The sequence below is a fragment of the Magnolia sinica genome, chromosome 13 (genome assembly GCF_029962835.1).
Source record: "Magnolia sinica isolate HGM2019 chromosome 13, MsV1, whole genome shotgun sequence".
NCBI classification, from domain to species: domain Eukaryota; kingdom Viridiplantae; phylum Streptophyta; class Magnoliopsida; order Magnoliales; family Magnoliaceae; genus Magnolia; species Magnolia sinica.
In genome coordinates, this window is record NC_080585.1 from 18,834,561 (window position 1) to 18,978,739 (window position 144,179).

A 144,179-nucleotide genomic window follows, 5' to 3' on the forward strand; every position below is an offset into this window, starting at 1 on the left:
AATGGCAGGAAATTCAATTACCACTGTGTCTCATGGCATGGCCCACCTGATAATTAGATCTGCTTCATTTTTTGAATAATACCCTAAAATGATTTGGAAAAGCGGAAGGATGGCTTAAATACATAATACATACAGCGAGGTGGGGCCCACGGTAAGGGCCGCACCAACTTGGGTGAGGTCGGGGTCTCACCTGATCCGCTTCAAGAGAATTCCTCCCCAAAAGTCGGGCCGATCAATTAGTTTGGTTTGCCACATGGGTTAAAGATGTGGATTGGGTGCTGCCTTCGTCGTGGTACGGTGTTGGTACACAATAGAAGCGGATGGTTTTTCAAGTCTGGTCATCCGAATAATCAATCCACCAGATGAACGGTTTGGATTTCGTTATCTTATAATCCCATACTGGCAGATGAACGGTTTGGATCTCGCTCTCGTATAATGCTGCATAGGCACATACGGTCACATGTATATGAGATACCATGTACACGCGTGTAGGCTTGGCAAACCTAAACTCTCGTGTTTACCTGAAGCGGATTGCGTACTGAGTAAACTCTGTGGAGTCCACCATGATCTATGTATTTAATCCACTCCGTCCATCCATTTTATCAGATAATTTTACATTTTGAATCCGAAAATGAATTCTATCCAAAGATCAAATGGACCACACCACAGGAAACAGTGTGAATTGAACTTCTACCGTTGAAAATTTCTTAGGGACCACAGAAGTTCTGAATCAAGATTATATTTGTGTTTTCCCTTCATCCCTATTTGTATGATCTTATGAACAGGTTGGATGACAAATAAACATCACTGTGGGGCCAGCAAGGTTTCAACAGTGGAAGTCATTATTTCCACTTTTTCCTTTGGTATGATCCACCTCAGCTTTGTATACGCTACGATTTTGGGCTTAACCCCTTGAATGAGCTAGAAAAACGGATGGACGGTGTGGATAAACAACATACATTCACGGTGGGCGCAACTTAGTTTTACTCAGCACTGAGGTCTAAGTTGGGAAGGTAAGTTTTGAAATCTTCATAAAAGACGCTGGATAAAAGGTAGCATTTACAGTGGTAATTTTCTCCAAATACAACTAGTTGGAGGATGACGTTATCTTCCAACAAGTGCATAATTACCTACCTCAGATCCAACCTGTCCAACACGTTGGTTACACCGTAATATTATTGTTTTCGAAAATCAACTCGATCTACACATCAGGTGGGCCACTCATATGATTTGAGTTAGGTATGTGCCTATCCATCGTTCACAACCGACCTCCGCAGTGGGCTGATGGGGCAAAGTTCTGTGGTTAGGATTGTTTGCTCTCGGTCTGGCGTACAAGAATTGGTTGTGCGGCTGGATTCAAACTAGCAATTCGACCTCAAGTGCCAAAGGTAGGCAGATGCATCTAAAGCGTTCGTGTGTCATCGAGATTCTAGAAGATTAATCACCTGTCCAATCACTCATATAATGATTATTAAATGATTAGGTAACTATCAAATGGTGGAGTTCTTCATTTAAAGATGAAAGGTAACGATTGTTGAGTTATTGCCACTCTTAGAATAGAGCTAAATTATAAGAATGAAAGATAATTTGATTGGTTTATTAGATTTGTATAAGATTATTTAATTTATTTAATTTCTTATTATTTATAAAATTTTATTGAAGAGCTTTTCTCTGAGCGTTTTTCTTCTTTCTTTAATAGTGATAACAATTTAGTATTTCAAATACATACATCTACATATTTTTTTTTTTCTTAAGACTTGTCATTCTAAACTCTTTTTTTTAAAATCTAATTGGCAATCATGCCTCTATATCAGTTGACATGTATTACCAAGCTTAGTGTTAGTTATACTTTAATAGAAAGCGGTCCAAATATTTTTAATTATCATTTGCATATCATACATTTTTCATGCAAAGACATGTCTTTTTTTAATTGACTATTTTAGAAATTGTCAAAAACTAATTACAACAAAAATATCATTGCAAGGCGTGAACAAAAACATATAGTTTCAAAGTTTAAACAGACCGCACCATAAAAAGCAGTGGAATAATAACGCCCACCACCTTCTTAGGGCTCACTATAATGTTTATTTTCCATCTAATCCATTAATAAGGTTACATAGACTTCGAGGGAGGAAAAACATAAATATAAGCTTAATTCAAAACTTTGGTAACCCTTGACATTGTTCTACTACCTTCTGTGGTGTGGTTCATTTGAACTTTGGATCTATCACATTTTTCAACTCACCGTGATCTCAATAATAGATGCACGGTGTGGATGTAACACACGTCATGGTAGAGCGAGCCCACAGAATATTGCCACATCAATATAGAACCGAGGTGTGTGGTAGGTGGCACGCCATGCAATCCGCTTACATTGTTTTCCATGGCAACTTCGTGGATCAATCTAATATTTATGCACAAAAAATACTCTACATGATGGGTACACCCATTTTACCGATTGGATGTTGCACCATGTGCTATTCTTCCACACGAACCATATGTGCCATTTTTAAGTGCATGTGTATCAAGCATCATAAGCAACCAGAGTATCAAACCCCTTATACGTAAGGGTAACGTGTGATGGCCCACTTCGTATGGACGGATGGATGATATGTAAGATCGGTGATGATGCTAGTTAGGTTACCATCTGATTATTAGTAGTGTAATAAGACTAAATCCTCTGCCATGATTAGGTATAATATTACTAACTAAATAGTCAAATCCGACTAATCAATTAGGTAGATGGAAGTCAACTAAGTGATCCTAGATTAGGTTAAGGTAGACCGTTCGATCAGGAGGCCCACTTCTTTGTTGCACCCACCTTCAAGATCCCCCTTATCCAATGATAGATGTCCGTTCGATGGGGGTGATCTTTTGTTCAGGTGCAATACATAACTCACCCAATGCAATCCAACGGCTGTCCTTGACTGAAGGTGGGCCACGGAGTGTTCTTATCACTAGATCATGACCCGGTCCGACGACGTGTCTGGGCTAGAGGGTCTAGAACAATTAGGTACAACTGCGCTTACCAGATACAATGCAACGGGTCCCTCTGAAACTTGTCTTTAATGACATCTTATTGCAGCCGTTGAAATATAGACTCGGATTTTGGACTTGGAAGGTCACGTTATGACTTATGAGACCCGATCTTATGCAGCGTTTGGTGGGTGGGGTCCACCATGACATAATCATGACATCCAACACGCCACCTCGTGATTTCGTTGGAGACTGGAAAAAAGAGGGATTTTTACGGCAAGATTCCCCAAGGAGTTGGATTTTACAAAATAGTGCCGAGGCGACCGCTATTTCCGAACTGTGCTGGTCCGTCCTCTTTACTTTTTTGATACTACAAAGTGGAAAAACAAAAGTTGTAGGGTCCACATGGTATTTGTCCCACATCTAACCCGTCCAACCAATGTACATTAACATTATTATTAGAAAAATCAAAACAAAAAAACAATAGATTTGATTGTAAGGTGATCAAAAATAATGTACACCAATGAAAATATTCTAATTTAAGTGTAGACCATCTGATGATCTGTTTAACCTATTTATGTCATCACCATGGGGTGGTGCACATGATTAACTGGTTGGATGTTATACACATACCACGTGGGCCCATATATCTTGAGTTTCATTACTTTTTAAAGAAAGAAATAAATAAAAACAGTTTTGTAGTTTTATATATGAAACAACCTCCTTGTAATATGTGGTGGTATTATTGCTAAAATATTGTTTCCTGGGAAATCTTGCAGTAAAAATACCCTAAAAAAGTCACGGGTTGTTTCAGACGAAGTAAAATTATATCTAAAACCTTTAAAATATTGTGGTGTGGCCTACCTGAATTTTGGAGTTTCCTGATCTTGGAGTGTCCATTCGTAACAGTGAGATGCATCTTCTGAATGAATTGGATGGTATATACAGAACAGGTTTGTAAGGTTTTAATGGTGGGATATGCCCATCCCAACCCAATTGAGCTAGTTTTTGGAATACAAGGTGAACTTGAAGGGATGGTTTTGATTCGTTACATATATCACAGTGGGCCAACGCACATTCTAAGATAATCTCTTTTTCTTTCCAGGATTTTTATGGCTAAAAGTGGCCTTTCTAAGAGGTGGGTTTATATTACTACCCTTATTTACATTTTCTTTACTAAGTAGGAAGGGATTCGTGGGGGCTACGTGGTAGTGTCTAATATCCAACCTGTTGGCAGATGCAAACCAACATTACTATAACTAAAATTATAGTGATCCAATCATCAAGTAGGCCAATAGATTTTTTTAAAAAATAAAATAACATGCACCACTCAAAACATCCAAATTCAATGGCAACACATTAGTTGATTTGATCGCCTGATTATTTGTTGTGTGACCAACATGGCAGCGTCCATCTGAAAGATGTGTTCAATGTTTTGTAAGACTTCTATAAGGTGGGCTTAATTAATCAATAGTCTAAATCCTCCCAAAAATTGGATATTGTGATCCGGCTCATTGGTGGGCCCATTATAAAGTTGTGATCAGTGTCAAATTTGTGTAGGGGTAGTATGCTTTAACTGTGATATGCTCACATTCCTATTTGAGTTCATGAAAAGCATGAAATTGGAAATAGTATTTCTTCAAAAATTAACCTTACTTTCATGAGATTGTGAGAAATGAAATTTTGATTTTTTCGTTTGCTTTTCAAAAATATTTTCATAGGAATTTAGGATTTATTTTCTCAATTTGTTGTTTGGCAAAATAGCATATGTTAAATTAACAATTGTGGCACATGTAGGATGCTTAGATGTGAACAATGGCACATGCAGTAAATGTGGAATTTTAAAAGATGAACGATGACACATGTAGCATATGTAGTATATGTGAGCACTTGAAGCTAAATTATGACAAGTGTGGTACACATGAGGTACTTAAAGTAATATGGTGACACATGACACAAGACATGCATTGGTGCATTTGACATTTGGGCACTACAGTTAGATGGTGGTATTCATGCACATTGGCACCATTCATACATTGACATATTTGAGGATTGAAGATGGATAATGGCATGTATGGTACATTGTTGGATGTGAGGTGCTGTGCACATATGGGGCACAAAGCACAATGAATGATGGTACGTGCGGAAGAATATTACATGTAGGGTGCAAGAGAAGTACGATGAATGATGGCACATGTGGTCCATTAGCATATGTGAGGCATAAGAGAAGATGCATGGTGGCATGTGTACAGGCAGCATGATTGAAGATGGCAATGTTTCATTTGGCACATTAGTACATGTGGGATAATTAAATATGAATAATGGCACATTTGATTTTAATCTTTGAAAAACTCATTTTCATTCCATTACTAGAAGATGTGTTTACATGGAAGTGGAAGTGGAAAAGTATATTTATTTATTTTTTTAGTACGAATAGAAATTTAAAAATAGTGTTTTCTACAAAGAAAGACCTAACAAATAAAACAAAAAAAATTTCATAGGAAACGCTATTTCCTTTCCCAAGCTTTCCACAAATCTAAATAGGAAATTAGAATGCTTAAATTGTATGGAGCCATGAAAGAGGGGAGTTGAGATGGATTTCAAATTCTTCTATTTTTACAATTATTTACAGCATGTTTGGACCATGGGATTTAGTATGAAATTGCATTAGATGGCGGTAAATACGCTATTAAGCGAAGCTTGTATTTGGTGGATCATTGAATTATAATCAACCACCACATTTCACAACTAATGCCAGTCACCAATACGCATATGCAACTTGGATATCACGTACAAAGGGCACATATAATTGGACGGCATAGATAAAACACAACATGGGGGCCACGAATGCAATAAATTTCAAATTCCACCAGAAAACCTGCAATATTTACTATTGGCTCCAGATAATAAGATACTTGGATTAATTCAATCATTTTTATCATTTTTCAAATACAATTTCATACCACTCAATCTTACCTAATACCATGTACTATTCTTTAACACTTTTTCTCTCATAATTAATGTCCCGAAATGAGGTCTCCATCACCACCAATGTGATGATTGACCCTTAAACTTCCACGTAAGTCTTAATTTCAATGCTTTTTAGGGAATGTTTGATTTTTAATTTCAAATAAATGAATATTATTAATTACATCTGTAATTCATGTCAGTCTCATCCACAAGATGTTGACAGTTATAGGTGTCTGAATGGCTTAGCACTATAATGGAAGAACCAAAACTGAGATGAAATCATCTTTATAATTTCCTTATCTCCAAAAGCACTTCCGTGGAGGAGTTATTTGTTTGGTTGTCGGGAAATTTTGAGGGTAAAATGTGTTTTTTTTTTTTCCACGTAAAACAAGATCGAGTAAATCATATTGAACAAAGTACACACATGGTAGTGGAACCGGGTTGGTGGATGACCATATACTGTGGTGTCCTTAGTGGCATTTTTATTTTTTTTTGGTTAGCTTGTTAGTACACCTCACTTTCAGTTCACACTTCACTGGTAGCCACCGCCACTAGGGATCGATACCAAGACGTCATGTTGAAACGAGGTTCACTCAATCTACCACTTGAGGTATGGATCAAGGTGTAACCCTTTGTGGCATTTGGACCCTTGGACAGCCCACTGAATAGATCCAGACCATTATAAGCATATATTTCATGATTACAATCATATAATGTGAAATCACGCGGATAGAATGATCTGATGATTCTGATCCATCCATTGGTAGGAATTCCTTTTCACAGCCATCCGTATTTCAAGCTGTGGATGGGATGGTTAGGTTTCTCTGATGAATGTGATTCTTCAGAACCAGAAGCAATCTATGATAGCTCCCAACAAGTAGACGGATCAGATTATTGACTAGGCCTTATTTTCCAGTAGTGTCCTTGACCGTCCATCTTATAGGCTATAGGCCGGATGGTTAGAACCGTTCGGATGGTGTGATTTTCAAGTTAGCCCATGAAATGCTTTCTGGATCTGGTGGACGGCCCAGATCAGTCGTTTGGACTGTCCGACTGAACCGATGTGACTGGAACCACTACATGAGTATAAGAGTACCACTCCTGCATTGTTGGATGTATTTAAGGGAAATTGCAGTGCATTTTATACTTTTTAAGCATTAATCACGGGGGAAGGGATGATGTATGATATTGAAAACAGGACTACGTGTATCCCACTGCCATGTATATGTTTTATTCATTTGGCCCGGATCATTTTAGGGTACGCCTCCAAAAATAAGAAAGATCCAAAACTCAAGTGGACCACACGTTGGGGAAAATATTTAAATAGTTAGTGTTCAATTTTTAATATTTTATGTAGTGTGTTCTAGTTAATCTTTACTTTATTTTTGGACATATGCACTAAAATGGCTTGTACTAATGAATGAATGGAATGGATATAACATATATTAAGTAACTTTATTTACGAGATCCTTGCTCTCGGACGGGTGGTAGACTCTCCGGAGTTTTAACACCTGGTCAAGGATACGGGTATCCGCTGTGAAATCCCACTCCGCAGCGTGAGTGCGTGGGGGGTGTGTAAAAATAAAATAATAATAATAATAATAATAATGTAACTTTGTCTACGAATGATGGTCCGATCAATTCCTCTTCGCTTTCAAACGCATGTGATATTGTTTCGGATGGGTGGTAGACTCTCCGGAGTTTTAACACCTGGTCAAGGATACGGGTATCGGCTGTGAAATCCCACTCCGCAGCGTGAGTGCGTGGGGGGTGTGTAAAAATAAAATAATAATAATAATAATAATGTAACTTTGTCTAGGAATGATGGTCCAATCAATTCCTCTTCGCTTTCAAACGCGTGTGATATTGTTTCGGACGGGTGGTAGATTCTCCGGAGTTTTAACACCTGGTCAAGGATACGGGTATCGGCTGTGAAATCCCACTCCGCAGCGTGAGTGTGTGGGGGGTGTGTAAAAATAATAATAATAATAATGTAACTTTGTCTACGAATGATGGTCCGATCAATTCCTCTTCGCTTTCAAACGCGTGTGATATTGTTTCGGACGGGTGGTAGACTCTCCGGAGTTTTAACACCTGGTCAAGGATACGGGTATCGGCTGTGAAATCCCACTCCGCAGCGTGAGTGCGTGGGGGGTGTGTAAAAATAAAATAATAATAATAATAATAATGTAACTTTGTCTACGAATGATGGTCCGATCAATTCCTCTTCGCTTTCAAACGCGTGTGATATTGTTTCGGACGGGTGGTAGACTCTCCGGAGTTTTAACACCTGGTCAAGGATACGGGTATCGGCTGTGATATCCCACTCCGCAGCATGAGTGCGTGGGGGGTGTGTAAAAATAAAATAATAATAATAATAATAATGTAACTTTGTCTACGAATGATGGTCCGATCAATTCCTCTTCGCTTTCAAACGCGTGTGATATTGTTTTGCACGGGTGGTAGATTCTCCGGAGTTTTAACACCTGGTCAAGGATACGGGTATCGGCTGTGAAATCCCACTCCGCAGCGTGAGTGTGTGGGGGGTGTGTAAAAATAATAATAATAATAATAATAATAATAATAATAATGTAACTTTGTCTACGAATGATGGTCCGATCAATTCCTCTTCGCTTTCAAACGCGTGTGATATTGTTTCACACGGGTGGTAGACTCTCCGGAGTTTTAACACCTGGTCAAGGATACGGGTATCGGCTGTGAAATCCCACTCCGCAGCGTGAGTGTGTGGGGGGTGTGTAAAAATAAAAATAATAATAATAATAATAATGTAACTTTGTCTACGAATGATGGTCCGATCAATTCCTCTTCGCTTTCAAACGCGGGTGATATTGTTTCATAAATGATTTAATGTTAATTTGAAAGAAATTCCATTAAAATAATTACATCAAGCGAAACATGACCTCCTTTATAGCGCATATTGTCTACGATGAGCTGGAATTATAATTAATTATGACCCATGTGTACAATGAGCAAGAGTTATTATTAAGTGGGACCCATGTGTACGGTGACATTTCGCTGTCACTCAAAACAGATACTCTGCATCTTCAACGTTTGATTTTTCTTCTTCAACCATAGTAAATGTTTGATTCTCACGGTGGCAACGGGTCTGGTTTGGCCCAGGTGGACCCGGATTTGTTACTACCGCAGCCTGTTCGGAGCTCAAGACAGGCTGGTCTTCGAGGGGCTGCGTGATGTATTCATTTCATCCATTTTGTTCATTTAATTTTCCATATCATTTTAAATTATGAGCTGAAAAATAAGGAAGATCCCACCACACAGTGGGCATTAAATTCCTACCGTTGTAATTTTTGTTGGGGACTTCACAAGTTTTGGATCAAGATGATATTTGGTTTTTAACTTCGTACAAGTGTATAAGCCATATCAACATGTTGGATGGAAAATAAACAACACGGTGGGCCTTAAGATGGTTTCAATGCTAGGCGTTCTTAGCGCCGCTGCTTCCTGGGGTGTGATCCACTTGGGCCTTGAATGAGTCTTCATTTTGGACTGATAATTTAAAATAATTCAAAAAATAAAATAAAATAATGGACAGTCCTAATAAATGCCATACATAACGGTGGCCCCAGAGCCTCTGCTTATTCGTAGCTGGAAACAGGTGGAGTAGTACTTAATCGGTACCCGTATGGTGTAGCACAGGTGTACGCGATTAGGTACTATCCCGCAGGGGATTAACTAGAGACGGACGGTCATGTCAGGGGCAGGAGATCCATGGGACTCACTTTCATGTAGGTATTTTATTCATACTCAACACTGAAATCTGGGTGTCGATTCACCAGTCCGGTTGGCTAACGGTGGAGTGTGTACTGATGGTGGCTTGTTTACTAAGCATCTAAAAGTATTTGTACCGTACATTGATTTTGACAGATGATTTTAGAATAATAGACAAAAAAATATATATATATATCTAAGGCTCATGTGCGCCTCAGCACAAAAAATAGTGAGGATGGAATGCTCACCGTTGAAAACCTAGTAGGGACTAGGGGAAGTTTTGGATCAGGCTGATATTTATGTTTTTCCGTTATTCGGATCTGTCTGACTATATTAACATGTTGGATGGCAAGGCAAATAAACATCACGGTGGGCCCTTGGAAAGTTTAGAAAAGGTGAGCCTCATTGTCACCACTGCTTCATGGTGCGGTCCAACCTCTTTTTTGGGCTCATGCAGTAAAATGATGTCAAGATGCATGGTCAGCATGAATAAAATACATACATCATGGTGGGCCCCACAGAGACCCTGCCAGGACCGTCCATCTCTAGGTAGGTCCCGATGGGGGTAGTATGCAATCGGCGCCCGGCCCAGGTCAGGTTAGCTTGAGCCAGACCCGATTGTTAATTAGACAAAACATCAGGCCCAGGCTCGACCCATTTACATATCAGTACCTGTTTAAGGCCCAATCACGCCCGTCAACATTATAAACGGGCCTATACTCGGGCTCGGGTCGGTCAATAGAAATTTTCTCCAAACCTAGGCCTTGGCATGACCTGTTTATTACTCACTTCATCATGACAACATGGCGTATTTGTGCAAGATCTACACCATTCTTCAGATGTGTCCGTATGTAGGGATGCCATGGCCAAGAGATCAGGACAGTCCACTCAGCAGGTGGGTCACAATTTAATGAGAGAAATAAGCTGGGAAAAGAAAAACGACGACCAGTTATCCATATGACGAGCCCAACTTCCGGGCTAGCTCATGTCACCACGTGCTACACGTGTGTGCCGCAAATTGCCTCTTGGACCTCATATCATCTAACCTTTGGATAATTAAACAGAAGACACCAAGCCCAATTTTGTCCATAACCAATCTAGCCATAGACGGCTAATTATGATATGGATTTCGAAATGAGCATGGCAATTGTTATGGAAAAAACTAACACGTGTGCGCCATGAGGCGATGCTTGGCTAATAACAAGACGGGCTTCCTAAACTTATCAATATACTGACCACCTGAGAAGCCAAGCTGAGCCGGTCAAGCTTGGAACTCGACAATAAAACTCATTGACCTGACCACCTCGACCTAATCATCCCGACCTCAACCTCGGAAGAGAAATGTCTGGCGAGAATCCTGCATCGTACCGGACCAAGATTGATCCGACGAGATCCCAGTTGAAAATCATGCCAACCGAGTTGGAGTCAGGGATATTCTTGGAAGCAGATTTCTACTCCAATGTAGACTCTTCCAGCGTATCTAACAGATATACTGAGATACACAAGCTACCTAAAAAACTTATAAATACGCCCCCCACCTTGGTGAAATGTAGGCACATAAATCATAACTCCAGCCACACCCTCTCTAGGTTCATCTACCTGACATTGGAGGGTACCCGGCCACAACTGGCAACCCCATTACCCTTTGTTCTCAAGGGTGCAGCTACTCAGTAGCCTACAGCTGAAGCTGCGGGTTCAACAAAATCTGAGTGATAACCGTAATTATCATGCATTCGAGCTGTGGGGTCCACCTTGATACGCAAGTTTCATCCAGACTGTCCATCAGATGCACGCCAGTATGTAAAGCCTAGATCCCAAATTCCAGCCTGATCCATGATTTAGACGGCAAGGAGAGATCCGAACTCATCTACCAATTGCCTATCCATTTTGCCCATATCAGCTTCTTAAAAAAAATTAAAAAAATTAAAAAAAAAAAGCCTTTCAACCCATATTTGCCTATCTCAGCTTAACTCACCACCAGTCACCAATTCAACGAGTCTTGTCAAGTCAGGACCGAGTCATGCTTATGGCCGAGTTTCATAGTGACCGAATTCAGTAGAACCATTGCATCTATGGGAGGCAGAACCAGACCTAAAGACAGCAACCCAGTCATGTACACCCCGATTCAACAAATATTGCTGGACCAACCTTCATAGAGAGATGGGCCAATTGATACTGAGGACTATCTGTTGTGAACCATGGCACCATTGTGGGGCAGAACTAGTCCTAAAGAGATTGTCCTGGTTGTGCTCGGTCCATGCTCAGCATCATAGCGGCTTCATCACCAATTCAACGAGTCTTGTCAAGTCAGGACCGAGTCATGCTTATGGCCGAGTTTCATAGTGACCGACTCCAATTCAGTAGAACCATTGCATCTATGTGAGGCAGAACCAGACCTAAAGACAGCAACCCAGTCATGTACGCCCCGATTCAACAAATATTGCTGGACCAACCTTCATAGTAAGTTCTACACTCGACCTTTTACGTATCTAGTTTGTCGAGAGGTAACGATTTATTGTTTTTCTTGCTTTTTGCCACCTTAAGACTAACAATGTGTACATCCACAGAGGTAATTCCAGGTAAATAGGTAATAACTATTTACCGCTGTGTTTCTGGTCGAATTTACAAGGTGATTTGGCCGCCACCTTTCATTTATAGCACTCCTCACCTCACCTGATGAAAAAAGAAGTTAAATTGTGGGGCCCACTTTGATGTTTTTGTATTATCCATACCGTCCATCCCTTTAGCCAAATCATTTTAGGGCATGAACCAAAAAAATATGCAGATCCAAAGATAAAGTGGACCACACTACTGGAAACAATGGTAATTGAACTCCTACCATTGAAAGCTTTTTGAAGACTCTGAAAGTTTTCAATCAAACTGATATTTTTGTTTCCACTTTATCCATGACTGTGTGACCTTATGAATAGGTGTGGATAACTCATATATATCATGGTGGGGCCCACATTTAAATCAGTGATAAAAACGTTTGTATGGACCGATTTTCGAAACGTAATTCCTGGGACTTTCAAATAGGTGTAGTAAGCAATAATCAGGTAATTCCGTGTGTATTTACCAGGGTTCTTGCTTTTTGCCACCTTAAGACTAACAATGTGTACATCCAAGGTTGGTGGCAGTGGTTTGTGAAGGTTACATGTGCCACAAATGGAATCTTCCATCGGGACGTTGTGAAAAGGACATCCCACATTGCATCAGAATGATTTGGATGGTTCTTCCAATGGACCCCACAATGGATTGGCCAAATCCCAAAACTAGCTCTGATTGGACAATCCTAACCATCTGATCAGAATTTCCCTTGTTGAACATGGACCCTTGCTCCACATTTTCTTAAAATTACATTTACAAGCCACCGATCAAATGCCTACTATTCAATCGAGCAATTTTGGCCAATGGTCAATCCATGGTGGGGGTGCTGGTTAAACAACCAGCTTCATGTTGACACCATGCAGGTGGGCCCAATAGGCTTAAGAGTAAGATACAAATATGTCAACCTACAAGCTATTCCACAGTATCACAAGAACACCCATTAAAAGACTAAGCAAGAGAAACTTTTCTATTTCCAATTGAATGGGATTTGAACAGTATCATAAGCTTGAGGAATTTCAGTAGAGTTTTCATGAAGAAATGAGAGGAATCTTCTGTTGTTTTATACAATGCATTTTTAACAAAAGGGAATGATGACATATTATAAACCGACCTGCACAAGGAGCAAGCCCATATGTTGGAGTCTGCAATATTCAGATAGCGCTTTGCACTACCACCTTCATGAACAGAAGCTTGTTACATCGGACAGCCGGGCTTCTCCCAAAAAACCATACTGCGTAAAGCTCTACAACCCAAAATGGTGTGGGGCCCACTAAATTCTTCAAAAGTATAAGCCCAAATCAAGATAGCAGTCAGGCTGCTGCCGGTTGCCTCAGTTCAGGAAGACCACCCTACATGAATTTACAATCTGCCCGTGTATCCCAAGCTGCAATTGGGACTGCTTACGGCAGATGATCGGTGGTTTCTGACCGATTTTGGAATTGTGCATGTGGAACATGGATTTCGTAGCAGCTGACAAGCTCTCCGATGAGAGGTCCGTATCTCTCCACACCCTTCTGCTTCTCTTCATCATGTTGGCTGACCCGTTTTGATCACTCAAAACACCAGATATCTGCAATAGATTGGAATATGAAGCGTTTAGAGTCGGCTTTTGATAAAAGCCTTCGAAGCTCTCCGTTGGAGTCTCTTCTTTGGCATCTAGCAGAGTGGATGTCTGTTGATCATCTCTGGTATCCAAAACTCTACCAGCCTCATTTGCCAACCCAACAGCCCGCCATGCATCTGCAACAAGCTGGATACAGTTCTTCTCAGGTGGGACCCCTGCAGCTTCCATCATCTGAATCATCTTTTCAGCTTTCCATGGCTGTTTCGCTTCTCCGTATCCCCATATCAGCGTCTCAAAGGTCTTTAGATTAGGAGATACACCGCATTGGCACATCATGTTGTAAACCTTCATTGCATTTTCCATCTTGGCAGCACTGCACCAACCACTGATTATGGTTGTGAAGATCACGACATTGGGTTGCACACCCAGTTCATCCATGGTCATCAAAAGGGCCTGAGCTTTCTCGGGTTCTCGTGCACGCACGTACCCTTTGGCGAGAATGCTGTATGCCTGGGTATCGGGCTCTATGCCTGCCTCCACCATGTCATCAAAGATCTCCCTGCATCTCACCAAGAGTCCGGCTGTGCTCCATGCATTCATTATGGTGCTGAATGTGATCACGTCCGGTTTGATCCCATATTCTTCCATCAATGTTAGAACCTGTTCCGTTACACCATACAATCAAAATCAGTGCAGCTCGATTGAACTATAATCTTCTATGAAAATAGAGGCAATCTAAAAGATAGGTGAGTGCATCAGGGTCAGATATGGATGCAAGGCATCAAACATGGAAATGCCAAAAATCATATAAATGTCATGGAGTTGCATGATACAATCTAAATATATATTATTATATGAATATTAGGCCATTTTTGGAAACCATGGATTCCATGACAAACAATGAGAAAGGAAAAGGGTTTTCCTTTGATATGATGATTTGTGTTGTTTGGATGGCAAAGGAAAAGGTGGGTTCCACCTAGCAATCATTACACTTTTTCATAATTTGGACTTCTGGCACAAGAAACTAGGTGAGTATTGTGAGAGGAATATGAGATTTCCACTGGCTATCTAACCAAGAAATCTAAATTGGAATCCATGTTTCAATAGTTCTCATGGAAATCATCATTGGATAATTATTGTTTTTCCTTTCTTTTACATTGGATTCCACATCCTAACATGCTGTTAGTTTCTATAAGAGAAAGGTATAGAAACATATCTTCAATAAAATAAATAGAAATACATTAAAACTACATTATCAGCACATAAATAATGAGGCCGGATCCTCTACAACATTTGTAGAATAAGCATATTCTACAAATACCTAGGGTGATTTCCGAAAAATAGGCTTATACAATCATTAGGTGGCCCACACAAATGGAAAAATGGACAGCCGCCAAAAAACCACCGATTCAGATGGTGGCCCGAGGATTGTTGGATCGATCTGATTTTTTTAGGTGACCCAATTTCATGGTGAGGCAATCCTTTCGGAGTCTTTTGGATGGATTGGATGCCATGAAAACATCAACATGGGCGCCATGAGCAAGGGCCATAGAATAAGCTTATTCTATAAACATTTGTAGAGGATGGACCCCTATAAATAATACTAGTATGAAAAGAGATCAAACTGATGTCATGATAACATGTCAACAAGTGCCAGTACACATGTCAGACAGGGCATTTCTATAAAGCTAAGATGGCAATGTACACTTGTCACCATTTTCTACATGGCAGTGAGTCAGTGACTCATCCACCCTACCTGTCCACATCAGCTGGGACCATCCAAATAGTTGGTGCATTGTGGATGGAAAGCCCAAGAATTAAGTGATCAGAGATCCTAACCATCCCATTGGTGGGCACCAAATGGACTGTCCAATGAAGAAAATGGTTGGAGTTCCAAATTCAACAGTTGATATCAGATGGTTTAGATTGTCTGATCCATATGATTTCAGTATATGCTCCATCAACAATAGGGCCCATGATTTGGAAGGTCATTGAGAGTGTACATTTTACAAAGTGAGTGACACATTCAAAGGGAACCAAGACAACTCAGATGAATAACATTCAGTAATCACTATCGGAAACTAACCTCGTCAACCGCATTTGCATCCATAATGTCAAGAAATCCTTTTATCAGAGAATTGAAAATGACCAAATTCGGCTTCACCCCAAGTTCTTTCATCCTATAAACGAAAGACAAGGCATCTTTCATATTACCCTCCTTACAGTATCCACTGACGATAATGCCGCAAGTGCGCTCATTGGGCCGCATTTTCATATTCTGCATCTCTAGTATCAGCTCCTCCGCTCTACTTGTTTCTCCATTCTGTGAATAAGCTCTAGCCAATGTGTTGTACGAGACAACATCTGGATGTATCCCAGAAGCTACCATCTTATAAACTACATTCCATGCTTCTGTGAGATTCTTCTTATTACACCAGGCTCGGATAAGAATATTGTAAGTCTTGTGATTGGGTTTTACATTTTCCTCACGACACATCAAATCCAGTAGTTTGAGTGACTCTTCAGGTTTACCCGCGTTCCCATATCCTTTCAGTAGAGTGTTGAAAGTGCTGGTTGTCGGTCTACACCCACTCTCCTTCATCTTCCAAAAGGTTTTCATTGCTTCCTCTGCATTCCCAGCCTCGGAGAAGGCGTTGATGATGGCATTGAAGAATATGGAGTCGGGCTTCATCCCATTATCCTCTACCTGTGAAATAAGGGAAGGAACAGACTCAAAGCGCTTTTGGGTTGTCAAGGAAGATAATAGAGTCGTGTATGTGACCAGAGACGGCTTGTGCCCTTCTTCCACTAAGCTGTCGAAAATGGATTGGACTTCGTGTGCTTTCCTTCTTTCTATCAAAACATTCATGATTTTTGTTTTTGAACGAACTGTTTGGCAACTTTCTCCACTCAAGCAGGCAAGGCAGATGGGCTGAGCATGAGAATCTGAAGAACTTGAGATTGGAAATGGTAGGTTCTTTTCATGTTGGGGTTTTTCCTGCGAAGGCAAATCACAGAATTTAGCACTAGAAGTTTTTTTTTTTTTTTTTTTTCAAATTTTTGCTGAAGCATAGTAAGTTCTCAGGGAAGATCCTATACAACAAATTTGCAATGTATTATGATGCAAATCAGTTATATTGGACACATTAACAATCAAATCATTGATCTGGACAATCCATCCGGTCCAATCCACTCTTCATGTGCCACAGTCAAAGTCAAACCAACTGGATGATCTTAACCATCCAGCCAATGTTATACAAAGGAATGGTCTATAGATCTACCACAACAAACAAATCATCAAAATAGATACCTCATCCAGTGGTCCGCGCCTGAGATGGCCTATGTCTCTCAGCAAACACTTTGATTAATATGATCAGTAGCTTAGGAAACGAAAAATTATGTTATAACAAAATGGTCCATAACCATTTGGAACTTAGGAACACTCAATTGGTGCCACATTGCATGGTGATCCATCAAGAGTGGATCCAACTGGATGGTCCAGATCAATGACTTGGGCTCCAAATGTGCCTGTCACAACTCATTTGTGCCACAATAAGGTGCAACCTGGTTGCATCAGATCGTTATCCACTATATATAATGCAAGAAGCAATTAGTTTTAGGAGACTCATGGCCTTTGAGATTCTACAGGACATTCCTCTTCCCTCTCCACAAGTGCATCTCCCCCTATCTATCTCTCCCACGTGCGTTGCATGTGCCGGTTTCTCTAGTAAAGTTGTAACCAACATTCAAAAACTCAGACCTGACTCAAAATCTTGTCTGTCAATATTTGAATTCAATTCAGCAGTGCTAATGAAGAGTTTGCTGATTCTTTTAATGATCAGTCAAGTTGATCATTGTCTTGGTTGAATTTTATCAAGAGGTTTTGACATATAACATAGCAGCCACCACTAGGCTGCCCAATAGATGCTTTCCCCCCCTGGTGTTGTTGGTGGTTGATGTATATTCCGGTTGGGCAGACAAAGTTTCTGCTCTTTGGGGGGGGGGGGGGGGTGGTTTGGGTGTTGTGTTTGGTACTTTAGTTTGATTCCTCTTGTTTCTCTGTTTTTTTGCTTTTGTTTTTGTTTTTTTTTTTTTTTTTTCTTCATGTTTGTTGTCTTTTGTCTTTGTTTCTTCGTTTTTTGTTGGCCTTTGGCCCTAATAAATGCTTCATCTTTCAAAAAAAAATAAAAATAAAATTTAACACCCTCCTTTCTACATTTTTGCAAATAACACCTTCCATTTTCCATATTCGGTCCCGAATTACCCAGCGGTTAACATCCGTCGGCAAAACATGACAGAACCATGTCAGAGACTCTAGTTAACTGTTGACCATTGGGAAAAAAAATAAAAAACTTTTTATCACTGGTTTGGGAGAGTGTAGGGTTTGGGTTCAGGAGAAGAGAACCAAGAGAGGTTAGGGTTGGGGATGGGGTTTTAAGGATTTGGCAGAGGGATCGTATTGTTATTTTTTAAAATGATTTTGATGACCTAACTACGGTTAGTTTTTCCACCCAAAAAATTAACGGCAGGGTGGCTTTTTACCATATTTGGAGATAGAAGGAATCATTTGGGAAAGCGCATTAGTGAGGGTTTTATTTGGCTTTAGGCCAAAAGGGAAGGTAGCATATGTCAAAATCTCTTTTAATAAATCAGAGTTCTGTTTTGATACTTCTAGCATCCTAGCTAACCAACCAAAGTGATTTCTGAGTCTATACGTATTTTTTTGTCCAGTGCTCATAACATGGGACGTCTGTAGGATAATTGAGCCAACCACTGTCCAACCATGAATGATAACGATAAAACCAACCGTTGGCAGTAAATGGAAACTAAAATCTGACTGAAATGTCCCATAGAAATTGATCAAACTTAGAAAAATATAGGAAAGGGAAGGGGTGGTAATTTCCTTCAACTTTTTGGGATACCATGCAATGTTCAAACACTTGGACTCTAGAAACCAGTCTTTTGATTGCCAGCTTCAAGATGGAAGAGCCAACAGAAACCTTGAAAATTTTGTAACAATGTTAGAGTTTCAACTTTGTACGGCTGGCAATGGGATGGGACCAGGCAGAGAAAAACCATCTTCCAAAAAGGAGCAGCCAGATAAGCCCACAAAGCAAAATTCAACATAGGGCCTAACTCCAACCCTGCTCATTGCCACCCTAACCATTTGGGGTCCAACCCAAACCAAATCAACTTGACCCGAGTAACAAAAACAATCAGCAGATCTTTGAACATTGATACCATGACCTCAAACCAAGTCACTCACTGGTATTAAAATTGTAGCAGTTTATAAACTAGAAATCCATAGCACACATAATGAACCATCTAAACAAATGACTAACATGGATAATACCTTGACCAGTGATGCTTCATCCCATACTTTATTGCTCATACTTGTTATGCCTTGATCTTTGGTCTCAGTATCCGAATCAGACCCCTGCTTATCAAACGCTGCCATGTCTTCCACCCTACCAAAATCCTGTTGGCCACTTCCAATCAACCTTGCTGCTGTAAGCAGTTCTTAGATTTTGGACCAATTGACCTGAAAAAGATCAGATTCACAGAAGTTCAAAACTCTCCAATCCATTCCAAGCAACACAGAAGTAAAATATAATATAACAGCTAATTTCTACCTGTGAACAAAATTTTAGAGATCTTTTCTTTTGAAGAATAACCTATTAGTAGTCCATTCCAATATCAATCCCTCAACCATCAACAAAACCAAGAATCAGAAGAAACCAATCAAACCCCCATATTACGTATTTTTCATTGCATCATATTCATTGATCACTTTTTAAATAATCAATCACATTGCTCGATTTCAATCAATTCGACGAGATTGTAAACAACCTATGTAATAGACTAGTAGATAGTGCTTGATTGTAATCAAGTTATGTAATAGTCTAGTACATTGTGCTTGTTGGAGTTTTGTGCTCTCATTGCAGGTCCCCAATCCAGATAAAGGGGGGTCACATTAGGTTGGCAGCTAGCATCAAACTTATGCCATAAATTTCATCATGAATCCAACCAATATGACATTCCAAACTCATGCTAGTGTGTCCCTTGTAAGCAATGCACCGCATTAGAAACCGGGTGTAATGACAAATAAGCAAGGGTTGGCCAGGGCGTCCCCTAGACGCGCTGAAACAACAACTAGACCTTGCACTATAGACCAAGAACTGTGATGGTTAGGACTCCAAAAGGGCAAGGGGAAGGCCCAAAAGGATGTGGATGGAGGTAGTATGAAAAGACTCGATAACCTAGGGTCTAATGAAGGCCTGGCCTTGATAGAGTGGAATGGTAGAACAAGATTCATGTCGCCAACCCCAAGAAATTGGTATAAGGCTTAGATGACGATGATGATGATTGCTTGATTTCAATGCTTGAAAAGTAGAAGAAATGGGATTTGGGTATGGAATCAAGTCAATATTTCAAGCAAGAGACAAACAGTAAATATTGAAGTCACCAACCTTGTTTAAGTTGAAAGTCATTTTAGTGCTGACAACAAGAAAAACTTAACAGGCCCACTAAAGCCCCATCTTGATATTATTATTATTCCAAAGAAATAATAGAGAGGCAGGTGAAGGATGGAATCCCTAAGGCTCGACTTCAGAGTGTGTGGACTGGGAAGCCTATAGACTAGTGGCCAAGGTACTCACTCAAAAGAAGGCATTGAAATCACAAAGAGATGTTTTCCCCAGTCTCTGAGAAGGATTCATTCTAAATCATTACAACATTGGTGGTTCATTATATCTTGGAGGTACATCAAACAGATGTGAGAACAACTTTATGAGAGGCTATAAGAGGAAGTCTACACAAATAAAGTTAAAAGGCTTCTTGAAAGAAGGAAAGAAACACACATGTGCAAGCTTAAGAAGTCTATATCCAGACTTAAACAAGCTTCCCGATGACAGTATTTTAAGTTCAACAACATCATGACTTCATTTGGATTCAAAGAAAACACTATAGATCGGTTTATATATACATACGTACATATAGACAGATATTTGAAAGGTGGTGAGAGCAAGATTATCTTTCTTCCTAATAGTGATTTCAATCTGTTGCACAAAACCAAATCGCTTCTTGAGGAGACCTTAGAAATGAAAGATATGGTTAAGGCAACCAGTTTAATTTACATCAAGATAGTATGAGAAGGTTCCAATAGATTCAGACCCCTTCACCAAAGGAGTAGCACCAAAGACAAGTGTTATTAGAATTCTGAATCGTACAATTCATATCATACTGCATGGGTGTACGATTCAAATCGTACACCCAAAACGCAAATCCTAAATAATTGTGCAATTATCATACGAATGGTATTGAATCGTATGATAATCTTATCGAATCATACAATAATCCTATCAAATCATATGAGAATCATAGAGCATAGAATTTTTATTTTTATTTTGAAAGATGAGAATATTATTGAAAACAAAATGCAAAGAGAACATAGGCAGCAAGACAGAGACCCGGAGAAAAAAAAACTAAAAAATTAAAAAACTAAAAACTAAAAAGAAAAACAAGAAGAGAGAAACTAAATACAAATTTTCTTTTTATTCAAATTTTCTTCTTTCTTTGTACCCTTTTGCTTATAAAACATGAAAAAGGCACTCCCCTATTAAAGTACTTATATGTTTTTTAAGGTAAATTTTTTCAAAGACAACAAAAGAAAGCAAAGGAAAAAGACAAGAATCCTTTACTATCATGATATGTAAACCATATGCATTTTCTCAATTTATAATATAATGATATGTATTACTTTTTTGGTACATGTTGATTGGAAATGGATGATTGATGATTTTATTTTTTTTTGTATCGTTTTCTGATTCAATTTTTTCATATGTTTTTTTTTTATTATTTTTTAAGAAATCAGAAAAAATCTTACAATTTGCAAATCAATATGGTTCAACCCCTCTTACAATTAATGATACAATAACAATTTTGACAACATTGCCAAAGACCTATAAGGAACATGTAAAAAAAAAAAAAAAAAGGGTCTGTGGATAATTTCTTGTGCATATGGTTATTGGGATTAATGTTTATTGTTATTAGACACTACATGGGTGTTTGTCTTTGCAGTATTTCAAGTTCAAGAACTCAGTAACAAGCAATCAAGGAAAAGTAAAGGCAGAAAAAATACTAAAGTTACAACCACTATCCACTTGTAAATCAAAAGCTAAAGAAGTGCAGGCATCATGAAATCCAAGCATTGCTAGAAACCAATCAAAACCCCGTCTGGGTATGTGTTTTTGCATCATATGAAGCTTAATTTCTTCATACAGACCACAAAAAGAAGCAGAAAATCTGAAATTACAAGAAAAACACACATGAAAATCAAAATCAAAAGAGTAGACACCAAAAAATCCACGAAACCAATCATTTCAAGGTCAAGAACTCAATACCAAGCAAGGAAAAAAAAACAGAAAAAATATTAAAATTACAACCAGTGTCCACTTGTAAATCAAAAGCTAAAGAAGTGCAGGCATCATGAAATCCAAGCATTGCTAGAAACCAATCCAAAACCCCATCTGGGTATCTGTTTTTGCGTCATATCAAGCTTCGTTTCTTCGTACAGACCCCAAAAAGAAGCAGAAAAAATGAAATTACCAGAAAAACACACACAGATCAAGATCTAAAGAAGAGTAGACATTAAAAAAAAATTAAATTAAATTAAATTGAAATCCAAGAAACCAATAAAATAATCCAAGAAACCAATCATTCCAAGTTCAAGAACTCAGTACCAAAAAAAAAAACTAAAATTACAACCAGTATCCACTTGTAAATCAAAAGGTAAAGAAGTGCAGACATCATGAAATCAGCATTGCTAGAAACCCATCAAAACCCCATCTGGGTATCCATTTTTACATCATATCAAGCTTAATTTCTTCGTACAGACCACAAAAAGAAGCAGAAAAACTGGAATTACCAGAAAAACACATGAAATCCAAAATCTAAAGAAGTGCGAACATCCAAAAAAAAAAAAAAAAAATCCAAGAACTACAAGCAACCAATCCAATAACCTCAAGTCTCCGGGAAAACTTAAATTACTTTAGGAAAATGACGGCACATGTCCCTCCTCTTCTGCCGCAATTGTAGAGAGAGAAGGAGAGAGAGTGGCAGACGTTCTTTTACATTGAATGTGGAGTCTTATCCACTTGTAATCAGAAAAATAAAAATAAAAATAAAAATGAGGCTGGCAAAAAGAAAAAAAAACAGTAGTCCTCTCCAGTCTCTCTCTTACGTAGGACTGTTTAGTACTCCACTGATACACATGAAAATATAGTCCTTTCACTCATCCACCGTACGAAAATCTCTTCCTCGTGATCGGAACGGTACATCTATCATGGAGAACCTTTATGGATGGACCAAAGTTATTTCATTCTGGATAGTTTTTTTCTTACTACTTATGAAATGGAAACGATTACTGCACGTTTTTAAAGGTTATTTCTCATCTTTCTATAATTTAGTTGATGGATTTTGCATTAAATAGGCTTTTATTCGTAGGATCTACAAGATGAGCGGTTCAGATCTTGGAATACAGGCAAGGTAGAGTTTGTTTACATTTTGAAGGAAGCGTCTAGGGACTGAAGTACGGCGGTCCTGCGACTATCGATCTTTTCCCCTGCCTTTTGTGTGTTCGGAGTCGTTCGTGTTGATTCCCGGTTGAAATGTAGCCAACTGCAAGTGATAGGAGCCGTTCATTGAAAACTAGCACCACCACTGATATTCGTAGTCCTTAAATCAATCTGATACGGTAGAGCTGGAAGAACCACTATAGGGTAGACCTCTCTCTTCCTAGTACACGTGGCGTGAGGATGTGTCGATCAGGTCCGTGCATCTAGTGGGCCCTATCATGGACGGCTTATCTTTCAAAACTACACATATTGGTCGCTTTTTTTCAGCTTCCCCAAACCTCAGTGTATGGTTTGACCATTGACACCATTGTTTTGATGACCAACAATCGGACGGTTAATATCATCCGAGTCCCTTTTTCTGTAGTGTCATTTGTATTTTGCACCTTTTGTCATGCACATTAGAAGTATAACTAAATGGCCGGTAACAAATGACCAGACACATATATTATAAGAGATGCTGTGCAATAAACCATATGATTGAAGGCCTACGTGTGGAGTGCTCCTCCAGAAATGACCACACGGAGCTAGTAGAGCTGTGCATTGAGTCTAGTTGGATCGAGTTATGCCTAACTCGACTTGATCTGGTTTTAAAATAGGCCTGGCCTGAATTCAACCCAACTTAGTACCAAGTCCAGTATGCTTGACCTGATCAGAGTCCAGGTTTGGCCTGGACTAATCGGGACCGATTCCAACCCAGTCAAAAGTATCAAATCAACATATGATGGAGGGGGAGGGGGAGGGGGAGGGGGAGGGTGGTGATGGTGGTGGGTGGCTTCCGGGGCTTGGAAGAGTAGAATGAGGGAGGGAGGGAGTTTGGGATTTAGTCGGGGTTGGGGTTGGGGTCAGGTGCAGCAGGTACAGTTAGAGTACTTTGAAATTATGATTTTATTATTATTATTATTATATATCTGAATTCGAGTTGAGTCAGCTTTCAAATCAAGTCAAGTTTGACCAAATCTAGTTTCGAGTTGAATTATGAGGTAACTCGGGCTCCATTCAATTTGTGTTCGGATTGGACGAAACTTACTCAGCTCAAACCCACTCATGACCCATTCGGTTTGGGTCAAGTCAGGTCTAAACCAGTTAGACAAGTAGAGTTAGGCAAGCCAAGTCGTCTCATACCCAACTCTATAGAAACATTGGTTCATTTTTGAAATATATAGGAGAATATTGCCTTTAATCTAGCTTCAAAATGCTGGCATTTTGGTGCGCCATTGCTCTGACTTGGATATTAATTTGTTTGAGCCTGACTTGACCAATTGGGTCTATTCAAAAATTTTATTTTGCCTAGGTCAGGCCTAGCCCATTAAGAGCCCTAGCCATCGCTAGAGAGGTTTAATGATTTGCTTTTAAGCCAACTTATTTAGAAGGCACGAGAGCCTAGAAATCTACCACTTGTTGGTTTCTCCATCTCCACTCACTAGCAAACCTTATTTACGTAGCTGATCCTCCCACACCATAAGCTATTATTGCTCCAACCCCAAAATCAAAAGTAAAATTGCTCCAACTCCAGTTGTTATTTGAGTTTGGTTTGATAGTCATGTGGCACCTTTCTATTATGGAAAGAAGTCGTCCATAATAGAAAGGCTTTCAAAAGCAATTAAAGCTTGACCAGCCGCCAAAGGAGCATTTGGATCATAAGTTACTCAAATTTCTTATGCCTTGAGTAGCTTATCTTGATTTTTACCTATTAAACTGAAGTAATTATGTAACTTTAAATAAATAAATAAATAAAAACTACTTATAATTAATCATAAATTGAATTTACATATGTCAAATAAGTTAAGTAGATAAGGTAACTTATTTTGAACACCACCAAATAAGTTACTTTTTAACTTGTGTTAAGTAATTGAGTTATATTTTTTACTTAAGTTAGTTTAGGAAATATTATAGTATAAGTAATTTATAAGCTAAAAGCTAATTACCTTAATAAGTTATTTTTTAAAATTTTCTATACTTCTCTTTCATGGTCCCTGTCCAAGGAGGCTTTCTCTCAATGTACATATCAAAAGAGGTCCCACATAGAGGACTATCTACAGTAGAGGTGGGCCTTACATGGTGGATAGTCCACATAAAAGGTGGACCCCACATGATGGATGACCCCGTATTAATGTGAGTCCACATATGGATGGTCACATCGAAGATCAATCCATACTAATAAAAGGCCAACATCTAAAGCGGGCATCTTCTTTTTTTTCTTTTTTTTTACTTTTTTGTTAGCTTGTTAGTACACATCCATTGCCAGTACACACTCCACAGTTAGCGACCCCCACCACGGAGTTGATACCAAGACCTCAATGGTGAAACAAGGTATCTTCACTCAGTCTAAAAGCATGTTGATGTGATGGATGACCCACTTCAAATGTGGGGCCTACATGATGGATGATTCATATTAAAGGTGGGCTCCACATGATGGGTGGTGGACGTTGAAGTTGGGCCTCACAAGGTGGATAACCCATATTGAGGCGGGCTCACATATGGGTCCACATCATAGGTCGGCTTCTGATGATGAATGACCAACATCCAAGGCAAGCCCTAAACCATTGAAAGCGGGGCACTCATGATGGATGGTCCATGTCAAAGTTGGGCTCCACATGATGGGGTTAATAATGTGGGCCCCACGTGATAGATGATCCACATCAACATGGGCCCCACGTGATGAACAATCCACATCAAAGGTCGACACCAATGATGAGTGACCCATATCCAAGGCAGGCTTTGCATGATGGACGCCCACATCAAAGGTGGGGCCCATATGATGGACGGTCCACATCAAATGTGCACTCCACATGATGGGCGGTGGATATTGAAGGTGGGTCTCATATGATGGATGATAAAATTGATGGTGGGCCTTGCATGATGGATAACTAACATCAAAGAAGGGCCCTACATAATGAACAGTGCACATAAAAGGTTAGTGTCTAATGATGAATGGCCTACATCCAAGGTAGCTCCCACGTGATGGACAACCCACATCAAGGTGGGGCCAACACAATGAACATTCCACATCAAAGGTTGACCCCAAATGATAGCTAGTGGATGTAAGGGGGACCAAACATGCTTAAGTAATAATTACTTATGATGTCGGAAGCCACATGCTTTTTTGTAGTTTTTGGACGGTAAGTATGTTATTTATCAAACATAATTATCTACTTAATAAGTAGAAACCAAAATAAGCAACTTATGTCATAAATAGCTTATCTTGACTAACTTACTGTCCAAAGGTACAAACGGCATTAGATGTTTCTCCTTAGGAAGCTGCAAGTAAAGCTTTAAAAGAATAGTTGGAAGAATCTTATAAAAGGATGATACCTAATCTTCGTAATATTAATGTCCGCACATGCTCGGATGTTCCATTGAAGTAACATAAATAGAAAGTAAAAACATGACATGCTAACTAATACCATTGTTTGTGATTATATCCGATGCTAGGAATGTTGGCTTGGTGAGTCGCTCGGTGGCGTGGGCAGTAAACAAATAGAGATGATAAGGTGGCATTGAAGATTCAAAATATGATTGAGCCATCTTTCTAATGTATACATGAGGTGATGTCTAAGTCGGATTTGCCCATATAGGTCCGCACTTACGAAAGGTCCTGCTACGAATGGTTTGTCTCAAAATTCATATTAGATAGACCTATCCATCTTATCATATGAATACAACATCTCATGATATGCTTAAATCACCGTACATGCCATTTCATTTTTGTTATCCTTATCCTCATATGTCACTGTACTCACCTAATAAATATAGGAAATGCTTGTGTAGATCATGGAGGTAAATCCAGCCCATCAATCACAATCAAAGATTAGGCTGATTGAAAATTTAGACCACTGCTAAAATTATACCTAAAAATCTCTACATTCAGATGTCGTGCGAACCCATTGGGTTTATGGAACAATGTGATTTTTGTGTAATTCTTTCATCCTAATGTGGGATTGAATGTTATGGAATTGTATTAGATGGAATTAACACTATTATTGCACAATAATTGCGTGTTTAGAAATATTGCAGTATTTTGACCGATGATCCCGCATTAAGGATGAAATTCTTCATTTGCATAAAACTTTGTATTATATGAAATTGCATGTGGTGGATAAAGGAAATGTAATTAATGGACCAAATTTCACAAATATGCCTGTCACCTATATGCATATGCAACTTGAATGTCATATGTAAAGGGTATGCATGAATAGACAGCGTGGATAAAACACATGCATCAACGTGGAGCTCACCAATTATTGGATTTTGAAATCCACGAAAAATTCAACAACGTTTAGTATTGGGACTTGATGATATGATACCTGTATTAATCTAATCCTTCTTGTCATTTTCAAATGCCCAATCTAATTTGTACAGGACCGAATACAATTCCATACACCATTTTATATGGTTTTTCAGGTTTATGTTGTGACAAAAACTTGATACTCAAAAGTCCAGGGGGAATTTGAAAATATTACCATAATATCTTCTGATGAATTCCTTGCAATATTATCTTAATATTTTCATAATTTCAGCAACATGGGTTCAACGCTATTTTTGCAACAAAACTACACCAGTCAATCCTAACCGTCCGTTTCTTTAATGGCTAAAGCTGTCAGTGGACCGGATTGGCTAGTTGGGATCTCAAGCGTGAGCCGCTTTATGTGAGCTTGGGATGAAATACTGGGCCATAGGGTTGTGATCGGGCTTAAAATTAAGCTTGAAAAGGTGGGTGTCCGGAATCAGGCTAGACTTGGGCTAACGAGGCAGGCTCGGGCCTTTTCTTTTGGCAGTAGGACCCAAACCCCCCTTACGCACTCCGGATGCAGGTACCGATGGATCCATGGAGAACTCCATACATTAAGAGATGGGCCAATTTGAAATGTGAGATTAGGTGACATGGAATTGCATTTGATCCAATTGTATTTAATCCAATGTAAATTTCGTGACCATTTGAAAACAAAAAAGAAAAAAGAAAAAATATGACAGGATTTCTAGTGAATTTTGAGGTTAAATCAGCCCACATTTATATATTTTTATAGCGCTGTCTATCCATAAACACCCTTTTATTACACCTGACTGTCTAATTCCATATAAATATAGATGACTAACATCACTTGTATCGTATGATCCATTGATTACAATTGGATGGTCCACCAAGATTAGGTTTCACTTAATACTGTGTTTCTAATAAAAAGAAGAATTTGATTTGAAAATGGGATTCAGTGCCCTGTTTTCAGAAATAAGCATCGTGCAATGATAGTGTTAATGCCACCTAACGCCCTTCATCACCATTGTATACGATTCCAAACATGCCCTAAATTCAAAGCAAGGTGGGACACACTACAGAGTGGCTCGAATCTCTTACATATGTAATACTCATTCCCACGTGTGAGACAAGGGCATTTTCAAAGTGCATGAGTGCACTCAGCATTCAACAACATCAATAACGCGACGCACCAGCTAAAAGACGAACAAGCATGGGCTTTGGACGGATGGCATTAAAGCGAGGACAGAGGAGATGTGGTGTCATGGGCAAGAAAGTGACGTGGCTTAAATTAGGTGATTAATCTAAACCATCCAAATCATGACCCCACTGTGGATGCAGCATAACCCAAAAGTTAAGAGTGTCCAGACGAATCATAGCCATCCATTTTGTGCCATCGGATGGCTGGGATCATCTGTAGGGGAGATATTAGAGCATGGCCCATGTCATAATGATCCAATTATCTGATGGTTTAACTTTACTGAAAGATGGTCCTGCATGTACCATTTCAAGATTGGACAAAAAGACGCCGTTTCGTCCGATTGATACTCCGGTGTGATGGATGATACGCAGGCGCCTAGAAATTGCTCAGCAGTTGCATGCATGGAATTCAAGTAATTCAAATTAAACTTTTCACCTGATGGGTCCCAGTTTAGGTGAATCACAAACGTAAAATTAGGTTATTTGATTATCTGGCTATTGGATTGGTGGACATTTATGGGACGGGTAAAGCAAGAAACATCAAACGGTTCTATTTCAACAAAAAAGTATCCACGAATCAAAGGTTAGGATTATTCAATCAACCTAATTTTCATAGAAGAACTTAAATACACCAACTTCCACAATTTGTAGGGTTTAAATTCAGTTAATGTTATTGAAGAATACAATTTCTGAGTGCCTGCGTATCAAGCATCATTCTCTACCAGAGTATCAAATAACTCGCCGCTCTTGAAAAACGTCCATGTAGCTAAGTGTGTGACGCCCTATTTTCAAGCGCAAGATACAAACGTCCCGTCCCTTGCATACATCGCATGAAAGTGAAAGATCTGAACCGTCTATATGGTGGGACCCATAATTAATATAAATAATAAAAAAATTAAAATAGAATTTCATCATGGTATCCTAATATGTCTGAAGAAACAGTGACTCAGAAAAACGACCACTAAAACGTACTCATTGTGCATGTCGCTCACACGATGGGTGGGCCAAACTGATTTTTGGGATATGATACATGCACTGAAGTTATCATATGAAGGACGTCCCAGATTAAACCCACGTGTCATTTTCTCACGTGTGGATCATCTTTTATTGGGCGCTTGAAGGGACCACTTGAAATTGCATTCCTCAATACAGTATAGACGGCGGAAGCACGGTCAATGTTGGGAAATGAAAAGACTACCTCAACTTTCTCTGCCACGTGTCATTTATGCAGGACATCCAAGCCGTGCACGAGGTGGGCCACACCATGATGATAACGTTGGGCGAAAATCAGGCTAATCCACTCATCAGGCCGGTCCATCAGCCGAAATTTAGTGGCCAGCTAATGGTCCGATCAGTCATATGGGTCCGGGCTGCTCAACGAAGTAGGTAATCCTCATGAACGGCTCTGATATCCTGCACAAATCACACGTGGGCGGGAAACAAAGGATTGCTATGCGAAAGTCCACCTATATTCGATCATTTCTCATAAAAGTACCACAAAACTCTCCCCCCCACCTCTCCTCCCCCCTCCCCCCTCTCCCTCTCCCTCTCCCTCTCCCTCCCTCAAAACATTCTAATACCTACTTTTCCAGTCTCTTCTTCAGAGGTACGGATCAAAATCCAACCCTTCATCAGATACAGATGATGTTGAATGTGTGGAAATGGTATCAGAAGTGCCTGGTCGTCCATCCAGTGAAGACCCAGATCATCAGTTCAGGCTTCCTATGGGGTTTAGGAGACGTAGCAGCTCAGTCCATAACCCATTCCACTTTCAAGAAACACCTCCAAAACCCTGTAAGCAACCAATCCAAACAACCCCATTCTCTTACTCTCCCTCAATTTAATCATGGGATTTTTACAAGGTTTTTTTTTTTTCATTCCAGTAATGGGCAGCTTTTATTTTTTTTGATATATGTATATATGTATGTACACTGTGATTGATTCTAGTGATTATCTTGTTTTAATATTTATTTTTGAGTAATGGGTGTTTTTCATTTTTTTTTTTGTTTGATTTATGTATGTATGTATGAATATCATGTACAATCACATATTTGATTGATTCTTTATGATCATCTTGTTTTAATATTTCTTTTCAAGTAATGGGTATTTTTCATTATATATATGTGTGTGTGTGTGTGTGTGTGTGTGTGTGTGTGTGTGTGTTGTGTACAATCACATATGTGATTGATTCTTATCATTATCTTGTTTATTGTTTCTTTTTAAGTAATGGGTATCTTTCATTTTTATTTATTTATTTTTGATATATGCATGTATGCATGTAATGTACAATCACATATGTAATGGATTCTTAACATTATCTTGTTTTAATGTTTCATTTTAAGCAATGGGTTATCTTTCATTTTTTTGATATATGTATGTATATATGTACGTATGTGATTGATTCTTATGATTATCTTGTTTTATTATTTCTTTTTAAGTAATGGATATCTGTTTTATTTCATCATGCAATGATTTCTGTCGGTATCTTGTTTCTATTCTTTCTTTTTGGTATCCGTTCTTCTTCTTCATTTTTTAGGACATAATCTGTTGAGACGGTTGCCTGTTCTGGGGTGGTTCCTAAAAGGAAACTGTAGCCTTTGGTTACCTTAGTAGATATACGCATGAAACTATTTTTTCCTAAAATTGTTCGTGTACACTAAGTTGTGGCATGTGTTATACTTATGGAAGAGAGGATGTGTAGGAAACCCTATGTGAGAGGGTTGTGTGCATGTGCTCGTGATTGTGCATGAGAAACAACTTCTGTATCATATGTTTTTCCCATGAGTAGTGAAGAAGAAAGCCCTCTGATGCCCCATGGATATAAGCAATCTTGCCAAACCACGTAAATTCTTCTCTTGTCTCTTGCTTCGCTTTCATTTATGCTTTGGTTCATTTACACTGATTTTGTGGAGGCTTTTTTTTTTTTTTTTCCACAATGGTTGGTGCTAGAGCCTAGGTTGAGAGTCATCTTTGACCAAGATCGGGGTTATTATTACAATTTCACATGTTCGAGATGGCTGGATCGAGTTATACCAAATGCGAGGTTCTGAAGTTCAAGGGATTTAATTATGCAATATAGAAGTTGAAGATGAATGCTGTTTGGTGGAGGGTTTTACACTCCCGATCGAAGGAAAAGAAAAAGAAGCTTGCAGAGATGAAATAGAAGGTTTTTGAGGAGCTGGTTGGCTATGATTTATCTTCTTCTTATTAATTTAGATGATTTGGTGTTGTTCAACGTGTCTTCTCAAATCACTACTAAAGGATTGTGGGATAAGTTGTGAAATTGATCCGAAGGGAAGTATGCGTCAAATAAGATTTTTCTCTAAAGAATGTTGTACAACTTGAAGATGAAGGGATCCTCTTTGTAACTATGCAATATGGAAGTTGAAGATGAATGCCGTTTGGTGGAGGATTGTGCACTCCTGATCGAAGGAAAAGAAAAAGAAGCTTGCGGTGATGAAAGAGAAGGTTTTTGAGGAGCTGATTGGTTATGGTTTATCTTCTTATTTCTAAGATGATTTGGTGTTGTTCAACGTGTCTGCTTAAATCACCACCAAGGATTTGTCGGATAAGTTGTGAAATTGATATGAAGGGAAGTATGTGTCAAATAAGATTTTTCTCCAAAGAATGTTGTACTTTTTACGAGATTGGCATTAATTAAAATTGATGATGAAGAAAAGGTATCTATTCAATACTTTGGTTAGGAGATTGGCATTGATAAAATTGATGATGAGGAAAAAAAGTATATGTACTATTTTGTTCGATGCTAGACTTGTAGGATGGTTCGATGATGGCTAGAGAAAAATCTATTGGCCAAAGAAAGATCTATTGAGAAAGGATTTGGTGGGAGAGATTAGATGAGATCTAAGTTGAAAGGGCAGAAAAGGGAAAGTGTTGGAATTAAGGAATGATGAACTGCTTGCAAAAGAATTGTATATTTAGAAAGGCAAATCAGGAAAGTCAAACCTAATTCACTTGGTCAAGAAACTTGCTAACGGGAATGTTCAAAGAGATAAAGCCTATTGGTGGTAAAAGGATATGCTTAGAAATTGGGTATGACTTTAATGGAAATTTTCTCAAGTTACTCATTTAAGTCTTATTTGTACTGTGTTGAGATGATAGTTGTACTTGTCTTAGAGATTGTGTAGTTAGATGAAAAATGTCTTTTCGCACGAAAATCTTGGTGAGGAAATATATGTGACCATTTATCTCAAGGGCTTTGTTGAAGAAAATAAGAACCTAGTTAGTCGACTAAACAAATCACTTAATTGTTTAAAACGGATGCCCAAGTGATGGTACAAGCGGTTTGATTCCTTCATTGTGAGCTCTGGATTTTGGAGATGTGCAATGGATCATTATGCTTATGTTGGTGATTGTGGTACTGGTGGTTTCAATATATTTTTACCATATATGGATGACATGCTAGTTGCAGGTATTAGTAGAGATGATATTGCAATGTTAAAAACTCATTTGGCTAGGGAATTTGGTATCAAGGATTTGAGGATTGTTAATTGGATTCTTAGGATGACTGTACTTAGAGATGGGAAGAACAAGAAAGTCTAGAATGTATAACTTAAAACAGTTATGTTGAAAGAGGTTTGGGCTGCTTCAATATGCATAATACCAATCCAATTATTACTTTTAACTTCTTTGCAAGTTTTCTTCAGATTATTCTCCTAGCACGAAAGTGGAGAAGATATATGCCTTAAGTAGCATATTTGTTGGCAGTAGGGAGCCTTGTATTTGCTATGATATGCACTAGACTAGACATTCCCTAAGTAATAGGAGCAGTCAACGACAAATCCTAGGTAATCTGGCCCAAACTCGAGACCTCAACGTTGAAACACACCCTGTGTACCAGTGAGCTGTGGACTCAAACCCTTGATAAATATTGTTGGATCACGGTGAAGCGGATCCTTTGCTGCTTAAAGGGTACTTCTGAGGTTTGTTATTTGTTATAATATGCAAAATTTAGAGTTAGTTCAGTTTGTCGATGTGGATTTTGTAGTAGATAGAGATAAAAGAAAATCAACCACTTATGTTTTCTCTTTGGCCGGTGGTGTAGTTATTTGGATGTCGAGGTTGTACTATGTAGTGGCATTGTCTACTACGGAAGCATGATACACGTTACTACACATGAATGTAAGGTAATTAAAGAGGTTACTCAAAGACTTGAGAGTGGATAAAAAAGTGGCGGTGATCCATTATGACACCCATCAGATTAACTAAGCACACTGACATACAATATCCCTTTATTTGTGATGTGGTGAGAGATAGATAGATCTCATTCTAGAAGGTTCACACTAATGACAACATAGCGGATATGTTGACAAAGCATGTTACTAGGGAGATTTGTTTGGTGCAAGACTTCTCTTGGGCTTATTGTTACCTAATGATGGGTGATGTTTGGGCAATGTACCCTGAGTTTTTTTTTTCCCCCACTTAATGGAAGAAACTAGCCTTCAAGTGGAAGAATATTAAAGCGGTGGTTTGTTCCTGGGTGGTTTCCTAAAAGTATACTACTACATTGGTTACCTTAGTAGACATGTATGAAGACTTTTTTCCTAGTCCCTTTTTTTTTTTGTAGACCATTTTGTGAGAGAGGGAGTTGTGTATAAAGGGAGAATATGTGTATACGCCCTGTGAGAGAGTCGTGTGCATGTGCCATTTGTGGGTGAGAACAACTTTCATATTCTCTGTTTATGCCTTAATTCCTGAAGAAGAAAAGCCTCAGTGTTGCCCCGTGTAAGGGAACCTTGCTGAACCACGTAAACTTTGTTTTGTTTACACTGATTGTGTGCAGGATTTTTCATAGTATTGTCAGGAATTCTTTTCTGTACTTGCTTTGATTCTTTCATTAAAGAAAAGGGTATATGTTATTCCCTCCTATGATCTATGTTATCGTGGGATTTTAATAAGTATCTTGCTTTGTTTCTTTCTTTAGAGAAGTGGACCTATTTCTCTTCATCTTTTTTATTTTTCGAAAGGATCTGATAGTAGTGAAAATTTGTACACATGGGACAGGCCAATCATTGATCTGAACCGTCCATTCACTACATACCTCTATTGGTAGGCTATGGTGGAAATAGCACACCTATTGCAGATCCCAACTCTCGGAATGCTGCCATTTTTGTTACAGCCATCTGTTTACAAGCCATAGATTTGACAGTTAACATTTCCTAGCAAGTGTTTCTTTAGCATGGTAGCATCCCAAGGATGGGCCATTGAACAGATTTTTCATTTTTGTTATAGCCGCCAACCTTTGGCATTCTAATTCATGTCACTTGGACGAAACCAGCATTTTTTTGTTAGGTTCCCATTCTATCTTTACAATGAAGTAATTTTATTTAGCAAGATCATTGTTTGTTTGTTATTGGGTTTGTGATTTTGCCAGAAATGAATGTTGAAAGACAACTTGCACTCCTATCATACTTTTGTGGTGAAACGGTATCTGGTTTTGACCTTTCAATTTATTCAGTTGAGGGAAAATGTGTCACTTAACCAGTCCCTTTTTCTATTCAAAAGAAAACTGAAAAGGCAAAATAATTTCCAGTGCAGGGTGAATCAACTAGTTGCAGGATCCTTCTAACTAGGTGCCGCCTCTGCTTCGAATCACGCTTCAGACTCGTGCTCCTGCTCCTGCTTCCTGGTCATTTATGCTTTACTAAAATGTTGAAAAAGACGCTTCCACACTCCCGCAGCCGAACTTGTTGCGTCTTTGCTTCACGCTTTGTGCAACAATAAAATCAACAGGCCAGAACTCCCGTGGATGAATAAGAATGCATCAACCCTTGATAAATGAGATAGCTACCCTACTCAATGATATGAGTTCTAATAAGAGCTGCGCTGTATGAATAGGCAATTATCATGCCAAGACTAGCTTGGACATTAGTCAGCTGGTTGCTTTGATTGGCATTAATTGCTGCATCATTTGTTGGTTTTAAAAAACACTTCTGTTCATGGTTCATGGTGCACCATGTGCCATGTTTTGCATGATCTGGGTTGTTGTCATCATCAGAGCAGCAGAGGCTTGTCCAATCCATAGGCAACAACGTATTCCGTATTGGTAACGGTGGCCGTAACGGTCACAGCCGTTACCGATATGGGTATTGGTCATAATGGCTGATATGGGGGCGTAACGACTGCTACGTCCCCCATAACGGTTTTTAAAAAAATGCCTGAAAATTCTGAAATAATATCTAGAAAATCTAGAATAGTGTAAATATTCCAAATCTGTATTCATTTTTCTGTTTGAACATGTTTATAGTAGTGTAACAGTCCACCCTTTGATGAGAGTGTTGTATTGGGTTGTTTAGTGAATTTATGAACATGGTTATGTGTCTCTAATATTTACACATCACGATCAAGCATTAGAATTAGAAATTAGATAAAAGTGCATATATACCACTTTTTTCGGGTTTTTTTTTTTTAAATGGCTCTTGGAGCTTCTATTCGCCTAAATCACTTCAATCTACTATTTTAGTCCGAACAAGGTGTTCGGTATCGGTATTGGTGGGCGTAACGGTGCCCACCGTTACCGATATGGATACGCCTCGTATCGGCCGATACGGGGTGTGTAACGGTGCAATTTTATTTTATTTTTGGTCAAAAAATTATGGAAAAATATCCATTAAATCCGGAATATTCTAAATATTCCAAATATGCATTCATTTATAATTTGGAACATGTTTATGGTGGTGTAATGGTTAACTCTTTGGTGAGAATGCTATATCGGGTTGTCTGGTGGATTTATGAACCTGACAACCTGGAATTAATTGCAAACCTTTTATATTTAGTTTTCTAACTATATAATATCTATATAAATTTACTATAATGAATGTAATACCAAAACATCTTATATTTTCAAGTTTTCTTTTTATTTATAGTGCTAGCGCATTGCATACTTCGTGACTCACGTGCATTTTATTTCAATATATAGAGTTTAGGGACTTTTGCATCCTATTATGTAATTCATATACCTAATAATTTGATACCATTTTCCCCCGTAAATCTTTTAAAAAATTAAAATTAAATTGAGGTAAATTGTGTTGTCGATTTGGGGCTGGTTTGGGGACCATTTGATGCCCCAAACTAGCCTCAAATTAATGCAATCTATTAGCACTTATTCCACTAATGGATTGGTGGACATTTATTGGACAGTGAGAAATGAAAAATATCAAATGGTCCTATTTCAAAAAATAAGTGTATGCAAACTAATGGTAAAAATTGTAGGAGTTATTTAATTTAGGGATTGTGACTTAGCAACAATGGTCCCAAAATTTAATTGGTTAATTTTGAGTTGATATATACGTCATGTAAAAATTTTTAGGGCCATGTACCGGAGTCCACTTGATTATGTATTATATATCCATGTCATCCATCCGCTTTGGCAACTCATTTAAGGGCATTGGAAAAAAAAAGAAAAAAGAAGGTAAATCCAGATCTCAGGTGGACCACTAGTGGGCCAGGCGGGTCACCTCGATGTATTTGTATATCAATGCCATCAATATGTTTTGCCAACTCATTTTAAGGCATGGTCCAAAAATTCAGGTAAATCTAAATCTTCAGTGGACCACTAGTAAGTATCCCTTTAAAAGTGGGGCCCACCTCAATGCATTTGTTGTATCTCCATGTGGTCCATCCTTTTTGCCAACTTATTTTAGGGCATGGTCCAAAAAATGAGGCTGATCCAAACTTAGGTGAACCACAAAATAAGGATTTAATTCCCACCATTAAAAATTTGTTAAGACATTTTTTTTTGGGATCAAGCTATTATTTGTGTTCTCCCTTCATCAAGGTCAAAGTCTATGTGACCTTATGAACAGGTTCGATGGAAAATAAACATTATAGTGGACGACATGGATATACTACACATAAATCAAGGTAGGGCCCACTTAACAAAACAGTGCAAGTGCACTGTGCGGCATGCACTGCAGGTCTGCCGAACAAAACAGTCCATTTGTTTTTCAAGAACGAAATGAAAAGAAGAGAGAGAGAGGGAAACCAAAAAAATAGGAGAGAGAGAGAGAGAGAGAGAGAGAGAGAGAGAGAGAGAGAGAGAGAGAGAGAGAGAGAAGAAGAAGAAGAAGAAGAAGAAGGGCAGCAGGCCTGCAGCAACTGCTGCCGCTGCAATAGGGCCACAACCACAGCCGCAGCAAGGCCGAGAAGAAGAAGGAGAAGGAGAAGGAGAATAAGAAAAAGGTAAGATTTTCTTTAGGCCTGTAACAGTTGTTACGGTACTGTAACGGCCGTTATGGACTGTAACGGCCGTTTCGGGCACAAAAAAGAGGGGGTGGCCGTTACAACGCCGTAACGCATAACGGTCATGGCCGTTACCGTTACGTATCGGCCGTTACAGCCAAAACGTAACCGTTTTTGAACACTTTGAGTCCTAAAGACTATAGTACAAGTGTTTGAAATCTATTGTATAATGATGTAGGTAAGTTTTTTGGAATGAGAAAAGTAGAAAAATGAGAAAAAATGGATTTACATAGAAAAAAGAATTGGTTGTTTTTCAACACGGGGGTAACGGTCGTTATGCCCCGTAATGGCTGTTATGGCCCCTGTGGCGGCCGATACGGTCCCAAAAAATCAACTACCTCGTTTCACCCCCGTATCGCGTAACGGTCACAGTCGTTGCCTATACGTATCGGCCTTTACGGCCATGTCGTAACGGATACGGGGTACCTTGATAGGCAATCGGCTTCATGAATCTTGTTTCACCATCAAGTTTGGAAACAAAACTCTTATGAATTGATTGCTTGGTTAAAGTTCGACAACCAGCTGCCCACCTGACACCAACTCATGAATTGATTGCTTGGCTAAAGTTTGGCAACCAGCTACCCACCTGACACCAACTCTCCATGACCTGGGCTGGGAACCAGTTTATGAAATTGTTACCTTCTGGAGTTAACTATGATCTGTACTGACAATGTGGCTTATAAGATCAACCTACTGGCCTCATATCTGTATGTGGGACTTCATTCTTCGGATAACCACCGATTCTATTGTATGTTCAATCTTTTTAGGTAGTTAAGAGTGATCAAATGAAAAAAGAGGGAGTTATGGTGCCTTGAAAGTAAAAAGTGGTTATGTAACGGTCATTATGTAACCGTAACAGTGGGGACCATTACACGTTATGAGGCTGTAATGGGGCTGTAACAGTCCATTACATGGCCAATACAGTTTTTTAAAAAAAAAAATAAAAAAAATTGGTTGTAATGGCCGTTTCGGGGGTTGTAAAGGCCATTATGGCCTATATCGTAATAGTAATAGCGGTGGTCGTTACCTTTGTGGAATACCTTGCCACTTAATGATCTTACCTAAGCTTTTGGTCGTGTGGCTGAGATCCATCATGTTCTTTTGAATTGTTGAGATTATCTTGGGATGCGAAGTGAAAATCCTCAGCCCTGCTGACTGTACGCAACCAGATGGCTTCTATGGGTTATCTATAGCAATCTTGTTCCAGCTGGTTGTTAGGGCCAACCACTTCCTAGGAGTCTGGTTGACTGTTGTCCTTGTGCATGCAAAATCCCCTCAGCAATATTGACTCAGTATTTTCTTTCACAGTTGTGTGTTGGGTTCACATCTGTGATTGCATAAAAATTTTAACTAGTTATCTCTCTCTCTCTCTCTCTCTCTCTCTACCTTTACTTTCCTTTTTCTTTTCTCCTCTCTCTCCCTCCCTCTCTCTCTCTTTGAGAATTAGCCCTCTGGGCATATTTTCTTGGAAGTTACTACCAATGCCCCATTCTCAACTCATATGTTTTGCTACTTTGGCCGTTCTTTGATTGAGGGCAGGGTTTATCATTTGTGGGTGGTGCATATTCTTCTCCCTCTCCTGTCTAAGGTTTTGGTCATCATTGTGTAACTGTTCTTCCCTCTGACAGTATAAGCCATGCAGCCCTTATCACTTTATTGGTTGTATGGTCCCATATAGGGATTGAGTTGTGATAACAAATAGGTCTGTTGTTATATGTTTGATTGACCATTTGTTGGCTCATATGCCCATTCATGTTTGGTTTGTGGCTCCAAATGTTCAAGTGAATTGTAGGCATTGTTGGTCTCTCTACAGTTTAGATTTACTTTTCTTCCTTCCTTCCTCCTTTTTTAGAAGTCTAGATGTTGAACATTTCATTTTGGAAGGCTCTAGGACAAATTGATTCCTATGGGATGACCACAGGCCAATCATTTTTTCCCCAAATGCCACATTGGTAAAGTGGCAGCAAAGAATGCTTCTTCATGGATGGTAGTGCTGTCGATTACTTCAATTGACTGTAATATGTGGCCATTTCTTAAATAAGTATGGCGTGAGTGTTTAAACTGATTTCTTAAATAATGGTGATATCTATTTTTCTCAACAGGAGGAAGATGAAGAGTTCAAGATCAATTGGAAAAGGGTGGCGACCACAAGCATGTTTGGATTCGCGTTCGTTGGACCCATTGGCCATTTCTGGTTAGTGGCTTTGTGTCCCTCTCCTAGTTTCATGTCACACAACAGGCACGCATGTGCTTGTTCTCCCTGATTCATACAAGCTACATAATTGTTGTTTGTGCTTTTTGTTGATTACAAGATATTCTTTCTTCTTTCAAAGTAATAAAACAACCTTCAATTCTCAATCACTTTGTATTGCTCTTCTCAGTCGACAATGCTTTTCTTAGGATAAACAAGAGAAACAAGGCCACAGAAATGGCAAATATTGCATGATTCATCAGCAGAACTCTAATGTGCAGTAACATTCCTTTGCAAAAAGAACTCAATCTATCGGATAAAATCTTCAAGTGAAAAACAGTGCTCAAAGCTTTCGGGGGTGTTGGAATTTTCGAATCTCTCAGTAAATACTCATAAATGCATCATTATGACTCCTTAGGTACGTTTGGTAGTGGGTGCATATTTCCACCTTGAAAACCAGTCCTGAAAGGGTTGACTTAAATATGTGGGGCCTGCCATGATGTATGTGACTTGTCTACGCCGCCCATCCATTTTACCAGAACATTTTGGGGTATGAGCCCAAAAATGAGGCAGATCCAACACTCAAGTGGACCACACCACAGAAAACAGTGGTCCTAAAACGTCCACCGTTGAAAGCTGTTTCCTTCTCAAGGCCCACATTGATGTTTATTTGTCATCTAACCTGTTCATAAGGTCACACAAACATGGATAAGAGGAAAACACAAATATCAGCTTGATCCAAAACTTCTGGGGCCCCCAAGAAGTTTTCAACGGTAGCCGTTCAATTCCTACCTCTTCCTGTGCTGTGGTCCACTTGAGCTTAGGATCTGCCTCATTTTTGGGCTCATACCCTAAAATCAACTGGTAGAACGGATGGACAGTGTGGATAAGTCACATACATCAAGGTGTGCCCCACGTTTTTTTTTTTTTTTTGGCACCCCTCAGGTTTAGATTGACTACATTTAAAAAGCAATATCTGCATGGAGAATGCTGCTAGGATTAGGTAGGTAAATAATTATTACTTATTTACAGGGATTTACAAAAGTAAACTAAAAAAAACAAACACCCTCTTATAGTAACAGAGGCATGGTTATGGAAATTGTCCAGACTCATAAAAGACTTCTCTTAAAACAGCAGTATGACCTTGGCTTCAAACTAGAATATTTGGTCTAGAACTTCTTGACAACCAGACTCCTAGGGATGTTGGACATGGACATGGGTTACGACTTATGAATCACGGGTAACTAGGAAATTCTGACAAGCTGCGAATTCTGTATAACAAGGACATTCCATTTTCCAGAAAACTGTTGCATCTGTATCTTGGGTAGGTGGGTTTGTTGAGACAGATGAAAAGGAAAATTACCCTAATTCATTGTTTCTTTTTCCTATTTCAGAGCATTAACTATGTACTGTTTTTGTGGTTTTGGTGTATTTCTGGCTGTCTATATTTTTTGTAAAGTGAATTCTTTTTAGTCGATGTGTGGACTGAAAGCTTGCATAGCCATCATCACCATTATCATAGTGCTGTCCTAGCTATATGGGATCGTCTTTTGAATCCTGTTTGCTGATTTCGCCGATCAACCTTATCTAAGATCCTGTCCTCAGTAAGTGAACAAGCCTTCTCATCCCCACACATCAGCTCGATCCATGTCCTTTTTAGTACTTTCATCCTCTGTCAGGCACTTTAACCCTAATCAATGTTTCCTAACTTACCGAAGCTGTCTCTGGCCTTTGATGCACATGAATAAACCATCTCAATCAGCTTTCCAGCATTGTATATTGTATTTGAATTACTCCTAGCTTATTCACATGACCTTGTTTTTAGGTCCATCATGCCTAGTCTTCCCACACCCATCTCAACGTCTGTTTTTGAGAAATCATGCAATTTCTTAAAAGGAGGATGGGGAATCTAGTGAATCCTTGCAGCAAACTACAACAAAGAGAACCAAAAAGTATCAAAATAAACTAAAGAGCAGGCTTAGGTCATGACCCAAGCAATGGAAACCAAGCTCACTGTCCTAAACACTTCATTCGTGAGCCTAAGCTAATTCCGGAAACATCTCTTATTCCGTTCAACCAATTTGTTGCTAGGGGTGGCAGCCTCATAGAATCCTCTCATTTTGATTCAGCTTGACCCTGTGCCACGCTAAAAAGTATCCAATCAAACCTGGTGTTACCCACACATTCAAAAGGTCCAGGAAGCTACTCCAAACCACTCTGGCAAACTGCAATGCATAAATAGATGATCCATGGAGTCTGCCCCCTTGAAGCACATAATGAAAACATTGGGGATGATCATATGCCTTTTTTTGGAAAGTTGTCCACAGCAAGGACCTTACCCCTACCAAGAAAGCAAGCAAAGGCGACGATGACTCTTTTCAGGCCCTTTGTAAGACCAAATATAAACCATTGGAGCCTAACCTTATCAGGCCTCGAAGGTTGGATTGCCACATAGAAGGATCAGACTGAGAACCTCCCCGACTTTTCGTACCTCCACATCCACGCATCCCTAATCATGGATGGCGAAGCATAATCATGCAGCTAATCCAACAACTGAATCATATCCTCCGTTTCTCATCTGATAAGTTCCTGCAGCATTGGGGAGTTCAAACGGCATTACCACTCACAAACAAAAAGCAGTTTGAAACCACCACCATTGGATCCACAGCAATGCTCACAAGCCTGCGAAATTGAAATTTAAGCAGCCTCTGAAAACCATGCATGCTCCGAAAACCTGATATTTTACCCACTGAGAAAACAATACATTTTATGAAATCGTCAACCCCTCTGAAAATGCACTTCCATGCTTCGGATGCTCTATGTAAGGAAGATCCCTTCGTGAACAAACCACCTGCTTCTTCTCGATATTTGGTGGCAATAAATTGTCTCATAATGTCCTCTTCCAAACCAAATCTCCATAACCAAAGCAAGATTCATTGATTCTAAATCTCTCATAGCTGCACTGCGTTCCTCCATTGCTTTGTATACTTCACGACAAGAGGTGGAATTTGTGCTTGTTTTCTGCCCCTTGCCAATGGAAATCATGCCTGATTCTTTCCAGTCTACTGATAACCTAGCAGGACACTGAAATAGGAATGTAGTAAACCGGACATAGCTGCTTTTATCAAAGTGACACGACCCCCAAGCAAAAGATATCTACTTTTCCATCTAGAAAGTTTTCTGTCAATTCTCTCTAGTAACTTATCCAATAGATGCTTCGCCTTGTTTCCTGTGCACAGTTGAAGGCCCAAGTATGATGATAGGAGAATACCCTCTTACACCCATACACCCCTGCCTTATTCTCCAGCTCTCCGGATAGCCTGATTCCTGATATTTTTCTTTTTGTGAATATTTACCTTGAGGCTCAACACCACCTCAAAACGCTGAATAGTTTTCCTCAGCATCACAGAAAAGAATCATATTGTCTGCGAACTGAAGATGAGATACATGAAAAGATGCATTTTTCCACCAGAATTCCATTCACTAGCCCCATCACTGCTCCTCTTTCCATCATTCTGCTAAGAACCTCCACCACAACATAGAGAAAAGACGATAGCAGGTCCCCCTGACGAAGCCCTCTAGAAGACTTGAAGAGCCCTTTAGGAGAGCTATTGATCAGCATGAAATATCCATCTCAATTTCCTGTCTTTGCAATATTCAATACCTCTTCATGCTGCCTTCTAATTGCCTAACACCTTGCTCCATATAGCATGGTAGCTCTTGTAAAGTCTTCCCGACACTTTCAGAGATGCATCTCCACTTCATCCACCCACTGCCAATTCTATTGGAAGCATCCTCATCATTCTTCCCATCCTCTTGAATTATAGAACGAAGGTAACAGTAGGTACATACAGTTTATATGATAGTCAAGGAAGTTATTCATAAGACATTTTTTATTCATCAACAAAGCACAATATATGGTAAAATGTATCTTGAAGATAACTTATCCAAAAACCATCTAAATGGCACCTGCATGGTATATCCAGTGATCGAATTATCTTTGATATTATCGAATTATCTTCGATATTTTCTTTATCTCTAGCTTAGCGATACCGATAACACTGGTAGTGATACTGATAATGCCGGTAGTATTAGAAATTACAGGTATTCACAATGTATCACTAAGTATCGCCAACGTATCAATATCTCTAATATAATTGCCAATATTTTCAACTATGTAAATTCTAGGTTTTGCTTGTATTGCCAATGCATCAATATCTCCAATGTATTGCCAATATTTTTTACAATGTAAATAGTAGGTAATGTTTGTATCATAAGTATATCGACAATATTTCAATAATATCGCCAACGTATTGATATCATCAATTTTTTGTTTATTAGAAAATTTTTATTTCATTTTTTTTTTCCATGGGCACATGGTTATATGTAGTGTTCAATTTGTCATTGATAATATAGATAATCTCTCGATCTTATCGATATCGCAACATGCACGATATGAGACCACAATCTTTCCTTTCCTTTCCAATTGTTGATGATTTCTTGGTCAAATATCATGTGTTGTTGATATTTTGCAATATCGATGGATATTTGGATAGAAGGTTGGATGGTTAAATAGGCCAGGTGGGATGGTTGGATTGATTTCTTACAACAACACATGCTTTTAAAGCCCCATTGAATGAAAACTTGTTATGAATGCGTTCTTTTTGCATTTTTAAAAAAAAATTTCCAAATATACAAATATGTACATTTTAACATCTCTTGAAGTTTTGCTGAAAATTCCACCATTTTCCCCATGTTTCCCCTCATTTTCGGTTATCAGTGATATGATCGGCGATATCGATATTGTTTTTGTATCCCTGGCTAGCGAAACTTGTAGCAATACCGATACTTTGAACACTGGGTATATCAACCTTATACAGACATGCCGGCTTATCCATACAGTAATGATGTTTTATAAGACAAATTTTATTCATAAATAAAAGCACAATATGTAGAAATATATAACTAGATGAAAAGTATGCCAGAACTGTGTAACTAATGCTAGCTGAGTCCCAAAGTTGATGTTCCAATGCTATGTGGTATCTGAACCATGTACAGCATGGGGGATGTCATTGCCAAAAGAGTGGGTATTGATGTCACCAATCTAGTACACGTTTAAAATGTCCATCATGCCATGATATTTGAACTGGAGTTCCCAACTCTGGTACTCCGTGGAGTACCAGACCTGATATTCGTAGACGATACCAAAAGGAAGAAAGATAGTTCCCTTTTTTTTTTTCCTAATTCCAGCATGGATTGTCCAAATGCATGCCTATAGCGCAATGGATTTTGTTGAAACTCCAGAGAAATTTAGGTTGCATTTTTTTTTTTTTTTTTTAAATGCGACTGGAAAGAAAATAGTTAAGCAAGTTAGGCACATGCTTTAACCAATTTAATTCACATTATGATCTGAGGGCATGTTTGGATATCACTAGTTCCATGGAAATCAATGGAAATGGAAAAGGTTTTCCATTGATTTTACAATTTGTGATGTTTGGATAGCAAAGAAAACACAAAGCATTCATCGCACTTTTTTATAGTTTGGATTCTCCAGCATAAGAAACTACGTGACCTTCGCCTAACAAATTTAAGATTTTTACTTATTATCCAAAAAAGGTCCCTTAAAGATGGAATCTATGTTTCAATAGTGCTCATGGAAACAATCATTGCCTAATCATTATCTTTTCTTTTTCCGTGGAATACATGTCTAAACATAGCCTGAGGAGAAAAAGAAAAGGCCAGGTTTCTGCATGATAAATTATTATTTCCTTGTTTCACAGGTACGAGGGCTTGGATCGATTAATAAGACATCGATTTCACCTGCAACCCAAATCAATGCGGTTTGTCACTGCAAAAGTGGCCATGGACGGGCTTATTTTCGGGCCTTTGGATCTATTCATATTTTTCTCATACATGGGGCTCTCTGCTGGGAAGAGTGTGGCCCAGGTGAAGGAAGACGTGAAGAGGGATTTCATCCCAGCCTTGGTTTTAGAGGGTGGGATATGGCCTCTCGTTCAGGTTGCAAACTTCCGGTACATACCAGTGAAATACCAACTTCTGTATGTAAATATATTTTGCCTGTTGGACAGCGCCTTTTTGTCATGGCTTGAACAACAAGAGGATGCTCCATGGAAGCAGTGGTTTACATCTTTTCCCGCCTTGGAAGAAGAAGAGAGCCAAAGTTGATGGCCATTTATCACCCTTATTTTGTATCTTTAGCAACTGCCCTCCTTTATTTCCTTACTTCGTTGGTCCAATGCAATTACATGTCAAGATAAGTGTAGATGTGAGGTTTCTCTCGAAGAACACCGAAATACCACATGGGCATTTATGTTGGGATTCAATGAGAAGTGATTTGAACTGTTTTGAAGATTATTATTTTTTTTTCCCAGGCTCCATCATGATGAAAACTCAAGATAAAGGTCAGAGGTTAAATTAGACATTTGGGCAGTGCCCTTCTTTGTTGGCTTCATTTCAAGTGTATGTACAGTACAGCCGAGAGATTTCTGGGAGTACCTGAAATGCTAACGTTGGTACTTAAGTTGGGATTTATGAAGTGATTTGAACTGATATTGAAGTTGGGTTTTAGGAAATGATTTGAACCAGGTCGCTCTGCATTCTCGAATTGTGTATTTTTTAAATCCAAATAGTCGGGCATTTAATGGGTTCTTTTTTCTTTTTTTCTTTTTTTCTTTTTGTAATCTTGTATTTCATACACCACAGATGCTCTGAACCCAGCTCACATACTGCTTTAATGGTCCAACAACCCAACCCCTGGAACATACCGCTACCCAAGTGACATAGACATTGAAGTGCCAAACCTTCTCATCCGTGCAAGCAAACTCCTGGGAAGATCAGCCCATTTTTGCTAGTGCAACTTCTATCCATTGAACGCTGCCCCATCCACTCGATGCCAAGACTGACTTTTGTAACCCACAGTAAAAGATTTCTATAAGTGAAATGCCAGCATGGATTTGTTTGAAGATGGGATTTTAAGGGATTTGAACCGAGTAAGAGTTTATATTCTAGGTGGTGTTTGGTTGCACTCCAGAATTGTTGTTTCACACCCGTAATTAGCATGCTCGATGTTTGGGGTGACTCGGAGAATGGAATCCATATTAAGCAGGCTGGCATTGCTGACCTCTTCCGCTCAAAATCACAGAGAGATGGAGAGTCGGAACAGGATCAGCATGCATTTGAAAGCTATTTCTGAAACCCAAGGACCATTCAGAGGCCATGTATGTCCCACATTCAGCAGGAGCTTGTTTGCTTATGGCATGCAGATGCACGAAAGATTCATGTTTTTTATTTTTATTTTTTAAATTTCCCTCTCCTTGACGATGTTTAAAGGCAAACAAGATGCTACTTGCATGTGAACAAAAGATTCATGTATGCTTCACAGATTTATAGAGAGCCCCAGGACCCAAAAATGGCAGCATAAATGATTTGGCTGTGTTGACACTACCATAATTCATGGTAGTTGCCCCACCATTAAATGTGCCAGGCACCCAGTCCATCCATCATGTGGACCATGCTGGGGCCCAAAAATTAGGTTGATCCAAAACTCAGGTGGGCCACACCACAGGAAACAGTGTAAACTCATGCCTAAAACCTCCAAATACACTAGGTGTGGTCCACTGATATCTGGAATGAGCTGATTTTGTCTCTTCATCCTGGTAGGACGTCTGATGAATGTATTGGATTGTATATGCAGACCATGGTGGCCCCTACATACAATCAATGGTGCATGTCCTCTTTCCAACCAATCCCTGTCATATGGCCCACCTGAGTTTACAATCAGGCTGATTTTGGCCCCATGGCCTAACATCAAAGGGTGCACCTGAGGGTGACATTGTCATTCTCCAATGCTAAAACAGTCAACATGGGTGAAAATAATGAACTAAAACATTCAACATACTGAAATTCAAATTCATTCAGGAATTACATTATCCTTAACCAGAGGATATGCAATGCACAATATCCTTGGGTTTTTGGGGCCAATCGTTCATTGATGCAGACCTTTGATGGGCCACTGTTACTGTACCTTGTGCAAAAATAAATAAATCATCCACATTGTAAGACCCTAGGCCCTAGCCATTCATTCTTTGGCCTTGACCTTTTTCCAGTTGGATGTGGTCCCCTGATGCATTCATTTCTTCACCAGAACCATATTTTTCCAGTTACCAACAAACAAGTTTTAAGGGTTAGGATTGTCCTACCTAGGATACATTTGGGGCATGATCCATCCACTTTACGGCTCACCAATCATATCAATGTTTTGGATCACCAAACCATGAGCCCCACCTATGCAGTTGACTACCTTGAGCCCGATCATATCGATGCTTTGGGTCACCAAACCATGAGCCCCACCTATGCAGTTGACTACCTTTTTGAACCTCCAAGGCCAATGGTTCAAATCTAACATGCTAAAACACTGATACTGAAGTTTGGGATTGTAGAACCTGCGCCCTTTCTTCACATCGAACAAGCTTCGGATCCTCCAGAAATCTTCAATTGAACAGTTTAACATTGCTAAAATGAATGTGCTTGGTAAAATGGATCCACATTCTATTATCTGGTGCACTTCATGAATGTGAAATGCCAACATAACCATCTTAAGATAAACACATGAACACCCGTTTTGAAGTTCAGCATCAACTACAACTCCATCATTCACTTGTGATGTTGCTCTGGTGGGCCAGTCAACAGCTTTCTACTGCTGTCATTAGATAGAAACATTTACAAAAATGACATAAGCCTTTTCAGGTACAAGTAACTGACCTGGAACTTGATAATTTCCTCACATAGGATATCAGATGTATGAACTATAACCTCCCCCAAGTGGCACTCTTGGCTTGAATATGGCAAGAGCTGATAGATTAGGGCAGTGCTTGAAGCAAATGCTCTGAAAGAAAGAAAACAAAACCTGTAAGCCCCAAAAGCATGGATTCTAAATGCATTCATGCACATGCAGATTGCAACAGGAAGTAGTAAATTCCCTTGGAATGGAACTTTAAGTTGCATATGATTATCAGTAGAGTTGAATTGTATTGCAAATTTTAGGTGAAGAACCAATGTTTAAATTATAATTACCTAAGCAATCTTTCAAATGACTCAACTCATTGTTTTTTTTTTTTTTTTTTATAATTATTTTATAAAATTATAAGATGAGAATTTTATTAAAAGAACAATGCTAAAAAAACAGAGCAAAAAGAAGAAGAAGAAACTACAAAACTAGCTCAAATTGGCAGATGAGCCCAAGAAACAATATAAGGGCCCAATCCCTGAACAAAACTAAAACCCTGAAAAAACTTCCAGCCTTCGAAACACTAATATTCTTTAAACAATGATTATTTATCTCTGCCCACACGCGCATTAGATTGCCAGAAGGACGCCTTTTTCTCTTTCCAATGGCGGCTCCTGATTCCTCATACGGGAGCGGATTAGGTGTTACCCAGGTAACAGCTTAGGGGGTGTTACACTTACCGTGGGGCCCACCTTGATGATATGTTGTATATCCACTCTGTCCATTCGTTTTTCTAGCCCATTTTAGACAGGATCCAAAACATTAACAACATCCAAATATCAGGTGGCCCACACCACAAGAAACAGTGATGATTGAACGCTCACCATTAAAAACCTCCCAAGGCCCACTGCAAACAGATCCATAATGTTTATTTGTCATCCAACCCTTTGATAAGGTCAACTAGAACTGGATGAAGAGAAAATACAAATATTAGCTTGATCCGAAACTTTTGTAGCTTCGACAAAAAAAAAAAAAAGAAGCTTTTTATGGTCATTCACTACCTTTTCCAGTGCTATGGTACACCCGAGATTTGGATATGCTTAAGTTTTGGGATAACATCCTTAAATGAGCTAAATAAATCGGATGGGCAGCGTGGATATGAAATGCATTCATTAAGATGGGCCCCACAAGGTTACGGTAACATCCACTAGACTGTTACCCGCATACCAGCTTCAATAAGGCCTCAAAGTTGCAATTACATTATATAATGCAATTTGGCAACTTACCTCAACATCATGTTCAACTTGCCTCCCATGTTAGTTTAGTACCATGTAAAAATGGTGGTCACTCATCCATCCAATTCACTGCCATTAATTGGATGGTTATGATTGCTAGAACAGTGTGCTTTTAGAAATATGCTCCATCTATGAAGGGACTCAACTCACAATTTGGATGGTTTGGATAGCTGTAGATCAGTGTCCACGTGAGGAAGAGGAATCACCACCATTTTCAAATGGTACTGAACTACTTGGGAGTCTTAACCTATGGTGTTGACAGACGCCCTCCTGAAGAGAGAGAGAGAGAGAGAGAGAGAGAGAGAGAGAGATTTTGGGAATGAAGCATGGAGGAGTGGCTTTCATGCTCCTACTCCTCGTTCTGCAGGGCTCCATGTCACGTGCCGGAGGTGCCCCAGCACATGAGTACGGACGTCCAATAAACCGGAGCTCCTTCCCGCCGGGCTTCATTTTCGGAACCTCGTCTTCTGCTTATCAGTACGAAGGAGCGGCTGAAGAAGACGGCAAAGGCATCAGCATATGGGATTTCTACACTCACACATACCCAGAAAAAATAGAGGACGGCAGCAATGGAGATATAGCTGTCGATTTGTATCATCGCTACAAGGAAGATGTGAAGATCATGAAGGAAATGGGGTTGGATGCATTCAGATTCTCCATATCTTGGACCAGAATATTGCCTCATGGAAGACTGAGTGGAGGAGTGAATGAGGAAGGCATCAAGCATTACAACAACCTCATCAACGAGCTCTTATCCAATGGTATACAGCCCTTCGTAGTACTCTTTCACTGGGATCTGCCGCAGTCCCTTGATGACGAGTATGGGGGCTTCTTGAGTTCCAGAGTAGTGGATGATTTCCAAGACTACGCGGACATCTGTTTTAGAGAATTTGGAGATAGGGTGAAGCACTGGGTCCCCTTGAATGATCCGTGGTCGTACACCGTTGGTGGGTATGCATGGGGCAGCCAGGCTCCAGGGCGCTGCTCTTCTTGCAGTGTTGGGAATTCTGCGACGGAACCGTACATCGTCACACACCATCTGCTTCTTTCACATGCAGCTACTGTAAGACTCTACAGGGACAAGTATCAGGAATCTCAAAAGGGTCTTATAGGAATGATCAATATGGCCCGCTGGTATGAGCCCCTGTCCTCGTCTAATTCCGACTATGATGCTGCCCAACGAGCTCTAGACTTTACGATTGGATGGTTTATGGACCCTGTAACCAATGGTGACTATCCACCTATCATGAGGTCTTATGTGGAAAATCGGCTACCCAATTTCACAAAAGAGCAATCTGATATGTTGAGAGGATCGTTCGATTTCATAGGCCTAAATTACTACACTGCCAGGTACGTGGCTGATGTTTCTTGTTCCGATACCATTCAAGTGAGCTACACAACCGATTCGCACATTAATGAGACGGGGGAGCGAAATGGGATCCCCATTGGCCCCCAGGCTGCTTCATCATGGTTGTATGTGTACCCACAAGGAATCCGAGATATGTTAGTCTACACAAGGAAAAGATACAACAACCCTATTATTTACATTACTGAGAATGGAGTAGATGATTTCAACAATGATTCCTTGTTGCTGGAGGAAGCGCTGCAAGACAACATGAGGATCGATTCCTATCATCGCCATCTTTTATTTGTTCAAAGTGCCATTGGGGATGGTGTGGATGTGAGGGGGTTCTTTGCATGGTCGCTCTTGGACGACTTTGAATGGGCAGCTGGCTTCACCGTTAGATTTGGCCTTAATTATGTGGATTATAAAGATGGTCTGAAGAGATACCCAAAGCAATCTGCCCTTTGGTTTCAGCAGTTTCTCAGAGGGTGTGAGGGTACCAAGAATTCCATCTCCTCCACATGATCGGTTGGTCATGGACCATGGTACCAGTAAAACTAAGTCATATGTATGATCTAACTTTATGGATGTATTGTGGGAATAATCCTTTAACCATGAATGGAAAATCAGGGTATGGATATGTCATCCCCTATCTTTGCATTTGGTAATGGAACCCTTTCTTAGGGAGGAGTTCAATAACTAATTTTATTTTATTTTTTTTTCTGTAAATATTCGGGAACGTTGGTTCCTCTGAAGCTATTTCTCACATAGCAAAGTTAAAACTTAAGAAACGATGAATGCTAATTTCAGCCATTTTATTGCACGCTGTATCTCACACAAGTTCCCAAAGCACACATGCAAATATATAAACGATCTTGACCACTGATGAGCCATGACCCAGAAATCAAACCTCGTGGACAATCCCATCCACTTGATTAGAGGAAAAATAAAATGATCAGCACCGTACCGCCCTGTTGCAGTAAGGTTGTTAGGACTTGTAAGTGTCCAAGTGGCATGTTTTCAGGTCACGGCTCATATACATGGGGACCAACAAATGAGATGTCCGAACCTTGAACACATCTTCCATGTGCTCCAATGGGAACTTGTGTCCAATAAGTTGTGCATCATATTCCCCTTGAAAAGATACAGTGCAACCTACCGGTATGCTCAGTAGCAGACCCTGAGGATCTACCAGGACAGGTAGGCCTCTTCTTGCAGATACTGGTATAGACTTCAAGGCTCGAAGTGCTCTCTGAGCTGATAACTGTACATAATCTGAACAAGGCATTGTCCTTGCTGCTTTATGATTGATCTTACCCATTGGCAAAATTCCTTGCTTTTGAAATTCTTCTGGCATCTGACCCTTTGACAGCTTAGAAAGATACAGCCAATCAGCATCAGCCATGTGACGGATAACAGCTGTTCTGTCCTGACCAACTATGCAAGATCTGCAAATATAATCCCGATTCATCTCCTTCAAGTCCCAGTCGAAATCTGTTGCTCCCGCAGGAAGTCTATCCTCCATAGTCTTCTCACTCACTTTCCACATGACCAAGAATCTATTCATAAAATGACATGACTGTCCAGATTGAAGTGGTACACTCGGAATACCGGTAGATCTCATTTCATGATGTCTTAACTCATGCTCGGATTTAAGTTCGGTTTTGGGAGAGAAATTCTTTGATTCCTCCATTTGCAATGAAAGAATGGTTTCATGGGTTGACTCACTAAGAAGATTGAGTTTCCTTGCTTCACTTGGAATGGATTCCGAAGATGTTAAATGCAAAAAAGGAACATCTGAAGCATCTGGAAGCAAGCGATCTGAATATGATTTTGCTTCCACAATAATCTGCCCAATCTCACTCGGTAAGCAACACTGCTGTCCTTCAAAGGAATATTTGTGAGATAATTCCATTCTCATCTTCGATGGCAGAGGAGAATCAGGGGACCAGCATACCAGGATTTTAGTGCCTTTAGACCCTGGAGCTGCACAGAGGTAACAACCTGCTGCAGTAAGGGCAGTCTGCAGGGTTGATGAAAATTGGACTTGTTAAAAAAACTCGTGAACAATCCAGCATACAAATTGTTTAGCAATCATCTATGGAACTCGCATAAATTTTAAGTATAAGAATAGGTTTTCATTGTTTACATGGGAACAGAAACGCCAAAGACCTCTTCACCAAACAATAGCAATATCACCCAATACCCATAAATTTTGACAAAAACCATTGATGGCTAATAGTCTTTAGAAAACCACAGAGAAGGAAAATAAATAAAATCCCATATCTAGTTCAAATGCAAAAATAAGGTTGGAAAACTCAAAATCATATAAACTAGCGAAACCACATGTAATCATTGATTCTAATTAAACAGTAGCGTGCAACAGACCACAATAAGATAGCAGTCTGTATTACACAGTTGCTATCTAGAAGAAAATGAACAAGGATGAACTAAATGTATATCTTTCCTCAATACTGTCAACGATGACCTTATGAGTTGTGATTGGTGTGTGTAGGATGCTAGCTTGACTCTGACGGACTACAAAGCAAGTTCAGTCAAATTGCTTGTTGCCCTGCCATACAGATTTTGACAACGTCTCATGCCCGTGACTTGCTCAATTGTCCAGCATTGTTAGGTGATCCAACCATGCAGCTACTTTGTCACATAGCAGAAAAGGCATAGGTAAGACAGGCTAGGCAGCTTAGGTGTAAAACCCAATGCCAGGTTTATCTCCATGGTCCAACTGGAATGAGGCAAGCTAATATACATTGATCATTGAACGAACAATTATTGGAGTTCGCACTTCAATCGATAAAATGAGCATGAATGTAACTCTCATCCTCCGCAACGAACTACGGGAACACCAAATACCAAGAAGAAAAAACTCCAACACAAATGTATAAGAATGACCATCCCATTTGGACTCTTATCTTGACTAAGAAGAATCATCCTAACAGTAGTTTGTGGTACCCCAACATTAGCCATAAGCGTAACTTTAACTCGCCATAGATGTGGGCAACTTTAGCTTCCCTCCAATGGAAGCAATTGCAATGTTACCAGGGATAACAATCCGTCCCTTCAATGTTCTCTAACTGCAAAGACATCAAGCTAAACTGTGGCCCATATGGAAAGAACAAAATAACTTGGAATTTTGAAATAGAGGGGGACTTGGGAAGGTGATCGGAATAATTAGAAGTCATGCCATTTCTTGGGCAATTTCTTTATTGGCCATTTCTTGTCAAAATGCATGTGTGGATGGATGACCTATGGAAAAGTTGACTGGAGTAGTTGATGATATGTGAACTACAGTGACAAATCAGCTCATTGAAGATCCCCTCCAAGAGGGATGCTAGAGCTGAGTCAATCTAGGTCTAGCTGGCATGGGATTTATCATTCATGATGATGCACAAGGGTAGTTTGAGTTTCCTCAAGCCCTATTAGTTCTTGTCTCTAGTAAGGCAGAGATTGGGGCATCGTGGATGGGTTTCAAGATGTGCGATCCATGTGTCGATGCAGACGTAATCAAGGGAAACTCTTCCAATGCAATTTGATCAGTAAGTACTCAATGTGTTCCCCTGTGAAGACTAGATAATTGTGTGGAGGAGATAAGGGAGACAAGCAATAACAGCAATATGGGGTTCTCTCACATTGACACATAGGGGAATTCCAATTCTGATTCTCTCACTCAAGATGGTGTTGTAAGATTGGGCTGTGCTTTGGGAATTTCTTCCTGATTATGCAACCATTTTTTTCTTTTCTTTTTTTCCTTTTTAAAACTGATTATGCAACTCTTTGTTTGCTATGCTTCTTAATAAATTTTCTTTTACTGTCCAAATAACCATGTCAAGAAAAGGTTTATATTCCAGGATCACACCCTACACAGAGAATGTCAACAATGCGTTTCTTTCTTGCTATATGGATGAAATAACTAATCTGACAAGTTTGACAGTGACATTAAAAATGGAAATGAAATACCAATATCATGAAGCTGAATGAACCTTGCATGGGAAGTTACGGATGTAGTTCAACAGTGACTGCAAAGTACTACCCCGGACTGGTCTTTGCCTTTGTGAGACAAACTGTTGCACATAATGAAAACAATAGTAGTTGTAATTGGTAAACTGTTGAAGCATTGAGATTTCATGTCTGAATCAATATAAGAAAACTAATCTTTTTTACAACAATGCCCAATTTAAAATACAGCAAGCAGGAAATATCTCAAGGGGATTTAAAATTAATGATACCTGCAAGACCAATGCCACAAACTTCGAGAGGCATAGGTCTTCAACATTTGATGGGTCCAGCTTCTCTAAATCAATAATAACATATCCATGCTGTGACCAATGATAACAAATAGTAAATGGTTACTTAATTGACCATGACATCTGAAATTTGTTGGTATTTCTTGAGAGTATAGGAAAAACGAAAGTTTTATCTAGAAGGGGATGCTTAATGGATTCATAATAAACTCAAGTGAATAAAAGCATAGCTCAGCATTCAGTATATGAAAGTTCCCAAGGAATTTATGAAAACCAACCTGTTCTTCTCTTTTATCTTTGGCACTACAAGCATATACTTGTGCATACTCTACCACTAAAGAGTAGAGGTCTTTTTGATTGGTAACTAAAATATACATTATTGCACTCAGAATTCCTCCGGGTGATTATTGAGCAGATAATTATATTACCCATGAGATGACAACCATGTTTAAAGATGGAAAGATGACATTGTATTGTTGTAACTTGCAAAACAAAGTGGATCAAGACTTATCACTCCTCATATCTTTCTTATATTGGAATATTGAGATTTATATCTCCGTTATCAGCTTTACCTCTCCTATAAAAATGTATAAACAATACGTGTACATATACAATGAAAAGAAAGATTCAACACAAGCTCTTCAAGATTCAATACAAGCTCTTCAAGGTTCAATACAAGCTGTTATATGTTATCAAAGCTTCATCAACACCATGTGCCTCCCTTAAAACCCACCTACAATGAGTTTTGATTCTTCTTTTCTTTCTTTATCTCATTCCTTGCATCTCCTTCATCTTTCCTTGCAATCTCTTCTCGTGATATTTATTTCTCAATGGCTTCACTGATATGAAGGACTTTTTTCACACATCATTATTTTCTTGGGAGTGAAGCAATTCAGACTTCTGATGGTCTGTCCTGGTGGGGACTTTCTCTTTGTGGTGCTCACCTGCTTCTAGATGCCTCGGAGTATCAAAGCATATTTGGGGAATTGCAGTACCACACTGACTAGACCTAATATATCCTATGTGCTGAATTAGGTCCATTAGTTTGTGTATGCTCCAACCACTACATACATGGTCGTTGCAAGGCACATTCTCCAGAATATTAAGGGAACCCTTTACCAATCTCCTAGATTCTTCATCCCATCTTTGTGCATTCTTTTATGCCGATTGGGATGGTTGTCCTAATAGTGGTAGTTCCACCTTAGGACACTATTTTTCTTGAGTGTAATCTCATTTCTTAGAGTTTTTGTTCCTCAATCTCCATTGTCACCTTCGAGATGTAGCTTTTGCAACTACCATAATTGGTCACCAATTTTCATGCACACTCCTTAACATGCAACCCATGGTTTTGGAACTCCAACCTTCTCCATCTTGTGGTTCTGGAGACAACATAACTTATCATATGAAGAGATTTGATAATCCATCTCCATGCATGGACTCCTCCATAATTCTCTCCATCGCCACATCCATCTGGTTTTGCTTCATCACATTCACCATACTCGAAATTTCCCCAAATAAACTTCATCTTAGAATTTCCTTTCCAGAAAATCAAAGATATTGATGCCCAAAATTGAAGCATTTGTAGCACCTCCATTAATCTACTTCCTCGTCTATTCTTTCTCCCCCTTGTTTACGGTTTGTTAGGTCCAGATCTGAAAGAGATCATCTCAATTTCCTTTCACAAACCCATGAGAGGATTTTGAGCTGTCCACATCCTTCTTTCTGATGTCTTCTTTGGCTTTCAATGCAAGTTGGTAAGCCTCATAAGCCCAAGTCAAAAAGTAAAGGCACCCTGGATCTAACTGTAGCTCCCATGTGGACGTTCAAGATTGAAGGCACTCTAGAACCCCAAAACAACGCATTTATAACTCCTTTCAATAAAGAAAAATCCCAATCACACCTAAAATCAAACTGTTCACCGCCTTTATGTATAAAAGTAGCCCTAAAAAGCCTATTGTAATTTGTAACCCCTACAACAGTTCTAAAATACTATTAAATTGAAAATCACTCCTTTAAACCATAGACACGAGTAATACATGTGGGACCGATAGAATCATTGGGATCCACGTTTTATCCAATCATTGTCCTGGATCACATTACCATGTAATCATCGCAATCAACAACATATCCATAATTAAAATATAATGGGCCTTCGCGTAACCAATAATCAAGATGTGAAAGTAGAAACAGGGAAATATAATAATAAAAAAATGTTTCACCATCAGAAAGGATACTTACAACCATGATTGTAACCGCCTGATCTATTAAATTGCAGCATATCTGATCAATATATGATCGTGCTTTCCTACAGGCTGAGATAACAGCTTGCAATTCTGATCTGAAGATACCTGAAAAATTGAAACCAAGGTAAACTTCATGAAGGTACTAAATCTGGACCAGAAAAAGAGACTAAGTCAACAGTAGACACCCCTTGAAAGGGATGTCCCACGGATACCAACAAAGATACCAATAAACATAACTATGCAATAGTAAAATAAAAATTGCATAGCCCAAAGAAAATCAACCAGTTCTCATTAAAAATAAATAAATAAAATAAAAAAGAAAAAGAAAGATACAACTACTTGCATTACATTCTCTGCAACATCAGTTACATGCACACGAATTAAATCCAAATTGTCATATCTATCACAACTCACTTGTTGATAGATTTCTTAATGACATACGAATCCTGTTACGAGCAAACAAAGGATTTTGATTGGTTGGATCCTCCACCCACTCTTGACCACCCTGTTCACATATCTATATAAAAAAAGTAAATCAATTTCTTATCACCGTATTTAATGCCATACTGAAAAGTAGAAATGAAATAACTGCAAGAAGACTGCACGGTACAAGTACCCTGGCATATCAATAAATGAATGCAAAATATTAGTTTCTGCATATAAGTATGTAACGAGATTTAACGATTATCTTGCACGCCACAGGGCTAAACAGCTACTAAAAATGTTCACTGTTAGAACACAAAATAAATGAGAACCATGACACAATTATTGGCATTCTCACATGAGTGCCCTTTAAATCTCATGTATCAGGAGGATAAATCTCTGCATCATATTTGAAGCGTAATAAGAAGCTCTGGTGTTCTTTTTACTTTTTAATTTTTATACATCACGTTAAAATAGGTCTAAGAGAGTTGCTCTTGCAGTGTGCTATGTCTCAAGCCCTCAGTCCAAGTCATTGAGGACTCCCATATAGCTCCCACCAACATCCCTTGGCAAGATGTTGCACAGTCTGTCTTTTTTTTTTTTTTTGAGAAACAAATTCTACAGGAGCCTCACAACAAAGCCTGCATATTTGAGACGGCAGAATAAGATGCATCTGGCACATGATGCACAAACTATATGGTTCTTACCGAACAAGCACCTTATACAGTTAGTATAATACAATGAGTCTTAGTCATCAAGTTTACAAAAACTAGCACATTGCATACAAGAAGGATACAGACCCCACATTTTCTCATTGCATAACACAGATGCGTGTCTGTGTTAATATATATTACTCACGATACAAAATGATAAGCATAAGTCATGCCAACTTGAACTAACATAGAATGTGGATCATGTGAAATAGTACAGGTTAGCTTCATTGCAAGGAATGGAAGTTAAGACACAAGAAAGTACTCAAAACACAAAAAGATAATGCGGAGAAAATAGTGCTAAAAGATGAGCGTGGAATGAGAGGAACAACTGACTTTATACATGTCTTCTTTTGAAAAATCTAGAAGCGGGCGCACAAGTAGAATTCCATGATTGGCAGAATCTTTTCCATAACAATGTAAATATGGGGGAAACAATTGAGAAGTGAATGCCATGCCAGCAAGTCCAAGGATACCACTATTGCGAGATAGTCTCAGAATGAACAATTCAGCCTGCATTATGACACATCTCTTAGGAACTTAAAAGTCAAAATAATGAAGCACAATTCCCTTCACTTGAAGCAGCAGAGAATGACGGTAAAAAATCTGCCAATATTAAACCGAAACCAACAATAGAGACTCAATGACCAAGTTCAGTACAGCACAAAGGTTTCATATAAGAAGAGCACCATATACGTCAAAATTCAAAGTCCATGACAAGAAATTTGAGTTTTTATGGGGCTTAAATTTTGAAAGAAAAAATAATGTATAGTTTGGGATCATCACACATAAAATTGGACCAGTGAGACTTGTAACTATGGACAGAAATATGTCTTGCAGTGATTCAGCATTGGTCTTTGTAGAGATAAATGATACATTCTCCATGTATATCTACATTACTGTCAGAGAGACTTCCACAAAATTGCCAGTATGTCAACATGGACATGAGAAGTCAGCCACATTAAGAATACCAGTTGTTTATAGTTATCTATAGGTATGTAGATATAAAATATAGACAGCGTAGGTTTTAAAAGCCGTTTGACTTTGACACCTGTTCTGCATGCTAATTTCTAAGAAAAACACTTGCACTTTAGGAAAATGAAATGTAAAAAAAGAGGTAAAAAAAATCAACATGACCCAAAGATTCCACAACATGTTTACAAGCATGTGTAAGACAAACACAGCAGATACTGAGAAATTTGAAGGAGCCAATACAGGTGAAGGCCACAAAAGAGACAACATGAAAAACTATAGAAAGGCTTCAATTAAAAAATACAATAAAAACCTGGTCATCTGCATGGTGAGCAATAAGCAAGACACCTATCTGGTGCCGGATGCAAACTTCCTGAAAAAGTTGATACCTGAAATCAGAAGTGGATGTAGATAAGTTCCAAAACAAATAATTTTTTCTTGGATAATTCCAAAAGAAACCATTTATTCACATTGAGTCAAGTTGTGAATTTGAAACAGTAGTTTAAGAAGCAAAACGGCATGAACTAAAGAAATTATCTAACTAATACACAATTGCATTCCTAATATCAGGCTGTTTCCCTCATCCAGTATTAACTTTATGACAGGAATACATGCTAGCCACTCTGATTGAAAAGAAACAATTCTTGTTTCCAAATGAAGCAAAGAGTCAGATGCATCAAACACTTACAGAAAAAATCCAAAAAAAAAAAAAAAAAACTCTTAAAAAGATGCACGAGCAACCTGCCTGCAGTGTATAAAGATTTAGCAATGCAAGAACAGCCCATTTACAAACAAAGAAAAACCCACCTCATCTCCCGAGCAGCTTCTTGCAAATGCCCGGTCTTCGGCCTACCCTCCAACCAATCACAGTAAGCGATCTCGCACCTGATTCCTATACAAACTCTGTAATAATCAGAAGCTGAAAACAATCAACCAGACTGCTACTAAAAATACATAAAATAATCTACCTACCCATTTTATAGACCATGTTGCGGACATGGTTAGCCTCTTCCGTGCTCTCGGATCGCAATCTATGATCAACAACAATGCCAAAAAGCCCATCAATGTAATCTGAAGTCTGATTCATCCCAATCATGGCATCTTTTTTCCAACCCAATGCTAGAATGCAGAGTGCTATGCTGTCTGGTCCGCCCGAAACGCCCAAAGCTGCAAACAGGATCAACATTCAACTTTCAATGTTGTGATTGTTGTTGGGCACTAAGGAAAAGAGGAATTATGTGATCCTCGGCTCAAGGATATGCAAGAGATCTCAGGCTCTCAGTTTGCACAATTAGACCATGGTCGAGTGATCCAGACCACTTGTCTGCTAGGCCCCACTGTTTGTAGACCATGCCTCAGATGACTCCTTGACAAAACAACACTAACTATATTCTCGTTCCAGCCATCTCCTTACAGGGCCTGCCAAAATATCATTCACTGCCTGATAGAACAACCAGCACAAGCCCTGTGAATATATAGGAGACTTCCAGTTGAGAAGATCCATTGACCTGAGATGTAGATAAAGGTCTATCCATTTTATTTTGAACCAATGATTCGTTCTTGGAGCAGATAGCAACAAAATAGGAAGTTAAGAAAAGAAATGCAGCAACGGTCCACCTTCAACTGAAAAAGATAGGCATATGATTAGTGGTTAGTATCTTCCAATCCTGGAGATTTTCAGGGAATGGTCCATCATTGGGACCTAACAAACCAATGATCTCAATTGCTGAACCATGAGTCAACCAACTTAGACAAACCGGAAAACTGAGAATGATGAGGGTGCATGGTTCAGGAGATCCAGATCATTAGGCAGGTGAGATTCCTTCTGCGGGAAGTGGGAATCGAGCCTTACTGGCAGTGAAGGTGGGATCTCAGTCACAGCAGACCTTCGTGGATCATGGATGGACCACTCCCTGAAAATCTCCAAGATCAATCTTGGGCCTTTCTTCCGTTGAATGTGGACCATAGTTGATGCAGGACGCATGCATGCGGTTAAATGGTTGCGCGAGATCAATCAGCAAATTAAATTAAATAATAAAAAATAACAAATCATGTCGAATCATTAAGCATCTCAAGAAACTAGCATGAAACAATAAATAGTTTAGGCCCATTTAACAAGCTATGCAATGCATGATCATCAAATACCAAAAAAAGAAAGATCTAATGGATGTAAGAACACCCAAATAGTATATGAATGATTCCACTTCAAAGGGAAGAACTATTACTATCTAGGGTTTGCTCAATGAGGGTGTAGGCTAACCTAGGGTTCAAAGAATTTGGGGAAAAAGTGAAATTAGGGTTTAGATGGCTTAATTGGCAAAGGGATTTTGGGGCTTTGGATTTTGATAGAAGGGAATTAGGGATTTGAGGGGTTAGGGTTTAGGAATTTAGGACTAATTAGGTAATTGGGGTTTTAGGGTTTAGGTAATTTGGGAAAAATCGAACAATTGGGAATCTAGGGTTAGGGTTTAGGTTCAGGCAAGAGAATGAGGGGGTTTTCATGTAGGGGAAGGAATCAAAGGGGGAGAGAAGCTGGACCATATGGCCAGCTACTTCACACGTGTAGTCGTACGGTCACACGTGTGGGCTCGGTTGGCTAGGGTTTTGGGTCTCAAGTGTTGGAGTTTAGAGGGGAATGTAGAAGTATAGAAAGGAGAAGGATATTGTGGGGTTTTGGGAGATTTGGGAAGAAGGAAGATGAAGACTCGGAGAAATACCTTGTTGTGATGAAGAAGAGATGAGAATATGGTAGATACGTGGAAGCTTTGCACCTCTAATTATGAGGAAAGGCTTCGCACGAATCCAATATCCAAATCACATGGATACCATCTTCACATCAAATGAAGGGTCTGGCTCGGGTTGAGGTCTTGGTTTACTCGGCCCAACTCGAACCCAATCAATATATAAATTACTTATAAATTATAATTGAGTGTGGATCGTATGTGTTGAAGATATAGGAAATTCTAGTGTTGTCAGGTCTCATTGGTCCACATCATTTTAGATGACTCAAGCTAACAAGAAATGTCGAATTCTCTCTCCCAAATAGATTGTGTGCTACATAACACAACTTTTAAATGAGTAGTTGTCTTATATTTTAACTTGTTTGTTCAGAATAAATGAAGTTTTTTTTATAATAAATAACTACATATATATAATTAATAAAATTATAGATATAAAAAACAAGATATGTATTGAAATATAATAAATTAATACAATCATTAAAATATTAACATTTATCCATTTGATCAACGCGACTAAACCTGTTGGGTTAGGCTTGGGTTGAGAATTTCTAACCCGATGTTGAATTGGGTTGGGTTAGAGTTGAGGTACAGGAACCTTGAGTTGTGCTAGGGTTGAGCACCAACTCGACAAGAGATGAGAATATGGTAGATACGTGGAAGCTTTGCACCTCTGATTATGAGGAAAGGCTTCGCACGAATCCAATATCCAAATCACATGGATACCATCTTCACATCAAATGAAGAATAAAAGCAAACTTGAGAGTTTTGAAGAAGAAACCAACAATTAGAGAGGTCACATGGGCTTCACAAGTGTGGTCGTAAGGTCACACGTGTGGGCTCGGTTGGCTAGGTTTTTGGGTCTCAAGTGTTGGATTTTAGAGGAGAATGTAGAAGTATAGAAATGAGAAGGATGTTGCAGGGTTTTGGGAGATTTGGGAAGAAGGAAGATGAAGACTTGGAGAAATACCTTGTTGTGATGAAGAAGAGATGAGAATATGGTACATACGTGGAAGCTTCGCACCTCCGATTATGAGGAAAGGCTTCGCACAAATCCAATATCCAAATCACATGGATAACATCTTCACATCACATGAAGAATAAAATCAAACTTGAGAGTTTTGAAGAAGAAACCAACCATTAGAAAGGCCAATTTAGTGGAATCCCGTGAAGGTTCGGATGGTAGCAATGTATTGTTGGTGTCCAAAATGGGTCACTTCTATTAGGAGTGAATTTTGGATACAAAGGCTTCGTACCACATGACCCCTCACCGGAGTTGGTTCACCACATACAACGAGTATGATGGTGGTCTGGTTCTTGTGGGCAATGATCATGCCTGTAAGATTATTGGAATTAGATCCGTGCACATCCAAATGTTTGATGGGTGGAGCATACTCTGACCGATGTGAGGCACGTTCTAGATATGAAGAAAAATCTGATTTCTCTGAGTGCTCTCGATGCACTAGGATGCAAATTTATCGACCATGATGGTGTCTTAAAAGTTTCGAAAGGGTCACTCACCGTTATGAACACACAAATGAGCGAAAATCCCTATAGGTTGATCAGGAATACCGTATTTAGTGGAGCTGCAACATTTGTGGCGGAATCCATGTCAGCACATGTGGCATGCGCGCGTAGGCCACGTGAGCGAGCGCGATGTGAAGGTACTCCTAGATTGTTATTTAATTCCTGCTTTTAAAATTTTTTATTTGGATATATTTAAGCATTACATATATGGTAAACAACCAAAGTTAGTCATTTAAAACCAGTAAACACAGTAGTAAGGGACCATTGGATTATGTGCACTCTAACATGTGGGGGTCGTTGCCTGTAGTTTCTAGAGGAGGGTTATTCTTTGTAACATTCATTGATGACTTCTACAGAAAGGTGTGAGTTTATTTCATGAAAAATAAATCTGAAGTGTTTGTCACTTTCAAGTCTTGGAAGGTCATGGTTGAAAAACAGTCAGGGGGGCTGTTAAAAGTATTGACGATGAATAATGGCAGAGCATTTACTTCGAATGAATTTAATCAATTTTGAGGATTATGAGGCACAACATAGGCATACACCAGAGCAGAATGGTGTAGTGGAACATATGAATCTGACTCTTTTAGAGAGGGTTCGAAGTATGTTAAGTAATGCTGCGTTGGGCAATGACCTATGGGCTGAGGCCGTTAACACAACTTGCTAATTAGTGAATTGGTCCTCATCTACGGCTATTGATTGTAAGATTCCTGAAGAAGTATGGAGTGGTCATGAGGTAGACTACTCAGGACTGCGTATATTTCGTTGTGATGCTTACTCTAATGTATCGTCTGTTGAGAGAGATAAGCCAGACCAAAGGCGAAAAAATGTACCTTTGTGTGGCTATGGTGATGGTGTGAAGGGATACAAATTGTATGACCAAGTCACACAGAAAATCACAATGAGCCGGGACGTCAAGTTATCAGTTGAGAATTCATTGTTCTGTAAGGATTAACAAGGAAACGAAGAAATCAGTTGATGTCGAAACGACAAGGGTAAGACACTTAAAGAAGCCGAGCCGCAGGAAGAGGTACAGGAGCAAGTGGAGCCACCACCGATCAAAAGAAATCCATTGCGAGATTTTACTGGTAAGATACAGAGATGACCCAAATGTTGCATTCGCCCTCGTTACGGATGAGGGGGACCCGTCTACTTTTCAGGAAGCTCTTGATGATGTAGATGCAGATAAGTGAATGGAAGCAATGCAGAATGAGATGAAATCTTTTTACAAGAATAAGACAGAATCTGGTGGAGTTTTTCGTTTGGTGTAAATCGATTAGTAATAAGTGGATCTATCGGAAGAAACATAATAAGTACAAGGCTAGACTGGTAGTGAAGGATTATGCGTAAGAGGGTGTCGACTTCAGCGAGATTTTCACACCTATGGCAAGCAAGTTCTATCAGATTTGTGTTGGCATTGGTTGCCCAATACAATCTTGAGCTGGAACAATTGGATGTAAAGACTGCCTTCCTACATGGGGAGTTGGAAGAGTATATCTACATGAAGCAACCAGAAGGGTTTGAGATACAAGGGTCAGAGAATAAGGTTTGCAGGCTGAGGAGGTCGTTATATGGCCTGAAACAATTGCCTAGGTGTATAAAAAATTTGATTATTTCATGTTGAGCTAGCAGTTTACTAGAAGTGAATTCAATTAATGTGTGTACTTCAGGGCACTGAGTGATGGAGAATTTATTATCTTAATATTGTATATTGATGATATGCTTACCACTAGCCATAATATGTTTGAGATCAACACATTGAAGGCTCTGCTATTCATGACATTAGAGATGAAAGATCCAAGGGTTGCAAAGAAGATTCTCGGCATTGATATACACAAAGATAGGGAAAGGAGCAGGCTATGGTTGTCTTAGGAGGAGTATTTTAAGAAGGTCCCACTCAAGTTTGGGATGAACAATGCAAAACTGGTTAGCACTCCCCATGCAACTTACTTTCAGCATTCTTTTGAACAACATCCTACATCCGATGAAGAAAAATAGTATATGTCTAGTGTGCCCTACTCAAGCACAGTTGAAAGTTTGATGTATGCTATGGTTTGTACGAGACCGGATGTTTCACATACAGTGGGTGTTGTGAGCAGATACATGTTTAACCTCGATAAGCAACATTGGGAAGCGGTGAATGGCTACTTCGTTGCATACGAGGTTCAACGAATTATGTCTTGACATTTGAAAAATCAAAGGATAAACCTGTAGGCTATGTGGATTATGATTATGTAGGAAATGCAAACAATAGAAGGTCGACTTTCAGTTACTCATTTGTATTAATGGGTGGAGCGATCAATTGGATGTTAAAGCTTCAGTCAGTAATAGCTCTTTCCACAACCGAACCTGAGTATATAACAGTAACGGAGGTGTTTAAAGAAGGTGTTTGGTTGAGAGGCATGATGAATGGGTTGAGGCTTTAGAGGAAGTCATGCTTGTGAATTGTGACAACGAAAGCGCGATCAATTTCGCAAAAAACTCGATATTACTAAACATATTGATGTTCGTCATCACTCTATCCGATAAATGCTTGAGGAAGGTGGTGTTACTCTTAAGAAGATCCACACGAGCATGAATATGGTGGATATGCATACGAAAGTTGTTTCTGCAGAGATGTTCAAATTTTGTGCGACTTCTTTGAGTTTGGCAAAGGATTGATGAAGACGGAGTGTGCACAATAAGCGATGATGAAGTTATGATGGAAACGAATAGGGATGGAGGATGGAGCTTGAGGCAGTGGAGCATGAAGATTAAAGCCGCAATGGAGATTGTTAAAATCGAGTGCCTTTAATCTATGCTGAAATTGGGTCCGTTAATAAGATCGCTAGACTGCTCAATACTATCGAGAAAATCCCCGAAATCCTGATTTACTCGCTGGACAGTTTTTGGGTCATCGTCGATCTATTGATGGAGGCCTAGATCATATCCACAAGTTTCGATGGTTGTCGATCCTATCGAAGGTCTTATCGATGAAATTGCGCATTTTTTGTGAAAGTGCGGGTTCTGTTTATAATTCTGTAACGATGTTTATATAAACCTTGTTTATGCGAATTGGGGTTATTCTAAGAGAGATTAAACAAGGGTTTTGAAGGGGGCTAGGGTTTTCTACTCTGGGGTTTTTCTTGTAAGTTGATCTCATCTCTTTTAATTCATTTTTCATAGTAGATTGCTTGTCGCTTTATGCCGCGATTTTTTTACCGCAAGGGTTTTTCCACGTAAATTGTTGTGTTCTCTGTGCATCCTCAAATTTTCTATCTCTGTGCTTGTTTGATTCACGTCTGTGTTACATCTGGGTGACGCTTTTGCGCCCAACACAAACATCCATCGATATTTCAAAATACTAATAATACACGATATTTCGCCGAAAAATCGTCGACAACTGGAAATGAAACGAAAGATTGTGGTCTCAATATCGCCCATGTTGTGATAACGATAATATTGCAATATTATCAATTTTATCGTCGACAAAATTGAACATTGCATAAAACCATGCGCTCATAAAAAAATTTAATGGATTTTTTTTCATAAACTAAATTTTGCAATATTGATACTATTCAAAACTCCATCCCCCACTTGGTGTCGTCTTCTCAACATTGCAATACATTCTTAGAGGTGGATGATCCTTCTCTGACTGAGTTTTTCAAGCTTCTTTCATACTGAATCAAGTCAAAAGTACTCCATTGATTTAATTTTTTTTCCCCTTACCTAAATTTAATGGATTTTTTTTCATAAACAAAATTTTGCAATATTGATATAATGGCGACATTATCGAAATATCACTAATACACTAGTGATACAAGCGACACCTGGAATTTACACAATTGAAAATGTTGACAATACATTGGCAATATAAACGACACCTAGAATTTACACAGTCGAAAATATTGGCAATATCGATACATTGGTGATACTTAGAGATACATCGTCAATACTTGGAATTTATGATAATATCAATGTGATCGGTATCACTATCAGTGTTATCGATATCGTCAAGCCGGAGATACGGATAATATCGGGGATACTTCGAACAATGTTGATTTTAGAACATAAGATTGGGGGGTATCACTGGGTGGAAGTAAGTTATCTTTCTTCTCTTTTAAAATGTAACCAAAAGATGGAGTAGACAATGTATTAAGTAACAGAAGAATGAAGAGTTCCAAGCATAGGAAGTGGCAAACATTCACCTGTGAGGTATTTCACCTGGGAGTAGGAAGAGATTGACTCCCACAAAGGGGAATAGAAGGGAACACCCTCATGAAAAGGTTACACCGATAAAAACAAATTGTCAACTAGGAACACCAGATAAATAACACTTGCACCCCTTTTTAACTAGAGTACTCCAAGTAAATAACCTTGATTTCTTTGGTGTCCAATTTGTCACAATGTGTATTGGGAACTTGAACAAAATAAACACATCCAAACACCTTGAGGGTATAGAAAAAAAGAAGTTTATTTGATTGTAAGATTTACTTGGCGCTTTGCCAACCAAGATCTGTAGGGGGCATTTCATTGATCAAGTATGCGACACTAAGGACCACATCGGCCATAAACATTTTTGAACATTCATCTCCAGAAACAATATGCGGGTTACTTCTAGGAGGCATTTGTTCTTGTGCTCAAATTCTGTTGAGGAGTATATGGACATGTGGTCTAAGATTCAATTTCACTTTCTGCCAAGTAGGACCACATCTTATGGAATATCTTAAAAATGGAGAAAACTTCATCTTTAGATTTTATAAGACAGATGCAAGTAGTTTGTGTGATGTCATCAATGAATGACATAAAAGTATTGTAATTAAATGACAATGTACATGATCTTGAACGTCTAGTGAATACTATAGAAGGGAACACCACATTTATTATTAGTACTGCTTGGAAAAGATGTTTTACAATGTTTGGCTACTTGACATGTTTCACACAAAAGATTACTCCCATTATTAAACTTAATAACAAGGAAACAATAATTTCACACTATCGGCTGGAATATGCCCAAGACAACAATGCCAATACATAATCCGCTCTTTGTTCAACTTATCTCTACACCAAACTTGAAAGATGGATCCAACATTACTTGAAGAATGAAGAAGAAAAGGGCCACTACTCTCACAGCCACCACTAATCGTCTACCCAATCACCAGATTCTGAAAGACACAATGAGAACAAGCTGTACGAAATTGGTTACTTATCAGCCGTAATGGTAACGGCCGAGCCCATTACCTGTTACCCGTTTTAGGGCTAAAATGAGCAAGGTGGAAAAAATTGGGCCATAACAACCGTTATTGCCTTGTACACACAAGACCATAATGGTAAAAAAACGGCTATATTACAACTATTTATTTTGCGATTTTTCCTTCTTCTTTTTCACTTTTGAGCTTCCAAAATTACTCCTATACTATTCTAATATTAATTTCGATAACTCCTAACATAGATTTTATGATCAAAACACTACATTAAAGGGATTTGGGTGAATCGAAACTCTATGGACCTACTTTTGGAAAAAAATCGAAAGTAGGCATTTATACCTTTTTTTTTGTGAATCACTGTTTTGATGCTTGAATCTGATATGGTATTGACAGTAGATCATATTCATAACCCCAGGCTAATAAATAGGGAATCCTATGTAACCTCCACTTAGAGAGCTTATGATCATGTAAATTGGAAATTCTTGGATTATATGCTTGGCCGACTGGGTTTTGGGAGTAAATGGAGAATCTGGATTCGTAACTGTATATCTTTGTCTAGGTTCCCTGTAATTTTAGATGGTTCACCATTTGTTTTTTTCAAGACTTCTAGGGGCCTAGGACAAGGAGACCCTTTGTCTCCCTTTTTGTTCATCATAGTATCTAAAGCCTTAAGGAGGATGTTGCTTAGAGGCCAGGAAGTGGGCCTCTACCCCGGATTCTCTGTTGAAAACTTCCCCCAGAGAATAAACCATCTTCAATTTGCCTCTACCAATGAAAACGCAAGGATTACATTGTAAAATTCTTGTTCTCTATTCCGTTCTCAACCGAAATATATACAACTTAAGCACAAGATTTCAAAACTAATCAAGATACAACATACCTTTTTTTTTTTTTGAAAGATCGCAACATACAAAAAGGGAGACAAAGGCTTTAGATATATAGTTACGAATCCAGATTCTCCATTTACTCCCAAAAGCCAGTCAGTCAAGCATAGAATTCAAGAATTTCCAATTTACATGATCATAAGCTTTCTCTAAGTCGAGCTTATATAGGATACCCTATTTATTAGCCTGGTGATAGGAATGAAGACATTCATGAGCAAGTAAAGCACTATTCAGAAATTGTCTACTAAACACAGAGGCACTTTGGAAAGTAGAAATTTATTTCGGAAGAACAAGCTGAATCCTTGAACTAAGCAATTTAGCAATGATTTTATAAGGGCTACCAATGTTACTAATGGGATGGAAGCCTTTCAAGCTCTCAACACCTTGTAGCTTTGGGAGAATGGCTATAAACGAAGATCCCATTTACAGCAGGATACGACTTGTGAGAAAGAAGTCCCGAACAAAGTTGAAAACCTCTTACTTAAAGCATGTCCCGAAAGTATTGAAAAAAAAATGCCATGTGTTAGGATCTATGGAGCCTGATCATTAGAGGCGTATTGTTCACTTCATCTAGACAATACATCTTTGATAATTATGATTGCCAAATATACGCCGTAATCCACTAAACCTACCCCCACCTTCATTTGCACTCTAACTCCCACTCCCACTGCCCCTTCTTGTATACGTGCGACCCCCTCCAAAAAAATAAAAATGCGCCAACGTTCTTCATCTTCACAAGCAGTGTGCATGCTCTCTCTCCTAGCCATAGTCACCTTTCGATATAAATTTCTCAGATTTAGCATTCTCCTCATGACGAATGCCCATATAATCAAGACCAAACATCTCCTGTCGGGCTGTTTCCAGAACCTCACTTCTCTTCTTCTGCACGACAGCTCGTTTCTCCTTTGACTCATTCAAACTGACTTGCATCAAGATCATTATCTCTTTATGCACTCTCGTACATCCCACAACTCAGCTGATTCAGGACAATTAACCACTTGCTCTAAAAGCTCGAACTGTTAGAGTGTGACAAATTAATCCATTTATCTCATAGCCCAAGCCCCACATCTCATGAGTTAAGACCTTGGCCGAACCCCCTTCGTGGGCCCCAAATCACATAGGCTGCCCACCCCGAGTGTGTCCCCGCATCCTACGGGCTACCCCACTCGAGCCTAGTGTGAAATGCGCATTACTCACCCCTGGTAAAGAGTCTCGAACACGAGACCTCCCCTGTGGGCCCCAAATCGTATGAGTCACTAACCCCGAGTGTGCCTCTGCATCCCACAGGCGACTCCACTCGAGCCCAGTGTGAAAATGCCCCTGCATTATCAGCCCTTTCAGTGTGTCAAATGTTGTTTGAGTTACATGATTGCACCAATTATAATATTCCATAATAGTTGCACTTCATTTGGTGCCCACTACCACCTACCCTCTGACAATATTGTCATCCAATATCCTTACTTCCTCGTTCGTCAACCAATTTCTTAACTTATGGCCTATGAGAGTCTACTTTAGTGTCTGAGTTTAAATAGAGTATTTATGGGAGAACAAATTAATTAAGCAAATCTCTAAACTTATAATCAGATCCAAATAAATTAATGAAATAAAGTTCTAATCAATAAAGAGGGAATTAAGTATTTAAACCCTATTAAGCGCTAAAACCTACCTAAAATAACAAAAAAAAAAAAAAAGAAAAGAAAATTGCATCAATAATTACATTCAAGCACAACAATACCACATCGGATTTAACATTAACCCAGAAAAAAAAAAATCGTATTTTCAGAAAATGACTATTTATCCGAAAATAAAAATACAAAAAGAAAAAGAAAAAATGGCATCCATAATCTCAACGAAGCACATGACTATGATTTACGATCAATACGACATCAAATTCAAGCAACAAACCTGAAAAACAAAGAAAAAACATTGGTTTTTCCAATTTTTATAAATTCAACCAAAAATACTCCGAATACAAAAAAATACAAAATGGAATCCACAATCTCGACGAAAGACATGAATATGATCTGCTATCAATATCTGCCGTATACTTTGCAAATCCGCTGTTAAGGATCCTATAATTCCACGAGAGAGAGAGAGAGAGAGAGAGAGAGAGAGAGAGAGAGAGAGAGAGAGAGAGAGAGAGAGAGAGAGGCTGACCGATTCTGTGATGGGGTTTGATTCCAGCCATGACCATTCTCCTGGCGAAAGCTTCTCTGTATTTGGCAATATCTGCCGTATTTGCATTTCTGATGCTGCTACTGCTGCTGGAGGCGGAGATATTGCGTCGATGACGGTTTGAAGGCAGAGGACGGAAAAGACGAAGAGATTTCAACAGCATAGTTATAGCTGAGAGAGAGAGAGAGAGAGAGAGAGAGAGAGAGGCGGGGTTTGATGAGGAAATCAGTAGAAGAACCCTAGAAATGCTTGTTCCAGACTTGGAGCCTCGACTTTATAGGCATTTCCGAAGGAGGCCAGCATTGTTGCCATGAGAGGCATACTGACTGGTTTCTGAAGGAGGTCTACCAACAGATGAAGAGGGCTTTCGAAGGCAAATGAGCGGTTCGGTTTGTGGTCAGCTACTACTTAAGCTGATGTGACGATGAGGTTCTCAGAAATTCCAATGCTCATTTTTCAACATCTTCCACCTTTTGTATGGTTGAGTAAGACGTCCATTTGGAGTGGATTGCTCCATTAAATCCACAAAGGCTAGGCAAGCTTCTTCCCCATAAATGAGGCCTTTGTCCATAATTCAAACATACTCATACACGAGCATTATCGACAGCATTATTGACATTTAAAGGCTCACTTGACAATTCTCTCATACTAAAACCCTACATTGGCCTTGAGACGTTTGGATTGCTGGAAATGAATTAATTTTCACAAATGTGACATTTTTCCTTGTTTGCCGAAATAAATTTATCCATGGAAATCGATTTCCATTTCCATGGTTTTTCATGAGAAGTAAGGATTTTTCATTTGCTTAAAAAAAAAACATTAAATGTATGTTTTCCCAGTTATGAGAGCTTTCTTACTGTTGACCTTTCAACATTTATATGAAAATTGAGTATATTAAATAAAAGAAAAAAAGATTAACACGGATTCTTTTCATATATTTTTTTTCTCACCTTAAATTTAGGTTTCGCCAATCCAAACAGCCCATATTCAATCTATATCAGCTCTATCTGTCCTATAATTAGGCTGCAACACCGAGGGTACCATGTGGTAGATTCATGAGCCAATATCTTACCACATTTGATTCGGGTGCAGCATCAAAAGTTGAAGCTTAGATAAGTTGTAGTTACCAAATATCCCGAGTTGAGCTCTATCATAGCTCAAACCTTGGAAAAATAGAAACAACTAAAAGCAGAAAATTTGTAAAATTTCACAAAGGAGATTGATTTTCTCACGGTTCATTTGATACTCCGGCTGCAGGCGACTTTCTCACAGTTCATTTGATACTCCGGCTGCAGATGATTGATAGGCAAGCACTCAGATACGGGGCATATCGGGCAAACTAATTTCAATTAAACCGTATAGATTGTGGAATCACTGAAGCAAAGTTAAAACCCCAAAATCAAGTTGATTGAATGATCCTATCCTCTGATCCGTGGGTACTCAGTTTGCTAAATTAGGATAGGTGGATATTTTTCATCCAACCGTCCAATAAAATGATACTCGTTTACGAAAATAGGATCGTTGGATATTTTGACCAAACGATAGTTAAGACCATGAAATAAGTGTCTTTTTATTCTACATCCGAACCGTGGACCCATAATGTGTATGGTTCAATTTGAATTTCTTTTACAATCCAAGTACATAGTTTCTCAATGCATGTGTATCATCCATGACATTTTGCCAGAGTATCAATTTTCTTCCTTCCATATGTTGATCCCATGTACTGACAGTTTAAGAGTGTATTTCTTAAAATACCCATTAAATGTGAATTTCCTACAAAAATTGTGGGCCTACCCTGAGGCCTGTAGATATCCTATCCATTAGTTGCATGTGTATCATCCATGACACTTTGCCAGAGTATCAATTTTCTTCCTTCCATCAGTTTAAGAGTGAATTTCTTTTTTAAAAAAACCCCATTAAAAACTCAAGTTGGCCACACCACTGGAAACAGTGGTGATGGAAATGCCCACCATTAACCTTCCTGGCCCACCGTGATGTTAAAATGCCATTCAAGCTTGTCCAGTCATTTCATTCACTTCATTTAAAAAAGAAAAAGAAAAAAAAAAAAAAACCATTGAATTACTTCTATTACAGATGAAAATATATTTGTACAACCAAAACAAGAACAACAACAACAACAAAAATCAAATGTAAGCTTCAGCTAATATGGTTTTATCTTCCTTTTCATCCTCAGACCCTTCATCACCAAAATCCTCATTTTCCCCAATCTCCAACCCTTCTAACAACCCCTCAACACACCCTCCTTTCCGTTCCTCCCATTCCGGCACTGCCGCCCCCAATACCCTATCGGAAGCCCCTCCTCCTTCAACTCCCACAACGATCACCTTAACCCCACTTACTTCGGGCAGACCGCCTTTCTCAGCCTCGCCGCAGGGTTTTGGATCCTCGGGAGGAACCTGAGTCAGCACATCCCGCAGTTCTCCGTTGCTGGGCCCGGGATCATTGACGCAACACCCACCATCGATTTCATTGTCATCGGCGGGGAAGATGGATTTCGCCTGTGTTCGGACCGAACTCGCCGCTTTGAGAAACGCCTCTTTAATTGCTTCCGGTGCCAGAGCACAGTCTTCGAGCCCAGCGTCTTCAAGCCGGGGCGGTCTGATCATGTTCAGCAGCCCTTCTTCCTCTGTTGCCTTCATGGCTGATACGAAACCCAAACCCTAATCTCTCTCTCTCTCTCTCTCTCTCTGTGCGGGATGCGGCAGAATCCTGTTTATGGGGGCTATATGATAGTCAGGCAGCGTATGACACTTGATACGCAGGCACCAAAACATCGTACACGTGGCATACATTAGCTCATCAAAATACACCGACTAAATTGTGAAACTAGCTATGGCAAAGTGGCATTGATTCCAACCTCATAGGCACTTGTTTGTTGATGTGGGACCATTGATATTGTTCATTATCAACCGTCCAATAAATGTTTACTACTGGACCTATGATCAAATAAGCTTAAAATTTCTGATTCATTAGACATCTAAACCGGGTCCCGTAATGTGGACGGTTTAATTTGAGTTTCTTGCACACGAGGTTTCTTATTACTAAGTACCTGCATATCATCTATCACACCCTGCCGGAGTATTAATGGCCTTTTCAACCGTTTGTACATGCACTGATTATCTGCTGGCTCAAAAACGCGAGCATCGGACTGATCTCTCAGTTCCAGATGGAAAGTGTAGCCCATCTGATCGAAAGCTGGAATCTCTCGCACGTTCACTTCATTGACATGTGTACTTTCCATGTAGACCAGTAGGCTGTGGGCTTAGCAAACCTCCCACTAGCATTGAAGCCAGCAACATGTTTTTGGGTGATTCAGACCGTCTTCAAGGGGGCCCACACATGCGCGAGGACCCAAAATTCACCGGCCGGACAATTCTAGCCGTCTGAATGTTGGCCCACATGAGAATGTTTAAAACTTTTTTTTTTTTTTTTTTTAAAGGAATGTAGGCCCTAGGTACATTGATGGCTGATATTGATGGTTGAAATTCGTTTCCTGGATAAGTGATCTCAAACCCTGTAACACCGAAATGAGGATCTCGAGTCTCGACCGGCATGGAATGCTGTCATGATAAGTCCGTTAATCCATTCCAAATCGAATTGCCGACCGAGTAACTCAATAGTCTTTCACCTTACGGAGTAAACTCGGTTGGGCCCATAGTGAATGTATGTAGTTTATCCATGCCGTCCATCCGTTTTTCCATATCATTTTAGGCGTTAAGCCCAAAATTGAATCATATCCAAAGCTCAAGTAGACTACACCACAAGAAACAGAGAGAATAATGATTTCCACCGTTGAAGCCTTCCTAGGGCCCACAGACGTTTATTTGTTATCCAACCTGTTCACAAGATAACACATACACAGATGAAGGGAAAACACAAATATCAGCTTAGATCCAAAACTTCCGTGGCTTCCAAGAAATTTTCAAACAATATAAGTTCAATTCACATTGTTTCCTTTTGTGTGGTCTACATGAGCTTTGGATATGCTTTATTTTTAGGCTAAGCCCGAAAATAATAAAATGGAAGGATAAAATACATAAATCATGGTGTGCCCCCACAGAGCTTACTCAGTACGCAATCCCCTTCCGATCCATTCAGGGCCAACAATTGAAAAGTGCCACAGAACAACCCTTCTGCAAGGTATTCACCGTGCACATAACATGGTGTCCCAGGGGATGGTGATCCACACCATCCATGCAACAGGACCATGATCGAGACTGATCACTCACCGGTCAAATAGCAAAGGCCACACTCAAAAACTATAAATGGCCAAAAAAGACCTTCACCCAATGAATTTGTACCCTTGTCCTGCAGACCTTTCTGCGACGGGATGCTAGGTCAGGCCCACCGTGATGCTTGGGAGAAATCCACCACATCCATCCATTTTGTGGACATGGGCATTTTGGATCGGGCTAATATTTTTGTGTTTTCAGTTCATCCATGTAGGAATGACCTTATAAATGGTATGGATGGTTATAAACATCACCGTGGAACCCAGGGAAGTTTCAACAGTCGGCATTTCCCAACCCACTTTTTCCTGTCACGGGGCTCTCACTTGAGTTTTGGATCTGCCTCATTTTTGGGCCATGCCCTAACATAATCTGGAAGCATCTGGATATGCCTCATTTTTGGGCCATGCCCTAGCATAATCTGGAAACACAGATGCCCCACCTAGCTTACCATCAAAGGAAGTTCCTGTCAAAGGCTTTTGCAGGCAATCCGTGTCCTGTTTGCCATGGATCAGAGATGATTTGCACACCTGTGCAATTTTCTATGGCCAAATGGCCCTTCAACACTGCTTGATGATGGACGCTGCAGATGATCATCCGTGTGGCTGCAAGACCACATCATATAAGAAATTATTTTGAACCCCTCCCTCGGTGCAGACCAAGTAATTACTAACACGGTTGAAAACCCTGGCGTGTGCTTGGATTTCTCTGGGCCTGCAAACAGAGGATTCCCATGTGCCGATGAGGGGTTGTGATCATTTGGCTTGCAAAGAGATTTCATTCTTCCAATCCACATGGAATGATCTAAACATAAACCAGTGGAAGTCCGCTCCCAGGCAAATCTCCTGACCATCCAAACTTTCTAGGAAAAGTGGGTCCAACTTACATGCATACTTTAGGCACCATGATCACTAACCCATGGCAGACTTTAGACGTTTCACATCAAGCCATTTCCCATCAGAAAACACAATGTATAAGGCAGAATAAACTAAGATAGCTTGCCATTGATAACACAAATTTCTAGTATTAATCCAACCGAATTTCCAGCAAAGCGAGAAGGGAAAGATGAGAGGATCCAAGAGATGGAGTATCACATATCACGATCATCAATCCTGTCTTCTTCTTCTTCCTTTTTTTTTTTTTAATACCAACTCAATAGTATACATAGAATTATAAAAGCCTTCACTGAATAATCACTGTGAATCAAATGGAGAGAAGTGCAGTAGCCATTTTCCATGACAAGCAAAACACCCACCTAACATTCGCAGCCTGATGATCTTGGTTGCTGTCCTCCGCCCGCCACGTCAATGGTATCCGGTAGGTATCTTCATGGTTAGAAAATAGAATGTCATGTAACTTGGCAACAGAGAAAAATAACTTGTCCATGCAAGGATTGAAATCGGTGTATTGGGTTTCATATCGTTCACCCAGCAACACACCCTTGTATCACCCCGGATTGTCTCTGCATCGGGATGTTTCGGGCTGATGCAGCCGAATCATTCATGGATGAAACCTATACATATCAAGTGATACATAACAGTTTCGGATTATACTTTATACCTTGTGTCCCTGGTTTTATATGTTTCTAAAATTTTGAGACTCAACTCCTATTTGGACATGGCTTTCTGTTTGTTTCAAGGAAGTGTACTATAAGTGTTTATTTTAATAGGTGAGCTGGGCTCAAACCCTACACCTCAATGTTGAAACACACCCTATCTACATTGAGCTACAGGTTCGAACCCAATTACTTACAATTGTCTTCCATAATTCTTCTGAGTATCACACTGACTTCGTCAAGTTCGTGATGAATCTTGAAGCTATTTTTTTTTTTTTTAAGGTCAAAGGGCAACTTGATTTTGGTCTCAATCAAATCGAGCAGACTCATCAGTTTTTAAATATATGGTTTGTAGCAAAGCATTAAAGCTGCTTCATATAAGCAAACAGATACGAAATCTTTGAAAAGATAAGCCAGCAATTGAATGAGAAAAAATAAGTTTTTAAATCAGTGCACCAGGCATCATGGTGTTCACCACCGATACGGCCCATGCAGCCGTATCATTCATGGGCAATAATGGTATGCATCAGACGATACGTACAGGTTTTGGACAATGCTTTTAAACCTTGGTTAAAATGGCAAACACGGCCAACACTTTTTTATTTTTATTTTTGTTAGCTAGCTTGTTAGTACACCCCACTGTCAGTTCACACTTCACTGTTAGCCACCCCCACTAGATATCGATACCAAGACCTCAGTGTTGAAACGAGGTATCTTTCGCTCTGTCTACCACTTCAGCTATAGATCAGGGCCAACACTTAAACTAAGGCAACACAGAGAGGGAGTTTTGGCCAAAACAAGAAAATGCTAATGAAACCTGCTGATATGACTGACCAATAAAACACGATTGGGTTTGGCAGTTTTAAATAGAAACTTTTTTTTCCTTTTTTTCTTCGCAGGAGTTAGTGATGTATCCGAAGACACCCTAAACCTGTAACTGGGTTTTTGTCAAACGATAATCTTTTTAGAATTTTAGTCATTATGAGCATCAGGAGGTCATATGCTTGCAAGTGTTTGGCAGATAAATCCAAAGGATAGTACTGATTATTACTATAACATAGGAGATTTAAAGAAAGACGGAGAAGCGTCTTTTAGGACTACTCACACTTCTTCTTCAGGTTCATTCTTGAGAGCATTCTTAGCTATACATTCGAATGCAGCTTCGACATTGAAACCCTCTTTTGCAGAAGTCTCAAAGTAGGGGATGTTCCCCTTGGAGGCACACCATGCCTTTGCCTTCTTCTCTGACACCTGAAAACCCATAAGGGTGAAACAGCACCCACACAAGATTATAAAGAGAACCGGCAGCAAGAACAGACTAAGGAAAGACAATAAAGCAATGGAGTTATTTGCCACAGATCCTTTTCAGAACAGCCATGTGGGCAGCATTAATTCCAACACGCAAGGTGCATGGGAAATCTAGTCACAGGAGTGCCAACAAAAAATACAACCTAAGCAACCTAGGTCCCAAAGCAGGAGCAGTAAGCTAAGTACATGGTCCTGCAACAATGATGGAAATGGCAGCTTAAATATCTTACCACCCGGCTGTTGCCACCATCCACGTCTATTTTGTTTCCCAGCACGACGAATGGGAAGTTTTCAGGGTCGGATGGGCTCGCCTATACATTAAAACCACCACAGAAATATCAGCCATCTGTTACGGGAAACTCAGGTTTCTGGGCTCAGGATGAGAAACAAGTACCTGAATTAGAAACTCTTCACGCCAATTGTTGAGGTTGTCAAATGACTTCATGACATTGACATCGTAAACAAGAACACAGCAGTCTGCACCGCGATAGAAAGCCACACCAAGACTTTGAAACCTCTCCTGACCAGCTGTGTCCCATATCTGAAGATGTGAATTACGGGCACAAATAGAGTCAGCCTAGCAGCAAAAGATGTTATAAAAGGGCAATCACTATTATATATTCTATAGGTTTTCTTGAGAAAAAAAAAAAAAATCAATCTCACCAAGAAGGCCTTGGAAGCTCCAAAGTCTAGAACAGAAAATTGAAAATAAACCATTCCGAGACTTGAGAAAATATCACAATAAGAAATCCATGTGTGCCTGGCATGTGAAATGGGATCACGAGTCCTTTTTTTTTTTTTTTTGTGAAAGGTAATGGGATAATGAGTCTTGGTTACCAGAAATGGCACGAGGCAGCAGTGGCAACAAATTTATGAAGCTAAGTTTATGAATTCAAGCTCTCCAACTAAATTCTTAACTTCCATTAACTGCATGAAATTGAAGTCCTTCCAAGCCTCTGCACTATCCGATCTTCACAATCCCCCAACAACTTCCTGGGCAACTCTAACCACATTCTCAATGTGAAAGGAGTAAGAAATGACACAGACTACCTTTGCAGAATCTAATAAATAGGAGAATCCAAAGCCAGTTTTGAATGGTGCTAACACCAATAGCTACCATGCCAGAAGTCAAGTAACTAACGAAATCTCCTCACAATTGCATCATCATGATTGTTTGGCCAGGGAGCATCATCTGATGGCCAGTCTATCCAAGTCTCCTGACGCATTGATCACATGTACTTCTGATGTTCTTTATAAACTCAACCCATTTGAGCGATTAACACCTTTTCTTGCTTGAACATTGAGTAATAATGCCAGATGAATATAGTCACTATGAATTTTCTCCAAGGTGACGGCACTTGCAGCCCCAATAGTCCTTCATGCCAATGCCTGTGTGAACCTTGCAAACAAGATCAAGTAAATAATCCACAGCGATGCTTTCCTAGGCCTTCATTTTGGGATCCAAAATTTTCCCTGCCTCTTTTCCACCTGACCAAACATACCTGTCACCAACAAAGATGCATTTATTATGGTGACACAGTTCAAACATTGCATTAGTTCACCTTTCCTTTCCCACCATTTGTCACTGAGTTCACCATCTAGGAAGAAGTCCCTATCCCTGTCATGTATTTACTTCTGACAATCCATCCCAAGCAACAAAGAGCTCCCCCCATCCATCCACAAACTATACCCTCCATGTTTGAACAATCATCTCCTTGCATCAACCCCAGATCTGCCATACAAGCTCTTTTGTTAGACTCACATTGCTAAATTTCTGGCTCTGAGTCTGGAAGGGTTTAACATATTGTTTTTCCTTTTGTAAAAATATGATCAGTAAAGTTTTCATGCATATATCTTTCATTTCACCATTCTCTCTACTTCAATATTCAAATTCTAAGTTCCAAAGCAGATGCACCCATTATTTGTTCAACCTAAGTTTCAGTTTCATTACAAGTGCCTTTCACTCCAATTGTACAACTTTAATCAACTTAGTTTCAAGATGACCATCCCATGGCTATTGAGAATGAATCAAATCAGATGTTCAAAGGCCCAAGTTGGACATCAAATGGTCGCAGTGACCAGGCCTGGGCAACTGTTGACCAAAATCACACGTCTCCGCAAAGTCGTAAGACCATGTATGTGGCTGATGCCTTTTTCTTTCCTCAAATCCATTTTTTTTCTTATTTTAATATATAGGTCTTCAATTCAGCAAGCATCTTCTGTGGCCGAGGTAGTGACTACTTTCCAAGCACAAGGGGTGATGGAATACACTATTGTGGTAGCTGAAATGGCAGATTCACCTGCCAAGTATCAGTTTCAACACAAATGCCTTTCACTCCATTTGTACAACTTTATTCAACCTAGTTGCAAATCAAATGTCTTGTTAAACTTCAGTGTCAAATCACTGAAGTTTTCTATGCAATTCTAGGAGAATTCGATGCTATCAGCTTCGATACCTAGTAAAGGGAATCCAGGCCCCGCAGGTCTCAAGGAGTGACAACAACATCATGTTTATTTTATTTTTGTTTTTTTGAACATGTTGTATTTCTGGCTATGCAGAAATTGAGCGCATGGACTACAAAAGGTGAAGCAACAATACTCATAATCTCAATTGTGGACCAAAAGCTACTGGTTAAATGTTGTTCACAGGACTAACTAATCATGCTCTTTTCTTCCTTAGAGATGACTCCACATCCTGTTAAATCCAAGGTTGGATCTTGCTGTCATAAATCGCACTAAGCATTAGACACGTTCCTCCTGTCATAAAGGATGGATCTTGCTGCACCACCTTTGGCCTGACCTTCAGGTATCTCATTAGCTTCCTGAGGCACTTGAGAGAGAGAGAGAGAGAGAGAGAGAGAGAGAGAGAGAGAGAGAGAATGGGATATCTGCACAAATTTCCCTAATTTCCTCTAACACATCGGCAAACCTCCAATGGAATGGCCTGGATCTGGCCCACGCAATTGCATTGGTCAAATCTCATTCCATGATAGCTTGGTGAAGGTTGGAGGAGATAATGATCTTGACAGCCTTAACCAATGCTGTTATCTCAGTGTAGCCAAAATCCTGGAAACCAATAGGCCACAAAAACTAAATCACCACTGCTGCGACACACTCCTATACCTGCAGGCCCTGGATTCCCAAACGAGCAGCCATTGAAACTCAATTTGATGGACCCCGAAGGGAGGGCTTTCCACTCAGCTGTGGGCTTCCCCCTCTTCCAACTATCAACAACACTGTCCCCCAGCTTGAGTCGAACGAAGCTAGAGAAATACCAGAAAAGAGAAGCAATAGGTAAACAATAACACTGATGACTGAACCAGAATTTTTCCCAACAACACAGACTCCCAACTGGAGTTGAAATATTTACCCATCCTTCTCCTGGTGTAGGCAACGCATGCCAAAAGGGAAGCAAGCAATACATGTAACCCAAGAAAATAACTTTTCTTAATGAACGACATAACTATTCATAAACAAGCTTACATACTTACATACTTATTCTCAAAGCAAAGAAAACCCTAATAGAATTCCAGCTAGCCATTATTCTAATCCTGACCATCTATTTGAATAAAAACATAAAAATAAAAATACCCTTGAATCCCGTCACAGCCATATAGGTTTTTGGTAAATCGGTCATTACTCCAGCAAACAAAATCAAAATTGCATGACCTTCGGCTTGTTTTAAAGCTAACTCAATAGGCTTTCAAACAGGACCAATCATGCTCATAAGAAAACAATAAGGGTGTGATTGGATAGAGTGCAAACTAGGGAAAGTATTCAATATACATCAAAAAAGCATTTGCGCCTGCTTAGGAAGCAGAGGATGGTGCAGCACAGGGTTTGCCATTGCCTTTTCCTCCTAAACAAGAGAGTACAAACTTCTTCTTCTTTTTTTCTTTTCAAAAAGTCAAGTGGAGGTAAAAGAATTGCCTCTGATGTGACTTTTTAAATGGAAATTTTGGAGGGAAAAGGGAAAAAGGTTTCACCTTGTAGTATAGCAATCCAAACAGCCTCAAATGCACAGGAAAAGCATGTTCCAAGACTTTTCTTTTGCAAAACAAACTATGCAAAGGATTGCTTCCCCTAGTTGACCTCCTACTTATGTCACATGTTTGCTTCCTTTGCTTTACTTTCCCCTAATTTGAACTCTATCCAAACAGGGCCTAAATGAAAAATGATTCAACTCACTCTAACAACTAAGTAAATGACTGATAGTTTGGTCCAGAGTGCTCATTATGATCGTTGATCTTCCATCAGATCAATCTAGATTCTCCAAGTGGTTCAAATCTTCATTGTAGATGGTTGGATTATCCAAATCGTAGATCATGACCCTTCAGTATGTGGCCCAGATACATAACATCTTAACATGATTTATGTGGATTGCAATACAGTGTTAGCCCAGAACAAGTTTAGATGTACCTCATAAACAAGGAGGACAGTATGCTTGTCCACCATCTTACATCCATTGTGCTTCGGTAGTTGTTAATTTAGGCTTGAAAAGGTAAAAAAGTAGTATTCCACCTAATGCAATTCCAAACTTTTCCTACCATCCCAGAACCCAAACTTCTTTTAGATGGCTTTTTTCATTATTTACTTATTTATTTGAAAGGCTACAATTTTATTGATAAGGGGCCAAATTGGCCCAAAGAATTACCAACAGCCCAAAACCGGATTACAAGTGAGGCCCAATCTAGGATATCCAGCTTAGCCTCCCTAAAAACATCAGCCACTTCCCAGCTTCGGTTGCAAAAGCATCAGTTGTTCCTTTTCCCCCATAATGCCCAAACAATGGCCAATAATGCCAATCTCCATAATATCTTCCCTACCCACCTCCATGCCAACCTAGCAAGAGACACTCCAGCATCACCCACGATACACCAAGGCAAGCAAGATGTTTTCCCAAAACTCGTATGCAAATGAGCAATGAATGAAAATACGGTCGACTGACTCCCCTTATAATATCATCTTCCTCTTGCGCAAGTTATCTACTATCAACACCTTCAAGCCCACTGGCCACACCAGTATATCCTCAGCTTGGTTCTCAATCATCATCAACGGGATACCATTCGGACTCTTGAGGAGTGCTAGGTGTATTCGCCAAGAACAAATAATGGTGCTGATACTCACAATAGTCGCAGAAGTGCCAAGTAGACTAATGACACGGGCTGTCAAAAAAGGAATAGTTGAAGGAATGTCTATACAAGAGATTAAAGTCACTCATGGGCAGCAAGTGAATGATACATTGTTGATTGAAGCATGAAGGAATAAAAAACTGAAGGCTTCAAAGATGTCTTGAGGAATTTTGTAGTGTGCAGACTTGGAATCAACCTCTCAAAAAGTAGAACATCAGGGATAAATTTGAATGAAGAGTTATAAAGGAATGGAATTGTGGGATACAAAGCAGTAGAAATGCCCATCAATCTATAGGGTATGCCATTGGGTCCAGGAAAGCCCTTAACTGCAGCATGGGATCAGATATTGGAAAGATGCAGAAACAAGCTCACAGCACAGAAAGGAAGAGTTCTATTGATAGGTGGTAAGCCAACGTTAATAAAGGCAATATTAACAAGTTCACTAATTCATCTGTTAGCATTACTCAGATATCCATCGGAGGTTGCGGCTAAGCTAGAATCACTGCAGAAAAAAATTCCTATGGAATAATTGGGATGATAGAAATTTCATCATGTGGAATGGGCAGAAGTGTGCAGGCCATTGTCGAAGATGGCCACAAATTTCATCATGTGGTGTGAGCAGAAGTGTGCAAGCCAATGTCTGAGGGGCAGATGGGCATAAGGATTTTGACAGATACAAATTCAGCAGTGTTGGAGAACTGGTGGTGGAGGATTGGTTCTGGGGAACTTCAAATGCTGAAGAATATCCTCATGGAGAAGTAAAGAGCGGGGAATAGTGAATGGGATGTGAAGGAGGAATGTGGAAAAAAAATACCTGCAGTTTGGAGGGGGATCTAAAAATTGTACGAGAGGTTGCCAAACACGTTAAATACAAAGTAGGCCACGGCTTCAGGATAAGATTCTGGAGAGATAAATGGTGATGTGATACATCATCAACTCAGCGTACAGCCTGTCATTTCAAATAGCCTCAGCTAACGAGTGAGTAGGGAAAGAGACGTACCAAAGAGTGGAGGGATAGTGTGGTCTTCGTATTTTAAGAGAAATCTGAAGGACGGTGAGATTCCTCTTATTACTAGTATGCTTGCAAGGCTAGAGGAGATCAGAATTGTTCCGGAGGAGAATGACAATTGGATTGGGATGTTAGACTATAGTGGGAGATTCTGTTAAGAACCTAACCAATACGCCAAAAGCCCTAGGACCGATGGAACGCATCAAGTTAGGCTATCAAACCCTTGGGATCGTATTATTCCACCATGCTCTGCAGCCGATGTCTACGGCAGCCCACTCTATGGCAGCACTCATTCTAGCCTCTTTTCCAAGTAGCCCTTTTCCATTCATGGCAGTTGCACTCTGCTCGTCCAAGTAGCCCTCTCCACTCATTGCAGCTACACTCTGGTTGTGCAAGTAGCCCTCTCCATGTCATGGTAGCTTTCACTCTAGTCTGGGTTGCCCTTTCCACAGGTTGTTCCTTCTGTGACTTGAACACAGTATGTGGTGTTGGCTTTGATACCAATTTTTAAGAACTTAACGAATATGCCAAAAGCCCCAGGACTAATGGAACCCGTCAAGTTAGGCTATTTAACCCTTGGGATCATAATAGATCCACGGTGAGATCCTGGCAAAAGGCATACAAGAATAGTAGCTCATCTAGAGTAGAATGGGCTTCAGTGGTATGGGCAGGAGGAGCTCCATTAGAAGTAAATATTTTGTATTGGGAAGTATACAGAAATAGCATGCTAGCCATAGATAACATGATGAGAAGAGGGATTCAAATGCCTAATAGATGCCCAATGTGCATAGAAGCAGAGGAGAATTGCTCGCATTTACTAATCCATTGTAAATTTGCATGGCAAGTGTGGACAACAATGTTTATAAAGTTTGGGATAAATTGGGTCACCCAACTCACTCCAGCAATAGTGGGGGAATTTTGTGCAAGATGGATATGACCTAGGATGAGTGTTGAGTAGTAAAGGAACAATGTGTTCATAGGATAAGTGCAATTGAAATGAGGATTTTGAGATGGATGAGTGGCAAGACAAGGATAAGGTTAGAAATGAATGCGTTTGAGGGGTTTCAGGAGTAGCACCAATAGGAAACAAGATGAGGGAAACTATACGTAGATGGTTTGCTGTGCAATGGAGATCCAGAATTGTGCCGGCGGAGTGAGTTCGTACAAGTTGAATGCTCTAAAAGGGCAAAGGGAAGGCCCAAAAGGACCCGGGTGGAGGTAGTAAGAAAAGACTTAATGACCTATGGTCTAACTGAAGTTATGGCCCTTGATAGAGTGGAATGGCAGAAAAAACTTCATGTAGCCGACCCCAATTAGTTGGGAACTTAGGATGAGGCTTAGATGATGATGATTAATAAGACCTAAATACACGCTCTAAAAGCGGCAATGCGGTCGCTATGAAAAGAGAGGAATGAACGTCTTTTCAAAAGGAGTGTTCTTATGGGAAAATAGTGAATAAAATTTTCAGGTTGGTTGTGGATTGGACTTGATTTAATAGTCGGGCAAGGGGATTTCAGCGTGATCAAATATTTGCATGTTTTTTTTTTTGGAACATTGACAAATTTTATACAAAAAAGTTAAAGCCAAAAAAAAAAGGGGAATGAAAAAAGCCAAAAAAATTTACAAATCCCACCAAAATTTCAGCAAATGGGAGACAATCTTAACAACATGCACCCGTTCTAGTACATAGGATTTAGCCCTTTGGAAAACCAACCTCTTGCGGTTCTTAAAACAACAATCATTTCTCTCAAACCAAATGGCCCATATAACTACTAAAAAACTTATGTGCCAGATTTTCCCTATACCCCCACCATGCCACATAAAAAAGAACGCATCAATATAACCCAGCATTACCCATTCCACTCCGAATAAGTTAAAAGAAGTTGATCCACATTTCTTTTGAGAACATGCATCGGATGAACAAATGATCCACTGATTCCTCGGCGTGAAGACACAACAGACAAACATTCAGAAGAATGAAGCCTCTTCTACGGAGATTGTCCACCATTAGAACTTTGTTATTCCCCACCAACCATGCGAACGCCACCACCTTTGAGGGAGCACCATAACTCCAAACAAACGATGTCCGACAGACCCGGGTCAAGGCATCATCCCCAGTAAATAACATATATAGAGACTTTACCGAGAACTTTCCAGATTTGTCTTTTACTCACACCATCAAATCCAGCTCTAAAAATTCTGGAGCTTCCTTTGAAAGTATTCCGAGCAACTTAACCAAATATGCAATTTCTTCATCCACTAGATTTCTTCTACACGGTGGGACCCAAACTACCACCCCTCCCACAATAGGAAAACAACCAAACACCATCAAATCCGCCTCAATGGAAATTCATGCAAGCCTTGGGAAAAGATCTTTAAGACTCAGTCCGTCTACCCACTTATCCACATAAAATCTAATATTTTTCTCATCCCCTAATGAAAAACCAACCCCTTCCCGGACTTTCTATTTAAAGGCCGCAACAGACTTCCAAATAAATGAAGCTCTGCACAAAGAAGAGACCTTAGTCCACCACCCCCCTACATCCACCCCATATTTCCTACCTATAACTCCTCTCCAATACAACTCCCCTTCTACCCCAAATCTCCATACCCATTTTCCTAATAACGCCAAATTCACATCCCCCCAACTTCCTAAGGCCCTCACCCCTTGAGCCTATGGCTTACACATGGGAAGCAATTATGGGGAAAGTGAAGGCCACTAATGTGAGGAAGGAATTGCTTGTGATGGCCAAGATAACAAGAATTTTTGTGTACAGTTGTCACTAGGATCTCGATTTCGCGTCTCATCTCAGCTGTGTATTTTTGGAATGGTTGATTTCTTTAAATAATAAAATCATCCATTGATAAGAAAAAAATGTGATGAGTTAAATGGTCTCAAATATTTTAACATGACATACGTGTCCAACAAAGAAGAGAATCTTCGTACCGAGCCCATTGTATGGAAGCATTGGCCGAAAATAATATAATTTCAAGCTTTAGGTTGCCCACAAAAGTGACCACTAATTTCACAAGTGAAAGAAATCTCATATTTCTTTTTAGGTGGTTCTTTTTTTTTTTTTTTTAGTATGGCCCACATAATAATTGCATGAGCTTGATTTTTATAGCATCTCATCATCATTGTGCAAATGCAAGTAAAAATATCCAATGGTGCGAATAAGTGTAAATACCTTAAAGAGAGGCAACGAGGGTAATTATGACAATTGGAAACGATTAAAAATCCTAGATTTTGTAACTTAGCTTTTTTCTAGGTTTAAAAAAAGAGCAAAATTCCTAGATTTGAAATTTGGTTGGAATTGAAATTCAGGATTTTCGGGAGTGCAAAACATGACCCTATTTTATAATCTTGGATTTCAATTCCTAAGTGTCCCAAAATCTTGGATTTTCAGGGGTGTCTAACGATCCATTAGTTTCTTATGGTAGCCCCTATATCATAGGGTCCACAACTTCTCCTCTGTAAGGCATCCGCCCCAATCCGAGGGTTTCAGATGAATTGATTTGGCTAAGAGCTTAGTCGGGTAGATTTTCAGTTCGTTCCTTTCTTGAATTTCTCTATGGGCCCAATTCTCAAGATAGGTGCAATCATATGGATTTCATTTGGAGAATGGTGATTCTCGCCGTATGGTGGTCAGTATGGGAGGAAAGGAACAACAGATGCCTCAACGACAATTCTGCTTTGGTCCAACTTGTCTAGTCCAGACCTAAAAACCTGATCTATGAATGGGTGGGCATTGTAAATGGGCTTAAAGACTTTGATTGCTTTTTTTAGGTCGCTAGTTGTCTACCTCCTCAGCAAACTTCTTCTCTCTTTTGTATCTTTTTCTCCTTTTCAATAAATTTCCAGTTATTCGTTAATATATATATATATATATATATATATATATATATATATATATATATATATATGGATTTCATTTGGCAGTATGAACCCCTCTAAAGGTTACGGCCTTTGCTTGGCTTGCCGATAGAAAAAGCATATTGACCATCGATAACCTTCATAAATGGGTGTTAGTGCTTCCAAACGTTTGCCTTCTATGTATGAAGAATGAGAAACCGGCGGAGCATATATTCATCCATCGCCCCTTTGTGAAGGGAGGATCGGATAGTATTCATGTAGACTTTAATGTGCCTATGCTATGCCAAGGTCCATGGAGGAGCTCTTTCTGTCATGGCACGACGAGGGTCCCAGCTCCAAAGAAAGGCGGAAGTGGCGAATTGCCTTGCTTGTGGTCTTGTGGTGTATTTGGTTGGAAAAGAATGGTAAATGTTTTAGAAATATCAGTGAGTGCTTAGGCTTCATTGTTAGAAAGATTTTTCTGTTTAGTAGGGATTGGGGTTCCTAAACCTTGGGGTTTGGTTCATTGTATTTTTCATTTCTTTTTCTTTCTGCTTTTGTTGTTTTGTGCCCTTTGGCTTCTTCAATAAATTCTTTATTCTCAAATATATATATATAGAGTCATGCTCCCCTGCGCACCTACGCACGTGCGCACCTTTGCACATGTGCCATGGGTGTCTAATCTGAACGGTCCATGTGATGCGGAATCCCATGAAACCTCATGTGACAAGTTTTCACCCCGATCTAAAATTATGGTGGGCCATAGCAAAGAGAAATGTAAATCAAGGGAGGAAACTGTTTTCATTTTCCATGGCCCATCAAAGTTTTCGATCAAAGTAAAACTTGGGCCTGGGGGGTTTCACGAGGTGCTGCTTCACATGAACGGTTCAGATTTTGGATCCACATCACGTATGATGGGTTCTCAAACCAGTTCGTACGAACTGGTTCGCAAGTGAGCGTTTCCGTGTATATATATATATATATATATATATATATATATATATATGGTGATCATCATCGTCATCATCTAAACCTTACCCCAGCCAATTAGCACTGGCTACATGAATCTTGTTCTGCCATTCTGTTGGGGGATTTTGGACACGTTGGTTTCATGTTGGAATTGAAATGAATGTATATTTTCTTTGTTTTGAATACTAGGAAACATCATCACTTTTTGTCATTTCCTCAATAGTAAACTCAATGTTCACCAATTCAATTCATATTCACATCCAAATACAGCCATAGGGTGCATTTAGATCATAGTTTCCAAACCATCTTAGTCTACCTTCCTTCATCTTATTACCTGTTGGTGCTGCTCCTAAGTTTCCTCGAGTGCATTCATTTCTAAATCCATCCTTCGTCGTCTTGTCACTCATTCATCTTAACCTCCTCGTTTCAACTACACTCAGTCACTCATCCTTTGAACATGTTCCTTAACCACCCAACAATATGTCCGATAAAGCATGGCCAGTCTTATAGCAATCCTAGTTAAATCCCTTTCAGCTTGAGTAATATGTGACGATCACATAAAACTCCAGAGGCACAGCTCCGTTTCTTCCACATAGCTTGGATTCTATCGGCAACATCCTTCTCAATTTCAACAATCTCACGAAGAAGAGAACTAACAATTATTCATATTACTTATTTTTATTTTTTTTCCAATTTACCTCCATTAGAAAGAAAAAGAAATCTAAAAACCGAAGTAGAAATATATCTTCCTCTCCCACTTCCCAATTTCCTTTTATCTTCATCTTCTGGAAGCATGGTGTTTTCATGCCTCCAGATTGTGTACCAAACACTCATCACATGTGTATTTTAATTCAAACTAAACATGCTGTGGGCTTAGCTGGTGACCTTTTTTTTTTTTTTTTTTTGGTGATTGGACTATCTTAACCATCTAACAAATAGTCCTTTCTTCACTAAATGGGAGCACTGGTTGATTTTTGTCTTTTAGTGTTTATTTCTAAGCCACCAATTGAAGGGCTGGAATCGTCTAATAGTTGTAGTTTTGGGAGCATAGCCCATTTACTACTAAAAATGCTAAATTGACAGTTTCAATCTCATCCATTTTTGCCACATGTTCTCATCAAATTTTTACTCTCTCACATGCATGGAATAAGCAACCTTACGCTTTTCTTAGGAAGCAAGATCCTCTTCAATGTTTCTAGAATAAACTTATTTAAAAACTATAGTGGATGGAGCACATCATGATGTTTTCATCGTTATCCAACCCATCCAGAATGGTCGCCCCACTATGAAGTTGGAACGCCTCAAAAATCAAGCCGATCCAACCATCTTGTGGGCCAACACATTTTCATGGAGGTTTTTGGGTAGCCGTCCATGATTTTCTCTAGTGTGGCCCATCCTGTTGTTTCTTTATAATCCAAACTTATCATCAAGTGAGCACCATAAGGATGATGACTGATGATAGCTCCAAGATATCTAGCTTGTACATTGATCAAGGGGGGGCACACCATAGAAAACAATAGAAAACCACCTAAATATCTCCAAATTCACATGTTGGCCCAAATGATGGTTGGATTAGTTTGATTTTGTGGGCGTCCCAATTTCATTGTTGATTAACCCTTCTGGACAGTTTTTGTAAGACCCATATCTAAGCCTGTACCGTTCCGTAGGCTTCCGCGATCCTCCCAGTCGAATTCTGGCGACCCGCGATCTGTTATCGGCGTTTACGCGCGATCCTGAGTCGTGTCTCATATATCAAAGTCGACTTGACTCGAAACTTGTACACTAGCAACCGCGCCGTTGCCGCGGTTCCAATGCCGGGTCTCGTGCGTCAATGCGACGCTTAGATCATAAGTTGTGGCCCGCGCATTATAATGACTGTAGACTGCACATTGCGAGACCCACCTATTGCAATGGCACAATTTTCTAAGCCATCATGGGGTGATGTACTAGGTAATCATTTCCTCTCCTTTTCCCAAAAGTCAACATCCTCCCTTACCAAGCAATTAATGATAGCCTTACATCATTAATTCAAGCCATGATCTTTTCCTCTCTCTCCTATCTCTCTCCCTCCCTCTTTCTTCTTCATTTTTTTCCTCCATTGTTGCAAGCTTGGGACGTCCAAGCAACTCAAAATCTAGCCATCTCCCACCCTTTCTCCCTACTAATCCAGCCCACCAAACCCCATCTTGACCGTTAAATCACCCTCCTTGGAGCTCTAAGACCTATTGGAAGAAGGAGAAGTTCGAGATCTAGAGGTGGGTGCTTCTCTCCTTTACTCTCTTCCCTTCTCTCTCCTTTCCTTGCATGATGGCCCACTTAGTGAGGCATGTAAAGATCCAGACCATCCATCCAATGGAACTGGCCCATCTTGTTGGATCGTCCAGGGCCAGCAAGCCCACCATGATGTATTTATCCACGCTGCCTGTCCATTTGGACAGGCCTGGGCGTAGAGAAAACACTAATATCAACTTGTTTCAATGGTAGCCACACCTGGCCGCACTTGATGAATATGTCTCACCCATCCCATCCACCGTCCAGATCCCTGGACAGTGGGATTCCCATGATATATGTGTTCTGTATACACCATCCATGCCGCCCAACAGCCGTGGGTCCCACCACGTAGAACGCCACTGTGATGTATTTCAAATCCAGGCCGTCCAGACGTCCAGAGCTGGACGCTGCACTTCCTCTTTCATATATACACATATATATAGCAGACCCATGGCTTCGCATAAGGGCCTTATATACAACACCATAGGCCTTACTCAAGAGCACAATACACATTACGATGGGCCTCTCACATGGGCCTAGGATACATCACAATAGGCTTCATCGTCTGGCCCTCAAATGCACCACAATGGGCCTCATCACATATGCCTAATATACATCACATTAGGCCTCAAACACGGGCTGAATACACATCACAATGAGCCTCAAACACGGGCTGAATACACATCACAATGGGCCTCAAATATGGATCGCATATACATCACATAGCCTTCGACAATCGTCCTCGACGATCAGGGTTGGCCTCGACCATCGAAATCGGCCTCGACAATCGAAATCAGCCTCGACCATCGGAATCAGTCTCGACAATCGGAATCGGTCTCGACAATCGGAATCGGCCTCGATACTCGGCCTCGACAATCAGAATCGGCCTATACAATCAGCCTCGACAATCAGAATCGGAATCGGAGTCAACCTCGACAATCGGACTCAGCCTCGACAATCGAAATCGACCTCGACAATCGGAATCGGCCTCAATATTCAACCTCGACAATCGGAATCGGCCTCAACAAATTGGAATCAGCCTCAACAATTGGAATCAATAATCAGAATCAGCTTCGACCATCGGAATCGGTCTCGACAATCGGCCTCGACAATCAAAATCGGCCTCGATACTCGGCCTCGATATTCGGCCTCGACAATCGGATCAGCCTATACAATCGAAATCGGCCTCGACAATCGGCCGAACAAGGCTTAAGGGAAGGTCACAATGTAGACATTAAACCATCATTTCCCATCAAAGTGGACGTTTAAACAACATCGCTTCCGAGCAGTGGCCCACATAGAGCCAAACATATAATGGGCCCACGGCCTCACACAAAGGTCTAATATTCGACACAATGGGCCTTACTCAAGGGCCACATATACACAACAGGTGGGCCCTGCTCACGGGCCTAATACATATCATAATGGGCCTTGCCCATAGGTCACGAATATATCACAATGGCCCATATGGGCCTTAAATACAAGGCAGGTGGGCCATATCACATGGGCCTCAAATATACATCATGATGGGCCTCATGGATGAGCTGCACCAATGGGCCTCAAATATTATATTATATTTGAGGCCAGGAAGTGCAGCGTCCGTCCAGCTCTGGACGCCTGGACGGCCTAGATTTGAAATACATCATGGTGGCGTTCTACGTGGTGGGGCCCACGGCTGCTGGGCAGCATGGATGGTGTATACAGAACGCATATATCATGGGAATCCCAACGTCCAAGGGTCTGGACGGTGGATGGGATGGGTGAGACATATTCATCAAGTGGTGCCAGGTGTGGCCACCATTGAAACAAGCTAATATTAGTGTTTTCCCTACGCCCAGGCATGTCCAAACAGACAGGCAGCGTGGATAAATACATCATGGTGGGCTTGCTGGCCCTAGACGATCCAGCAAGATGGGCCGGTTCCATTGGATGGACGGTCTGGATCTTTACATGCCTCACCAAGTGGGTCATCATGCAAGGAAAGGAGAGAGAAGGGAAGAGAGTAAAAGAGAGAAGCACCACCTCTAGATCTTGAACTCCTCCTTCCTCCAATAGGTCTTAGAGCTCTAAGGATGGTGATTTAACGGTCAAGATGGGATTTGGTGGGCTGGATTAGTAGGGAGAAAGGGTGGGAGATGGCTGGATTTTGGGTTGCTTGGACGTCCCAAGCTTGCAACAATGAAGGAAAAAAATGAAGAAGAAAGAGAGAGGGAGAGAGAGATAGGAGAGAGAAAAAGATCATGGATTGAATTAATAATGTAAGGCCATCATTAATTGCTTGGTAAGGGGGGGTTCTGACTTTTGAAAAAATGAGAGGAAATGATTACCTAGCACATCACCACATGATGGCTTAGAAAATTGTGTCATTGCAATAGGTGGGTCCCACAACGTGCAGTCTACAGTCATTATAATGCGCGGGTCACAACTTATGATCTAAGTGTCGCATTGACGCACGAGACGTGGTGTTGGAACCGCGGCGATGGCGCAGTTGCTAGTGTACAAGTTTCGAGTCAAGTCGACTCTGATATACGGGACACAACTCAGGATCGCGCACAATCGTCGATAGCAGATCGCAGGTCGCCAAAATTCGACCGGAAGGACTGCAGAAGCCTACGGAACAGTACGGGATAGGATACAGGTCTTACAGCTTTGATGCACACCTACAACTCGATGGGCCCCACCTAAGACATTTGCAAGATTACACTTATTCTAGATATGTGTTAGATGATGTTCTAGAGTACCCCACCTCTTTGTTTGGAAGGTAAAGTTATGGAGTTTGTTTTGCCTCTATGGAATGTGTTGCCACCCGTTGGAGACAACATGTCCAATGGTTTTATATATATATATATATATATATATATATATATATATGGGGGGGGGCAACAATTTGGTCATTACCACTTCATTAGATTAATAATTGGAATTCAATTCGATAATGCTTCCAAATTTTCACCCTATTCTAAAATTCTGGTGGGCCAAAGCAAAGAGAAATGCAAATCAAGGGAGGAAGCTGTTTTCATTTTTCATGGCCCATCAAAGTTTTATATCAAAGTAAAACTTGGGCCTAGGAGGTTTCACGAGGTGCTGCTTCACATGAACGGTTCAGATTTTGGATCTACATCACGTATGATGGGTTCTCAACGTTGGAGACAACATGTCCAATGGTTTTATATATATATATATATATATATATATATATATATATGGGGGGGGGCAACAATTTGGTCATTACCACTTCATTAGATTAATAATTGGAATTCAATTCGATAATGCTTCCAAATACACATTAAAGTAGTCAAGGAATTCATCCTAACATTTAAGAACAATGAAAAAACCAGCTGTCAAAAAGATCGATGTCCAGATCACAAAATCATGGTGATGACTTCTATAATTCACCTGCAATATTAAGAAAATAACAATAATGCACCTGCAATGTGAACAGCCTATCTTCAAACTGGACTTCTTTCGTCAAGAAATCCGCTCCAATTGTTGCTTTATACTGATTGCTAAACTTCCGATTCACATATCTAAAGCGCAATGGTTAAGCAAAACAAAATCACATCCAAAACAACCAATCCATAAAATACACAAACTAAAACATAAACAATCAAGAAAAAAGAAAGAAAACGGAAAAAGAAATGAGTACAACTTCCCTGTGCGCGCAGTGAACACAGAGACTCGGTGCTTGCATTACCAATTTACCACCTGTCATCGAAAAAATGGATGGCGGGATTTGGCAAGCATTTCAAAATGCCCATTTTGAAATTTTTGTTAAAATTCCCGCCAGCCATAATTGGGTGGTGGGAGATGAGTGTGAACCAACTCTTGGTGCACCCTCTGCGGACACCATCTTTTCCCAAAAGATATTGACTAATAATAGAGGATACTGATTCATTAGAGATGTCTTCCCAACCCTATCAAAACATCAAAGACAAGCAATCGAAGACAATATAATTAGAAATTTAAAAAGAGAAATTGCAACATGAATTCAAGAAAACCCTAAAATCGCTGAAAAAATCCCCAGGAATTGGCATCCATGCATCGGAAAGTGTGCAACCAAGAAAATCTAGATTTAAGGGGTTTCCATATCGCCAAAAAATGAGAGAGAGAGAGAGAGAGAGAGAGAGTCAACATACCCGGAGTCTCCGAGGATTATGACCTTAAGAAGCATGCGCCTTCGAGACGTCATGGATTTCGAAGCCCTAAATCTCCTGAAATTAGGGTTTTTAAAGTTTCTCTTTCGAGTAAAAACCAAAACCTGGAAATCTCTCGAATTCGAGAGAGAGAGAGAGAGAGAGAGAGAGAGAGAGACGACAGACAGACTGGTATTCTGTTACAATGACGAATATGTCACCGTTGACTCCGAATTGCTGGAGTGAACAGTTCCCACCGGATGCGAATATCCTACCACCCAACTTCTACAAGTCCCTGCAATCCAAAGCTCTGTGGGGCCCATATTGATGTATTATGCTATATCCACTACGTCCATACGTTGAGAAAGATCATTTTAGACATTCATCACAAAAATCAGACACATCCAAAACTCAAATGCGCCACAACACTTGAAAAGGTGGGGATTGAACGCCCATCACTGAAACTTTCTTGGGGCCTACAGAAATTCTGGATCGGGCTGATATTTGTGTTTTCCATTCATACTCGTGGGAATCACCTCATGAACGTGTTAGATGGCATATAGACATCAATGAGGGCCACATGAAGGCTTTAGTGGTAGGCGCATCCATTTCACTGTTTCCTGTGGTGTGGCCCACTTGAACTTTGGATGTGCCTCATTTTAGAGTTAACACCCTATATGAGCGGGCGAATCTGATGGACGGATAGGATGTCACACATACATCTCGTTGGGCTCCACATAGTTTTGGGTTACAAGGGCTACCTGTAACCGGGGTTGCGCGTTCCACGTCCTGGAACCGGAGTACTACGTACGCCGGAAACGGATTGGCTACTCCCCCTGCCACCAGCCAATGGCTGGTGTTCGGTGCTCTGTGGGGCCCACCATGATATATGTATTTCATCCATTCCGTCCATATATTTTTATAGATCATTTTATGTTATGAGACATAAACTTAGGTGTATCCAAATCTCAAGTGGACCATTACAGGAAACAGTGTTGAATGAACATCGACCATTAAAAACTTTTTGGGGGCCATAAAAGTTTTGGATCAAGCTGATATTTGCTTTTTCCCTTCATCTGGGTCTGTATGACCTAATCAACAGATTGGATGTCAAATAAACAGTACAGTGGTCCTTAGGAGGATTTTAATGGTGGATATCCAATCACTATTGTTTTCCTGTGGTGTGGTCCACCTGAGATTTATATTCCAATAATTTTTTGTAAAATCCCAAAAATGATATGAAAAAATGGATGAACGGAATGGATGAATCACATACATCATGGTGGGGGCCACAGGGCACCGACCATCAGCCACGGGGCTGGTGGCAGGGGGAGTAGCCAATCCGTTCGCACTGTACGTTACCCGCTCGTTCGCTCTTGACCATACAATTCTAGTCCTGTTAACTCATCCAGCAGGTTGGCATCAGGCGCACGTTGAATGCGCGGTGTAAGCAAGCATGCCGTCCGCTGCTGCTTATGTGTGGCGCGAATGCATTCACCGCACGTGGCAGAGTGGAGCAAGTACGCAAGATCTAGGCCATTCATCAGACGCGTTGACATGAGCAAACCTTGAAATTCCGCCAATTCGTTCATCAAGTGCTGCACACCTGTCCAAGAAAATGGACGGCTGGAAAAGGAATAAACAACAGACGGCAAAAGCTAGGCCCCATCACGAGCCATTATTATTCCGGATCCGAATCAGGGCCACATCCGAAACCCGAAACGTTTCGTGTCCGGAAAAGAAACCCGACAAGCCAGCCCAGCTCATGGTCTCTGAGTGTTTTGTAGTCTAGATCGGAGATAGATTCATAGCCCCCCTCACATGGCTACGTAGCACATGTGGACAGTCGTCAGTTCATATATTCCCTTACAGGCTGGGCCACTTGCCAAACAATGCAAAATACGTACAGTCACTGAACAGATCTTCCATTCTCGGTCTGTTGCACAAATTGCATGCCTGATTAATGGACCAGGATCCTCCACAACATCAGTTTTATGCGCTCGGTAACGTCCCCAAGCTGTGTGGGATCCAAACAGCCTCTTATTCCAGGAGTGTTGTAATGGGCTGATTTATTGGGGAGAAGTGGCCCACTTGATAGAAAGCTTGGATCTCTCACACGTTTGTACAGCGTGGCCAACTTGATGGAAAAGCTCGATGTGCACGTGAGCTTAGAACTATCACTGACGACTGCTGATGGCCCGTTTGGTACGAGGTAAACGGTGGATATCAAATCCAAGAAGCCTCTTTTTGCGTTTGGGAGCTCAGGATTTGGAGGTAAATGAATTCAAATAATCTCATTATTCGCTGCAACAGTAAATTAGATTCAGAATTTCCTAATTTTTTAACAAAGTCAATATCTCAGTGGACTTGTTACAATTATTATATCAAATATCACACACACATATATATAGGATGTGAAAGCTGATTTAGTTATCAAATCTAGATCCCATGAATATATGGAAGAATTCCACTGCATTCCAAATACAAGCCCCTCAACAAAAGTTTTATATTCCAAAGCATTTCATTTCAACCTTGATTCCAATGTAATTCTAATTTAGATTCCAATGGGATCTGTTCGTAGGCGATTCGGACCATCTTTAAAGTGGACCCACCATAAATAGGAGTCGCCAAAATTCACCCGACAGAATTCTAGCTGTCTGAACATTGGCCTGCATACCGTGAATGCATTGATGGCTGAGATCGTTGGATGGGTGAAATTTTTTTCCTTGCCACTTGAACCGGTCAGCAAGATTGATGATTGAGATTACGAAACCTCGAACTGAATGGAATGTCGTCCTAAAAGATGTTCTCACACCTGATTGTTGCACCAAGCATTATCCTGATGTTCCACGGCTACACAATCTTCAGCGCCCACATACCATGGATACTGTCCAGACCATCCATGCAACGGGACCACGACCGGCCCCATCACTCATGGGTCAAATAGCAAAGACCACAGAATACATGATCAAAACAGACCGACCCAATGAATTTGGACTGTTGGCTGCACAGCTTCTAACTCTCCATCTGTTTGCCACGATTCAGATAGATGACTTGCCCAATTGCTGCAATTTCTTTTTGCCAAATGGCTTGCCAGTGCCAATGATGGACGCTGCAGATGACAATCCGTGTAGCTGCATCATCATCATCACCCCCATCAAATTACGTTTTTTTAACCGCTCATTGCAGTCCCAAGTAATTTTTTGCAAGATGGGTGAAAACCCTGATGTTCTTCCATTTCTCAGTCTGAATAGATGATTTGCAGGCGTCAATTAGGGACTTCCATTTTTCTTCCAATCCACATGGAATGATCCGCTCCCATGCTAATCTTCTAACCATTGAATCTTTTCAGGTAGACACTGACCATTAACAGATGGCAAACTTTGAGCAAAATCACATCAAGCAATTTCCCATTAGAAAACCAGAATGCAGAAAGGTAAAATATACCAAGATATCTTGTTCATGAGAACACAAATTTCGGGTCTTAGTGCAACAAATGAATTTCCAAAGGAGAGAAGGCAAAGACGAGAGGATCCAAGAGATGCAAACTATCACATATCAGAGGATCCAAGAGATGCAAACTATCACATATCACAATCATCAGTTTTTTTTTTTTTTTGGGGCGCATATTATACATAGATCTATAAAAGCCTTCACTGAATTATTACCGCGTAAGCGTAACAAATGGAGGGAACTGCAGTCGCCATTTTCCATCCCAATCAAAACACCAACCTAACATTCACAGCCTGACGATCTCTGTTGTCGTCCTCCGCCCGCCACATCAATAGTATCCGGGAGGTATCTTCATGTTCAGAAAAAATGAGAATGTCATCTAACTAGGCAACACAGAGAAATAACATGTGCATGGCTTTATGTTTTTAACATTTGAGGCTCAACTCAGATTCAGACAGCGTTCTGTTTGTTTCAAGGAAGCGTCTAAGAATCTTTTTCTTTTTCTTTTTTTCTTTGGGGGGGAGGCAAGCAGGGCTCAAACCCTAGACCTCAACGTTGAAACACACCTCATCTACAGCCAAAGGCTTGAACCATTGACTTTCTATGTCTTCCATTACTCTTTCAAGTATCACAGTGACTTGATCAAGTTTGTGATGAAGCTTGCAGCTGGTTCTTCTTTTTACAAGGTCAAAGGGGAACTTGATTTGGGGCTTGATCAAGTCAAGCAGACTCATCAGGTTTTAAATAGATAGTTTACGGCAACAAAGCTGCTTCCTATAAGCGAAAAGATACAATGTTTTTTAAAATTAGAGAAGCCAGCAATTGGATAGGGAAGTTAAAATGGTAGACTGTCAATCCAGCATGGGGAGGAGTTATCAACCAAAACAAGGAAATACCAGCAAAACCTGCTGATAAAACTGACCAAATAATTATTTTTTTGGGAATTTTTGACAAAAGAGATTTTATTTTATTTTTATTTTATTTTATTTTTTTTGTTGGGGATAATTGCACAAGACGTGAAGCGGCAACAAGTTCAGGTGCAGGATCAGGAAGTGTCTCTTTAAAAAATGTAAACCGAATTCAAAGGAGCAGCAACCAGTTGGAAGGATCCTGCAACTGAAGGGAGTGATAAGTCCAAACACACCCTAAATCTGTCAAACACATTCTTTCTAAGAATTTTTGCTATTATTAGCTTTAGGACTTCATGTGTTTTGCATGTATTTGGCCACCAAATCAAAACAATAGTACTGATTATTACTATAACATCGGAGATTTGAAAATAAGATGGCATGCAAAACTTAGAAGCGTCTTCTAGAACCACTCACATTTCTTCTTCAGGTTCGTTCTTGAGAGCGTTCTTAGCTATACATTCGAAAGCAGCTTCAACATTGAAACCTTCTTTTGCAGAAGTCTCAAAGTAGGGAATGTTCCCCTTGGAGGCACACCATGCCTTCGCCTTCTTCTCAGACACCTGAAAAACCGTAAGGGCAAAACCACCCAATATTATGAGGAGAACAGGCAGTGAGAACAGATTAGGGAAAAACAATAAAGCAATAAGTCATTTCCTACAGCTCCTTTTCAGAACAGCCATAAGGCATGTTTGGATACGTGGAATCCAAAGGAAAAGAGAGGAGAAAATTAAAAAGTATCAAGTGATGGTTTCCATGAGAACTATTAAAAGATGGATTCCAGTGTTGACTTCTTGTTTGGATAGCTAGTAAAGATCCCATTTCCTCTCACAATACGCTCCTAGTTTCTTGTGCCAAGAATCTAAATTATGGAAAAGTGCAGGGATTCCCCGTTGGGTGGAATCCACCCATTTCTTTGCTATCCAAACAACATAAATCATCACATCAAAGGAAAACCATTTTTCCATTTCCATTGTTTCATACGGTATCCATGGTTTCCAAACATAGCCTAAGGGTAACATTAATTCCAACATTCAAGGAGAGTGCACTGGAAAGTGGAAATCTATTACCAGACGTGCCAAAAATATATAGCCTAACCAGCATAGGACCCAATGCAGGATCAGTAGGCTAAGTATTAGAAAGTCCAGCAACTATGACAGAAATGGGAGCTTAGGTATCTTACCACTCGGCTGTTGCCACCATCCACATCTATCTTGTTTCCCAGTACGACAAATGGGAAATTTTCAGGATCAGATGGGCTTGCCTATACATTAAGACCACCACAGAAATGTCAACTGTCTGTTATGGTAAACACAAGTTTCTGGGGCTTAGAATGGGAAAGAAGTACCTGAATCAAAAACTCTTCCCGCCAATTGTTGAGGTTGTCAAATGACTTCATGACGTTGACATCATAAACAAGAACACAGCAGTCCGCACCACGATAGAAAGCCACACCAAGACTTTGAAACCTCTCCTGACCAGCTGTATCCCATATCTGAACATGTGAATAACAGGCACAAGTAGAGTCAGTTTAGAAGCATAAGAGGTCATAAAAGAGTAACCACCATTATATCTTCTATAGATTTTCCTAAAAAACAATTAAACCCACCAAGAAGGCCTTGGAAGCTCCGAAGTCTAGAATAGAAAAATGAAAACAACCATCCAGTGACTATAGAAAATGTCCCAATAAAAAAGCCGTGAAATGTGTGCTTGTCATGTTAAACAGGATCATGGGTCTTACCAGAAATGGCAAGAGGCAGAGGCAGCAGGGGCAACAAAATGTATAAAATAAGCTAGGTTTTCCACCTGACAAACATAACATTTCATCAAAGATGCATTTAACATTTCAAACAATGCATTATTGTCCTTTCCTTGTCCATTATTTACCATCAAATCAAAGTCAGCATTCGGGAAAACACCATCCTTGTTCTGTATTTACTTGATTCATCTCAGACAAATAGCACCTACCATTTATCTACAAACTAGTCCTTCCATATTGGAATAATCATCTCATTGCATCAACCCCCAAAATGCCATACAAGCCTCTTTCCTTTGTTAGACTCCACTGCTAGATCTCCAGCTCATCATTTTTCCTCATAAAAACATGATCGGTAAAGGTTTCATGCATATATCTTTCATTTCACTATTTGCCCAACTTCAATATTCAATTTCCAAGTTTTGATGTAGATGCATCCATCATTTGTTCAACTTCCTAAGTGCCAGTTTAAATACAAGTCTATTTTAAAGTTTTCTTTTCTTTTTTCTCTTTTTCTCTCTCTCTCTCTTTTTTTTCTTTTGAAAGACAATGATATTTTATCAGAGGAAAGTGCCGAAAAAAGTGCAAAAAACTAAAACCCAAACAAAAGAGAAAAATTACAATCCTTAAGAGCCTTTATACAAGAGGCTCATTCCAATACATGAAGCTTTGCCCTACTGAAGACCTCCAACGCTGTGCTACTCATATTCCGAAAGCATTGACCATTCCTTTCCCCCCAAAGAGCCCAAAGGGCTGCCATCAAAGCCAATCTCCAAATAACCATTCCTACTTTCCCAAACCCTACACCGTGCAATGCCAAAAGGAGATCACCAATCATTCCAGCATAACCCATGGCACCTTAAACAGACTTAGGAATCACCACTATTTTCTATACAATAATTCAAGGAGAATTAAATGCTATCAACTTCAATAGCTAGTAAAGGGAATCCAGGCCTTGCAGGTCTTGAGCCTGTGATTAGTGACAACAACATCAGGTTGTTTTTCTTGCTGGGCAGAAATTGTATGTGGACTGCAAAAGGTAAAGCAGCTGCACTCATAATCTCAATTGCAGATGGAAAGCAACATTAAATGTTGTTCGTGGGACTAACTGAGCATGCTTCTGCCTTAGAGACTCTCTTCCACTTCCTGTGAAATCCAATGCGTGTCCCGGCTATGATATTCAATTTCAGGCCTTCAATGTGATACAGGGATAACGAGTAGCATGCTTCATTTTAGGGCTTTCCATGTGCAACAGGGATGTGTAAAGAGTAGCATGCTTGATATTGTGCAGGCAGTGCAGAATATGGCCGTTATCTAATCTTGTCTCTCTTACTCTGTTTCACACAATCCCTTACAGCTTTCACAAAAGAATAAAAAGCAGAAAAAGGTCTGCAGGATCCAAGAAAGAAACTATTCTGAATGCAACAAGTAATAGCAAATATAACAAATAAAAAGGATCAAGAAATTCATCAAAAGAAGAAAAAGACAACAACACCCAAAGCACAAACCCATGCTCCATGCTAATGTGGCATAATGCTATTCAACGTGTCACAAAAACAATTTAGGAATTCATCATGAGATTCAACAAAATGATACCGACAAAGAAATCATGTCTTGAGCTCATAATTCAAATGGCCTATAACTCAATGTATTGAAGGAGCAAATGATGTAGCCAATGTTAATGTATTAAAAAGGCAGTCGATGAATTCATTCCAATGGGGTGGGGGTGGTTTCCACTCAGCAGTGGGCTTCACCCTCTTCCAATTACTGATAACATTGCCTCCCATCTGGATTCAAATGAAGCCAGAGAAATCCCAGAAAGGGAAGAAATAGTGAAACATTAGCACAGAATCTAAATATTTCCCAACAACGCAACCTCCTAACTTGAATCAAAATACTTCCCTGTTCTTCTCCTATCATAGGCCATGCATGCCATAAGGGAAGCAATAAAGGCTACAACCCAAGAAAATAACTTTTTCAATGGCCATCATAGTTATTTCATAAAAGAGTTTACATATAAATATCATCAAAGAAAAGGAAACCCTAATACAATCCCAACCAGCCATTGTTTCTAATCCTAATCATTTATTTCAATAAAACATAAAAATGATCAAAATACACTTGAATCCCATTACAGCCATATAGGTTTTCTGTAAATTAGCCATAACTCAATCAAACGACATTGGAATTGCATGACCTTAGTCTTGTTTAAAAGTAAGCTCAATAGGCTTTCAAACGGGATTAATTATGTGTTGTTACAAAAATATAAAATTAAAAATTATTCAACTATAACGATGATGCAGGACAACTAACCCCTTGCTCTAAAAGCTCAAACTAATAGGGAGTGGTGAATCAATTCCTTTATCTCATAGCCCAGGTCGGGCCCTCAGCCGAACCCCCCTCGTGGGCCCCACTTCACATGGGTCTCCCCTCACACAGGCCACCCACCCTGAGAGTGTCCCCACTTCACACATACCACCCCACTCGAGCCCGATGTGAAAATGCCCCTGCATTAAACGACTTAGTAAATGACTACTAATTCGGTCCAAAATGCTCTTTATGATCTTCCATTAGATCAATTTAGACCCTCCCAGTGGTTCAAATCTTCATTATAGATGGTTGGATGGTCTACATCATGACCCTTCAATCGGCTAAGCTTGTGCGGTCCAGATGCATCACATTTCAACATGATTTTGTAGCTTGTAATGCAAAGCATTAACCAAGCTCTTATGTTCATATGTACCTTGTAAACAAGGGAAACGGGATGCTTTCCCACCATCTACATCTACTTTGTTTTAGTCGATATTTATTTGGGGTGGAAAAGGCAGAAAAATAGAAAGGAAGCTCTTGGGGTGGGACAAAATGTTGGTAGTATACAAGACCAATCATGCTTTATTGAACAAAACACTGGACAATTTAGGAAAAACATGTCCATAAGATGAATGTAGCTCCAATGAGGATGTTGAGATGGATGAATGGCAAGACAAGGAAGGATGAATTAGAAATGAATGCATTCGAGGGATCTAAGTAGCACTAATGGGTAATAAGATTGGAGAAAGCAGACTTGGATGGTTTGGTCATATGCAATGGAGACCAAAAACTCCGCTAGTCAGGAGTGAGTTAGTACAAGTTGAAGGCTCTAAAAGGGTAAGGGGAAAGGCCCAAAATGACGTGGGGAGAGGTAGTAACAAAAGACATGATGACCTATGGTCTAACTTAAGTTATGGCCCTTAATAGAGTGGAATGTTGGAACAGGATCCATGTCGCTGACTTATGCAGGCCCACGACCCACTTAGGCCCACCTTAGAGCCTAACATGTGCTGATTCTGAACTTATTTATTTATAAGTTTGGGGCCTAAATATCAAGATTTGCAATATACTATTTATGAAAATTATGGGGGCTGAATTAAAGATGTGATTGAAAATATGAGGGGGATGTGATTGAAGATAAGAAGCTGATCCAGAGATGTAATTAGGATTTTCTATGTTTGTTATTGCTATTGTTAGGCTTTTACCATCTTAGGTATAATAGATTGATTTAAAGTTAATCACATTTGACCTCAAAATAATCTAATCTATCTAAGATGGTAAAAGCCTAACAATAGTAAAAGCAAACATTGAAAATCCTAATTACATCTCTAGATCATCCCCTTCATATTTTCAATCACATCTTTAAATCAACCCCCAAATTTTCTACAAACAGTAAATTGCAAATCTTGATATTTAGGCCCCAAATCAATAAATAAATAGTTAGTCCAAAATCAGCATTTATTGGGTCCTAAAATGGGTCATGGACCTAGGTGGACCATGGGCTTGCATCAATAAACGAACATTAAAGGTAGAATATTTATACAATATTGTGTAAATCAATCAAGAATCAATTAGAGACTATATGATCCGTTACTTTAGGCAAGCTATTATTTGTCTTCTCCTTATAAATGCCCTAGCTGGTGTAACATACAAGCTTTTCTCTCCTTTTATCATTCCCAACTACAGTAGCCATTATCAATCTGATAAGTGATGCACCAGTCTTCAACATCATATAGAGCCCCCAACCTCTATAAGGAGATTCATTAAGGACTAACCTTTCATGAAGGGGATTAGGATAATTCGGGGCTAACACCGAGTTGTTGGGATAAGGCTTAGACAATGATAACGATGATGATGATCAGGTTCAATTTGAGGGATGGTTTCATGAATCTGCTTATGGGTAGTTGTTTGGTGATGGGATTGGCCTATTCATGGCACCATGGAAACGGTGGTAAATGTGGTAATAGGTGGTAAAGGCAAAAAGTAAGTGTGTTTGAGAAGTCGCGGTGGTGGTGAATGGATTTCATTTACCACCATTTCAGCCCTTTTGAAATCCTCAGCTAAAGGTGTGTTTTCAAGCTGCATTACCATCTATTACCATGGATGGCATCACGTAAGCACCAAAATCAACTATGGCCTTACTTCAAGAATTGGTGGCCCCCACTAATTTTTAAATGAAATCCACCCCCTTCACCAAGTGTTTCACCTCAATTTAGCCATAAAGCCCAAAAATCAGTCCGGTCTGTGATTCAGGTGGGCCATACGAAGGGAAACGCTGGGAGTGGGTAATACGGGGGCATTTTCACACTGGGCTCGAGTGGGGCGGCCTGTGGAATGCATGGGCACACTCAGGGTGGGTGGCCCACAGAACCCATGGATTTGGGGTACGTGTGAGGCGGGTGGCTCATGTGAGGTAGAACCCATGGATTTGGGGCCCACAGCCACGAGAAGGGTTCGGCCAATGACCTAACCCATGGATTTGGGGCCTGTACTATGAGATAAAGAGATTAATTCGTCATGCTTTATCAATTCGAGCTTTTAGAGCAAGTGGTCAATTGCCCTGCATCAAATTGGTATCAGAGCGGGAGGTCTCGTGTTCAAGACTCCTCACCGGGGATGATTAATGCGGGGGCGTCTTCACACCTGACTCAAGTGAAGTGGCTTGTGGGATGCAGGGCCACACTCAGGATGGGCAGCCCACAGAACCCATGGATTTGAGGCCCATGTGAGGCGGGTGAGTTTGGAGAGCAAGTTTGTAGTTTCCCTTCACATGGCCCACCTAAATCACAAACCGGGCTGAAATTTGCGCTCTACAGCTAAAATTAAGTGACACACCTAGTGATTGAAGTGAATTTTACATGAACATCATAGTGGTCACATCCCACAACATTTTTAAGGTACAAATGGATTCACATCAGACTTCTACATGAAAATGGATGCAATTGAGTTCAAGAATTGGTGTGCTTCACCTTAATGTTTACATGTAATCCACCCCGATCACCAATCATTAATTTTGAGTAGAGACCAAAAATCAGCCCAGTATGTGATTCAGGTGGGCCATGCGAAGGGAAAAGGTTGGGACAAGGATGCCCCATATACTGTTTTCAATTGTATGGTCCATTTAAATCACAGACCATGCTGACTTTTGGGCCCTACGACTAAAATGGAGTGACACACCTCGTGATCGGGGTGGATTTCACATAAACCTTACAGTGAGCCACTAATGAGATTGGTAAAATGCATGTCATGCATGCATAAATGTGCCAAACACAAATTTTGGATTCACATGGAATCCATATGCAGTGCTAAACACAACCGATTCACATGGATTCCATAGTAATTGTGATTTGGATTCCAATCCACATGGAATCCATGCTGCCAAACATCCCATGAACGTGTGCATCATGTGCCTCCGTGATGCCGAACTGGTTGACCACCTATTCTGGGGTAATGCCTTCGTTGATTGGTCTGTTTTTCATGGCTTGAGGTGGGATCGATGTTGGGAAAAAGAAAAAAACGCAAAGGCTCTTTGGCGGTTTTCTTTTGTCAGGTTCGGGATTGGGAAAGACTGTAATAATGGGCTTTGTAGCCTAGATGAGGTGTTTAGGAAGGCCAAGCTGGAAGTAGTCACTTTGGCTTCGGTGCTGAATCCCTTCGCATGCTGCCCTCTGGAGTTTTTTTAGTCTTCTTTTCTTCTATCTTGTAGTTCTATGCAACTCCATTTATTTTAAAATTGCATTGCCATTTTCCCAACTTTCACACACACACACACACACACACACACACACACACACACATATATATATTGAGGAATGACAATGCAATGATGTTTCCTAGTACTCACAATGAAGAAAAGTTTTTTTTTTTTTTGAAGACACAGGGTGTCCCCACCTCTTTTTTGAAGTGAGAATAATCCCTTTCAAGTCCAATGTGAAACCAATGTGCCCATACACCAGCAGAATGGCAAAACAGGATTCATGTAGCTGACGCCAAGTAGTTGGAGCAAGGGTTAGATGACGATGCTGAACACCCTCAATATGATTGCACATGAAGGAAAAAAACAACTTGGTCATTTACAACTTCGTTATTAATAATTACAATTCAATTTGATACCACTTCCAAATGCACTGTAAAGCAGTCAAGGGTTCATCCTAACATTAACAAACAAAGAAAAATCAGCTGCCAAAAAGATCAGATGTCCAAACTACAAAGTCACAGTTCAATGATCCCATATAAGAAAATAACAATAATTCACCTGCATTGTAAACAGCCTATCTTCAAACTGGACTTCTTTCGTCAAGAAATCCGCTCCAATCGTTGCCTTGTACTGATTACTGAACTTCCGATTCACATATCTAAGCGCAGTGGTTAAAGGAAATGAAATAACACCCACGAAATAAAAAGACTGCAACTTCAAGAATCAGTGCATGGATTACCAATTTACCACCTGTTGTCCAAATAAAAAAAGGACGACCGGATCTGGCAAGCATTTCAAAATGCGAATTTCCAAATGCCCATTTTTGAAATGTTTGTTATGATTCTTTCCAGCCATCATTGGGAGGCCGGAGATAAGTGCAAACCAACTCTCAGTGCGCACTGTGCGCACGCAATCTTTTTCCCAAAATATATATAATTCTAGTAATAGAGGATACTGATTCATCAGAGATGTCTTACCGACCCTATCAAAACATCAAACACGAGCAATCGCAGACAATATAATTAGAAATCCAAACGGTGAAATCGCAAAATAAATTCAATAAAAACCCTAAAATCACAGAAAAGGCGTTCACGCATCGGAAACGGTGCGACAAACAAAACGTAGATCTGTGGATTTCCAGATCCTCAAAAATCGAAAAATTTATGGAAACAAAAAATCGAGAGAGATAGAGGGATCGAATCAACATACCCAGAGTCCCCGAGGATTATGACCTTGAGAAGCATCCGCCTTCGAGACGCCATGGATTTCGAAGCCCTAAATCTCTTGAAATTAGGGTTTCTGAGGTTTCTCTTCCGACCCAAAATCAAAACCTAGAAATCTATGGAATTTGAGAGAGACAGAGGGAGAGTTTTAATAAAGTGCGAGATACCTGTACAAGAAAAATGGACGGTGGAAAAGGAATAAACAGGCAGATGTCTACATGGTAAGCTGACCGGTCTTTTTTTTTAAATCTAGGATACTTATATCAACGGGCCCACCCAGCGGACGTCTTGGATGTAGCAAGCATAAGCTGGCAGTTGTAGGTCGTTTGGGTTTTGCTTTATCTGACTGGCAGCTGCACGTAGCATTCCTTGTTGGTCAATGCTTCTGTGGCCCACTTGAATAGACGAATTTGATTTCATGGATAAGACGAACTCGGACCTGAGCATCCGTTGACCCGGACGAGTTTGGTTGGGGTCAACCTGAGCCCGACTCGGCCTCAACAGGACCCAACCTCCAACCCAACTTGACCCGACCTGAATACCGGCACTAGGTCGCTGACCCGAATCCTACCTAGAGGTGGGCATCGAGCCGAGTCGAGTCGAGGTGGGCCAAAAATAAGCCATAATTTCCAAAATTTGCTCAGCCTGAACCCATCTGATTTCAAACCAGGTTGATGTTTTCCAACGGGAACCCAACTTAGGGAGCTGGACACGACCTGACCTTGACTCAGGTTAGGTCAACTGGGTTCAGGTCGACCGAGTTTACCTCGAGTCGAGCTCGAGCTTGTTGGGTGAGAGAGTAATGGATTCTGTTCTTAATCCTCCTCCATTGATGAAAAATTCAAAAATCTTAAAAGAATCAAAGTAAAACCCCATGAAAAAACCAAATAAAGCTTCGAATCGGATGAGGAAACCTGTGAGAACCAATCTGTTCTTGATCTTCTTCCACCAACAAAAATCCAAGTACTAGAAAAGAAACAGAGTAGAACACAGATTAGAAATTCAAGTAAAGAGATCTAGTCAATCAGATAATTGGATTTCCTTAAAGCTCTAACAAATCTGAGAAGAACCCATCTCGAATTTCTTAGGTTTCTCGCCTAAGAAGTAGATCTCAAGAGATTGAAATTATATTATTGTAGAGCTGAAATGAAAACTGGTGGTGGTTGGGGCAGGCGTGCGGTTGGCAGTGGGCAGAGAAAGAGAAGAAAGGGAAAGGGAAGGGGGTGCGTGCGGTCAGGTAAAGACTCTAGGGTTTATTTAAGTTTAAACTTAAAACTTATATTAATGTAAATAGATATATGATATATATATATATATATATATATATATATATAATATTTAATATATTTATTAATCGAGCCGAGTCGAGCTCGAGTTCAAGCTTCAAGTCGAGTCGAGTTCGAGTCGAGTCGAGTTGAAATGCCCCCTGGTTGAACTTGGCTTGAACTCATCTCGAGCTTCAAATAATTAGCTTGGCTCGGATCGAATCAGTCATTCAAGCCGAGTCAATCCGAGCTGACTCGAGCTGAGTCGAGCGAGCTTTTCGAGCTAGCTTGACTCGTGAACAGCCCTAATCCTACCTGAATTCTTCACCACTGGACCCAACACTATCCAAAAACAAGCCATAATTTCCAAATTTTGCTCAGCCTGAACCCATCTGATTTCAAACCAGGTTGATGCTTTCCAACGCGAACCCAAATCAGGGAGCTGGACCCGTCCTGACCTTGACTCAGGTTAGGTCAACCGGGCTCAGGTTGACCGAACCCAAGTTACAAACTTATCAGGTGTGTAGAGGTGTGCATGAGTTGATCCAAGTCGAGCTTTGCCCAGCTTAGTTGAACTCGGCCAGCAAGATACCTCAGCTCAGTCATCAAGCTTGGATTGATAGCATGGCTCAGCTTGGTCAACAACTTGGTCCAGTTCGAGCCGAGTTCGAGTTCGAGTTTTTGGGTGAGGTTTAACAGTCTGATTGGTCCATAGTCATCAGGCCAGTGGTCAGGTGGGGTCCGTTAATTGGACGGGCACTGAAGAATACAGAGAGTAGTCGCCGGTCGTCGTTCGGGCTCTGGAGAATGGAGAGAGAGAGAGAGAGAGAGAGAGAGAGAGAGAGAGAGAGAGAGATTGATAAGGTCTGGGTTGGGCACTGCTACTAGATGGCTAGAGTGGGTTAGGGTTTTTAGGGTTAAACTTTGGAGAACGGCCAAGACTCAAGTGATTTAGGGTTTTTTTTTTAAAAGAAAAAATGTTTTGAAATATATATACTTGATCAAAAAATCAAGTCAAGCCGAACCGAACTGAGCCAAATTGAGTCGGGTTCAAGCTCAAGACCGAGTTGAGTCAAGTCAAGCTCAATCCAGCTCAGACTCAACTCGAAAATTTTCAAGCTCAATAAAATTGGATCGACTCAGCTTGAACACAGTTTCAATTCGAATCGAGTCGAACTTTTCTGAGTTGATTCATGCGAGCTAACTGAGCTAGCTCGGTTCGTGTACAGCTCTACAAGTGTGCCCGTCAATGGTAGGCTTTGGGGCCAAAAATCAGCTAATAGATAGTTTAAGTGGGCCACACTACAGGAAACAACAGGTGCTTCACAATCGACCATAGATTGAGAATATTTTCATCAAACCTGTTCATCAGTTGCTGCTAGTGTAGATGATGATAAGAATAAAAAATCAGCCCAATTCAAACCTAACCTAAGGCAGACAACACTATGGGAACTTAAGGTTTTTTTTACTGTTTGGACTGGTGTGGCCCATCTGAGTTTTCTATCAGCTAATATTTAGTATGTATGGTCGATGTAGGTTTTCACCCCACGGATGGAGTGGTTTCCACATATAGACAACACGGTGCGCCCACATGACTTGGCATTTCAGTTTAAAAAGAGGGAGTTATTTGATATTGTCTGTGGTGTGGGTGGGTGCACGTGTGTAGAAAAAATAAATAAATAAATAAATAAATTTGACATTGCATGATGCTTGATACATTGATGTTAAAATATTATATAAGGCATGCATTAACTAGAGTAATGTAAATTTATCAGTTGTATAATCATAACCAGCTGTGTATGGATACTTGTTTGTCAGAATAAGACCATTGGTATCTTTTGTTATTGAAACAGTCCAACAAGTGAGCGTTTGGATGGTAAGTTATTTTACTTATGCTTTAAGTAATTAATTTTAATTTTAATTTATTCGGCATATGATTATATTTGGTAAATATTAAATTAATAAGCTAAAAAGTGGAAAAAATATATTTGGTTTCCAACATTAGGTAAGTATTTATCCCTTTAGTATGTCCGGTTCACCCTTAATATCCATTGTCTATCATGTGGCCCAACCGGTGACGTGCACTATTCATTGTGTTGGGCCCACCTTGACCTTGAGTGTGAACCGTCCATTGTGTGGGGCCCACCTTCAAAGTAGGTCATCCAACTTGCAAGGCCCACCTTTGATGTGAGCAATCCATTGTGTGGGGCCCACTCAGGCCATTCATCATGCGGACCCACATTTGATGCGGATCATTAATCATGCAAGCTTAACCTTGAAGTGGGCCATTCATCAAGTAGGCTATACTTAAATGTGAGTCATTCATTGTTAGGGGTCAACCTTCAATGTGAACATTCTTATGTGGGGCCCACCTTGATATAGGTCATCTACATGTGGGCCCATTGTCAATGCCATCGTTTGGTGCCCACCTTGATATGGGTAATCTATCATGTGGAGCCCACCATCATTATTATTGTCCATCATGTGGGACCCACCTTTAACATCTATTGCCCATCATATAGAGCCCACCTTTGATGTGGACTATCTATCATGTGGGCCCCACCTTCAATATGAATCGTCCATATATGTGGGGCTCACATTGATGTGGGTCATCGATAATCTGGGGCCCACTTTTAAATGTAGGTGGTCCATCATGTGGGTTCTATCTTTGATGTGAACCACCCTTTATGTGGAGCCTCCTTTAAAATGGATCATTCATCACATGGAGAGAGAAGTTAAATGTTAAAAAAAAAAAAAATTTAAAAATAAATAGAACTTATTTAGTTTAAAAAGTACTCATTAGGCAGTCCCCAAATCCTGAATGAAAATTAACTTGATAGTCAAATAATTAAATAATAAAAGGTTTTAATGTATGATACATCTAAATTAGTATATATAGTTTAGATAACCTAATATGAATTACTTGTATTCCACGTCAGAATAGCTGAGATTTTATTTTAATTGGGTTGGTGAAATAGAATAATAGAAATATTATGATATTGCACCTACACCTTTTATTAAACTTCAAAGTAAATTTGAATTTCATTTTCCTCTCAAAATTTCTTTTGAAAGCCAAAATTCTTTAAAAATCTTTAGTCCTATGTTGTTTAGAAAAAAATAACCAAAGATGTTTATAAGCTTTGAATTATCAAATATTCTTATTTGGAGAATGGAGAGGGAAGAAGATTGGCTCATACACACGCCAGGCATGAGCAATGGGATGTAATGCAGTGTGGATGTAAAGGCGCCATCATACACTTTGCCTTCGCACGTGTGCATCGTGTCACAAGAGGTGATCCGGTGCAACCTAGGCTAAGTTATTGCATAAATAGGTAGAGCGAGTATGTCCATCACAAGATCGATCGGAAGAGAATGACTGTTGTGGATATCGGTCGGCTAATTTCGACTATTATGCTAATCGGTCTACAAATAATGGCTATTTCACTGAACGATTAGTAAATTTTGACTACTGTATCAATTGCCCAACAACTATCTTTCGTTTCGCAAATCAATTGGCAAAAAATGGTCACGTTGCCAATCGGGCAATGAATCTCGATCAATACCATATTTCAGCTGGTCGAATATTGTGCCGAATGGTCAATGAATTCTAAGCAACGCACTGATCGGTTGATAGATGGATATCTCTCGGTGGTGGTTCTCTTGAGGAGGAAGCTGGCCCTGCATGTTCATTCAGTGATGGACCAGCAACTGTCTAGCTTTGTACAAAGTTTCAGCCCAAGGAGTGTGTTGATCAAGATGCTATTTGTGCATGATGTTCTTAATGGTGAGGTACACTGGGCTTTATACATTTTTCTTTTCCAAGCTTTACAACCCCACCTACACTTCAAAACACTACCACATGTGACAACCATGCACATATGTCGGACCTTAGACAACCAATCAGGTTTACTCCACTGCAAGCCTTGTAGTTGCAATATAGGGCCATAAGGGCCAGGGGTTCCAACAGATATGAGCTAGTTCCATGGCTGCCAAGCCCATACCTTCTTATCAGTGGTAGGCGTAGAATTGTCTTTTATTTGCCTTTCTTAGAAATGAGGGAGAAAAAACCGTTTAACTTATATGTTTGGTATGTTTTTGGATGTCTTAAATTAATTCAGCAATAGAGTCTGTCGATGACATTAATAGATTAGTCGATGCCATTAAGTACTGTTCAATGCCATCGAACAACTATTTGATTCCATTGAAGAAATTTGAAAATTTTCCACTTGGTTGCCAGACTATTTGAATACATATTCGATATCATCAAAATCAGTCTCAATGCCATCAAAATATAAGTTCAACATGGTATGCACGGCATTATAGGGAAATGAGATGACTTAATTGGTAGAGTAACATTGGTGGGCAGTATCCGGCTTAATCGGTGTGTTAGATATTTTTGGCTTATAGGTGTGGGGTGGCAGTATTCCCTTTGGTCCTATTAGATTTTGAAGAATGGCCCACTTGATTACTGCCACGTGTCTTGAGGATCCACATGCCAACCTTTAGGCGTTTGTTGCCGCTTAGAAAGATAATATATGACCACAAGTTCAAACATACATGCGTGTAAGATATGATAATTTCACATTAAGTGGGGTTCTCTTTGCTGTTGAACCAACCTAGAAATTAGGACGTCCGATCAATCCAATTACATGAGTGAGTGTTATCGACAATTTAACTGTAATATATATATATATATATATTGTTCTGACGACTTAATAATTCTCATTGAATGTGTACACGTGTACAACTGACTATTAAAGAGTGAGGACCTGCCTAATTTCTAGGGAAATGGCTGGTGGTCGGTGCTCTGTGGGCCTCACCATGACGTATGTGTTTCATCCATGCCGTCCGTCGATTTTTAGAGATCATTTTAAGGTATGAGACCAAAAATGAGGTATATCCAAATCTTAAGTGGACCACATTACATGAAACAGTGTTAAATGAAAATGACCGTTGGCCATTAAAAAACATTTTGGGGCCATAAAAATTTTGGATCAAGCTGATTTTTGTTTTTGCCTTCATCTGGGCCTGTATAACCTAATGTCAAATAAACAGTACAGTGGGACTTAGGAGGATTTTAATGATGGATATCCAATCACTATTGTTTTCATGTGGTGTGGTCCGGCTGAGACTTATATACCTCTCATTTTTGGAATCAAGCCGTAAAATTATTTGTAAAAATGGATGAACGGAATGGATGAAACAAAAACATCATGATGAGGCCCACAGAGCACCAACCACCAGCCAAGGGGCTGGTGTCAGGGGGAGTAGACAATCCGTTTCCAATTTCTAGGCAGGTTGGTTGCGTTGGGCAAAACGGACGAATGGGGCGAATTTCTCACCAGTATCGCCGTGGGCCCTACTGTCACAGCCTAAAAGGATCTCTCAAATTATAATGGACGGTGTTGATATAACACATACAGCACGTGAGACCCTAGAAGGTTTGAATCTACTTCAATTCCCATAGTTTGCTGAGACGACGGTTCCAGGATGATTTCAACGGTGGACCTTTCTGTTCACACCGTCCGTCGGTGTGGGCCACACGAAATTTGGATCTACTAGATTTTTAGAATCCTGTACTATTGTAGTCTATCAAAACAGATGGACAGTGTGGATTTGTCAGGGATGTCTCTGTGGGCCACAACCAGATAGACGGACATCTTTATGGGCCCCAGAGGATTTTCAATGGTAGCCATTCAGTCCCCACTGCTTTGAAAAATGGGGCCCACAACCAGCAAAACAAACTGACGGTATGGATGTAACATGATCAAAGCGGGGACCTATAGTGGGCCCCACATGCTGGGGGGTGTAGGGAGCAAACATTGCAGCGGGCCCCGGAAGTTTTAATGGTAGGCATTCAATCAATGTTGTGTTCCTGTGGCGTGGTCCACCTGAGTTCAGGATCTATTTCATTTAGGAGTGGGTGGGTCCCACCCCCAAGTGAGCTGAAAGACAAATGGACGGTGTGACACGTCAAGGTGGGCTGCAACAGGTGCAACCTCACGGGAGCGGATTAGGTGAGACCCTGGATCCACCGAGGTGGGTGGGACCCCTGACTGTGGGGCTCACAGTGATGTATGTGCCTTCAATCCACACCGTCCAACCATTTTTAAAGCTCATTTTAGGTTATGATACCAAAAATGAAGTTGAAAAAAATCTTAGATGGACCACACCACATGAAACAGTCGTGATTGAATCCCCACCATTTAAAACTTCATGGATTCCACTGGAATGTTTATTTGCCATCCAACCTGTTGATAAGGTCACAGAAACCTAGAGATCACACAAATATCATCTGGATCCAAATCTTTCATGGCCCACAAGAAGTTTTCAATGGTCAATCACCACCGTTTCCTGTACTATGGTCCATTTGGGATTTGGAACTGCTTCATTTTTTTGATCATATCCTAAAATGAGCTTCCAATACGGATGGACGGTGTAGATGTAGTGGCACACATCAAAGTATGCCCCACAGTCAGGAGTCCCACCCACCTCGGTGGATCCGGGGTCTCACCTGATCCGCTCCCCAACCCCACTATGTTCCAACTGTGGAGTCCACAGCAGGTCCCACGCTGGTGGGCGGCCATCAAGGGATGGTTTGGATATAATACATACATCATGGTGGTCCACAGTACGTTTCATGTACTGGTGAAGCCCACTCTACAATTTTTTGTTTTTTAGGTTTCCACGGTGGGTGCGAACCCAACTTCCAAAGGTGAGGCCCACCTAAGTTTTGGATCTACCGCATTTTTGGGCTCACTCTCCAAATGAGAGTGGAGGATTGCTCATACATCACAGTGGGTCCCACCCACTACATGGGTCTCAACGGTGGACAGTATAAATAGAACATATACATCACAGTGGATTCCGCAGTCCCCGGTGATGAATTGCTCACCATTTTTTATGTGGAGCCCACCCAAATTTTTTTATCAAGCTTATCTTATTTTTCTCCCTAACTCCAGGTCTATGTGATCCAAATCAACAGGTTGGATGGCAAATAAACTCCATGGTGGGCCACTGTCACGCGGGACAGTGGGCCCCGCATCATATACATGTATTGGCCCCACCGTGGCCCATTTCATTGAGAGCAGTAGATGAAAGAAAATTCAGGCTTGGGCTATCAATGGACATAGGTTCAGCCCAAATACAGCTGAAAGAAAGCCAGGGCCCTATAGGGCCTGGGCTGGCCCTGGCTACTCCATAGTGTATGATTTGGAAAAATCCAGTAAAAGAAGTGTGATTTCATTTGTAGAGGACCTGCAATCCCAGCTGTTGGAGTTTTGGCCTTTAAATGGATGGTGAAAATGGAAAAGGGTGGATCATTAATTAACATAACAATGTAGGGCTAGGATTCTTAAATGGGCCATCGTTTCAAGGTCCAAACCGTTGACATTAAGGGATCAGCCAATGTCTCAGATTCAAAGATCGTAGCCATCAAAATACAACAACCGACCACATTCAACCACAAGAAGAATTAAAGATATAGAAACTTTCAATCTGGGACCACACTAATTGAGTTTGATGATCAAGTGTGTCCGTTTATTTTAAAATTCCGATGAATGGTTTGGCCTGGGCTTGCGTTAGCTGGGCTGGATACTCATGCATGCATCCACCACACATGAGGCACGAGTACATCAATCTGACGGTCAAAATAACAGACCTCATGAAGGATAGGTCATGGCCAAAAGATCCCACTAATAGATTAATCCTAACCAGCCATCTTCAAAAATTGAAAATTCCACTTCAAACCTTGTACCTGTCAAAATTACCCTTTCCAGCCTCAATCCTGAATAAAATGAGAACTCTGATACCCCTGCAGAGAGTCATGGATGATACGCAGGCATTTAGAAATAATTAGAAACTGCATATATCGCAATACAAGTCATATTACTGTTCTCAGTTTATATGCATCTCCCACAAAAAAATAAAAAAAAATAAATAAAAATAAATGCTTATTCGATTATCTGAGTGCCCGAGTATCAAGTGTCATTCACCGAGTATTGTATATTTCCACGAGTCAGGCAAGAGCGAGTAAATTTAAAATTTTGAATGAGCCAGCCCTTGTGGGCCCATCCTAACCAGATCGATATAGAGATTCAAAACGACCAGGCCGGGCCCACTGACAGCCCTAGTCCTCAATCCTAACACATGGATGGACGTTGGGCTGGCAAAAATTACCGAGGGAAGTCACGCCAAACACAACCAACCTGCCCTTTTTCTAAGGATGGAACAAACCCATGTGATACAAGAATATAAAATCACAGGCTTTTGATTATTTTAGTGTGGATTTCTGGAAGTAGATCCAACGGCTCCAATTCCTTGACCACAGTATATAAGCAATCGCAGGTTTATCGGATACGCGCGCGGCGAATGAAGGTCCACGTGCACCTCAATCCAAGCCGTCCAAATAGTGGGCCGCATCGTAAATTGGTTGCAACAGAAAAATGACAATTAATGAAAGGCACAGAACCATCTAGACGGTGGCCATCAAATTGCCGGTTAAGATGAAAAATGGGAGAGCCAACGGTCATGATACCTGTAAGATGGCGACAGCGACAGCGACCCAAGATCCAACCGTCAGTCTGATGATTTGAAGGTCCAACGGTCGAGTCTATACCGTGCAAATCGACAAAGGCCCCTAATTGTTTAGAGCAACAACCGTAACCTGTAGGGCCCACTTCGTGTTTGACAGCCAATCATAAGAATCAGAGCATCATAATAAAAGCATGTGACAATCTCATGATATGCATATACATCTTAATATAAAATTATATAGCCAAACACGCTACGGTTAGTATCATATTTGAAGGCTTCTGTCAATGGACTCTTTTTTAAGATATATAATCAAAACACGGCAAGAAATGGGTACAGCCAGCCGACTTGCCACGCGTGTAAGATCATAGTCATTCATCAGATGGGCCCCGTGGACGGACCCTATATTCAAAATTAGGTGGGCCACACAACTGCTGATCACATGCCATCCTTTTCCCCACCGCCATTTCTCATTCTTTTGTGCACCTGTAGCCCGCCTGATAATTTTGCGGGCTGGAATTTTAGGACAAGGAACATGGCCCCAAAGCATCCACCTGATGAACAGCACATATCACCTGCAAATAACACGCTCGCAAAGAACTTAAAGAAAATCTGAGTCTCAACAAAAATAGCTGTTGGGGTGCTTATCATGCACTCAAAACAATCGAATCCTATCTATTCCACTCCCATTCTATCCAAACTCATACCCCCACAAAGCCACATTCAAACAAATAACAAACTCCAAACACATATACAAACAATCAAAGTGGAACTCAGCTGCCGAAAGAATGACCAATTACCATTGTCGTGATTATTTTGTAAGCAGTAAATACATATAAATTCAATAGAAAACTTCCAAAACTATATAATTCACAATCCCGCATTTTCAACGCCGTTATCGCAATCAAGTCAAGTGGAAGAGAAGAAAAAAACAAGTAGATAGGAATTCTGTTTTTTTTTTTTACAAAGAATACCTGCCGCTTCTTTCATGGGCTTCCGCTGAAACCCCGGCTGTCTTTCTTCATCTTCCCCATCTCCATTTCGCGGGTCTGCTGACCTTCACTGCTGGATGCGGACGGGTTGAGTCCATACTCACTAGTTCGCCCGCTGTATTCGCTGCTTCCATATTCATGGCTAGCCAATGCCATTTTCCTGAACTTCTTCATATCTTCGTTGTACTGACCAGAGTCGTAATCCGAGCTTCCATATGAACTGTAAAGGGTGCTGTGCCCAGGTCTAACACCTTCGTTCAAAGCTTCCAGAGACACATCCCCTTCCAAGGCTCGGACAACCTGCTTGTTTCGAGTCATGGTTAGATGATAACGTGGTTGATGTACAAGGTTGCATTTGGAACCAGGCTAAAGTGCACGAGTCAGTTGAGATCTCAGGATCTCATCAATGACCTCATCAATGACCAGGCCACAACTAAGTGGGACCCAGATCAGACCTGTTTACAGGGAAGGAAAATCGCACCTGAGAATTGTTATAACTACTACAAATCATGCCATACCTGACTCATCCGTGGTCGACGCCTTGCAGAATGCCGAACGCAAGCAGCGGCACAAGCAATCATTCGTGCCATCTCATTGACGTTGTAGTTCCTCTGCAACCGTGCATCCACAAGTGTATCATGGTTGCCGTCTTCCAGTGCTCTTGTGAGCAAAGGCCTTGCCTGTGATGTCAAACAATTAAGAATCGTCAATTCCCATTTCCTGTTACATTCCTCGGTTACAAGAGGAATGAAGCAAACAAGAGAGCCACCACACCAAAAACATTTTTAAAAAAAGTATTGACTGAATGACTCTGTAGCAACTAGAGAGCGAAATGCCAATGCAGAGAAGCGCACAACTACACATGCAACACTCGCAAGTATTAACTGAATTCAATATACACGAGACACTAACCCAGTCCACCAAGCTATCATCCATGAAAGTTTGAGTTGTATCTACAGGTCGGCGTCCAGTAATCAGTTCAAGAAGCATGACTCCGAAAGAGAAGACATCTGATTTATCAGTGAGTTTGCCACTGGCTGCATATTCTGGAGCTAGATACCTGCGGATAATCAGCATGTTAGTATGTAAAAGGAGAAAAGCTACAAAGGATTAGTAACTGGACTCTATCACTAAGTTTTAGAAACCTAGTAGAGACTAGAGAGTGCTTATAAAACATTTCAGAACACAGAATGTCCCGGGGCGAAATGACAAGTCTCATACTCAGCAATTTCTCAATAGAGAAATTTCAAAGGATATGTTCAAAATTTGAAGGTTCTTTTTTTCTTTTCTTTTCTTTTCTTGTTCTTGGGATGTCTGGGAAAATCTCGCTGAAAACTAAATAGTAAAATAGAAAAATAAGGAAAGACAAGAAAAAGAATGGAAAAAGAATAAAGAAAAAGGAGATTATGGGTGACAGATGAGGAAAGGGTTTGACATAGATGAGTTTTCGAGTAATTCAGAAGGGTTATCAGGAAATGTCGTTACTGGGGCTTCGTCAACATCTTGAAAATGCTGGGAAGTTATCAGAGAACAAATACTACTTTCCAAATACAGGGTGAGCATTGCTTTGCCAATATGGTTCTAACCAAATAGATGAATTATTAGAAACAAAATCACACCAGCTGGGTCTGCCATTCTGACCCATACAGACAGTGAATGGATTTTCTTTGGACCTCTCCATTCCAACATGGGTCCAAAGTAAATGGAATCATAGAACCAGCCACATAATGAACACACAAACGGCACATTGAAACTAACACCAGCTGGGTTTGCTTGGTCATTAAAAATAAAAATAAATAAAAGAAAAGAAAAAGAAGAAGAAGAAACCATGCCTAATGACAAGGCAAAGTTGTTCATCAAAATGAACGGGGATATGGAACCTACCCGAAAGTTCCCATTACTCGAGTGGAGACATGGGTGTTGTTATCAGAAGTAAATTTGGCAAGCCCAAAATCTGCAACCTGCATGAGTAACCACTCCAGTTTCTTAATTGCAATATGCATAATAAAACAATGACAAAAAGAAATAACTACCAAGACCACCCTTCTAAGTCAAATGATCAAAATAACTTGTGATTTTGAGTCATACATGAAAATGTGAATGATTTTTAGAAATTACTATAACATACTTTCATATGTATCATAATTCATACACATGTCAAAGATAGGAGACCTACCTTTGCTTCAAACTTAAAATCAAGAAGAATATTGGATGCCTTAATGTCACGATGAATAATCTTAGGGTGGCCTGCAAATTAAAAATTGGTTCAATACAAACACGTCTCTAATGCCTCAACACCTTTGATTGGGAAAGCCTTATAGAAAGGAAAAATAAAAGGGAAATAACAAAAGCCGAAGAACTCACAGTCCTCGTGAAGATATGCAAGCCCTTTTGCAGAACCTAGAGCAATTTTTAGTCTTGTAGGCCACTCCATGGTTGGTCTACCCTTTCCTGCAAGAAATCATGCTTAGATCCCAAAGCTCGAATTCGACTCAAATGTTCCTAGCTACTTATTAAAGCTTGGCTATTAAAAACATTAGGATGCAAAGAAATGGCAATTCATGAAAAACAATTCTTTTGGCATTTTAGTTCCCTCTTCTTCCTTTTTACTCTTTTTTTTTTTCGGCAAAAGAGCATTTTAGTTCTTGATCTACAGAATTTATGATAGCTCGTGACAAACCTAGGCGGCTCATGCATTGAAAGGAAGCAAACCAGAAAATAGTGTCTGAATTAAAGGCTTACCATGCAAGTGGAACTCCAGTGTGTTGTTAGGAACAAATTCATAAACAAGCATCCTTTGGCTCCCAGCTATGCAGTATCCGACCAATGAAACAAGATGTTTGTGATGTACGCGGCTAATAATTTCAACCTCCGCTTGGAACTCACGCTCCCCTTGCCCGCTGCCAGATTTTAACTGCTTGACAGCAACCTCTTTACCACTTAGGAGCATTCCTCTGTGGACATACCCAAACCCACCTTGTCCAAGGAGATTGGCATCAGAAAACCCATCCGTTGCCAGCGCTAGTTCTTCATGAGTGAAGGTGCTCTTTGAGAAACCAAGAGCTATGCCAGGTGATGGTGGTGGAAGAGGGGTTTCAGACCCTGAATAGTTGGAACCAGAACCTCCACTACTGCTGATGGCTGGTGGAGGCGGAGGTTTTGCTGCCGGAACAGGGGGCGGTGAAGGTGGTGGCCGTGATGCAAATGGCGGTGGAGGAGAAGGTTGAGGCGGCATTTTGACAACATGGTCTGCTGGCGGTGGAGCATTGTGTTGCCAATTCTGCGGCTGCCCAGCATAAGGGTCAACTGGAGACACGAACCAAACTAAAAATCAACGCAACGTCAACAGAGAAAATGTGGTAATGAGGAAACAAGCAGAAAGATCAACAAATATCACACCAATAGCTTACACATCTACACATATATGATATAAATTCAACCAAAGAATAATGGTGCTCCAGCGACTGAGGCTAATAGAATCCATGATCAAGTAGAAAGCTCTTGCTTCATTGTTATGCTGTATAGAAAGGAATAAATTCCTAACTTCTGCTGGTGATTAATACCCATAAATATAATTTACTTTAAAAAACAAAAAAGATTAAAAGCCAAAATACATATAAATTCAAAACATTTTAAAACTAGCCAATTGGCTAGTCTAACATCACAGAACACAAACATTTCAACCTTTCCAATCAACATAAAAGCTTGGAGTGATCTTACAGATACAATGTAGGGATCCACACTTGCAATTGTCCTTGTTAGCTTGAGGTGATACGCCTTGAATGCGTTTTCTCTGTGTGTGTGTGTGTGTGTGTGTGTGTGTGTGTGTGTGTGTGTGTGCATATTATAACAAGCTCAAGCGGCATGTGTGCAAGTGAATACCTACCCACCTCAAATCACAAAGCATGAATCCCTTGTTATGCATGAACAGAATGCACAATCTTAACTTGCTCTAGTCTTCCTAAAAGGGCTCAAAACTCCACCTGCCTTTTCCTCAAATAATTTTTCTTCGTTACTAAACCAGCAGGACTAAATCTGATCTTCCTTCTACCAGTGTTACAAACTAACCGACTGGACTCAAACTCAAACATGCACCCAACCATGTCTGCAATAAATTTTCATGCATCAATGCAAAAGACCATGCTAAATAGATTAACTTTGTAGAAATCTTACTTCTAAATAGAGATCTTAAAACCCTAAAAAATTCTCCATATCTCCAAGTCAAATTTCACCAATGAGGAATCATGCTTCAATGACGTAATCAAAACTTCAAATTCATAGTCACCTATCGAGAATGCAACCAAATTTCCAGCAATTCATATGATGAAACTGAAAAACAGCATTTGTCCCAACCCAAAACAACTCCCATTTTATCCCAACAGTCGTCTGAAAAACAGCAATGATTGAGATTTCCTACAAAAAAAATCGATCTCCAAGAACCATATATACACCAGAAATCATTATTTTATGGAATTATCTAATTTTCACTTCAAATCCAAAAAACAAGAGAAATTTCGCAGATAACATGCATCAACCAACAGGATAAAAAGAAAAATAAAAGAAAATGTATGAGAAGATCGAAGAAATTACTCTTCTGCGGATGCGTTGGTGGCGGATGTCCGTAATAATCCAATGACTCGTGACTCCTCCTTCTCTTCTTCTTGCAGCAGATGAACAGAATCGTCAGCACTGCCAGAAAAACAAGGCCGGCGGCGGCAAGTCCGACAACGAGTCCAGTCGACGGACCGCTGCTCGACGACGAATCCGCTGGAGGCGTCGGCGATGAGCTACTGGTAGTCGGCGGGGGTGGCGACGGCCTAGATCCCGACGCAGGCGGCGGAGGAGAAGAAGCAGTCGCCGGCGGCGGAGGCGACGATGTAGTCGCCGGCGGCGGAGGCGAAGATCCTATCGCTGGGGGAGGCGATAACCCTGCCGCAGGGGGAGGAGAAGATACTGTCGCCGGCGGAGGTGGAGATGCAGCCGGTGCTACCGCCTGAGGCGGCGGAGGAGATGTATTGTTCGCCGGCGGCGAAGATGGAGGAGGCGTCGTGGCGTTCGCAGGTGGCGGAGAGGAAGGAATCGTCGCGGGTGGAGTTGGAGGAGTGGATGCCGGGGCCGGAGAAGACCCCGGAGTAGGCGACGACATTGCTGGAATCCGGTGTTGTCACTTCACCCAATCCGTTTAGAGTATCAGATCCCGGCAGGAAATTAGGTTTTTTTCTTTTTGCCGGGGTTTCTGCCGGAATGAGGTTGGTTTGGATTGGGAAGGTCTGAGGATTTTTGTGTCTGGGAAATCTTCGAAGAGAAATAGTTTAGTAATAACGCTTAAAGAGAAACTCTAGAAGACAGTCCTCTGACCCTTCCCTTCTGTCAGTGGTGGGTCGCACCTTTGTTCAGAGCCATCGGACAAAGACCTTGATGAGGTATCGTCTAATCACAGCCGTCCGATCGGCAGCCGAGTAGGCGTTAAACATTCCCAATCTCAGGAGCTTTTATCGGAAGCCCAGTTCACACGTGGAGTAGGTGAAACGCAGGCGATTGGCAGCTGGCTCCGGTGCGGGCCCCACACGAAGACTGGTGGAATTTCTCGTCGAGTTTTAAATGATGGTGACTCCTTCATCTTAGATGGGGCGTTGCGTGTGAGTCAATCCAGACCGTCCGAATCTAGTGCTCGTTGTTTACAGTTCATTGGTGAAAACAAATCTGTTGAGGTGATCCCAACCGTCCAACTGGAAGCTATGAAATGGATGGTTAGAACAACCGTTCAAACTCACGACTAATGCTCCATCCACCATGAGGATCCGTGATTGGACGCTCCATATTTCAGCAGACGGAAGCCACGCGTACGTAGATGACCAACCACCATTTTGAAATGGAGATAAACGGCCGCGGTTTGAGTGGATGCCGGATCCATCATGTCTGTACATCCCTAATTGTGGGACCCGCTGTGATGTATTTTCCTTGAATCTACACCGTCCATCCATTTTAATAGATCATTTCAGGGCATGATTCCAAAAATGAAGCAGATATAAATTTCAGGAGGTCGATATCACAGGAAACAGTCGTGATTGAATCCCTACCATTGAAAACTTCATGGGGCGACCGAATATTTATTTTACATCCAACCTGTTGATAAGGTCGAAAATACCTAGATAAAGAGACCACACAAATGTCAGGTTGATCCAAAACTTTTTGGCCCACGAAATTTTTTTAAACGATAGATTACTACTGTTTCCTGTATTATGGTCCAACTGATATTTGAATCTACTTAATTTTTTAAATCATGACCTAAAATGAGCTGAAAAAATGGATGAACGGAGTGGATATAAGGAACATACATCACGGTGAGCCCCACGGTCAGAAATCCCACCCAATTCGGTGGATCCGGGGATCCACTAAAAGCTGCGCCCGAGATAACATAACCCCACCCATCTCGCTCTATGCTGCTGTTTTTTTACTTTTGCTTTTCTCCTTTTAGAGTGAAGAATAGCCTAGCTAGTCCTCAGCCTGCTGAAGTGAAGCCGTAGCCCGCGAGCAGGGCTTGCGGGTTAGTGAAAGATATACTTCAAGAGGTAGGGTCCACCGTCCACCAGGGATACGCCATGCACTGTCCTGTTTCTCTGTGAAGATAATCGGAACCACTTTGAAATTGGAATTGAATGTAGACCGCTCCTAATTATGACCTCACCTTTCCATAGATCTAACGGCCAAAATTCTTTTTGAAAACCCAAACTCTTTTCATGGCCTACTCCCTTTTTAGTATCAACCATGCGCAAGGTCCATCTAGCAGACTACGAATTCACTTTGGTAGTCCCTGGACCACAAGACCTGGGCTCCTACTTTGAAAGAATACTTTACCGAGGGCATTCGCAGCCGGCTTAGAGAGAGGGATGTCCATTTTCGGCTGGTCTGCCGAGCTGATTATAAACGGATACTCCGCAAAGCTTTGTTTGTTGAGCTTAACTTTTCGCAGCAAGTTTGGGGCCCACCGTGACATCCAAACCGTTCGTACTTATTCTATTATTTTCTCCTTCGATTTATGAAAAATGTAAAAAGAAAAAGTGTTTCTAAAACTGGGGTGGGCCACAACATGTAAAATCATGCCTAAAACTTTTTATAATCTGGTAGCGTGGACCAATTAGATTTAGAATGGCCTGATTTTTTTTACGCCCATTAATCCAGGTGGATCTTGGCTTATAAATGAATTGGATGGAATATAAAAGATAATTTAGTTGCAACGGACGATCTTGAAGGTTTTTAATGGTGCGCATCACAAAACCAACGGTTATGCCTGGTATGGTCCACCATAGATTTACTTAGATCAGTTTTATATATCATGTGTATTTTAATGTTTTTTTAAAGAACTAAAGTGTTGATTTGATTTGTTGTATTTTTTACTCTTTTTTTAATTTCATGTTAATTAGAATGGGAGAAGAAATTATATATGTATATATATATATATTTGTTTGTTTAATATAAACTACTGTCAAATGTTTTGAACTATGTTTAAGCTTATACATGCATGCATGAGCTGCAGCCGGTGGGAAAGTTTGACTCGAAAGATCTTTAACCGGGTGTAGGCGCGTGCGCACACCAAATCTAGCCCAAAAGCCATTGACAGGGTGACCAGTGGAAAAATCTAGCTCGAAAACATTTAATTGGGTGTGTGCACACATGCACACAAAAATTAGTTGGGAAGCCTTTAATATGGCAGAAGCCTTTAATAAGACGTGTGCACACATAAATACACCTACCTGGTTTTGAGGCTTTAAAGAAGGTATATGGTTAGGATTTCCGTGATGGTGTTAAAAAAAAAAAATACAGAAATTATATTATCTGTAAATGAATAAACTGAAAATCTCAGGATAGGCTTAAGCATGTATGAAAACGTTGTCCTTAAAGCGTTATTTACCCATTCTCAATCAGGTTGAGAATGCTGAAAAGTTCCAAGTAAACAACTTTTAGGATACGACGAGTCTCGTAGATCTGCGTCCAACAAATACGAGGATCTACCAATGAAACTTTATACACAAATTTCTAGCAAATAATTAAAAAGAAAAACAAAATCCCACAATCAGAAAGAGAAATGAAATTTTAAACCACTATACTGGTCTGTTCATTGAATTCTCCTGGCTAAGGTTCATATGAACCTTGTTGACTTGCTTGAGTACACTAGTAGCTCTTCTTTTTTGTGGTTCGTATGAATATGATTCAAGTCTTTTTAATGGATTGAGAACCATCCAGGCATTGTTATATCGGCTAGGGTGGTTGGCCGTTTTGGTCCAGAGCCATTAACTCATGTGATTATTTTATAGTTGTTGGTGAGAAAGTAACAGTTATTGATAGTATTTTATTATTGTGCATAAGGAGTTACCCGTCATTCCAACAGCTAGCTTTTTCAGCCTCTATAAAAAGTCACACAGGTCTCATTCAGACCACTAGTACTTATCTTAACTATCTAACTTAATTCTCTGTCGCATCGTGACTCGTGCTCAAAGTGCAAAGTGCACCACTGCCGTTTCTACAATCACATTGCCTCACATGCCCACACTTTTGCACCGAGCCCATGATCGTATCTGAGTGCACTGGAACAGGCAAGCCCCAATACATTACATACCAATGAGATAAATATTATAATACTCTACCTTTTTCATATAAACTCAAATTTTTTTTTTCATCTTTTTCAACGTGAGACTATTCTCCAAAATATCAAAACATAATTTTTTACAAAATTATTTATATCTATATATAATTATTTTTATATAAAATATATTTTATTAATGAACATTTTGACAACAAATCCTTGATTTTCTACCTCTATGAACTGATAAACATGAAAGTCCTCAGATGATGTACGGTTTGATGCCATCTAAAGATCATGTTATGGGACCGGCCCACCATGAGGGGGTCATAACCGTTCAATCGGAGGGCCATTGCTTGCTAGATGTGGACGGCTATTTCGTTTCTTTTATTTTTCATTATCATTTCAATTTTCACGTAAAGATGCAAGGAGCATCTCTAAATGAACGGTCCTGATCACGCTAAATCCATGAGAATGGACAAGGTGGCTAACTTCGTGTCCTTTTTTGCTTCCTCTCAAAGGGAAGGGGTGCATGTACCAGATCAACATAAATCGGACTGATTCCCAAAAGATGCGGCGATACAGTTCACTTGCGTGAGATGTAAGGAGCCAATCGCGGGCGGTCCGAGTGCATACGTCAATCACGTGTAACAGGGGTGGCCCAGCGTCAACATGCTCCGGCACGAACGTCAAGCTAGTCCATTCATCACGTTGCTACAGGTGGATGCGGACTGCCTGCAGGCTGCAGCACCCGCGACACGGATCCCTTTGGCACGACGTGGCCCAAAGCTCTGTAGGCCCCACCGTGATATATGTGCTTTATCCATACTGTCCATCTATTTTTTCATATTATTTTAGGCATGAGACCAGCAAGGATGCCGTTCCAAATCTCAAGTGGATCAAAGCACAGAAAATAGTGGGGATTGAACGCCCACCATTGAAAACATATTGGGGCCACACCTTATGAACAGATTGGAGGCAAATAAAACATAACGGCGGGCGGTGGGATGTTTTCAAGGTGGGTGTTCAATCTCCGTTGTTTTCCATGATGTGGTCCACTTGAGCTCTGGACCTGCATCATTTTTAGATTCGTTTCTTAAAATGGTACGTAAAAACGGATGGCCGGCGTGGATAAAACATATACACCAAGGTGGACGCCACAGAGCTTGGCCACGTCGGGACACGGGGAGTACAGGGACGTCCACGGCGGGTGCTTCAGGCAATCTGCTCCTGCTACGGGTTGTGACAGATGGTGGATTTGTTTTATCCGTCTATTGCTTTTGGATGGGTAGGATACTCTGATCCATGCGATTTCCAGACAAGTGTCCACCCTCAGTTGGACCCACCTGATGAACGGTTTGGAATCTAAGTGTGCTTTTGTCAAGTACGCTGTAAAAGCTTATTGCCCCACGTGGAAACGAAGCACAAGTCTACTAGATCCAAGCCCCTAAATCCATTGGGTAGTTGCCATATCTTTATAGTCCGGCTGATATGATCATCAGGTGGACCACAATATATGAACGGTTGAGATAAATTGAGCAGAGGTCCAAATTATAGTGTACAACTTGAATGCGGATTCAGGGGCGTGACCGTGGGGATACATGGATACCTTGACGTACGTGTTGTGTTTCTTCACCGTCCACGCGTTGTTTCCTCTCATTTGAGGGCATGGACCAAAAACATAAAGAGATCTGAAGCTCAGGTGAGTTACACCTAAAGCTGGGCAGAATCCCATCCGATCGGGCGGATCCAACCCAATGATAAGGTAACACAGATTTGGATGAAGCCAATAAGACAAATATAAGCTTGATCCTAAACTTTTGTAGTTCATAAAGAGTTTTTAATAGGCGCATTCAATCACTACTATTTGATGTGGTATGGTCTTGGAAATTTAGCTCGGCTTCAATTTGAGCCATGCCAATTTATGATATGGAAAACAGATGGAGGGCATAGATATACAATCAAGGTGGGCCTCAAGGTTAGAGCGTTGGGCATCGAATTGTGTTGGACTGAGCTTGGGGCTGTTTGGCACCGTGGGTTGGAGGAGATTTGAGGGGGTTTCAAATCCCCTAATTGTTTGGCAGCATAAAGTAACCGGGGGTTTCAAATCCAGGGTTTCCAATCATCTCTTTGAGGGCATTTGCAATCCATGGTGAGAGCTTGAATTACACCTAAAATCATTTCAATAGTTATAGGTGTAACACGTGTGTCACTATACACTATCATTCTATTGGGCACATGGCCCACTAATGATGATCAGCACCATTCAAATATTGTCCATGTAAATTAACACCATCCAAATATTGTTCAGCACCGTCCAAACATTATCCATGTAAATTAACGATTAAAAATTGTTGGTTAGTCAGTCAGACATGATCTTGTGCTTGTGGCTCATTCAAGACTTGGAATTTCATCATTTTTGGGCAAAGCATATATTTCAGCGGGCTTATCACAACCATTGTATCAAAAATTATATATCTTACTAATTAGAGATATTAAAGTTGATTTGGTAATTAAATTCAAATCTCTGTAAATATACCATGGTATTTTTGGATTAAAGTTGATTCACACTCGAGGGTGCCAAACACACAGACACAGGTAGGATTGCAAATCCAGAGGGTTCCGAATCCAGGGGGTTACAAATCCATGCTCCCAAGCAAGCAGGGTCGACCCAACTCAATTTAGTTTCGAAATAGGCCTAACCTAAACTTAACTTGACTTGTACCGAGTCCAGCATGCCTAACCTGATCTAAGTCTTGGTTTGGCCTGGACTAATCCAGACTGAGTCCAATTGTATTACAGGTGCCACGTCAAGTCGTGTTGGTATCAAGTTAGGTTGAGTACAACAGGCAAACACAAGGTAATATCACAACTCAAAACCTAAATGCACTTGCTATAATTGTTGTCTCTCCGTCAACCACATGACACTCAAATCTAAAATGTTATATTTGAGATTTTATATATGTATATATACGTGAGTTAAGTTTTGAATCGGGCAAGGTTAATACCGAGTTGGATTTCGAGTTGAGTTATGGGAGGACTTGAACTCAATTCGCTTTGAGTGCGGATTAGATGAAGTCAACTCGGTTCGGATTGACTCATCCACTCAGTTCCAATTGAGACGGATATAAATGAGTCGGATGGGTAGAGTCATCCTGTGCCCAGCTCTACCCAAGGTCAAGGCCTCATTGAAGTTGGTGTTTTTCCTAGGCCTCGTTAAATCAGTTCAGTACAATTTCAACCCACCTGATCTGCTTTCGTCAAAGTTACGTAGCCCACCATGATGTTTGTGTTTCATCTACTCCGTCCATGCATTTTTGTAGCTCGTTTTGAGACATGATCTCAAAATAAGGCAAATTCAAATATCTGGTGAACCACCCCATAAGAAAATAGTGCTGATTGAACGTTCACTATTAGAAACTATTGTAACCTTTATCTGTTATCCAGTACGTTGATAACGTCAAACAAATCCGGTTGAAAGAAAAACATAAAAATCGGCTTGAAACAAACTTATGTGGCCCTCACTGTTTCTTGCAGTGTGGTCCACCTTAGATTTTGATCTGCTTCATTTTTTAGTTCATGCACTAAAATGAGCTGAAAAAATTGAGGGACGGCGTGGATAAAACATATACGTCATGGTGAGTCTCGCAGAGCTTTGACATCAGATAAGCAGCTGGTCTTGGGGTCATTAGCCAAACCCGTTCCGACTACAGGAACTTCCTGCGTTGTGGGTGGAGGTGGGGAGGGCACAGGCAAGTGACGTCATGGGGGTGACGGACAACCCCACGAGCCACGGACGGAATTCTCTCCTTACAGGCTACTGCACCCGAGCTCTGTTAGGACCACCGTGTTTTGTGTGCGAAATCCACTCCGTCCATCAGGTTCGTACCTTGATGTTAGGCTTCATGGACAAAAATAACCACAATCCGTAACTCATTTGGGTCACACCATAGGGAACAATAGGCTGTGACACAAACCATTGAAACTTTCCAGATGTTTGTGTGGGCCACCGCAGTGTACATGAAATCGAATCCATTTAGAAAATCCAGCAATCGTCCTGATCTAAAATTCAGGTGGGCCGCACCTCGTAAAGTTAGAGGTTTTAAGTATGATTTGACATTTTTCCACGTGGTTTGACCACCTGAGTGTTAAATGTAGCTGATTTTAGGTATAACGTGAACATGAAGGGGCACAACTGATGGACGGAGCAGATATTATACACACAAAATCACCACAGAGCTCGGGGCTAATAAACACATTGTCGGATTCGGGTCCACGAGCAGCGTCGTTGAATAGGATACGAGACGTAGCCGTTATAATGATCGGGTCAAAGGGCTATCCGAATCCCAAGGGCGGCAGGCAATGGACTAAGTCCACTATTGAAAATATTAAATATTAATATCATGCTGTTAATGTCACTTAAATATCAATCCAACGGCTGTAAGCTGTGGGGACCATTTATATGAATAAGGTGTTTGACCCAGAAATTGGGGACGCCGATTAGGTATTACCCGAGTCTGTCCCCAGCTCAGAACGGACGCGGATGTATCTGTCCTGTGTACCCGGGCTGTTCTGTGTACGGGCCCACCCTGATTTATCTGTTTATCCGTGCCATTCATCCTTTCTTTCGTATCATTTTAAGGTAACTTTACAAAAATGAGTTAGAGCCAACACTCAAGTGGACCACACCAAAGATGACCATTGCATTTAATGTATCTTATATTTAATGCTTTGTGCATTTAATGGAACTGAGCTTATTATTTGATGTGGTCCACTATAGCATTGGATTTACTTTATTTTTAAACACATACCTTACACTGATGTGAGATGGGTAGGGTAGTATGCAACTTGTGAATGCTAAGAGCAGGCTGTGAGGGCCCACCATGATTTATGGGTTTATCAACACCATCCAACGATTTTGCCATGTCATTCTAGGTTATAAGCCCACAAATGAGATAGATCCAAAGATGAAGTGGGCCACGGTAGGATAAATGTCCATCATTAAAAATTTATGGGGAGCTGCATAAGTTTTGGATAAAACTGGTATTTGTGTTTTTCCTTCGTGTGAGTCTTTGTGACCTTGTGAATAGTTTGGATGGCAATTAAATGTTAGGATAGATCCAATGCTTCCTATTGTGTGGTCCACCTGAGTCTTGGATTTAGCTTATTTGCAGGCTTATATATTAAAATGACATGAAAAAAAATGGATAGATGGTATTAATAAACCCATAGACCATGGATGGAGGGGTAACATCTAATTCATGTCCATGATGTATATGTTGCATCCATACATTCCATCTATTTTTTTCAGCTCATTTTGGGGGCATGGGGCCAAAAATGAGGCCAATACAAATCTAAGGTAAGCGACACCATGGGAAAAATATTGATTAAATGTCCACTGTTAAAAACTTCCTAAGGCCATTATAATGTTTATTTGCCCTACAAACTATTGATAAGGCCGTAGGTACATGAATCAAGAGAAAACACAAATGTCAACTTCATCCAAAACTTCCTTGCCCTTGAAAAGTTTTCAATAATGAGTTTCAATCTACATTATTTCTTATTGTGTAGTCCACCTAAGATTTAAATATGCCCTTTTTGGGCTCCTGCCCTAAAATGATCCGACAAAGTAAGCCTACTATGTAGATAAAACACATGGATTATTATGGGCCATAGAGCTTTGACATTAGTTGGTTAGTGTTGGTTCATGACTAGCTAAGGCCCGGATAGCTTCAAGTACTTTCTATTTTTTCTTCTTCTACTTGTCCCACACAATTGGTCTTTATCATATGGGTCATATAATCTCATTGATTGGACAATCCCAGCCCTTCAGTTAGTGGTCTATGAATGAATGGTTAGAACCGAAATGCACCAATGATTTACATTCAAAGTGAGAAAAAATGAGGGGAAAGATAGAGGGTACTGGGGAGGTTGGACTCTGTCAGTGGCGGTGGGTTGACCCTGCTGGACAGGTTGGATGCTTATGCATAGACCACACGGTTGGCCCCACACGCAACCCTCATAGAATTTTAAAATGCCAGAGATGGCCCCCTTTGGGTTGGTATTGAAAGGGAAGGGCTCTTTGTATTCACACCTCTATCATTTCATGGCTTTTGAAATTTTATTAAATTAGAAATCTCCAAAATCACTATTTATTTTTGTTGACAACTTAACCAAAGACAGCTTAAGAATATTTTGTTATGATATTAGAGTAGATATTATTAAAATAGAAAGAAATTTAAACGTTTATGCAGTTATTTGTAAAATTCGCCCATACCCTCTCTTTGTGGGACGCGGTTTGGCCCTGATTCGGTTATTTGTCTTGTTTTGTTGTCCCACCATAATGTCGTCATGTGTTTTATCTACGATGTCCATCCAATCTCCAGATCATTTAGGGCTGATGCTAAAAAATGAGATAGGTCTAAATCTTAGGTGGATCATATCACAGGAAAATAGTGGTTATTGATTTTCCACTGTTAAAAACCTTATAAGGCCGATTGTAACATTTATTTGACATCCAACTTGTTAAATTAAGTCATGCAGACAAGGATGGAAGGAAAAAAACGAATATCAATTTGATCCAAAACTTTTGTGGCCGTTCATTAGTTTTTAATAGTGAGAATTCAATCAACACTCTTTCCTGTGATGTCATTTATTTGTGATTTGGATCTGCCATAAAATGATTTGGAAAAGTGGATGGATGACATGGATTAAACACATACATCATGGTATGGATTGAAAGTTTAATGTCGAAAACTTCCTTATGGCCCAAAAGTTTTGGATCAAGCTTATGTTTTTCCTTCATCATGACCTTATGACAATTGATATCATGGTGGCCCCTAAGAAGTTCTCAACAGTAAAAACTTAATCCCCACTACTTTTTTTGGTGTGGTCCACTTGAGCCTTCAATTTATCTCCTTTTTAGGTCTTATCTTAAAATGATCTTTCAAAATACATTAACAACATGTATGTATATATATATATCACAGTGGGCCTCACATAGCCATGACGGGACCGTCCACATCTTGCTAGGTCCTGGCGAGTGGAGCACCCTATCCGCACCCCTGATGAGCTCCATGTATATCTCCCTCCCTTTCTTCCACGTGCGGTACGCGACGAGCCCCAGGTTTTTAATAAAGAGTGCATGAATTTAAGTTTGGGGGCATCTACACTCTGTGGGTCCCACCTACGATGAATGGAACTGATTATCTGTGGGTCCCACTTTGGCTACGAAAAATCCAACCAATGAACGGGCGCGGATTAGCTCCTGACAGGTTGAGTAGCAAGACTCGCAAATGAAGCGACGCCACCAAGTCCCATGGACCCCACCATGATGTATGTTTGTATCTACACCTTCCATCCATACGGAGAGATCATTGTAGGGTAATATTCAAAGAATGAGTTAAATCCAAAGCTCCACCGGACCTGGCACAGAACACCATTAAAAACTTCTAAAGGTTACAAAAGCTTTAGATCAAGCTGATATTTGTGCTTTCTCTTATTTCATGTCTTTTTTAACTTTTGAACGGTTGGATTTCAAATAAACATTATGGTGGGCCTTAGGATAATTTCAACGGTGGGAATCACTCTCCCTACTGTTTTCTGTGGTGGGGTCTACTACAGATTTTTATCTACCTTATTATTTGGCTCATGACTTAAAATGATATCTCAAAATGGATGGACGGTGTGGATATGACACATACATCATAGTGGGGCCCACAGAATTTAGTGACGTCACTTCAGTAGCCCAGTCGCCACTCAACCTGTCAATATCTAATCCGCATCCCCAATGAGCTGTCCGGTGGGTCCTACCGCATTTGTCCACCAGCGGTTTCGTAAAACGGTCCAGGGGCGTTATTTGATACTCCAGCAGCATATGATGCTTGATGCTCAGGCACTCGGAGATCATACACGAAGCACACATTAACTCAAAACCACACCCAAAATTAGAGAGAATGAATAATCCTAACCAGTAGTTTGTGAACGATGGTTTATTGAAATAGGACCTTAGGATATTTCATTTCAATCGTCCGATAAATGTCCACAACTCCAATGGGTTTATAACACGTGTTAGTTTTAATTTATAATACGTCAAGACAGGACCCATAATTTAGGGGAGTTCAGTTTTAATTACTTGTATGCGACTGGTAAAATTCCTCAGTCCATGTGCCCGCGTATCACCGACCACGCTCTTCCAGAGTATTAAAGTTTTACTCAATGTCTAATTGCTCTCTTTGGACATGAAATTCATTGATTGGACATGGACGCTGGACAGATGGATTTTGTTACCCCTATCGTAGATTTCTTTTTCTTTTGGGGTCCATCAAACATGGCACAGCCCATCAGATCATTGGTCCTGATCAATCTAGACATGAACGGTGGCGATGGTACTTGTGGACGGAAAGAGTAGGATTGGGGTGTGAACGTTGCCGCGTTTTCCTTCGCCAACCTGTAATCTTCTCTAGTTCTCTTCGATGCCTTAAGTTAGGGGTTTGCTAATTCCACACGCGCCTGTACGCATCTACATGGGGGCGCACGTGGAAATACGAGATACGTGTGTTAGATCTGAGCTTTCCATAAAGTTGGAAATAATTCTTATATCTTATGCGTGAAAAAACAGATGGTTTCACTCTTCAGAAGGCCTACAAAGTAAAAAGTAAAAAGTAAATTAATGGGTACAATTTTTTCTAGCCCTTCATTTTTAAAATTTTTTTGGTGGCATCCAAGGTGCGAAAGTCGCTCCTTTTTATGCCAGAAGATATGAACAATATAGGTCACCTGCTGGACAGCTCAGATCGCACAAATATCACATTACGACAGTTAAGCCACGTGTGGATATGAACAGCTCCACACGCGTGTGGAATTAGCAAACCTCCGTAATTTAGATAACGTAGATTAAGGAACTCGTGATCACAGCTCAGTTCCTCAATGGCATGAAAAATATAGATTAATGGGATGCGGTTCGGTGGTATTGGTAACACCTTAAGCTACGTTGGCACCGGCCAGAAGTAAGGCCCACTTGAAATATTCACATCATCCGACCCGTCCATCAGATGATTCTCCATACTTTTACTCTAAGGCCCAAAAATCAGATAAAAGGAAACTCAGGCGGACTACAGAAAGTGGATAGGTTTAGAGGAGATAACCACCCTTAAATTTTGTAGAGAATCCATCATATTGTGTATACCGAATCCAAACCTTCAAGACAGTTCATCTTCCATGGTTGGAGGGTTAAAAAAAAAAATCAGGCTGTTCTATAACTCAGGTGGGCCACAGTGAGAATCAAGGATGATCATCCCCTCCCACCTTTTTCCCTGTGCTATGGCCCACTCGGGCCCGGGAGGAAACCTCATCTGATGACAGGTATGGATGTGATGCATACAGCATGTGGGGCCCACATCAGGGAGGTACCACCGCCCTAAGCTCACGGTAGTACAGGTGCCACTGGAGTGCACCTTAAGCATGCTCTTAAAAAAAAAAAAAAAAGAAAACAGCAGACAGATACCATCAGACCAACTAACAGGTAGTGGACCCCACCCTTGCAAGGCAGTGGACCCCACACACACCTACTCATCTTGGCTGCATACTTACCCAAATCGGTGCCGTTGACCTCATTGATGACTGCCTACGCGTGCTCTTCTTTGTTTGGTTTTGCAAAGAGAAGTGAAATTGATGACACGTGGCAAAAATCTGGCCGCACGATGAAGAGCATTTATAAATTGATTACGCCTGGCAATGTGGCCGTCTCGGGCCTGGATTTTGAACTGGTCGGGTCGGGCCTGTTCAAATTTTTGATTTTGCTGTCTATTGCCAGCCTTAAAATCGATTGACAGTTATACACGCTCGAGTTTTGTATTATAATTAATACTTTGTGCTGCCCATTGATCGGATGGCTAGGATGATCTGATGAATGTGAAGTTTAAGAGGAGCAAGCAATTAAAGGTGAGCCTTGCAAAATGAACGGTCTAAATCAATGCATGGACTCAAACAAGATGGACCATCCATTTTCCTGACTAGTATCATCCTATCAAGGTAACTTTTAAAGTGAGCCTGACACAATGGACCGTCCATATTAATGATTGAACCGTTCATTTTATTAAACATTAATTGGATAGTTAAGATCGTCTATGAAAGCAATAATCTGTTAGGACGGATGGTTAATAAAAGGTGACCCCACATAACAACGGTCCAATTCAACGACTAGATCTTCTATTATAATCAATATCGACCATCTTTTGTCATAGCTAATGATCGTTGACAGGAATGAGCCGTTCAACGGTCCAAGGCATGCCTCGCGTATGATGGACGGTTGAAATCAATGAATAGACTTTCTCTATTATAACCAATGTAAAGCACCATTTTCCTAGTCAATGCTTGGATAGGTGGAGTCAGCCGTGCAAAGCACCATTTTCCTAGCCAATGTAAAGCACCATTTTCCTAGCCAACGATTTTGGATGGACGGGTAATTGAAGGTGCGGTCCACTTGATGGACGTTCCAGATCATGATAGACTGTCTCATTATATAATGTATTTATCTTTGGATTGATAATTTGGACAATCTAATTATGGCAATTCTACGAGGAGATGAAACATAGACATTTTCTATTGTAATAAATATAAACCATCCACTTACCTAGGCATGGACACGATGCACAGGATGTTTTAATGAAAGTGACATTTATGAGGATTGGCAATGAAATGTGGGCCCCACATGATGCATAGTAAATGATTTAACCGGCTTTGTTATAATCAATGCATAAGACCCATTTTCCTAGCAACTGATGTTACCGTTGGACCATTTGATCAAAATGGTTCTTGGGTTAAACATCCAATCAAAGTTGGCCACATGTTATAGACGATCCAGAACATTAATCGGACATTTTTTAAAATAAAATAAATCTGCACTATCTGTTTCTTATCTAATGATCAATGGTTAGGATCATCTAAAAAAAGCGATTTAAAATGAATATGCAATCAAAGGTTGGCCTCGCATGATGAACTGCTCAGATTATTTGTCAAGCTTCCAAGATAATAATGATGGTCCATCCATTCCTATCTAATAATCGAATGATGAATGATTAGCAACATATAATCACTAGTTGAGTGTACCTCTAATCATTGGCCCAAGATTCTTAATAATTACCTTGTTTGGAGATTATAAGAGCCAATTTGGAAGGACGGATTAGATGGTATGAAATTGGGTTTAGATCAATGCAAATTTCATCCCATGTTTGAAAATGATGAAAATGATTGCATTAATCCAACATCATTCAATTCCCACAAGAAATGGGGTGGGATTTTGGATGGATTTCAAAATCCACTACATCTAGGTCTTATGTTGATGCTTGTATTTTATTCACACCAAAAATTCATATAGGCCTTTTATGTGTGACAATTAAGCTACATATGTATATAGGTGACTAGTGACAAATATCAATTGTGAAATTTAGTCCATTGATTACAATTCCATGATCCACCATGATCAAATTCAAGGCAAGTAGGCATTGCAAATTGCACATGGCTAAAATGCATCCAATTATTAATTCGAATTTTAGAATAAAATTTTCTTCAATTATGAACTTATTATTTTTAAATTATACGAAATTATATCTAGAAAAGTTTTACATGGTAAATGAACCCTTATTATAGTGCATCTATAAAGACTCAAGCTTTTTAATTGGGATGGGATATGATCACTCTCTTATTTTTGAAAGGCACTATTTTACCACTTTTATTTTGATAGTAGTTGTCTACTCCCTAACTTAAATAATGGAAATCTCTCCATCATAAGATAACCAAATGGCCTATGCAAAAATTAAAAATCACAAAGCTATAAATCTCTTTATAAATACTATTTTGTATGCCCTTGTTTGTATAAATAGGTCATCAAATCAAGTTGAAATTTTAAATAGAAAGGTGTTGGAAACCCATTTAACTTTTCATACAATTTGCAAATTAATGGAGATAACAATATATAATATTTAATGAATGATAATCACTTTCTACACAAGCAAGTAAATCATCAAACAAATGTGATGTAAGAGACAAATTTTTACACGTAAAAATATTTCAGTATAAAAAGAAAAGACTATAGGACGTAGTTTAACAAAATCCAATAAAAAAGAAATAATGGGAGTACAAGTCTTCCTTAATTCCAACTAAAGAAACTCAATTATCAGGAGAAAAACCTCTCATAGTTATCCAAATTACATCATCCAATGATAGATTAAAAGTAACAATAAAATAAGACTTTCTCACCAATTAAAGTTTATACAAAACCTTAAACACAATCTTTGAAAAAGACAATTGAAGAAATTGACATTATACATAAAGCTTTACAAATTCAAAGATGAAAATTTAAGTGGTAGAAGGCTCTGTTGGGATTTGTGCCGTGGAATCATATAATTTAGATATAGGATAACAATCAAAGAGTATTAGGCAATCACAATAGAATACAAAGATTTAACGTAAAATAACTCTTTTGGGAAAAAACCATGCCACAAAACGATAGAAATTTAATATGAAAATAAAAATTATAAAGAGAGATGACTTACCCGATTCGACTGGTCGAGCTTATCCCTCGACTGGTCAAGCATGTTGAAAATCCAAAATATATTTTTACTAGACTTCGAGTCAAACGGGCTTCAACCAGTCAAAGGACCTTCGACTAGTCAAGTCAGTCTCTCGACTGGTCGAGCAACACAGACAGTTTTAAGACATCAGCTTTAACAATAGGCTCTTGGCTTTCTTTTTCTACAAAACCTATTCTCTTTCCTTTCTCTTAACTCATTTTTCACTCATAAATAAAAAACTTTAAATATGTTGTAAAAAGTCTTTCAAGCAAAAAATAAATAAATACATTTTTTCCTTTCTTTTTTACTTAAATTAAAATAAAAATAAGGTTAAAAAATCAAAACACCCTCACACATGTGATCAAAGAAAATGCCTATTTTAATTTACACATGTGAATCCCACCTCCACACGAGAGACCCTAACAAAATGATCTATAGTACATTGCCCTCTTTCAACGTATCACCATATTTAAATAAATGACCAATATGCAAACCCATCGTTACCGTCAATTTTACATGCCCTCGATCATATCAATAATATCATCCAATTTAAATGGCAGGCAACTCTTCGAGTATCATTTTATCCGAACAAAAATCATCTCATCCAATTAAGATGAAATTTCAACCTAGATGATCTATGGTGGGGGATGCCTTGTTTCTGCATATTAACCTATAAATGACATAAGCAACCCATTGTTACAGTCAATTTTACATTCCCTCCATCATTTGAATGGTATCATCAAATCCAGATGAAATTAACCATAGCTGGTATATGATAGGGCAACCCTTACCCTTTACCATCTGATCAAAATAAATGGCCCACAGGCAATAGATGGTTATTATTTTGATGCTTTAAATCTACTAGAAATCTAAATCTCAGGACCCTAAAAAAACCAACAGCCTGCAAAACACCCAATTATGTGGGGCATGTAAAACCCACTCTGTCCAGTTGATGCTATGCCATGGAACCCCAAAAAAAAAAAAAACACAACTCAGGTGGTCCACATCCATTGGAATAATTGGTATGCCAACCATAGGTTATTTGTGAGTCATCATCTATCTTGCATCAAACCTGTTAATCAGGTGTCAGATACTAGGACAAGCAAAAAATATAGCAACCAACCTGGTCCAAAACTCACGTGGACCACACCATCTGAACTTAAGAGTCTTTAGGAGCAACAACATTACCTTATTCTAATTGATGTGGACCGCCTGATTCTCCGGCACTGATCTTTTATGGTGAACGTAATGCTCATCAGACCGAAGGATTTCAGATATACAAGAACTACGGTAGTGATGGGACACATATTATGATGGAACTGATACCAACCATCCATTCATTTTTTCAGCTCATTTTAAGGCATGACCCAAAATTGAAACACATCCAACATTTAAAATGACCCATCATAGCAAACAACGGGGATGATGACGTGGAAACTTTCTAGGCCCCACGATGATGTTTATCCAACGTGTCATGAGGTTGGTAAAATCATAGATGCCAGCTTGA

General features: G+C 40.1%; 8 protein-coding genes across 11 annotated transcripts; 2 read left to right on the forward strand and 6 right to left on the reverse strand.

Moving 5' to 3' along the window:
• Positions 1-13,243: 13,243 nt before the first annotated feature.
• Positions 13,244-23,041, reverse strand: LOC131223074 (pentatricopeptide repeat-containing protein At5g25630-like). The gene is made up of 4 exons (XM_058218361.1): positions 22,916-23,041; positions 19,221-19,409; positions 15,954-16,865; positions 13,244-14,527 (listed from the first exon to the last, which is right to left on the reverse strand). Exons 2-4 carry the CDS (start codon positions 19,323-19,325, stop codon positions 13,634-13,636), a joined length of 1,911 nt encoding a protein of 636 aa, XP_058074344.1. The 5' UTR covers positions 19,326-19,409; positions 22,916-23,041; the 3' UTR covers positions 13,244-13,633.
• Positions 23,042-30,459: 7,418 nt separating this feature from the next.
• LOC131223076 (uncharacterized) lies at positions 30,460-47,044 on the forward strand. The gene is made up of 3 exons (XM_058218362.1): positions 30,460-30,745; positions 40,315-40,406; positions 46,184-47,044. The coding sequence occupies exons 1-3, from the start codon at positions 30,593-30,595 to the stop codon at positions 46,587-46,589; spliced, it is 651 nt and encodes a 216-aa protein (XP_058074345.1). The 5' UTR covers positions 30,460-30,592; the 3' UTR covers positions 46,590-47,044.
• A 1,903-nt stretch (positions 47,045-48,947) lies between these two features.
• LOC131223077 (uncharacterized) lies at positions 48,948-73,143 on the reverse strand. 4 transcript variants are annotated; one of them, XM_058218364.1, is made up of 11 exons: positions 72,886-73,133; positions 61,369-61,563; positions 61,204-61,288; positions 60,710-60,785; positions 59,761-59,937; positions 58,706-58,808; positions 58,287-58,396; positions 56,034-56,123; positions 55,788-55,868; positions 52,949-53,812; positions 48,948-49,308 (listed from the first exon to the last, which is right to left on the reverse strand). In XM_058218364.1, exons 1-11 carry the CDS (start codon positions 73,064-73,066, stop codon positions 49,216-49,218), a joined length of 2,055 nt encoding a protein of 684 aa, XP_058074347.1. In that variant the 5' UTR covers positions 73,067-73,133; the 3' UTR covers positions 48,948-49,215. The 4 variants fall into 4 exon arrangements, with proteins under 4 accessions (XP_058074347.1, XP_058074346.1, XP_058074349.1 ...); XM_058218363.1 differs by lacking the exon at positions 48,948-49,308 and having other exon boundaries at positions 52,635-53,812; positions 72,886-73,139; XM_058218366.1 differs by lacking the exons at positions 48,948-49,308; positions 72,886-73,133 and adding an exon at positions 68,846-69,036 and having other exon boundaries at positions 52,635-53,812.
• On the forward strand, positions 50,505-52,488 carry LOC131223079 (beta-glucosidase 12-like). The gene has a single exon (XM_058218367.1). It carries the CDS (start codon positions 50,764-50,766, stop codon positions 52,312-52,314), a length of 1,551 nt encoding a protein of 516 aa, XP_058074350.1. The 5' UTR covers positions 50,505-50,763; the 3' UTR covers positions 52,315-52,488.
• Positions 73,144-74,959: 1,816 nt separating the features above from the next.
• LOC131223080 (uncharacterized) lies at positions 74,960-75,639 on the reverse strand. Its single transcript, XM_058218368.1, has one exon. The coding sequence runs from the start codon at positions 75,561-75,563 to the stop codon at positions 75,048-75,050; it is 516 nt and encodes a 171-aa protein (XP_058074351.1). The 5' UTR covers positions 75,564-75,639; the 3' UTR covers positions 74,960-75,047.
• A 2,488-nt stretch (positions 75,640-78,127) lies between these two features.
• Positions 78,128-97,579, reverse strand: LOC131223081 (ras-related protein Rab7-like). Its single transcript, XM_058218369.1, has 7 exons — positions 97,387-97,579; positions 97,138-97,164; positions 96,678-96,777; positions 80,411-80,557; positions 80,247-80,327; positions 79,814-79,959; positions 78,128-78,478 (listed from the first exon to the last, which is right to left on the reverse strand). Exons 1-7 carry the CDS (start codon positions 97,437-97,439, stop codon positions 78,409-78,411), a joined length of 624 nt encoding a protein of 207 aa, XP_058074352.1. The 5' UTR covers positions 97,440-97,579; the 3' UTR covers positions 78,128-78,408.
• Positions 97,580-100,943: 3,364 nt separating this feature from the next.
• Positions 100,944-110,916, reverse strand: LOC131223082 (ras-related protein Rab7). The gene is made up of 7 exons (XM_058218370.1): positions 110,717-110,916; positions 110,463-110,489; positions 110,066-110,165; positions 103,093-103,239; positions 102,928-103,008; positions 102,162-102,307; positions 100,944-101,185 (listed from the first exon to the last, which is right to left on the reverse strand). Exons 1-7 carry the CDS (start codon positions 110,767-110,769, stop codon positions 101,116-101,118), a joined length of 624 nt encoding a protein of 207 aa, XP_058074353.1. The 5' UTR covers positions 110,770-110,916; the 3' UTR covers positions 100,944-101,115.
• A 10,389-nt stretch (positions 110,917-121,305) lies between these two features.
• LOC131223083 (proline-rich receptor-like protein kinase PERK1) lies at positions 121,306-126,997 on the reverse strand. The gene is made up of 8 exons (XM_058218371.1): positions 126,110-126,997; positions 124,262-124,825; positions 123,884-123,970; positions 123,696-123,766; positions 123,404-123,480; positions 122,432-122,579; positions 122,038-122,199; positions 121,306-121,819 (listed from the first exon to the last, which is right to left on the reverse strand). The coding sequence occupies exons 1-8, from the start codon at positions 126,663-126,665 to the stop codon at positions 121,514-121,516; spliced, it is 1,971 nt and encodes a 656-aa protein (XP_058074354.1). The 5' UTR covers positions 126,666-126,997; the 3' UTR covers positions 121,306-121,513.
• Between the last annotated feature and the right edge of the window lie 17,182 nt (positions 126,998-144,179).

Excerpts from the sequence above, each read along its gene's own strand:
- LOC131223081 (XM_058218369.1), bottom strand. The coding sequence starts at position 97,439 with ATGACGTCTCGAAGGCGCATGCTTCTTAAGGTCATAATCCTCGGAGAC. Across the intron at positions 80,558-96,677 it reads ATAGGCTGTTCACATTGCAG|ATATGGGACACAGCTGGTCA; the intron begins GTGCATTATTGT and ends TCACATCTTCAG. Across the intron at positions 78,479-79,813 it reads AATGAACCTGAAGAAGAAGT|ATACCTACCGGATACCATTG; the intron begins GTGAGTAGTCCT and ends CTAACCATGAAG.
- LOC131223080 (XM_058218368.1), bottom strand. The coding sequence starts at position 75,563 with ATGAAGGCAACAGAGGAAGAAGGGCTGCTGAACATGATCAGACCGCCC.
- LOC131223076 (XM_058218362.1), top strand. The coding sequence starts at position 30,593 with ATGATGTTGAATGTGTGGAAATGGTATCAGAAGTGCCTGGTCGTCCAT. Across the intron at positions 30,746-40,314 it reads AGAAACACCTCCAAAACCCT|GAGGAAGATGAAGAGTTCAA; the intron begins GTAAGCAACCAA and ends TTTTCTCAACAG. Across the intron at positions 40,407-46,183 it reads GGACCCATTGGCCATTTCTG|GTACGAGGGCTTGGATCGAT; the intron begins GTTAGTGGCTTT and ends CTTGTTTCACAG.
- LOC131223074 (XM_058218361.1), bottom strand. The coding sequence starts at position 19,325 with ATGGCAGCGTTTGATAAGCAGGGGTCTGATTCGGATACTGAGACCAAA. Across the intron at positions 16,866-19,220 it reads ATGAAGCATCACTGGTCAAG|GAAAAACCCCAACATGAAAA; the intron begins GTATTATCCATG and ends TTGCCTTCGCAG. Across the intron at positions 14,528-15,953 it reads ATGCAAATGCGGTTGACGAG|GTTCTAACATTGATGGAAGA; the intron begins GTTAGTTTCCGA and ends GTAACGGAACAG.
- LOC131223077 (XM_058218363.1), bottom strand. The coding sequence starts at position 73,066 with ATGCTGTTGAAATCTCTTCGTCTTTTCCGTCCTCTGCCTTCAAACCGT. Across the intron at positions 56,124-58,286 it reads AGGCGGTTACAATCATGGTT|CATGGATATGTTATTATTGA; the intron begins GTAAGTATCCTT and ends CATTGGTCACAG. Across the intron at positions 53,813-55,787 it reads TCCGTAACTTCCCATGCAAG|ACTGCCCTTACTGCAGCAGG; the intron begins GTTCATTCAGCT and ends TCAACCCTGCAG.
- LOC131223079 (XM_058218367.1), top strand. The coding sequence starts at position 50,764 with ATGAAGCATGGAGGAGTGGCTTTCATGCTCCTACTCCTCGTTCTGCAG.
- LOC131223083 (XM_058218371.1), bottom strand. The coding sequence starts at position 126,665 with ATGTCGTCGCCTACTCCGGGGTCTTCTCCGGCCCCGGCATCCACTCCT. Across the intron at positions 123,971-124,261 it reads ACTGGAGTTCCACTTGCATG|GAAAGGGTAGACCAACCATG; the intron begins GTAAGCCTTTAA and ends GATTTCTTGCAG. Across the intron at positions 122,200-122,431 it reads ATGATAGCTTGGTGGACTGG|GCAAGGCCTTTGCTCACAAG; the intron begins GTTAGTGTCTCG and ends TTGACATCACAG.
- LOC131223082 (XM_058218370.1), bottom strand. The coding sequence starts at position 110,769 with ATGGCGTCTCGAAGGCGGATGCTTCTCAAGGTCATAATCCTCGGGGAC. Across the intron at positions 110,490-110,716 it reads ATAATCCTCGGGGACTCTGG|GGTCGGTAAGACATCTCTGA; the intron begins GTATGTTGATTC and ends ATGTTTTGATAG. Across the intron at positions 110,166-110,462 it reads AAGACATCTCTGATGAATCA|ATATGTGAATCGGAAGTTCA; the intron begins GTATCCTCTATT and ends CACTGCGCTTAG.